The sequence below is a fragment of the Cavia porcellus genome, unplaced genomic scaffold (assembly GCF_034190915.1).
Source record: "Cavia porcellus strain 051 isolate PalLab524CR breed Dunkin Hartley unplaced genomic scaffold, mCavPor4.1 scaffold_8, whole genome shotgun sequence".
In the NCBI taxonomy this organism is placed as follows: Eukaryota; Metazoa; Chordata; class Mammalia; order Rodentia; family Caviidae; genus Cavia; species Cavia porcellus.
The window spans coordinates 41,650,066-41,773,263 of NW_026947491.1; the positions used below are offsets into that span (position 1 = coordinate 41,650,066).

General features: G+C 38.9%; 1 protein-coding gene and 1 non-coding gene across 5 annotated transcripts; both read right to left on the reverse strand.

The window, feature by feature from the left end:
- Window positions 1-2,378: 2,378 nt before the first annotated feature.
- On the reverse strand, window positions 2,379-101,695 carry Lima1 (LIM domain and actin binding 1). Of its 4 annotated transcripts, XM_003475784.5 has the most exons (11): window positions 101,567-101,695; window positions 72,977-73,121; window positions 46,885-46,930; window positions 39,161-39,625; window positions 25,856-25,940; window positions 25,020-25,168; window positions 21,853-21,960; window positions 17,667-17,724; window positions 15,669-15,775; window positions 7,251-7,384; window positions 2,379-4,751 (listed from the first exon to the last, which is right to left on the reverse strand). In XM_003475784.5, the coding sequence occupies exons 2-11, from the start codon at window positions 73,093-73,095 to the stop codon at window positions 3,755-3,757; spliced, it is 2,268 nt and encodes a 755-aa protein (XP_003475832.2). In that variant the 5' UTR covers window positions 73,096-73,121; window positions 101,567-101,695; the 3' UTR covers window positions 2,379-3,754. The 4 variants fall into 4 exon arrangements, with proteins under 4 accessions (XP_003475832.2, XP_013014770.2, XP_063110788.1 ...); XM_013159316.3 differs by lacking the exon at window positions 72,977-73,121 and having other exon boundaries at window positions 101,567-101,664; XM_063254718.1 differs by lacking the exons at window positions 15,669-15,775; window positions 101,567-101,695 and adding an exon at window positions 10,082-10,140.
- Window positions 96,391-96,496, reverse strand: LOC111753372 (U6 spliceosomal RNA). The gene has a single exon (XR_002788177.1). It is a non-coding gene; the product is annotated as a U6 spliceosomal RNA (small nuclear RNA).
- Window positions 101,696-123,198: the final 21,503 nt, after the last annotated feature.

Here is a 123,198-nt window from a genome sequence, read left to right on the forward strand (position 1 = left end):
ACTTAGGTTATTTCACTTTCACCCCATGAAGATACTACTTCACTATTCTATGGAGGAGTAAACTGAAGACCAGAGAGGCCAGCTTGCCAAAGGCTATGTAGATTAAAAGTGGCATCTACAAAGTCTTCAGACTCCAGAACTCTTAACCTGTATCCTATAAACTGCAGATTTTTGGTTCTCACACTGAACAGTGAGGTCTATGTGAATCTATATGAACAAAGAGGGCAGCCATAGCCTAGGTACCTTCAACAGACTAAACAATTGTCCCTCAAGTGCCCAGGAATCCTGAACTCTGTTAAAACCTGGACACAAAGTTATCAGGTTAACTATAATGATGGGGTGCGGGGCAGAAGTAAACCTCTATCTATCACCTTAGGATAAATTTTAACTAGGAAGGTATGCTTATACCAGAATTAAAAGTTGGGAGGGGCACATCCCAAGGAGTAAGATAAAGATTTACTTTAGTTCAGTGCTTTTCAAACTAACATTCATTAGCTCAGACTTTAGCTTTCCAATAGCCTACATGAAGGGAGACTGTATAAATTTTCTGGGATCAGGCAGAAGAATGTAATTTCAGAAGGTAAGAGCAGAGCCTATGAATTTCCTTTTTCTTCCCTGTTTTTATTTGGGGTAGGTGGGGGTGTGCTGGCCTGAGCATTGAACCCAGAGTCTCCTATATGAAAGGCAAGCACTCTAGAACTGAGCCCTGCATTTCTTATTCCTAACAAACTCAGAGGTGATGCCACTGCTGCTGGTATGAGAACCACTACCTAAAGCCATTTTCACCCAAACCTAGTTAATAATTTAATGGTAACTACCATATATTCAAGATAAACTTTAAAAGGAGGTATACTTCCCCTTGAATCCCAGAGGAATTTAAACCAGAACCCCCATGGAACCCAGAACATGAGCATGTGGGACCAGTGTACAGTGATCTTGGTCTGAGACTCTATTCAAAGTTTTTTCCCCTCAAAGTGAATTTATACTAGTTTCAGCCTCTTGACTGTTAGGAAACATATTGCTGATGAAATATGTGATGACAAAATCTTGACACACCTTTCACTTTGGCTAAGTGTGCTATCATCAGTAAGCTGCTGGGACCCTGCTGGTCTACTAACAGTCATGAGTAGAGTCTCTGTAACCATCTAAGGCCCCAAACTGGCTCTTTTCCTGCTTGGCCAACAGAAATACTGGCCTCATTCTCTTTTCACCAACATACCAAGTCCAAACAAGGTTGCCTTCATTTAGAGAGCTGAAAGGGAGAAATGATTAATATTTTTTTGTTTGGCTGTAGGTTTTTTTTTTTTTTTCATAAGAATTGTTGCATTATCTGGAAATACTCCTGAAAAGGAAATCCTATTTTTAGCATGGGCCTACACTTTGTTTCTGTACCTTTACAGAAATGCTTATTCCAGCCCTTGAAAGGTACAGCTAAGGGTTCTTAAAAGAAGACTCAGTCCCTAAATATCTGATATATGGTGACTTATTTAACCATTGGTACTAAGACATTTTTACAAGGTCAGTACTTATGTTGTGTAACATCAGTACAGGTTACAAAAGCCAACAGTTATATACTGAGGGTTGCTAAACTCAAGCCAAAACCGCATACTTTGTTATAGGGCTCCTGGGTTAACTATTCTGTAAACAGGGATTTGTAAGTGACTCTAGCTTGGGGTGGAAATAATAGTAATACTAGACAGAGGAGACCCAGGAACATACACGGATGCTGCAAAATGTAACAAAGGATTCAAAAAAGCATTATCTATGTCCAAGGAAATCTGTATTTCCAACCTACTCTTAAATATTTAACAATTGGAACAGTTGTTTCTACAAAAGGAAACAACCAACCAAAAATGCCTCTGCCCAAAGTGGAAAATCTATCTATTTTCAGTAGAGGGATTTGGAAATTCTATTTAGCATGTTAGGCATAATTCTAAAGTGAATTATTAAATGTTGAATATAGTAATAAAAATCACCACTGGATTTTGAATTGTTAAAACAAACAGCTCATTTTGAATGCACACACTAATTTTCTTGCCAAGTTGCTTGCATTTTCCAAAAAAAAAAAATTTTTTTTCAGAGCAGGAAAATTCCAAATTCAGCCCAACATCACCACCTAGTGGTGGAATATTTTTATAGTGCTTTTCTTTCTCTAAAACACAGACCCTCTTTGATTTTTCTTTCTTTTTTTTTTTTTTGTCTTTTTATTGGTACCGGGGATCGAACTCATGACTGCCTGCTTCCAAGGCAGGCGCTTATGCCGCTGAGCTAAATCCCCAGCCCCCCTCTTTGATTTTTCTTACCAAACTGCTAAATTAAACAAATCAGGATGGTTTCTAACAATGTGTAAGTGGAAAAGGAGCACTGACAAGTTCAAATTAAATTAAAACCTTTATTGAATAAGAATGTCCCAGACTAATCAAAACAGTAAGAAAACAGAATATTTTACATCTCTAAGAAATATTAGAGTTCAATCTCTAATGCAGTACAAAGAAAAGCCTATATCTTGAAATACATCTTTCTCCCCTACATACAATTTGGAATATCAATTATGTACAACAAATGTACTCAAGCTCATATGTTCCAAGCCTTAATACTAAGGAAAACTATTTCAATAAAAAGGCCTATCACTCATTGATTTCTCTCTGGGAATAGTCTGCCATAAAAAATCAGTACACTTCAGAGATAAGTAAAAATCAGTGTCTCAGAAAGATGATATCAGAAGTGAAATACAGGTCTGGAGACCTGAGATTAAGTGGGTTAAGGCAATTCTTTCCGTTATTCTTCCCTTGAACTCACTTTGCCTTAATATGGAGCTTGGTGAATAATGATCCAAAGGTCTTACAAAAAATATTGCAATCTTCGGTAAATTTTGAAAAGCAAAGATACTACAAAAAAGAAAGCAATCACTTGGGGTGTAGTCAAACTCACTGGCAAATACCACAGAATATTTGGAAGACAGTGGATCTCTCCAATCACTAAAACTTGCAGGTTGGTTCTTCAATTATCTGAAAAGATGCTCTGAAAAGGCAGCTATCTTGTACTTCAATAATTCAAGATGTAAAGAGTAGGATGCAAAGTGATACATTCCCCATATAATCAGAGTAACAAAATTAACCTAAAAAAATCTTAGAAGACTAAATATTTGATCTCTTAACAGCTGAATACTAAAAAATCAAATTCGTATACATTTAAAAATATACAAAGTATGCCCTTTATACTAAAGTGCATTCAATCATAATGTTTAGACCTTTAAGTCCCTGTGTATGTTCTCTTATTTCCACAATTGTATATAAAAATGTACTATTAATCATCTATCTACTTTAATATTATCTTTTGGGAATATAGTGGAATCTGGATTATAACCATTGGAATATTTCCCTGCTTATAAGCACTTATACATATCATTAAAATTTAAGATTAATTTATCATTAAAATGTAAGATTTAAGAAATGTTATCTTTAGCACTTAGAACTGGTTTGTGTTTTTTGTTTTTGTTGTTTTTGAGACAAGGTCTCACTATGTTACCCAGGCTGGCCTCCTGCATGCTGGGGTTATAGCACCACACCTGAGTAGAATTGTGTTACTGCAGTATGTTTCTTTGTTTTTGTTTTTGGTAGCAGGAATTCATTTCCAAAGTTGCTTCCACAAAAATGACAGTTCATGTAGGATTCTCATTTCTTGCCTCACTTTGACAAAGGGCAGTGGCCTACTAAAACTAAGATGAATTTAATTCCCAGCACATTGTAGTTTGTCATTCTTCATCATCATCATCATCATAGTACCGATTTCTCTTTATCTGTTCTTCTACAGACAGCTCTTTGACCACATCTCCTTCCCAGAATCCCATATCCTGGGATTTCTGATTCTGAGTAGTGAATTCTTTAGGGGAGGTGTTATCTGCAAAGCTGGACCACTTTGGAGTCTTGGGTTCTACTGGAGACTGCTCTTTGAGGAAGCTGCTATATTCATCGTTGAGGTTTGCGCCATTTTCTACAAGATTCTCACTCCTCATCTCAAAACTATGAATTTCCCTACTTCTCCTCCCTGCCTCTCCTCTGGTAGACTCCTTATTCTGCCCCACGCTCCCATTCTTCTCAGGAACCCTGGCATTTTCCACTTGTTTCCTTTCTGCCACTACTTCCTCTGCAAACTCTTCATTCTGGTCTGACATGCTCCAGCCTTTTCTGACAGGTGGGTGCAAATTTTTGGGGTTCTTGACAGAGGAGGTTCGGAATGAAGCTGCGACAGTGAACGGGCGGCTTCTCTCTCTCAGTGATGAAGACCGTCGTAGTTTTTTCAGATCCAAATCTATGTCCTCAGGAGCTTCTGGCTTGCTCACTTCATCCTCAGGGGGCCATTTGGGTTTAGATACTTTGATTCCTTCCTCCAAGCTATTTCCAGAGCTGCCAAGTTCAGCTGGGGGAGGCCAGGCGATCTTCAGCTTCTTGGTCTCAGCTGGCTTGTCTTCCTTTTCTGGCTGAGAGGAGGCCTTGGCTTCCATACTCGCGGCCAGCACACCTACCTTGGCAATGGGGGCATCTTCTACCCCTGGGCTCTGGGGCGTTTCCACCGCATTTGGAAGTTGAGCTGGTCTCTCCAGGGACTCCTCAGTTTCGTTTCTGTTTGCCCACAGATCTTTGTGTGGTCTGTGCCCAAAGCCTTCATCATAGTTGCCTTTAGATTTAAAAAGTTGATTGAAGTGAGGCTTACAATAGATTCTCCCATGTAAAGACGCATATGTCCCTAGACTGTCAGAAAAAGAACACAAGTTAACAAATCTTACTATTCTCATTTATATTAGCAGTCTAACATCTGGCATTTCCAGTATTTTATTTATTTATTTTTTTTATCGTTACCGGGGATCGAACTCAGACCGCCTGCTTACAAGGCAGGTGCTTATGCCATTGAGCTAAATCCCCAGCCCCATTTCCAGTATTTTCAAAAGATGCTAAATGAGAGCCGGGGATTTAGTTCAGTGGCAATAAGTGCCTACCTGCCAAGTTTTAGGTCATGAGTTCGATCCCTAGTACAAAAAAAAAAAAAAAGATGCTAAGTGAGAAAAATATCTTTAAAAGCACAGCAATGAACTACTTCCTTTTAGACATACATATATATGTTTAATCCTTACATGAAACATACTTGTGTCTAAGACTAAGCCCTCACAAGTCATTCTTCCACCTGGTATGTGCTCGCCATTTTCAAATGACTTCACTCTCCTCTATCAAAATTCTTTTTTTTTGGCACCGGGGACCAAACTCAAAATCTTGCACTTGCCAGGCAGGCGCTTATGCTGCTGAGCTAAATCCCTGGCCCTGTCAAAATTCTTTTAAATTACTTTTCCTGGAGAAGTTCTCCCTAGTTAATCATACCTAGCTCTGATTATTTTTATATTTCCTGAGTACCTGTAACTACTTGTGATGATGTTCCTTCACTAAAAAAACTGAAGCTGTTTTACTTTCCCATTTGTGCCATAATTTAAAAGCATAATGCTACAAAAATGGATATACTGCCCTAAAAACAGTTGGCACTCAGTAGCTCTTACTGACTGAATAAATGTAAGCTATGGGGCCAGGAATAAAGCTTAGAGGTAAGGTGCTCACCTAGCACGTCCAAGGCTCTAGATTTGATTCTCAGCCTGCGTACAAGCACCCGTGCACTGAGTAGGCTATGGGTAATAGAGTAACAGTGAGCAGCAGCCAGGAGGTTGGCCTTACTCAGTGTCAGTATTGGACAAATCTATATGTAGTCTCTTGCAGGGTGTGCTATGGATCCCCCAAAATCCTCACACCCTCATAGACCAGGCTGTGGAGAGGTGATTAGATTACAGGGGAGTATAAACTGGCTTGCTGTTAGGAGATGGGGGATCTGGTTGCAAGAAGTGTGTCACTGTGGGTGTGACCCCAAAAAGTATTATCTCCCTTCCTAGGTCCTCCCTTGAATCTGCTCCCTGTCCTCAATGTTGTAGTCAGCCCTCCTCTGCCATGGCCCTCTCTACTACCCCAACCTGCCTTGGAGTCAGCCTGAAATGTGAACAAAATAAACCTCTCCTCCCTTAAATTAAGGGTGTCAAGTCAGTGTCCCAGCAACTAAGAAAGCGATTTAGACATAGTTCAATGATATAGGCTTTTTTTGGGGGGGGGGCATCAGGGATTGAACTCATGACCTTGTGCTTACCAGGCAGGTACTTGTGCCACTGAGCTAAACCCCTGGCCCTAGGTCAATGTATTTTAAAAGGTTACAATAATGAAAGTATGTCATGAAAATAATGTGCTCCAGAGCAAAAACGAACTTTGCAGGTAGAAAAATAAACAACAACAACAACTAAAAACCCCAAAAAACCAACTGACTGGAAGTCACAGAGGCAGATTTTGGCTTAATATAAGAGGAAGTTGTTGCTGAGCATGGTGGCACAGTTTTGTAATCCTAGCACTCGAGAGGCTGAGGCAGGAGGATCAGTATATATTCAAGACCAGCCCGGGCTACATAGCAAGTCCTTGTCTCAAAAAAAAAAAAAAAAAAGAAGAAGAAGAAGAAAAAAAGGAAGAAAAAGAATGAGGAAGTTGTCTAGTTAGAGGTATCTAACACTGGCTGAAGCAATGATGAGGTATCTCCCGAGTGTATTTAGGAGAAGTGCTTGTTCTGTAAGGAAAATTGGGCAGAGAGACATCTTGAATGCTGACTTCTCTAAGGAGTTGACTAAAATGAGGCTTACAACAGATTAGAATGAATTAACATGGAATAATTTCCCAGTTTGTCACATTTATATCTTTGAGTTATTTAGAATGACACATACTAATTATTTTCTCAGAAATAAACAAAACAAAGAAGCACAGAGAAAACATGCTCTCCAGGGGCTATAATTATTGCTATTATTACCATTTATACAGTGCTTAAGGCACTGAAATAAGGGTTTAGGCGAGTAACCTCTTAGGAATTCTTAACTTTATGATTCTGTGATGCCAAGGGAAAATCATCTAGTAAATTAGGTCACAGGGGACTCTGTGTGCACTTCATATTATTTAAATATCAGTCCTAGCATGCAAACAAATATATCAATGCATCAAGACACCCCAAACAGCACTATAATTTGGCATGAAAGACCAGTCACTAAATCATGTTTTCTAATTTTTCAGGAGCTTCCAGGCAACACAATTAGCACAAATGCTTTTAGTATCAGTGCCATAAAAGCCAAAGATTCCTTTGGAGTTCCAAGTACAGAGAGAGATGGCTTTTTTGGTCTGGCTTACCTAAGTTTGTTGTTGCAATAGGAGCAACGGAAGCAGCTGATGTGAAACACCTGTTGATTGGCCAGAAGACGCTCCATGGGGTAGACTGTCTTCTGGCATTCAACACAGGTCTCTCTGGCAGGTGCCTGAAACTTCTAGGAAAAGGAAAAGGACTTTAGTGTAGGCAGTGATGGGCTAGTCCTCTGCTAAGATGTGCCCTAGGATCTGTTCTTTAAGGGCTCCCTTAGCTGGCCCATCAATGTTCACAGGACACTAAAAACCTGTGTTCTGTCAGCTGACTCTTTAAAGCCAAGAGGTTCTACTGTATCCCCTCCTCAGACTCTCTGGCTGCCTAATGTAACAGCCACTGAGGACAGCTGGGCTTGGGCTACACTGCCGAGAAAGGTGTAAACAAACCACCACACACACAAGGTAAGGGCAAGGCAGAAAATGTCATCATAACACAGAAGAAGATATCTGATTCAAGTGCCAAGGATACATTATTATAAGAACAGATTCTAGGGCAACCCACTTGGGACCCCTACTGTCTCTTGGACAGAAGCTTTCTTTCTCTCAATAAATATATTTTTCTCGTTAAAAAAAAAAAAAACATTCTAACAGGGATAACTCTCAAGGCAAGCAAGAGCATTTGGCTTTAGGAATTAGGTAAAGGCAGTTAAGCATCTTTCATTCACCTACTCTTTTAATCTTATTTGCTCAATCAACTAAGTGTACTACTTTTTGATTTATTTATTTTACTTACTGGTATCGGTGTTAGAACTCATCACCTTGCGCTTGCCAGGCAGGTGCCTATATTGATGAGCTAAATCCCCGGCCCCTATTTTTTGGACTTAAAACAATTATTATTATATATTTTTTAGATAGAATCTTAAGGTGTAGTTTAGGCTGGCCTTGAACTCACTATGTAGCCTAGGTTGACCTCAAACTCACAGCCATCCTTCTGTGTCAGCTGCCTGAGTGCTGGGATACTAGTGTATGCCACATGCCCAGCAAGCATATTTTTAACAAGTCAAAACTGACACACAAGTGGAACAATTTATCACAGGCACAAACTGTTTTGTTAGGCCTAAAAGGAAGACTAGCCTATTAAGGTACTGTTTCTAAAAATCAGCAGAGAATAAAAGGAATGCAATGCAGAATACATTTTTTTTTTATTTTTAGACAGGGTCCTGCTATGTAGTGCAGGCTGGTCTTGAACTCACTATGTATCTCAGGCTGGCTTCAAACTCACTGCCATCCTCCTGACTCAGTCTCCCAAGTGCTAGGATTACAGGTGTGCATCACTATGTCTGGTTGACACTACATTTGTTAATGTTGGGAATTCATGAACAATTTTCTAAGTGTAGAGTAAGGTGGGCATATTGTATCAATCTGATAAAACTCAACCCTAAAAAATATAAAATAGTTGGTACTCCAGCACTAGTAAAAGCCAGAATTCCTGAAATAATAGGAGAGCCAAGCAGTTCGTATGTGTGAGTAACATTTGGCTTGTCCCAACATGACACCCCAACCAGCAATGCAGGAGGAAGTTTAGGTGGCACCCCGGCCAGTTGGCTCCCATCAGAAACACATGGCAGTAAATAATACAAATTACTTCCACAGCCCAGGATCAGAATCATTAATGCGCAAGATAGACTTGATTGAAAAGCCTAAAAATAGACCCATGAAAATTCAAACTACTGGTCACTTGCCATATGATTCACTAAGAAGGAAAACAAAACAGCAATAGTTTTCCAGTAGATTTGGACAGGACGTGGGAACAGAAAATGAGCATAAAATAGAAGTGAAGAGAAAGATCTACAAAGGGAGTTTAATAAAATTAGTGACAAACTCCCAAATAGTACCCAAAGGAGTTAAGAAATACCAAAAGAAATAACAAAATAAGAAATAACAAAACTGCGTAGAAATGTCAAGGTAATAGCAACCCATTTTATTCTAGGAGTAGAGTACTAAAAAAAATCTCAACACTCAAAAGACCAGCTTGGTGTGCCGGTGCATGCCTGTAACCTCAGCACTCAGGAGGCTGAGGCAGGAGGACTGCTGCAAGTTTGAAGCCAGTCTGGGTTATGTAAGTGAGTTCAAGGCCAGCCTGGACTACATAGTGTGACCCCCATCTTTAAAAAAAAAAAAAAAAAAAAAAAAGGACCGCAGGCAACAACTTAGTTACCACATGACCCAGTATAATACTGGAAGCTTTTGGAAATAAGGCATTACTTGGAACTCAGAACATTCTCATTGGACTGGACCTAAATGGAAATGTCTGCATTTGCAGTTTTAATTACGATTGCACAGCTGGGGATTTAGCAAAGGAGTGGAATGCTTGTCCAGCGCTTGAGGCCCTACTTTTGGTCCTCAACAACAAAAAATTTAAAAAAAAAGAAATTGCTGAGGATGTTAATTACATTTTCACAAAAAGGACTAGGTGGTCCTTGCCCAGCAAGGAGAAGGCTGATTAAAATGCAGAGAAAGATTTGCATATAATAATACAATTGAAGCCCATGAAAGAGCCTGTCCAAATCCCAATTCATTAATATAAAAGTAATAGGACAAAAAAATAGGACAGAAATATTTGTCCGATTCAATTTCTTCCAGTTGCAAAGAGGGCACTCTGTATTTTAACACTTGAAATAGATTTAAGTATTCGGTGAGATTGGTAAAGACAGCAGCAGACAGAAACCTCACCCGTTGGTGTGAGAGGAAATGGGTGTTGTATAGGAGGGGAATGGAGGGACTTCCATAAACACAAACACAGAGACAAGGAACACATTGCAGAAGGGGGTAGCCCAGTGAACAGAAAAGAGAACATCAGAGAAAGTGAAGGTTGAGCTCACATTAGGAGGAAAGTAGAAGGCAGGAGCAGAAATTAGGTACCAGGAGCAGGAAGCAGAAGCTGGAAGAGACAAATAGGAACCTTCAATGAATACACAGCATTTGCAGTGCCCTGGAGTGCTTGACCACAGCCAATCTAAAACTCAGTAACTCTGAACCAAGAATAAGACTGTATTTTCTTTCTAAAAAGTAACTGTGCTAATCATGGCAAAATTAGCTTCACTAGTATCTCCCTGAAGGTAGGACATAAGCCAGCTTAAGAGAACAATCTTTCATGAGACTTCACCCACACAAAGAGTGTCTCATTAACCATTCTTTAGTGCTTTACCACCTCTCACACCTGGCTCACACTGGGTGTCTCTTTAAGGGAGTTTCACCCACAGAAAAGTCATCTTCCTCTTGAAGATCACCTTAATAGATTGTTCTCTCATCAGGTGCAGCCACAAGCTCCTAATGAGCCAGGCCAACCAGGTCCCCATTTCCGTCACTTCTCATGTAGTCCCTGGGATATTATTTAAGGCTTATGTGGCAGCTGCTGAAGGGACCACACAATGTAGTAAAGACAAGAGGACCCCAACATGGTAACATGCCAAGTCAGAGTGGCTGTGGCTCTGCTTTCACTTTATTTCCTCTGTCCTGGGCTCTCAGCCACTTTTCTGTAATTGCGCCCATGTCTATTCAAACAGGAAACATAATCAATGCCCAACACTTGCTCCCATTCTCATAGGCCTGGCATCTGTCCTGCCCATGCCTTTATGACACTCTCAAGCTTGGCACAGTCACATTTCAAACACTGCCAAAGAGCATGTTAGACATTTTAAAAATCTTTACAATATAGTTTTCTAGTTGGTAAGTACAGACTATTTTCATCCCTCTTCCCCCAATCATCTTTTATATATAGAAGCTAAAGTACCAAGATGTCAGGTGCTTATCAAAATTATACTCACTGGAACAGAATTAGAATTAAAACCTGGAACTCCTGATTCCCAAACCAACAGAGCATTTTCTAAATTGTCCTAGAATGTTAAATTTCCATAACTAAAGGAAAAGAGAAGCAGATGCAAACCCAAATGAAAATAATCTCACTGCAGCACTTTTAAAAAGCCAGTCTTCACTTGGTTTTAAATTAAAACGTACAGATAATACCTTCAGGATATTCTGGAATGAATGAGGTATATATAAATAATTCATGTTCATAAATACTACCTTTTCCACATGAGGGATATTACAGAACCCCACTTGATAAGCATCTACTTAAAATCATTTTTCCAACAAATTTTCCAATAAATTTGCATGGCTTTATCTACACTTTTTCACCCTTATGTCTTACATTTTCTTTTCAGTCTAATGAAACTTCACTTGGATAAGATAATGAAATCAGAATTCTGTATTGAGATGAGACCTCCTTTCCTCAGAACTCCACAAATACCTTCATTCCCTCTTTTCAATTTCTGCAAAATATCTAGGTAATAAAACTACAATTTTTCATCATACAGAAAATAGTTTCATCATATAGTAAATACATCAGCTCAGTGCAGCTTTCAACTTGCCATGAAACTCTTTGTGAAAACATGAGAGTTTTTTTTTCTTCTTGTACTAGTGATCAAACCCAGTGTCTCCATCGTGAGATACATTCCAGCTCTTTCTTATTTTCAGACAGGACTCACTACATTGCAAAGTTTCCCAGGCTGGGCTCAAACTTGTGATCCTATTGCCTCAGCCTCCCAGAGGGCTGGGAACACAGGCATGTGCCACCATGTGTGCCTAATATTCATATCTTACAGACTGCTCTATGTCCACAGAGGAAAGGTTAGTGCTCTAACAGACACCTAGACAGAAAAGAGTCTAGGTGCCTTTCTAGAGGAACTCTAGCTTAGTAAAGTAGCACCAGCCCATGACAAAGGCTGGGGCTGTAGCTCAGTGCTAGGCACCTGCCTAACGTGTGAGGCCCTGGCTTCTTGTCCCCAGCACCACTGTTGACCAGAAACCAGAAGGGGTGCTGCAACATGTCTTCTCACAGAGTCTGCTGGGCTTTCCTTCCACACCCAACAGTAGGGCCAGCTGAGGAGGTCTGGCTCTGGCTTGTCCTTAGCACAGAGAAGCCAAGAAGGCGTTCCCAGAGCCAGCTTCATCCCCTTGCTCTCCTCTTTCTCCCTGCTCCCCTCTGGGAACATTCAGTGGAGGACTTCTGTCAGCTGGAAAGAGAAAGCTTAAGAGATCTTGGAGTCTCACTTTCCCCCTTTTTTACTGTGCTATAGCTGACAATTTAAAATCTTGTGAGTCTCATGAAGTATAAACAGGTATACTTCTCACAGGGTCTGCTGAGCTCTGCTCGCAGAACATCCTTTTAAGAAGGACATGCAATTTCAATTTTATTAGCACCAAGTCACATCAATTAAACTACATGGCCAGTGTTCAAGGAGAACAAAATCCTTACTGCCCCCCTCTTCATGAAGCTAAATTTGAAATGAAGTAAGTCTCTACCTTAGATGTCCTATTTCCAATAACAGACAGATGGGCACTAAGGAACAGTTTTTTCTAGGATATGTGGGATCCAAAAATCTATTCTGAGTGAACAATATATTTTTAGCTGCATGTAATTTCCCTAAGTGGAGAAACAATTTCTGCTGCAGTCTAGAGCCATGAGACCAGTTATACCAACAGGTCTTCTTGTATACATTAACTAAAACGTCTTGCTTGCCTGCAGACTGGTAAAAGGAAGTTCTGAGGAGAGAAAAAAATTGCCCTTTTGCCCTTAAATAAAAGCGGAAATGTAATTGAGTTCCACCCTCAGCCTCTGGACACCATGACTTTGAACTTTGGACTGTAGATAAGCATAGGTAGGCCACTTTATTCCAGTCTTCATCCAATGCTCTATACTGTCTGTAAAGGCAGAGATGTTTGCAGTCTACTGCTGAATAAACAGGACCAAAGGAGTATGTGTGGGACTGATCCAATTGCAGAGTTTTCTACCTCTGTCTATACTTGCTGGTGTACCTGGAAAGATCTACATGAGCTGTAGCATTTCACACAGAACTCATCAGTTCAGACCTTGCAGTTTGAATCAGGAAAGATCTCAACCTAGCACAAGATCAGTCCAAAATAATAGATGTCTGGTCTACCATCTGAAGGAGGAATGGCTGTGTTGAGCATTGAAACAGTCTCAAGAACAATTTTAGCTCTTAGATGAGCCAGAGAAATTCCCCAGGACCCTCCATCACACAGAAATCCATGACTAAGTCAGATCTGCCCACCTGTCTTTATTTTAACTTTGCTTTTTAGGGGGTGTGGTGAGGTGTGGTTCAGTTTCGAACCCAGAGCCTCCTATACACTAGGCAAATGCTCCACCACTGAGTTATTTCCTTAGTTCCTTCTATTTGCCATTTTTGATTCAAAACCCAAGAACTCACGTCTGGACAGGCTGGAAATGAAAGTAACCTGGTGGCATTTGCTGTCATTAGCTTTGGGGTGATGGAAAAATAAAGTACTGAGATCTGCATGAGCAGATCTCCAAGGCCAGAAGAGAGTTAGGTGGGATGCATGTGCAGACTGAGTCATCTCAGGTCATTTGTTCTCCCTTCCAACCCTGATTCCCCTTGGTGGTATTGGGGTCCGAACCCCAGGCTTTGCACTGAGCTATAACCTTTTGGGAGATAGATAGGGTCTCATTAAGTTGCCCAGGTTGGGCTGGAACTTTTGATCCTCCTGGCTTAGCCCTCTAGAGTGCTGGAATTACAGGTGTGTGCCACCACACATGATTCTCTTGTTACGTTTCTGTTGGAGACTATAAATTGTAAAATGACATAATATCTGTCCTAGGCTCTCCTTGCATTGCTTGCCTTGTGGGTGGGTGTGGAAATTCCCTTTTCTTGGTCAATGAAATTATCACCCAGGTGTGGGGATGGATCTTGGCTTATTTTCTTTCTGATATTAAACTTGCCCTTTCTACCACAGCCTCTGGGCTGTTCCAGGAAAAGCACCCACCCTTCTTCCCCACACTGGCTAATAAATAGCAACTAGCTTGGAGTGTCTTTGCCCATCATGAGGCATTGACTACCCAGCCTCCCATCATGCATTACTAAATTTGTCTGTTTCTTACTTTATCTTTTTTTTTTTTTTTACCAGTACCAGGGATCAAACTCACAACCATGCACTTGCAAGGCAGGCGCTTATGCTGCTGAGCTAAATCCCTAGCACTTTTTTTTCTTACTTACTTTATCTTTTGGCTGCACACATGATACAAGCAGTTGGAGATCTCGGCCAGGTCCCTGATGCTTATAAAGAAATCTACTCCTAAACTTCTGCTTCCTTTTGGATTTTTTGTGTTTATCTTCAAAACTATCCCTATCCTTTAAACCTTCCCTTTAAATCTTGGACTCTCCCGTTTTTTCCTTTTATTCCAGACCCTCATCTCTGCCCTTTTCTCTTCATTTTTCTTTCTTTTCTTTTCTTTTTTTTTTTTTTGTCTTTTTTGAAACAGGGTCTCACTATGTAGTTCAGGCTGGCCTTGAGCTCACTTTGTAGCTCAGGCTGATCTCGAACTTGCAACAATCCTCCCACCTCAGCCTCCTGAGTGCTGGGACTACAGGCGTGAACCACCATGCCCGGCTCTTCATTTTTCTTATGCACTAAAATAGATCCACACACAGTAAAGGCATATAAGTATGGAAGACAACAATACGAAGTTGGGGCAGCACAAACCACCTTTACCTAATTCTATCTTCTGAGTTTCTATCAAGCTAAAACTTTTGGCACAAGATCCAGCTATGAAAGAGCACCACGGAGAAAGATACTAAAGAAGTATGGGTATGTTTGATTATTAATCATATAGATGGAGAAATACTGCATTAACAGCATGTAACTGAAACATGTCAGCTGACAAACTTGAAATACATTTTGGAAAAAATATTTAAATCTTTTTTGGGTCAATTTTATGGGAATATATATTTGCTTATAGAGGGGGAAAGACTTTTTAAATTGGGGGATAAAAGGAGACTGGACATTGAATAGCCCAATAAAATTATCTTAGTATACAGAAATTTTGTTCATTGCTTAACATCTTATATTATACCCTAGTATAATTTTGCTTACATGCCAATTTTTTACAGAAATGGACTGGTCAACTCCCATTCCAGCAAACACATTCTTTCTGTAAAATGTTAACAATCAGTCAGGTTATGATCAAACCATTCAGAAGGCAGAGCCACTGTTCTTAAGTGACTGCACATTTCTATCTGATATGCTAATTTTAGTTTACCAGATATTTCATATTTCTCATTTTGTGGGCCTTCACCCGTTCACAGATCTATAAACTTAAATTTTTAAAAGTCTTATTACTTTATTTGGCTTCAAATTTTTGTAAAACTTCCATGAGTTTTCCAGATTTCGAACAGAGACATTAATGACCTTTCCCCATCCCGGCGCAAACACTTGAGCAGAAGAAAGATTTTCAGGAAAGCAATTTTTAAGTATATCCTTATTTGGAATTATTATCCCCAGGAAAAGAGAAACAGGTTACAATGAACATACTGTTCAATCAGCTCTACTAATAAGCCATGTCCCCAACCCAGATAGAGGCGGCTACCATACCTTCAATGTCTTGGGAGGGGAGCTTTCAGAAAGGCTGGAGGCTCTGGTGTCTGGACTCAGCATGGGGGACACAGACGGCTGCGCCTCATTCTTAACCTGAGAGTTACCTGCTCAAGTTACAAAACAACATTTTATAGTATCTCATAGGGAAGTCTTAGAATGGGTTCTTCTGGGGGCTGGGGATTTAGCTCAGCAGCATAAGTGCCTGCCTGTGAGTTCGATCCCTGGTACCAATTAAAAAAAAAAACCAAAAGAATGGGTTCTTCCAAAAAGCAAAAACTGGGCACCATGGATCATGGAATTTTTTTGGAATGTATTTTCAATGCCACAAAAAATACTATTCTTGGGGCTGGGGGGATAAAAACAAACAAACAAGCACTATTCTCTCTTTTTTTTTTTTTTTTGTCTTTTTCCTTTTTATCGGTACCAGGGATCAAACTCACGACTGCCTGCTTGCAAGGCAGGTGCTTACGCCACTGAGCTAAACCCCCAGCCCTTTTTTGGTTTCTTTTTTTTTTTTTTGTCTTTTTCCTTACAAACACTATTCTTGAAGCACTGTTCTTCTGTTTAAGAACAGTCTAAAAGTCTAGCTTTCAAGTTCTCTCACAAATGAGGCTGCTGTCATTTAGGAGGCTTACCCTGCCACACAGATGGAATCCAAACCACCCTGCATAAAGAACTTTCTGCCCCATAGCATTTGTTATTTATCAAAACTGTGGACTCCGATGTTTTTTGGTAGTTGGTACTCCCAATAACCTCTGAGTGCTTCAACTGAAAATGGGAAAATGGCAACACCTGCGGGCAGAACTCTCATGCCATGAATATGCATGTGTGTTGCATGTTTAATTTCACTATCCTGTGGTCAGACTTGTAGCAGATATCCATGGATAAAGACTGTAGAAAGGGGATCCACAAAGTTTTTTCATAGTCATCAAAGTGCCAACTGCATGAGTTAACTTCCTGCCAGTGTATTATCCTGTGGAACTCAGAAGCAGCATTTAAAAAATCCACTTACATAGCTACTAAGGAATCATAAAAAAAAGGCTCCTTAAAATCTAGAGTTGAGCCAACAAAAGTAGCAAAAGATTAAGGCTTACTTTAAAAAAAAGTTTTACAAACTTAATCAAAACCATAAGTATTTCTAGCGCAAGTAAAATGACTACAAAAGAAATGTTCCTGGATTTAAGCAGTAAGAGTTTTTCCCTGAAATATTAAGGTAGAGTTTATTAGAGATCTATGCAGCTCATACTTCTATTTTAGTTGTGGAGCTTTTATTGACTAGTAAACTCATTTTTTGGGGGGAATGCTAGAAATCTGTATCTATTTTAAGTAATGCACTGAAAATTAGAATGGAAAGTGGACATGGTGAAGTAAAAACAAAATACTTCTATCTTTGGGAGATGCAAAATGATTCCAAAATAGGGTAAAATGATTAAAAAATTCAACATCAGGAGGAAAACTTCTAAAGCCCTAAAGTGATACTCAAATACCAATGTATTGGTGAATGAATCTAGGGCCTTTGTACTGAGCTACACTCAGTGTCCCTTAAAGACAAGATCTAGCTAGATTGCCTAAGCTATGTTCAAGCTTCCAATCCTCCTGCTCAGATTCCCAGAATGCTAAGATTACAGGCATGTACCACCATGCCTGGCTCACATGCCAATTTTTTTTATACTGGTAAATGAATTAAATCTTTCTTGCACAAATCCCTGTTAAAGTAAAACTTCAAAATTACTTACACAGCTTTAAATCAGGAAGTTTAGTAGAGAGATACATTGAAGTATTCCATTTATCCCAAGTTAATCATATTTAATCGAACTTAACTTCTCTCCATGCCATGAAATGTGTGAAGGAAATTCAATCACCAGTCCTTAAAACTGAGTGGAAGCTTGATCAGCTAAACTGCTAGATTTAGTATGTGACTTTCTTAACAGTGACACCTCTGAACCAAGAATGAATGGAGAAGCACATCTTCCAAAGCTAAGGGCAAATGCTTACAGAAGTCATCTTCAGCTCGGGTGGAATGGTCTGTCAGTCTATTCTCAGTTGCAGAAATCTGCAAAAAAAAAAAAAGGGGGGGGGAGGATATATTAAGAATCACATTAAAAATAAAAGAGCAGACTGCTGTTAATGCTATAAAAACCTGCTGACTCTAGTCAGCCACTGGCTGCCTGGGGGAAATAACGGGCACCAGAACAGCTGAGCATTTAAACAAGCGGCAGCACAATGCCTTTTATGAGGATATTAACATGCCTCTCAATTACAGAGTAACGGGAGAAACAGACTGAGCTCTACTGCCGAAGTGTGTATCATCTCCCTTTATAAAAAAGCTTCTAAACCATATCATCTCACTCTTAAAAACCAGAGCAAAACAAAACCCCGTCAAAGAGAGCAAAGCACACCCAAGATGAGATGAAGTATTTAGACACAAGAACTATTCTTATTCAATTAATTTTCCTAATTACCATTTCCCAACCAAATGCACTTTTGCTGAAATAAGCTTGCCCACACAGATGACTTGCTGATAGCTAAAAAACAAATTTACCTAAAACTAACCTCCAAGAGTATCCTAAAAATCCCAGTCTCAAAATGGCAGTTCTTAACAAGACGGTGGATCTTATGCACAAGATAGATGCCTTTTTCCCAGGAGTCACCAAAGTTAAATAAAAGAATTCTCTACTAGTTTGTTCTCTTTTCGCCTAGCCCTTGGCCTTCCTGTATCAACTACCGCCCCCCCATTCCAAAAATCATGAAAGGTCAACAAGGGTCAATAATGTACATTTTTTAAAGTATGTCATTCAGACATTGGATTTTGTCGCTATAAACTGAGTGTCTAATGTACTGAATAAATTTACAATGGAGATTAAGCTGTTGGCTAACTGCACCTGAATGTCAACATGGTTGTTTTTTCTATGCTCTTTTCATTACAGGAATTCTGACATGGTGTGAACAAACCAGAATAATAACAGCTGACATTTGCTAAGCATTTATGATGTGCCAGGTATCAGATTGATCACATTAGGTATATTATTTCATTTAATGATATGAAATAATCTTCTGAAAGTTGTACATTTCTATAACAAGTTCCTCAGAGTTTGCTAATTTAGTAGGAGCAACCCTCCTGAGATGTTCTTTTCTCACCTCTAATTTAGTCACCTTGAACTTGTGGGCTAAACTTGATACCAATTTTGACACCACTGACATGGTCAATGAGATGACTTTATTGTAAGAACTTCCAGATAGGAGATTTTAATTCAGTGTTTCACTAAAGGAAAGCAAAAATTCATTCATAAGAGGAGAAAGGGAAGTACAATACCTTGACAAAAATGTTCCATTTCAAGAATAGAAAGTTAGAGTTACTCAGGTGTGGTGGAATATGCCAGCACTTGCAGCCTGAGGCAAGGAGGATTGTCATAAATTTGAGACTAGCTTACGCTATATAAAGTGAGTTTAAAGCCATCCTGAACAACATTGCATGCTCAAAAAAAAAAAAAAAGTTTGTCCTAGAATTTTTTTTTAAAAAACAGGGTCTCACTATGTGTAGTTCAGGCTGACCTTGAACTCATTATGTAGCCTCCACTGCCCTTCAACATGCAGAAATTCTCTTGTCTCAGCCTCCAGAGTGCTGGAATGATAGGTGTGTGCCCCACACCCAGATGTCCTAGCATTAATATCCTCAAGAAGCATGCTAAAGTTTACACAGTGATTAGGTACTGGTTAACAAAAGCTAGGCACACAGCCAGAAGTACAGCTAGGCTCTGAAAAAGGCTGCAAACTTTAAAGTAGTCAAAGGCGTATAAACCTGTAGTATTCACATAAAGAATACCGACTATTTTTATCCCTTCTTCCCCACCCACACTCCAATTTGTGATTCAGTTTTGCTAATGACCTTTTAGGCTATAATTAAAATGTTCTGATCTTCCAGTTAAACCCAGAGTTCTAGTTTCAAATCAGCATGAAGGCAATCAAGAAAGAAGCATGAAATTAGATACACAGACAACCCAAGCATTATGTTCCAGATGATTATTTCTCAAATTATATTCTTGGGGTAAGTATGGGAGGAATATCATGCTGAGATTATTTTTCCCTTAAATTTTTTTTACAGAATATAAGGAAAATTTCAAACATTGTTACTTATTTTCTTTTTGTTTTTCTTTTGAGACAGGATCTCACTAAGTTGCTAAATTGCCCAAGTTGGACTCAAGCTTCTGATCCACCTGTTTCAGCCTCCCAAAGTGCTGAGATTACAGGTGTGTACCACTGCACCTGGCTTCATTCATTATATTTAAAATAGTCTCTCATTTAAAACATGGGGAATCAGGCAGTTAAGGAGACAGCTACCACATGTGACCCTTGGACTAATGCAAGAACATTAGTTATTTGTTTCTAAGATTAATCACAGTATTAAATCATCTCATTCAACATCTGATTGTTATATTGACAAAGAAGACTAAAAAGATTGGGTAGGCTTGCAGAAAACATGATAAATTCATCTGGCATAAATACTGTTACTTACTGCAACTAAGCCATTCTTCCAACGATTTAAGTCATAAAATACAAATATGACTTGCTTAAAATCTTCTGTGCTTTTCCAGTGTGGCGAGTCTGTGTCCAAATGCTTGAGATGCTTTCCCAGACCTCGCCCTGGCCCTCTCTTCCCTGCTTCTTGCCACTGTTTCTTTGTACCTTACTCTAGCCAACTGCAAATCCCAAGCATGCCGTAGTCTTCGGTTTCCAAACTGTGTCTGCACACCCTTCTTCTTCTTAATCTTCCCTTCTTCACTCAGCCTCTTTCTGCACATTCTTTAAGACGTGGCTCAGACAGAACCTACTTGAGGAACTTAAGTTTCCTTCTCCCATGAACCCATCACACCATTACTCCTCTCTCCTTATACCCTGCTAGTTTTCTAGCACATAAAGAACACTTTACTTGTTTTTTGTTTTGTTTTGGTATTAGGGTTGAACTCAGGACTTTTGCACAGAGCTACATCCCCTTTCCTCCTTTTTTTTTTTTTAATTATGAGACAAGGTCTCCTTAAATTGCCCAGGCTGGGCTTGAATTTGCAATCCTGCCTCAGTCTTTCAGAGACCTGGGATTACAGGTGTTTAGTCCTGGGATTATAGGTGTTCATGATCTGATCATGCCCAGCTTTGTCTTTATTTTCTTTTTCTGTGCTTAGCATTTCCTATGATTATCATAGTACCCACCTTTCAAAATACTTTAAGTGAGGGCTAGGCATACAGTTTAATGGCAAAGCACATGTTTATTATATACAAGGCTCTGAGTATGACCCCCAGCAGTGCAAAACAAAAAACAAACTTTGAGCAAATGAATGAGATTTTCTTTTCTAAAATGTGTTAAATAAATTTGGTATAGTAACATATGCCATGTCCCAGTTACTTGGGAGGCTAAAGTGGGAGGATCTCTCAAAAGCACAAGTTCCAGACCAGCCTGAGCAAGACAGGCAGACTTTATTTAAAACAAACAAACAAAAAAAAAATGTGTTAAACTGGGCACGATGGCACATACCTATAATCCCATCACTCTGGGAGACTAAAGCAGGAGGAATGCAGGTTCAAACCCAGCCTGGGTAACATAATGATTTAGTGAGACCTTTTCTTGAAAAATAAGAAGAGGCTGGAAGTGGTTACCCATGCCTATAACCTCAGTACTCCATAGGCTGCGGCAGGAGGATTGCCATGAGTTCAAAACCAGCCTGGGCTACACAGTGAGCTCACAGCCAGCCTGTACTCTGTAGTGAGATCTTGACTCAAAAAAAAGGGTTAGGGATGTGGCTCCATGTGAAGACCCTGGGTTCAATCTTTAGTACTATAAAAACAAACAGAACACTATTAAGCATGTACTTAAATTCAGCATATACAAGTACTTTAAAAATAGTTATCTGTAATCAAACAGATTTTTTAAAATCTCTTTAGCTCTATGGCCTGTGAGCATTTGCTGAGCAAAAGAATTTTCCAATGAAGGCTCATTATCTGGTCAGCTGTAAAATGCAGAGCTTCCCAAGTGAAATTATGTGACCTGCAAAAATGACAATCTGTCCTGGCAGCTGTTACCAAATTCCCAGACACCCTCCAGCCTAGAGTTAAAGTGGCTTCTAATTTTAAGCATCTAATTTAGAACACATGCTTGTTTGGCAACAGGACACCAGACTTTTTTACCTACCTTTTCTAGCTCCTGATGGGAGGTGCAGGCCTCAGGACTTGGGGGCACATTCTCCTTTTGCTCCAATTTATGACTTTTGATTTCACCACCACTGGCTTTCAACTCATTCTGTCAAATAAAAATAGCCTTGAACCCTTTCAAAAATTCTCATCATTCCATTCTTCTCATAGCACATCTTTCAAATAAATGTGGAATGTTAAAAAAAAAAATTCTTTTTGGAGGCCACAGGTCCAAATCAACCCCTAAATCTCACAAGCAAGACTAGTGACTAGTGAAATGACAAAAGCAGCTGTGTGGCCACATACCTCAGTGTTAAATATCTGCTAAAGTGGACACTCATTAGAATATAGACATCAACAGGGACACACACACACACACACACACACACACACACACCCAGCACACCATGTTCTTGTGATTCACTCCTCTAGCAGCAGAGCTTGTGGAAATGCAAAGCTTGTGAGTTTTATCAGAAAGGACCATTCTGGAGCAGGGGAAAGGAGTTGCTAAGTGCCAATAATTAAGAAAATATACTGACCATATATATAAATGCCCGGCCTGGAAAAAGAGACAGTAATGATATATTCATATGAAAACAAACATAAAACAACCTTGCTCTGTGGAGCTTGATGTTTTTCACATAAAATTCATGCACTGTACAAATGACATACCTTATTCTTAATACTCTCAACATTAAAAAACCATTCATTAATATCATCTTACTTAACGAACAAACATAACAACTTTGTTTTCACAGCAAAAGACACTTGGAGGAGAATAGTAAAGTTAATTTATACACTTGATCTACATAGGGATAGATGAACATAAACATTTCCTACCTTTTTTGTTTTACTTTTTTATTTTTTTGGAACCAGGAATCAAACCCAGGACTCCATGCTTGCCAAACAGGTACTGTGCCACTGAGCTAAATCCCCAGCCTTTCCTTTCTTTAGTTTACTAGTAATTTAGTAATCTTGTTCCTTGCTGCTTTCCGTGGTTCTTTAAGCATTAGGAAAGGAGCAAAATAATTACAAGGCTAATGAAGGAAAAGGAAGGTGTGACTGTTTTCTTCAGGTAGGGTAATCCAGGTTAAGGCTCTGAGGATGCACTCAGTTTTGGCAGCCTGCCCTGCGGAACTCTACCTGGCAGCCCTGAAACTCACTCTGGACCCATCCTAAAGCCTTGCCTCCAGTGTCACGGCCAGAGGATGTGCTTTGACACAACTACATTCAGTGATGGGCCTGGGAAATTCTTTGGGGATGAGACAAAATGTACTTTTTACAAGAATTCCTAAAGTCCTTTCCACTCTTAAAAATCTCCAGGGCAGGGAAGCTGCAGTGTAGAAACTCTATTAGCGGTTTTGAAAAAAAGTCACAGAACAGGTTTTCCCACTTAGGGAGTCACCAGGACAGCACAGGAAGCTCTGTTGATCACCTGTCTAGTATATCTGTTGACCCGCTTTTTAAAGGAAGCCTAAATGTGTTTATCTCCATTCACTGTGAATAAAGAACTTGAGATATTCCACTTTTTAAAAGCTATCTCATTTTAAAACGACTGTGATAGTTATGACAGTTATACTAGTAATTTCTTTTAGTTCATTGAAAAGAAGGGTTTGGACTGGGGATTTAGCTGAGCGGCATAAGCACCTGCCTTACAAGCGTGCAGTTGTGAGCTTGATCCCCGGTACCAAAAAGAAAAAGAAAAAAGAAAGGTGTGTGCCAATATTGTTTGGTCAATATTTTATACCTATAACTTGTACTCTGAGTAACTACTATGAAGATAACAATATGCAATGTATTAACCATTGTTATTGTCCTATTTTCTTGTTTTGAAATTTTGTTTTTGGGGGCTGGGGATTTAGCTCAGCGGCATAAGCGCCTGCCTTGCAAGTAGGCAGTCATGAGTTCGATCCCCGGTACCGATAAAAAGGAAAAAGACAAAAAAAAAAAAAAATTTTTTTTGTTTTTGCTTTTTCTCTTTAAAATAAAAATTAGTTAATTTAAAAAATCAAGGTGAAATCATTCATTGTCCAGATGATTAGTCTACCAATATGTACTATTACAGCACACATATTTAATTTTGTGAAGGGAAAGAGGGCTTAACTTCTGAAATACACACCACAAGTTCAAAAACGCACCAGTGTCAGTTAGCCTAGGATCAAATAAAATTCAATATTATTCTTCTGGTTTTGTTAAAGAATTCTGACATCAACAGATTAATTTGAAATCTTGAAAAAAATACGTGAAAGAAAAATATGTACATAGGTGTTTTAAAAAAGAAAATTTTAAAATATGTGTCTAAAAAATACGTGTGTAGGGCCAGGGATTTAGCTCAGTGACATAAACACCTGCCAATGGCAAGTGTGAGGTCGTGGGTTCAATCCCCGGTACAAAAAAAAAAAAAAAAAAAAAAAAGTGTCTATATGTGTGCATACATATGAGTAAGTCATTTATTTTATTTCTTTTGTTTCCATTTGTAATTTGCTTTGAGAGTAAGTCATTTAAAAGCTAACTTCAGGGCTGGATGTGTAGCTCAGTGACACAGAGCTTGCCCTTAAAAAAAAAAAAAGGGTGTTTCTACTGAAATGAATAAGGTACTGCTTTTTTTTTTTTTTTTTGTCTTCTTCCTTTTTATTGGTACCGGGGATCGAACTCAGGAATGCCTGCTTGCAAAGCAGGCACTTATGCCACTGAGCTAAATCCCCAGCCCCTGTCTTTTTTTTTTTTTTGAGACAGGGTCTCTCTATGCAGTTCAGGCTGGCCTTGAGCTCATTTTGTAGCCCAGGCTGGTCTCGAACTCGCAATGATCCTCCTGCCTCAGCCTCCTGAGTGCTGGGATTATAGGTGTGAGCCACCATGCCTGGCTAAGATACTGCTTCTTTAACAATAATAATTAAGGGCTGGGAATTTAGCTCAGTGGCATAAGTGTTTGCCTGCCAAATGCAAGGTCATGAGTTTGATACCTGGTACCAAAAACAATAACAGTAACAAAAGATTAAGTAGCAGAGTCAGTAATACACAGAAAAATGAGTGGGGTATGAATGTAAGTGAGCTAGGAGAGAAAAATCCACATGAAGCGAGGGTAGGCTTTCTGTGAAGTGTGGCTGGAGGACCAGCCTGGTGAGCACTGGCTGGGGGAGGCAGTGAAGGATGATGCGGGACACATACTATATAGCTAGCTGAACCGCTCTGTTTGGACACAGCCGCCTGGTACTTGGCCATTCGATCCTTTATGGAGGTTTCTGAGAGGCGTGGGAGCTCCAGATTTCGACGATTCTCATTCTTCTCTGGGCTGAATGCAGAGGATGGCAAATGACCTGGAACAATGCAAATAACATGCTTTGTAAGAAAGAAGATAGAATATGATTCCATTGGTTTTCAGGTGCCAAGTTTTAGATCTTTGTCATCTAATGGCCAATTTCTAATATAAGAAGAATAAAGAAAGGAATCAGAAATATAATATTTGGAGAAATGAGATTGCAATATTACTATAATGTGCATTTCTTTGACTACTTGGGAGGCTGATGACTTACTTGTGCTTATTTTTTTCTTCTGTAAGGTATCTATAACTTCCCTCCCCAAGAAATGATAATTTCACTTTTAAGCTATTATCACCAGTAATACAATGAATTCTTTTGTTTTTGTTTTTGGTGTTGGGGATCAAACTTAGGGTCTTGCACACTTGCTTCCTGCGCTAGCTCCAGCTCTAGCTCCAGCCCCAGGAGAACCAATCTTGATCCAGTACACAACCCAGCCCCAGGTGACTGTGGGGCCGGAAGTGTCTGTAGCGCTTCACCCATCATTCCTCAAAGGACGCTACTGACGAAGGGGGATTAAAAATACAAGAAAAGCAACCTCATTTATAGAAAACAATGAGATTGGGAACAGACCGACTTTCTTCTAATTAGTGTCACTCTCCCTTTAAAAGCACTGGCTTGGAGTCCAAAGGCATTGCTATTGATGAGCACTTCCTAGAATTCCCATATGTAAAACTCACTGCTTACCTGGGCTTATTTCCAAGTCATCCAGAGAATAGTTGTTTTCAGAGATCCTTCTTCCACCTGCATTGTGGCTTTGGGCTCCAAGAATCTGTTTAGAAAACAAATGAACTTTGTATAAAAGATAGGAAATCATTTTTTAAAAATTAATTTCATTGGTACACTTTAGATATACATAGTGATCATGTTCATCATAAGGAATTTGTCCCTGTGTATGATAAATATTTACTTTTTCCCATTCCCCTCTCCTCAACCTCTTCTGCTTACAAAAATTTGTTTTCATTTTTTCCTTCTATTCTCTTTTTTTCTTTTCCCTTCCTTCCTTTCCTCTCCTCCCCTTCCCATTTGAACATTTCTTCTTGCTTCCCAATATCGATTATACTTTTTGGCCTTATTTACTCTTTCAGTTTCTCATGCCAGGGGAACAGTGCAACATTTAGCCATGTGTATCCAATATTTTTGGAGACAGGGTCTCACTTATGTGCCCAGGGTAGCTCAAACTTATGGCAATCTTCCTGCCGCAGCCTCCTCAGTGCTGTGTGCCACCACAACTGGAAAGATGAAAAATCTTGATAGATTGATCAAATATCTTTTATGAATACAATCTAGAAGGGATCAGTCTGTATTTATTTTTATAATCCGTAGATTTTTTTTTTCTTTTTTGAGACAGAGTCTTGTTAAGTAGCTAAATTGTTCATGCTGGGCTTGAATTTATTATTCTCCTATCTTAGCCTCCTAGAGTACTGGGATTACAGGCACACATCACCACACCAGGCTAGTTTTTTGAGGGAGGTAATGCTGGAGATCAAATCCAAGGCTTTGTGCACACCAGCCAAGTGCTTACTATACCCCAGCCTCATTCCACAGGCTTTTTAAAAAAAATTATAAAGATCAAGAATTACCTACTCACAGGTGCCCAGGGAAAAGCAAGTTCACTACATAGGTAGTGTTCTCTGCAAAAGATCACTACCTAGCCTGCAAAATCTACAATCCAGCTATTGGAGTAGAAAACTCATATCCCAGAGAAAAATGACACATAGCCCTTCAGCCTGATGGCAGGCTGACTATTCCTACCTACCTAACTTCTTCTCTGGGTATACTTTGCCTCATCCTTTACCCTTCAGGAAAAGCAAACTGCTTCGAGGATCATGACTTTGAAAGCGAGGTTCCCTCCCCCCAGATTATATGTTTGCTCCTCTTTTGCTGATTAAATGCCTGTTGCTTCAAGAGAATGCAAGCAATTTTGTGAAGTCTGACCTGCCTCTTTTACCTCACTTCAGGTAGTCCTTCCTGTGCTCTAATGGTAACCAGTCACACTTCTGTTCAATATTTATCATGCTATTATTATTATTATTTTGGTACTGCTCAGCTGTACACCTGTCCTATCATGCTATTATATGACTGCCCCTCTAAGCTGCCTGTAAATTCACTGAGGATAGACACCACACCTTTTCATCCTACATTTCTAGGATTTATAAGGGAGAATGATACAGATTTTTTAGAAAGTATTTTGTGATTCCTAAAAAATCCCCACATTTTATCTCTCACATCTTGGATAGATCTCTAATTAAAGTGACAAATTATAATTTTTAGCACCCGAAATGTAATGCAAGAGAAAATTACTTAGTGTCACAGAACATGCCCAAACATAGTACACAGTGTTATGTCAAGCATATTCAGTTTGCAAGGATAACCTTCAACTGGAACCTAGTTTCAACCTCAGTTTCATCTCATTGGAAAGCCAGTATGACAGAAGGTAAGACACATAGCACCCTAATAACACTAGCAAAAGTTATTAACCTTTACCTTCAATGGAATGATCAAAATAACATCAAATATCATAAAGGTGAGCTCTCACTTTTACAAGGTTTTTGTTGTTGTCGTTATCAAACCCCTCTCTTGAAGACAGAAAATATGCAACTTCAGAAGATTCAAGGACTCACTTGTTTAAGAATAATGTGTTACAAATTCAGTATATATTTAACATAATTTATCCCCAGTCAACTTTGATAGTTATACTATTAATTGAACCTGTGTCTAATAAAAATAAGCTGCACCAACCCTAATCTTGCCACATTATACTTGAGTCAGCAGCACTAATATTCACTCTATTCATATGACTCACATGGCTCAACATGCTTTGGCTCAGGAGCAGACCGTTTCCTGGATTGGAAAAGGAAAATCATCAGACAGCACAAAAAGAGGTTTGGCAGGCACCCTATACCCACCATTCTGGTTACTTTTTACTTGCTAATTTCAAAAGTCTGGAACTGCCTGGCAACATGGCTCATGCCTATAAGCCCAGCCCTTGGGAGGCTGAGGCAGGAGGATTGCTGTGAGTTTGAGGCCAGCCTGGGCTACATCAGCAAGTTCAAGGCCAGACTGAACTGCATAGTGACACCTTGTCTCAAAAAACAAAACAACAACAACAAAATAATTCTGGAACTCAATTTATATCCCCTAAAGGTACAGCTTGCCACTATAGAGACATGGAGGAAGCTTTGCAAGACAGCTCCTAGTGAAGGTTTTAGGTTAGTGCGGTGAACGGGAGGGGACTGTGGGACCAGGACTGCCTGTCTGCCTCTCCCCACACAATAAAGGGAGGAATTTCGCTGTGGTCCCCAATCCTGGGAGAATGTGTTACCCTTCAACAGGATGCCAAAAACCAACAGGTTTGCCTGATCGTGGATTGGAACCTTGTAAACAGTGAGCCAAAGTAAATCTTTTCTCTTTATAGGCTGAGTATGTCAAGTATTTAACAGTTAGAAAGCTGACATACTGATCCTTAACATAAATTCCACAGATTCATTCGAAATGTTGCACTGTAAGATAATCACCTAGAAAAAATTGTAAAAACTAGAATTTTCAGGCTTGATAAGGAAAGCCTAGAAGTAACATTTTTTTAAAACCCCCCCAAAATAATTTTGCATTCTTAACAGATATTTACATTTTGTAAAAATTAAAATTCAATCAGAATATCAAGAGGTTTTTTTCTTCTTTCTCCCTTTTTTTTTTTTTTTCTGTCTTTTTGAGACAGTGTCTTGCTATGTAGTTCAGACTGCCCTTGAATTCACTATGTAGCCCAGACTGGCCTCAAACTCACTGTGATTCTCCTGCCTCAGCTTCCCAAGTGCTGGAATTACAAGCAAGAGCTACCACACCTGGCTTTCTTTGTTTTTAGATGCATAAAACTTCCCATCTTTGGTAGCTTTTTATTTAAACCCATGGATTAAATAAGGGTCTTTGGAATAATTTTGGCATGTCTTCTGATCCATAATGTTACCAATACTCTGAATTATTTTATCCAAGTACTAAAAAACTGAATAAGCAAAGCCAGTTGGTTTTAGAAAAAATAGGGAGAAATGTCTCTGGCAATCAGAATTAGCCTCACTGTAGTTCTGCGGAAAGATGCAACTCTGCGATGGAACAGAGCTGGTCACACAGATCAGTGGGTTTCATTAGGCACATTTGTGTATGCCCATAACAAGAGAGATGGAGCAGTGTTAATCTGACCCCAGTTAAAGCACTGAGTATTACTTTCAATACATTTTCACCTTCAAACATTTCACCTCTCAAACATTAAAAGATTCAAAACCCCCAAAGTATTTAAGACTAAATTTATAACTTTCATTTTATAAGTGGTAATCTGAGATACAGAAAGAAGGATAAATGCTCGCTTTGGCAACACGTAAACTAGAAAGAAGGGTGAGTTTCCTCCACTATTCCTCAAGGGAGTAAAGCAAAACAAACAAAACAAAAACTGAAACAACAAAACCCATGTCTGTACAGGAATTTGTTTTTTTTTAATCAGTACCAGGGATTGAACTCAGGACTGTGCGCTTGCAGGGCAGGCGCTTACGCGGCTGAGCTAAATCCCCAGCCTCTGTACAGGAATTACAATATCTCATTCTAGGCTTTTTACTCAGATACTTGAGGGAGTCTTAATTATCATAAATCAGAAAGATAAGACTTTTTGTACCAGGGATTGAACTCACAACCTTGTTCTTGCCAAGTAGGCACTGTGCCACTGAGCTATGTCACTGGCAAGACATGGTTAAAATTTTCTGGACTTTCCTATGGGTCTTACCCTGCTGCCTAAGTCATCCTTCCTGTTAGCTGACTGAAACTCTCATTTGTATGAAGTCCCTACAATATCCTCTGTGAACCCAAATATACCAATAAGAGGTTAACAGTTTGAGATTGTTAGTAAGTAGCCTTCAGAATATTTTTTCTGGAATTAAAAAAAAAATTAGGTTCTAAGTAAGTAACAAAGCAGGATTTCCTGTCCCTTCCACCCCTATTTTCAAGAAAACTTATCTTTAAAGCTAATTTTCAACATTTTAATTTATGGAGAGTCCCTTACCTTACGTGGCACTTCCATTTTCAATGTTAATCTTCCTTCAGACTCTCTTATCTTCCCAAGATTAAGGGTGGAAGAAAGGTAGCTTTTAGGGAAAAATGGGTTTTTGCTGAACTATGCTTAGGGATCATGGGGTATAGATGGAATCTAGTCTTAATTTCTCAAAGTATTAAAAGACAGTTTTTTAAGAACTGTTAGAAAAAATAAAGTTTATTTATGTACAACAATACTTATAGAAGGAACATACTTAACCTCCAGATGGGAAGATTTCTCTGTATTTTCTGTATGTCTATCTGTTCTACAAAAACTACGTGTTATTGCCTGTTTTCCCAACACTCAGAAGGTTGAGGCAGGAGGATTCAAGGCTGGCTTGCGCTACAAAACAAGACCCTGTTTCCAAAAACCATAAAAAAAACCAAACCAAAACAAACTAACTCAAAATTATTGCTTTTCAATATGTTTTATTGTAATGAAACTGGCTAGAAACCAGCTGGTATGAAATTTTTTTTTCCAGATTCAAGAATGGTGTAAAGCTGGTATGAAATTAAGCAGAGAAATGGATGGTGTCTTGTTAATATGGACAGCCATTCAGAGCAAGAAACAGAAAAATCACAATTCCTTGACTAGCATATTTATACCAGAGTCCATTATTATTTTACCACAAAAGACTGAAGAATGACTCAGAATTATTATTTAAGAGCAAATAAAACAGTTTGTGCTAGTATGTGATCTTTATGGGAAGTGAACTGCTAGAGAGGTCATCATGTAATAGAAAATGCCCCCGCCCCACCATCAAGCCAGTATACTTCAGTTTGTTAGTTGCCTAGGTAATAATTCCTATTCCAGATCTGGTTACTCCTGTGTCTTAGAAATGGCTGGGGTTGGGGATATAGCTCAGCAGTACAAGCCCCTGCCTGGCAAGCACAAGGTCCTGAGTTTGATTTCAGTATCCAAAAAAGAAAAAAAAAAAAAAAAAAAAAAGAGAGAGAGCGAGCAAGAGAGAAAGAAATGGATGGTCATTTGGTGCATAGCTGGTCACTGTGATACACACTGTATAAACCAATCCCGGATTGATGAGCCATCCTGCCTCTGTACTTTCTGCTTGCTTATCTCATATAAACGCTAGTCCACTAGAGATCAGGGCCTGCTATTTTTGAGTGATCCTATTGGATGCCCATCGATGTAAATGAACCTGCCTCCAAATCCTGGGTGTGTTCTAGTGTTTCTGCTTGCCATTGCAATCAGAACAACACAGAGATCAGACTTAGTTATAACTATAGAAGAAGCTATAGAACAACTACAGGACTACAGAAAAAGCTGTAAGGTCTAGGTGATATATATACTAAGCCAGTTTAAAAAAATCAATAGGGTACATAAGCAAGAAGGCACTGAGAGGAAAAGACAGATAACCAAGAAGCAAGTCTGAGATGCAGCCCTCTCCATTAGGATGACTGCACTGCACTCCACATGATGCCGACAGTTATCTCCCTTCCAATTCCTTTCTTCCTGGACAATTTTAAATTGTAACTTAAAAGCTACCACACTAATCATGAACATCTTCAGAATTATTTTCTTGGAATATACTACTAAGTAATTTATTTAAGGATAACATTAAGAAAGTAGAAGAAAAATTTTATTATAATAACATTAAGAAAATAATGAAACACGTCCAATTATTACACAAAAGAGGGGAATGTAACAACTTACGGACATGGGTTGTTCCTGGATTTTGGCAAAAAATGCTGCAGATCATGTTTGCAACAATCCAAGGCTTCCCTATGACACCTAGCCATTGCTCAAGAAGCCATTTACCAACTTTGCTGCAGACTCGATGTTAGCTGGCTATACACAAAATGTCTGATGAATGCAAATCTGCTTTATTTTCTCAAATGTTTACCTTACTATATAAACATATACAGTATAAACTATTAAGTACCAGTGTTATGTAAAAGTTAAGAAAATACCGTGTGTCATTTCCAGGAACTTACAGGAACAAAAACCACAAAAATGTTGGACCATCTAAAGAAGGGTGGTTTTGTTTTCTTCTCTTTCTTTTTCTGTCCTGTCCTCCCTCTCTGCCTCTCTCTCTTTTCTTTTTTGCTGCTGGGGATTGAACCCAGGACCTCATACACATATGTGCTTTACCACTGAGCTACTGCTACTCATCCTCAAAAGCATGGTTTTTACTCTCATACAACAAATGAAGCTTTGTTAATTCTTTTCTTTCTTTTCCCTAATACCAGAACTGGGAATAAAACCCAAGGCCTTCATACTGAGCTATATTCTTAGCCTTATTCAATTTTTTATTTAGAGACAAAGCCTTGCTTGTTAGGTTACTAAGTTGCCCAGGCTGCGTTTTTATCTTATCTGAATTCTTTCCTTTGTCCTGGTTAATGTACAACAAGTTAGAACCAATTAAAATATGATTAACTGGAAGTATTACAATAACATGAATATTAGAAAATGTCAGGCATGATGGTGGATGCTTGTCCCAGTACTTGGGAGGCTGAGGCAGTAGGAGCACTGTAAGTTCGAGGCCAGCCTGAATTAGAGTGAGATCCTGTTTCCAAAAACCGAGAGGAGAGAGAGAGAGAGAGAGAGAGAGAGAGAGAGAGAGAGAGAGGCAGACAGACAGACAGAGAGAGGAAGAGAGAGAATGAATATATTTTAATTCTATTATTTACAATGGATGAGCTTCTTTCTACTATCTCCTATCTTTGGTGAGTCCCTGGAGGTTCAGTGTGTGTTAACTGTTTTAGAATTTGGGTGAAGAAGCACTCTCTCTCCTATCTGCTTTTTTTTTTAAATGAAAAAAATAAAATTTCATAATCAAACAATAGAGAATAACAATAGCTGTTATACTGTGTTTCAATATTTTCAAAGTTGTCACTCTTGAGTATAAGACATAAACTGCAAAGACCCTTACAAAAAAGAAGTAAACAGATATTAACACAAAACTTTTTTTTCAACAAACTAAGATAAACTAGTGGTATCAATGAAATCAATTAGCATGTATATGAAATATTTTTAAAACACGATATTTATAATGTAGGTAGCTATTTGAATTTTTTCTTACTTCCTATTTAGCTCTCCTTTATTTTGGCCTTTAATATATACATATATAGTTTCTTATTTAAGAGAAACAGTGTGATATTTGAGCTTATGTGCTTGGCTTATTTCACTTAACATTATATTCTCAAGTTGCATCCATTAGCTATGAATGCCTTAAGTTTATCTTCTTTATAGCAATGTAGTACTCCATTGTATATAAACGCCACATTTTCCTTAACTATTCATCTGTTGGTAGACATATATACTGTTTCCAAAATCTAGTTATTATAAATCATGCTGCTATAAACATGGGCATGCGTGTCTCTTGTGTCTTCATTTTCTAACTCCTGTCAGAGAGGAAGAGAACACTGCACAAAAAGAAGCAACAACATCTGTGCAAAAGACTCAAAGGGCAGGGGATGTAGTTCAGTGATAGAGCACCTGCCTATGCATGAGGAACTGTTTCAATTCCCGACAAGCCCCTCCTCCAAAAAAAAAATCAAGCTATCTGTATTCTACCCTTATTTCCTTAAGTTATACCTAATTAGCACTTGGGAAGCCTGTAATCCAAGCACTCAGGAGGCTGAGGCAGGAGGATTGCTGTGAGTTCAAGACAAGCCTGGGATATATAGTGAATTCAAGGCCAGCCTGAACTACATAGCAAGACTCTGTATACATATATACATATATATTTTGTACATATTTAATTATATATGTATAATATGTATACATATATATTACATATAATTTAATAATTATATATATATAATTAATCTTGACCCAAGGAAAAAACATTTGGTCTCTCTTCTCCTATCCAAGGATTCATGTAGACCAAATGTTAGGACCAAAACGAAGAGCCAAAGTCCAATCCTTCCTTCACTGTTTGACCATTTCTAGCATAGAAGAAGAGGTATTTAATTTTTCATTAAACATATCCTGGATCATGAAGATTATGGACTGAAATACCACTGTGACAAGAAGTGAACACTAATTATAACTAGAGCTGCAACATTTTCATAAAAGGATGGCTACAATAGTTACCTAAAACCCAAAGCAACTATGTAGGAAATTAGGTATGCTAACTCCTTGTCTGAGTTTTTTTTCTTTTTTTTTAAGGCAGGGTTTTGCTCTGCGGTTCAGGCTGGCCTTAAACTCACTACGTAGCCCAGGCTGGCCTCAAACTCAGCCACCCTCCCTGCCTCTGCCTCCTGAGTGCTGGGATTATAGCTGTGTGCCCCTATGCTTGGTTAGGAATGCTAATTCCTAATATTCAGCACATGTTCCCATGTCATTTATTTTTCCTAGTGATGATTACAGAACATTGGCCCTTTAATAAAAAGAATAGAAACTCAGAACTCAAATAACATAACACTGGTTAAAGGTTGTCACTTATTGTCTTCTTCAGTTAACAGGTTATTCAGGTTGAGTGGGGTGGTTCTAATTCCTACAAAAAGGGAACAGATTAAATGTGTGAGTTCTTGAGTTCAACCCCAATAATGCCCCTTGGAAAAAAAAAAAGATTGTGATATATACAAATTCAAGATTTAAGAGCCCCACAAAAAAGGAAAAGTCTATGGTCTATGGGAGAAACTGAAGGTCTTGCCTCAAGTCTTTTGTTTTCCCTCCAGGTCTTGGGGAATGAACCCAGTGTCATTACACTAAGCTACATTCTCAGTCCCCGTTTTAAATTAAAAAAAAAATTTTATTTAGGTATCGGGTCAACTGGTCACTAAATTGTCCAAGTGGGACTCAAAATTAGGATCTTCTTGCCTCAGCCTCCCGGAGAAGTGGGATTACAGGCGTCTACTATCACACCTGGCTGGCTTCCTCTCGAGACCTTGAAGGTCATGAAGTTTTAAGAAGGAGGAGGAATCCACAGTTTGAGTATAGTAAGATTGTCTATGTGACAAGAAAGGTAAATTGAGTTCATGCAGAAGACCTGAACATCACATATGGATTAATTTTGAGGCACTGAATGTTTCTGATCAAGGCAGTAATATAATTCAAACTACTTTCAGAAAAATGAATTGGGCGTGGTGGAGCATGGCTGCAATCCCAGCACTCGGGCGTTGGAGGCAGGAGGGGAGCAACTGGTCTGGTGATTTTATACCTTAGGAAACTGGGTGAATGCGATGCTTTCTAGGACACCAGCGGCACAGCAGGTCTTCTGGGAAGATGGCGCACTGTTTTTTAGCCTTCTTGACTCTGAAAGTCTAACAAATATTAACAAAGAGATGTCTATCTAGCTAACAATTTGGAAGGGGCTAAAGCTTGAGTTAAGCACTCCGGATTAGAATCTAGATTTGAGATTCACCTCAAAGAATCATGAAATAGTATAAGACCATACAAGGAAGAGGAGACAGGAAGGCGAAGTGACTCGAAAGACAAGAGGACAGAAACAGAAGTCATCTTCCTACAGAAGACTAAATTAGGGAGAAATACAGTAGGTGGTCATTCAGGGCTGGGCCCTCGAGGGACTCAGTACAAGAGATGAGAATGCATCAGGACTGTGGCTAGAGGTGCATTTAAGGCTCAAGCCATGACGGCTAGTTTTACATACTTCCCTAAGGGATGGGTGGAGGCTTGGGATTACTAGTATCCACCCTTTTGAGATTTCTCTTACCTCTTTAGGAGTGGGCCACCTTCTCCCACCTACTAAGACCAAAACCACTAAGACTACTAAAACCAAAGACATGACTAAGATAGATTTTTGATCAAGGTTACTGATATCACCCATGTACCCTTGCTATCATTAGATCAGTATTACCTAAGTGTCTACACATGCAATCTTTCTTGTTTGATCATAAATTTTTTTTTTTTGTACAGGGATCAAATTCACGACCTTGCACTTGCCAGGCAGGTGCTTGCGGTACTGAGCTAAATCCCAGGCATTTGGTCATAATTTTGAACCACATTGTACCTGCCTCATGGTTTTGCTCTATATTGCTTCCTTTGAAAGGCAGGCTCATTGGCAACCCATCTGGACCCCTCCTGGCCCTCAGGAGTTATTTCTAGTCCCCATATTTATTCCCTGTTCCTTTTCTACAATAAATTTCCCTACTTATAACCTCTGTTGTTTCTCAAAATTCATTCTTCAACTTTCAGGAACACAAACTTGGTGTATCTGACATTTAGCATTTCCCTTACATCAATCTCACGCAAAAGAGACTAGAAAAGTAGAACTGAAGCCAGCTAACTTGACTTTTTATAAAGAATTATGATTAAAAAACATTAGGGACAAGATATGAGAACATGTTTTTTCCTTGTCCATGTACTTCCTGACCCTGTTCAGTTTGTTAGTTGAGATGCAGGATGGTTCTTTAAAATTCAATTACTGGGGATGGGGGATTCAGCTCAGTGGCCTAAGTGCCCACCTGGCAAGCATGTGAGTTCAATCCCCTGTACCAAAAATAAATAAAATAAAATAATGAAGCTGGGTGTGGTAGCACATGCTTGTAATCCGAGGAGGCTGAGGCAGAAGGATTGTAGCAACTTCAAGGCCAGCCTGGGCTACACAGCTTGAACTGCATAGCAAAACACCCTTGTCTCAAAAAATAAAACAAAACAAAATTCTATTATGGAACCAAAGATTCACACAATTTCAAGCTAAAACATTCGTCATACCAAAATACTAGTTTCTTAGCTCTGAAATATACACTCTTACTTGAAAATCTTGCTCCTCAGAGGATTTTTATTGTTCCTACCATATTTCTCTGAACATCCTTCTGAAGAGCTAAATAACTTCCTGATTAAACCTTTATCCATGTTAAAACCGAAATACTATTGACAATAAACTTTAACCTGGCTTCAAGCTTGATTAGTAATTTCCTAACCTAAAGTAGACAAAATTTTTCTTAACACTGATAGAAATTTTGGACAAAACTTTAAAAAGTAATCCAGGCTGGGCTGGGGATTTACCTCAGTGGCATAAGCACCTTTCTGGCAAGCACAAAGTTGCAAGTTCAATGCCTGGTACTGTCCCCCGCAAAGTAATACAGGCTATTTCCAACATGGCAAATTATGCTTATTTAGAAACAGCCATAAAACTAAGGGTAGTTATACTTTGCATTCCTTATACTGTCAATTAAGTAACAAGGGGCAAATTAATCAGGAAATTTAATTTAATAGGTGCACACACTAATATGCAAACCTACAAAAATCTCAGGTCAATCTCAGAACTCTTTCATCTGCCTTGGTTAGCCTGTTGCCCAGTGCCATTAGTGATTTAGTAAGATCTTTATATGGGGAATACTTTTTCACTCTGCCCAGACACATAGGAAATGGGCTTGCCTTGACCCATCTCTAGACATTTATAAGAAGAAAGTCTTTCACCAGATCCTTACACATAATCAGCATTTGTTTGCTGCCATTCCAGTCATTTCCTACTGTGGGCCCGTTTTGACATGCAGGAGTCTTTCTGCACTCACGGCACACTGTGTGTGTTGCCAGGACATCGCTGTGCTCCCTCCAGCAAAGTCTGTGAGGGAGAGACTTGCTACGGTGCTCTGAGTTACAGCAAAGCCCCTTCCTCTCAATTTAGACTTTCTGGCTTACTTTCCTTCCATTTAAAATTCTATTTAAACTTTAAAAAAATCTTTTTATGGCTGTAAAGGAGAAATGAGGAAGTGGCAGGCCTGAGGGACCAAAAACTAGGTGGGAAGAGAGTTTAAGAAAATCATAAAACTGCTTTGTGGTTGCATCTCTTGCCAACTGGCTTTACTGTTAAAGCAGAGCTAAAGCTCATGCACAAAAAAGAGTTCTAACTTTACAAACCTTTGAAAATTCTCCCTAGGCCTTCAAACAGATGATCCCCAAACACTCAGGGTGAGTGTTTCCCTAGGCAGGAAACAGCATGCACAGCAAGTTACAGGAAAGAACACACTGAACACACTGCAGCTGAGGGCTATCAGCTACATCATGAGTTACCTATCTTTTATATCAGAAGCAATGCTTCATGCTATTGATTCCCAATAGGAATTTGGGCCAAATACTCAGCTTTAAAAAAACAAAAACAAAAACCCAGTTTTCCCATCCAGATGGAATCTACAGTAAATGACTTTGCTGCCCATCAGATCTGTTTATTTCATTATGACTGCTGTACCAAACCAACCCTGTGTACAAAGCCAGATATGTAGGAAAGTATGAGAAAACTGGAAAAACTGACCAGCTTTGCGGCCCCTGGATTGTGCTGTGCTGTAAGTCCCCAGCATATGTAACTCATTTTCTAGTTAAGTAATTCCCTCTGGGGACTCAGTCTGAAATCCACATGAAGGATCAAATTTCATTAGCAGTTGTAGGAAAATGCAATCCTGTGCATTTGCAAGTCAAAACTCCTGAAAGCAACAGCTAGTCTAGCTATCTCCATTGATTTTTTTTTTCTGGGAGAGGATTTTAGCTGATAGAAAACATTTGTTGGAAGGCACAGATGAGGAAGTTGAGAAGAAGAGAAGGGATTCAGCTAGCAAATAGACAACTAAGCCTCAGTCTTAATGTTAAACTCTGGCCTTAACACTCCTTCTGCAGCTGTGTCCAGGCAGAGAGGATTCAGCAGTAATTCCACCCCCAAGGCTCCTAATGACAAAAGGCACAGGAAGACAAGCTAAAAGGGCAAGTGTACAAAAACACACAATCCAAGCAGGGTCCAGCTCTCTTCATTTCTAGATACCAGTTTGAATCCCAGTGGGAGCTTGATTTAACTTGAAATTGGGTCAGACACTTAACAAATCTTAGTGCCATATCTATGTAAATAATGAGACTTCCTATTAATTCATCTAACTTGAATCAAAAGACATACATACAAACCACATATTCAACTCTACTCCAATTGTCCAGATTAGAAAAACAGCTTTGTTTAGTGTATCAAATGACCTTCTCAGATTTTAAACCTGCCCAATTCTTACCTTGGCTTGAGTTAGTTCACCTTTCTCAAACATCATCTTAAGCCTGTTCAGCGGGACATTGTATTTCTCTATTTTGCTTGAAGCTTCTGAGTTTTCGCTGGTTTCAGATTTCTCAACTTCATGTCTGGAATCTCCCAGACAATTTTCCATGTTGTCACTTTCGATTGTGTGGTCTTTCAGATCTTCAGTGTCCTCAGGGTGATATCGACGCTGAATATGGGGCTCAGGGCGTGATCCAAATCTAGGTCTGGGCTGGGTCTGTCTTCTGTTGTGCTCAGCTCCGGCTGGAGAAGTGGAGTTGTTTGTCACTTCAGCAGGAGGGTGGTCGACTCGGTGCCTAACCTCAGAGCTGCTGTTTCGCACTGGGTCTGTGTGCAGCTCTGCTCCCGGCACTGGGTTCTCCCACTTCTTCTTTAATACAGTCAGGGCTCCCCTTCTAAAGTGCTGCGGGAGATTTTCAGTGTTCTAGAAGAACAAGAAATCAGTTATAACTTGCCTGCTATAACTTGCCTGCTGAAACAGTCAAACATGTTCTTTGTAAAATGAAAGTTGCTTCAGACAGCTGTGAACAGTTATAGCCCTGCCACATGGAGCAAGCATCCACCCCGGGACAGGGAGAGGGGAAAAGAGAAAAAAGTCAGGAGCTGAAGCAGGAAGTGATAAAACAGGATAGCCTTATAAGGACAAAAGAGAAGAAAGAACAGCCCAGATCTCATGCTAGTTATACTGGAGATGAGACATTTTTGTCTAGATTCATGAGAAAAGAGAGAAAAATGGAAACACCAGATACTTTAAATATTGTAGCTATATATTAATAACAGTTTATTAAATTATACCACAAATTGTGATGAATTGGTTTTTTTTTTCTTTTAAAAACAAGACAAAGGTGGAATATAGCTGAAACTATACAATAAAAATAATTAAAGAAGGTTGTATCCAGGAAGGGTAGTTGTATCTATTTGTAGAAATTTAAAGAAGTCACAAGGCTTTTGTAAGTTTTACATAAATGGTTTTTAGTTATATTTAACATAATTTCCATGTATATAAACTTAAAAAAATTTTTTTGGCGCTGAGGATTGAACTAGCCAGCTACAAAACTGCTCTACCACTGAGCGCCAACCCTAATTCTCACAGTTTATTTTTACAGAAGAGTTTAATCCTTTTCCCTTTCTCATCTCTAAATGTTTATGTCTCAATTCTTAGTTACTATTTTACAGATCCTTTGATTGAAAAACACGTAAAAAACACAGCACCACCCAGCCTCCTGTGTAAAGTATACACACTTACATATCTGAGAGTTCACTTTCACCTGGGTCAAAATGAAATTTATACACATAAGGTAGAAACAACCTGGAAATTGCCACTGCCGCTATAGAATAATAAATAGAGGAAACAAGCTTATTGAAGTACAATGCAGTATCTCATGCTTTGCAAGCCTCCCTCACTAAACTGAACAGTACCTTTCCAACAAACTTGGATCCGATCCGCAGTAGCTTCTTACTCTCCACTCCTGCAGTCTGTGCCTCCCCACGCTTTCAATTAAGAAAGAAAGGACAAACAACCCAGGACTGAAAGACTTCAGGGAATTAGACAGGATTAGTAGCTATATTGGGAATTAAGTCTCTCACCCTATTACTCTTCTGAACACACTGAGCGCCACTTCATCAAGCAGCAAAAAGAGCTGAAAAAACAAATCTACAGCACATTTGCTTTATCCCAGTGTTTAAATCATAGCTTATGAGATGATTCACTGAAGGAAGGAAGCTGGGATCAGACATAGTAGCAGCATAAAAAGTTTTCATTGAGAATGAAAAAAGCTTTTGTTTTGGTGGATATGGTGATACACTTCCGCAGTCCTGGCTCTCTGGAAGCCTGAAGCAGGAGCATCACTGAAGTCCAGTCTAAGACCTGACTGGGCAACATAGTAACACTTCCCCCACCCATCTCAAAAAGCAGCCCTAAAAACTGGTGTGCCAGCAGCATTCTTGGCCCTACCTACTGTTCCATGCCACACGATGGATGGATGAGTCGTCCCAGCCTCTATCTTCAAATGCCCTACCACGCCCACAGGAGCCTTGAGACTTAGAGCAGGATTTTGTCTTGGACTGGACCAATACTTTTCTCAGATGTATATCATGAGGATATACATGACATGAAAAGATGATATTTTGTTGATATAAAAAGATATTTTTAAATGAAAAGGAAATTATAAGTCAGCAGGATCCCATGTTTATATATATATTTATAAATATGAGCACAGAAAAGGAACCTAGAAGTTCACCAGTTATCTTTGTGTATTTTATTTGTTGGTTTGGTTTGGCTTGGTTTGTTGAGACAGGGTCTACTAGGTAGCCCAGGCTGGCCTCAAACTCATGACAATACACCTGCTTCACCCACCAGTACTGGGATTATAGGCATGTACACCATGCCCCACTGTTTGTTTTTTTGAGACAGGGTCTCAGTATGTACACTAACCTGACCTCGAAGTCTCTATGCCACCCAGAGATGGCTTCGAGATAGCTATGTAGCCTCAGTATGCAAACTTTTAATCCTCCTTCCTCAGCCTTCTGGTAGCAGGATTAAGGCATGTGCCACCAAGGCCTGGCTCATGGGTTATCTTTGGACAAGGATTATTTCACATTTTTCTTTTTATAACGAATATATATTCATTAAATAATAAATGTGAATATAGAAACAAATTATACATTACCTTCTAAGCACAAAAAAGTTTTTACAGAAGTATTAAATAAATTTGATGTTACTGTAAGTAGTGTGAAAACTCTCACTTCTACTTCACTTATGATAAGCAGGAAGAGCTGGGTTTGGGTAGGAGAGCACCAACAGCGCTTCCAACAAGGCCAGGGTGGAGCACATCCCCACGGAGAGCATTTCAGGAGTAAGCAAGCTCTTTCCTGGAAGAATCTCCTAAAGACACATGCTCAAGAGCGCTGCGGTGGGGGTGGAGGGGTGTGTGAGGGACAAAAAGGAGGGCGGGGCAGTGTGGTCTGCCAGCATTAAAGGCTACACCCTTCAGTCACTCCTGGGAGTGCCGCCCGGGGCCAGGCAGTTGTCCAAGTCTTTGAGTGTGAGGCAAGCAAAGATGAGGAAGAAAGAGAAGCATGAAGTTGCAGAAAACAAAAGCCATAGCTAAACACAACACAATAAAAAGAATATGACATCCAGAGGCTTGGGTTAGCACCACATAATGAATTTCAGATCACTTACGTTTTCTTCTCCATCTTTGTATTATCTGAAGTGAACATTCATTGCTTGCATAATCTACCTCCATCCTGCCATGGGACCTTGGCTAAGTGTTTTTTGTTGCTTTTCTGGAAATTATTATACAGGGCTATTGTGAGGAGTACATGAGACTATTAAAACATGTAGTATAGGTGCTGGGGATTTAGCTCAGCGGCATAAAGGCCTGCCTTGTAAGCAGGCAGTTGTGAGTTCGATCCCTGGTACCGATAAAAACGAAAAAGACAGAAAAAACAACAAAACAAAAAATATGTAGTATAATATTTGAATAAATCGGCATCCTGTGTATGGTAACAATTTTTGGGGGGGTCCAAGAATTGAACTCAGGACCCTGTGTTTGCTACAGGTGCTGTGCTGCCAAGCTGTATCCTTGACCCTCATAATTATTATTAAAGGAGTGGCCCTCCCTATTCCTTCAGCTATTCCTCACAACGTGACCAACCACAGTCAATCACAGAGCCTAGCCATTCCCCACAACCTGAATTTGGGTTACAGTATCCTATTGTTTTTTCTACTTGCTGCATATGGTAGAGGTGTAGGATACAATGTAAAATTCTAGTTGATGTTGTGTGCATCAATGTTTTAACTTTTTCCTAAGTATTTTCTTAAAATAAGGCACTGGGTGTCAAGAAGGTTGAAGGTTTAAGGGTCACATTGGGTTGCTACACTATGATAGCCTCCTTCTTCCAAGTGATATCCAGGACCTATTCATTCTACCCAGCTGAAGGGTTTTGGCCCGGACAGGACACTGTAGCCGGGAAAGCCACAACCGGAAGCCCCGTCTTGCCCTGCCCCTAGGAAGTTACCTGTGACGCCATCTTCCCGCCCCTGGGAATTTACATATGGCGCCAAACCTAGGACCAATGGGCTACCTGTGTATCCCTAGTGCCCGCCTTGGGTTCCACCCCAAACCGAGGCTATTTACAGGCCCCCACGCCACGTGTCCGCCGGAGAGATCTCCGGACGCCAGCGGTGGGGTGCCGGTCATCTCTCTCCGTGTTCTCAGAATAAAGGCCTCTTTTTATTTTATATTTCTCATCTTTTGTTAATATTTTTCATCTTTTGGAAATAACTCTATCACCAGCAATCCTGAGAATACTGGCAGATGCTGCCTATTAAAAACCAGCTTTCTAAATCTTGATCTCACCACAGTGTCCTTTCTGCAAAGCATCTGACTTAAAATTGGCCTAAGTCAGAAGTCTGTCACGTGGACATATGATATTAGATAAATCCTTTGCCTTAAAGGAACTATCATGCTGAAATCACAGGCTGCACATTTTCACTTTCCAAGAAGTTGTCGGGCAAGATATACACAAGGGCTGCCTGAATGCAGCCTCCAAGGAAGGGAAGAAATTACTCCGCTGAGAGAGTCTGGAAGAAGTAGTAGCCGGGGCTGGGATTTAGCTCAGCGGCATAAGCGCCTGCCTTGCAAGCAGGCAGTCGTGAGTTCGATCCCTGGTACCAATAAAAAGGAAAAAGACCAAAAAAAGAAAAAAAGAAATAGTAGCCGTAGGAGTGCTTGCCATTACTGACCACTTCTCCTTTTCAAAATTTCTCCAAGTTTTCTGTCACATTCCTTTTTCCTAGATTTCTCTCACTTTCTCTGTCCATCCCTCAGTTTGTTTAGTTTTTTATTCTGTTCCTCAAAGTTTGCTCTTCGGTCCTCTATGTACATGTTTTCCGTAGCTATTCACTACCTGGTTTCACCCACAAACTAGTTGGTGAATTATGACCTATAACTTTAACAAGATCTCTCTCCTTATCTACCAATTCTACCTAGACATCCCCTAAACATCTTGTTTGTTTGAGACAGTTTCCCTTTGCAGTCCAGGTGAGAATTGATCCACTATGTAGCCCAGCTTATCCTTGACCTCGCAGTGAAACTCCTGCCTCAGCCTCCAGAGTGCTGGGATTACTGGCACAGGCCTCCACACTGGGTTTCCACAGATATTTTAAGCCCTCTGCCATTTCTTGCCCTCTTGCTTGGCTAATTCCCATTGGCCCTTCAGACTCTGGTTAGACCTCACTTCTGGGAAACCTGCCTTGATGTAGCATAGTCCAGGTTATGGGTCTCTCTTAAATTCTCCCCTAGAACCTTATTTCTTTGATATGAAACCTACCACATTTGGATTGTAAATTTTTTTTTTCAAACTCTCAGACCTAAACAGTCCCTTGAAGGCATGAAATATATCTCATACCTCTGTGTCTTCAGCATCTGGTACGTAAGAAATGCTCCACTGATGTTTGTCTGTACTCATCCCACTCGGTCTTGAACCTAACTTGATCAGGGCTTTATCCCACCATTCCAAAGCCATTCATAGTGACCATTCATTCACCTTTCAGTTGCCACATATGACCGTCAATTCTCAGGTTAGCTATGTTTGACTCTGTCAACTCTCCTCCTAGAAAGGTTTGCTTCCCTTGACTTCTGGTCCCCTCTGCTTCTGTGTCTACTGCTCTTTGACTAGCTGTCCCCTATTTCCTCTGCTGATTCTTCCTTATCTTGCCAATCTCTGAGTTCAGTCTGAGACTGCTCTATCTATAGTCATTTTTGAAATTATTTCATGCATCTCATGTAAATACCACTGATACTGTGACACACATCCATTTTTAGATCCAGCCCAGATCTCTTCTTAATTCAAGACTGTTACAGCTAAATTGATTCTTGCCATTTCTACTTGGATGTCTTTACGAAGTACTTCAAATTTAACATGTTTAAAACTGAGCTTCTATTAATTTCGCTACTCCAAATCTGCTTTTACTATAGTCTTCCTTATCTCAATTAATGGCATTATAATTTAACTTAGTGGCACTTGAGCCAAAAACATTATTGCTGTCCTCGAGTCTTCTCTCTTCCTTCTATATAAATGCTGACCATTTCTCACCTGTGCTACAACTACTCCAACCCAATGCATTACCATTTCTTTTCTAAATCATAACAACAGCTTCTTTTTTGGTCTCTATGCTTCTGCCATCTTCCTCTATGGTCTTTGATTTTTTTTTTTTTTTTTTGTCTTTTTCCTTTTTATCGGTACCAGGGATCGAACTCACGACTGCCTGCTTGCAAGGCAGGCGCTCATGCTGCTGAGCTAAATCCCCAGCCCCTGGTCTTCGATCTTTTAAAAATTTAAATCAGATCACATCAGTCATTTGTACCCAATTCTCCTGAAAGCCTCCTTCCCTTGAGTTAAAACCAAGGTCTTTTCAATGACCCTATGCCTCTTTTCTTTCTACACCTCAAACACTGCTCAAAAGAACTGCTTTTGCCTTTGCCCGAATCCTCCTTCGCTCTGGCTCATGACTTCAAATCTCTGCTCACTCATCACTGCGGCAGAGGCCTACACCTGAATGACCTGCTCCACAGCACTAGCCCATTCCCTGCCTGACACAATTTCTTTGCTGTCTGTGCTTCCCACTAGAGTGTAAACTCCATGAGGAAGGAGATGCAGCCCATATTCTTAGTGTTTAGAACAGTGCTTGGTAGGGATTAGGTGCTCTGTGAAAACTTACCAAATAAAAGAGTGAAAGAAAAAGAAGGGGAAAATCAGGCAGGAATGAGAAGGGCAGAAGCAAGACGCTGAGTGAAATGGTATCCTTCTTTGTATGACGAAGATCCATTTTCAAATTACAAGGAAATTAAGTCAAAGCAGGTATTACTCCCTTAGAACAGACTAACAAGAGCATATTATGCACTAGTTTAAATAGATTAGGTACTGGAAACTTCCAGCAGGATGTTTTTGTAATGCCAGTCAAATTAAAGACTTCTTGCTAAAACGTGAGGTTTTTTGTCTTTGTAATAAAAAGTGAGGGTGCTGGGGTGTCGTTACAGGGAAGCCAAGGCAGGGGGACCCCATAAGTCTGTAAATTTAAAACCAGCCTGGGCAACATACTAGACCCGTCTCAAGGAAGATTAAATCAAGCAAGATTTCAAAACAAATACATCAGCCAGTCCATCTGGGAGCTAGCAAATGGGGAAGGTGGAGAATGAGGACTGGCAGGGAGCTCATTCTGGAGGGTTTTGGCTTCGATGAATCCTGCAGCTAAGAAACTTGCTAACTAGGTTGAGTCCAGAAGTATGCTTTAAACAGAGAGCCAGAAGATGACAATAGGTAGCTGTATAACTACTACCGTTTAAATACATCAATAGAAAAATTCTGGTTGTTTGATATGGAAAAAAAGGGTGGCCTAGGAAACCCTGTCGTCATGTAGCAGAAATGGTGAGCCATCTTAACTATTAACTAACCTCAAGTGAAGCATTTGGCCTTACAGCCTTCACTCAGCACGGGACAGAAAACATGGTGAGACCCTCAGTGAAAACATAAGGTTCCTTGTACCTGAGCCAAATTCTTCTGGGCAAATGGCTCACAAACCAGACCAACTGACAAAGCGGTCCACAGAGCTGCAGGCGCCTCCACCACACAGCTCAGCTCAGAGTTACACGTGCCTGTCGGCTTCTGAGTACTTACGCTTTTCTTCTTCTCCATGTTTGCCTCTTCAGCTGCTTTCTGGTACCTTTACAGGAGAGGAAGGGAAGGGGAAAGTTCTCAAATTAAACATATATATATATATATATATTTTTTTTTGTTTGTTTGTTTGTTTGTTTGTTTTTTAACAGTGTCTTGCTATGTATTTCAGGCAGGCCTCGAATTCACTTTGTAGCTCAGGCTGGCCTCGAACTTGTGGATCCTCCTGCCTCAGCCTCTTGAGTGCTGGAATCACAGGCATGTGCCACCACACCTGGCTAAATTTATATTCATATTCTTTTAATTTTTTTGTCTTTTTCATTTTTATTGGTACCAGGGATCGAACTCACGACCACACACTTGCAAGGCAGGCACTTATGCCATTGAGCTAAATCCCCAGCCCCTCTTTAAATTTTTAATAAAGCTGTTTCTGCATACCTATTTCTGCCAGCATTTGTCTTTACCAGAAGCAGCAGAAAACCAGAGCAGCCCTTCCTTTGTGGGGCTAGTCCAGGCGTCGGCCTTGATACAACAGAAAAATTCAGAGGTTGAGGTTAAATGTGGAAAAAAGTGGGCGGAGCACAAAGTGTGGGGTTTAAGACTCAGTTTTTGTGACTTATTAACTGTGATGTCTGACAAGTCACTTAACTTCTTTAAGATTCAGTTTCCTTATTCGAAAATGACTTACAGTCTATTACAGTTGGGAAAATGAATGACATCACATATATGAAAATGCTTTGAAATCAGTCAAGCAAATACAACATTGCAGTAATTTTATGTAGAATTTTTTTTTTTTATTGGTACCCGGGATCAAACTCATGACCCGTGTGCTTGCAAGGCAGGCACTTATGCCGCTGAGCTAAATCACCAGCCCCACTGCAGTAATTTTTTTATCATTTTTTTTTAATCGGTACTGGGGATAGAACTCATGACTGCCTGCTTGCAAGGCAGGTGCTTATGCCGCTGAGCTAAATCCCCAGCCGCCCCCCCATTGCAGTAATTTTAACATGCATCTACATACAATAACATCTCTGAAATCTTAGAATTATTGTCGGCCAAATGATTGAGATAGTCACACTGCCTCAGCCTCTTTCTTGAGTGCTGGAATCAGAGGCGTGTGCCACCATATCTGACTAAATTTATATTCGTATTAATTTTTAACAAAGCTGTTTCCGCATACCTATTTCTGCCTAAATTTAGTCTAAATTACTGATGTCATTCACTTCAGTTCAGTTTTTGTTTGGTTTTTGGGGGTTTTATTTGCTATGTAGTTCAGGTTGGCTTTGAATTCACTGGCCTTGAATTTGAAGTGATCCTCCTGCCTCAGCTTCTCGAGTGCTGGGATTACCAATGCGAGCCACCATACCTGGTTCAGATACTTGTTTGTTTTGTTTGATTGAAACCACGGCCTTCTCATTGAACTATATCCCCAGGCATTTAATTTTGAGACAGGGTCTTGCTAAGTCACTAAGTTTCCCAGGACAAGCTTGAACTTGAAACTCTTCCTGCCTCAATATCCTAGAGTGCTGGGATTTGTGCCTGTGTAATTAACAGGCAGAAATTAACAAGCAACTCATTAAAGGCACAGCTAGTTATGTGTATTTGATGGTTTGGCAGTCATTCATTCACTGATTCGTTCATTCATTTAGAAATGGGGTCTCACTTTGTTGTTCTTCTTCCCTTGGCTTCCCCAATGCTGGTGTCACAGGTATTGGGTTGTATCTGGCTATGGCTCATTTTATTTTTTTATTTTGGTAGTAGGGAATTGAACTCATGGCCTCTTGCTTGCCAGGTTGGCATTGTGCAGCTGAGCTATATCCCCAGCCCTATAGCTCATTTTAAATGCTACTTAAAAATGTCTCTTAAAATATTATATTGTCAACCAACTCTTGGAAACAACCCAAATGACTCTCAACCAATGAACATATAAAGATGTGGCTTTTTATACAACAGAGTACTACCCTGAAGTAAAGAAGGATAAGCTTCAGGTGTTTCTAGCTAACTAGATGCACCTTGAAACCACATTGTTAAGCGAAATAAATCAGACAACACACACGCTCAAATACCATGTTTTCTCTGGTATAAGAAACCAAAAGTATAAATAAGGACCAAAATGTATAATGGATTTTGGGAAATGGGAAGAAAAGGTTAAATGAGAACGGGAACAAAGGAGAGGGAGGGAGAAAGAAGGGAAAGGAAAAAGAGGGAAGAAGGAAAAAATGGAAACAAAAAGCTTTTGCAAATAAAGAGGGGAAGTGGGGTTGAAAGGAGGGAATGGGAAAAAAGCAGTAGCAAAATATACCATGCACAGATACAAATTCCCTATGATGAATATTATCCTTATGGATATCTAAAATGTACCAATAAAATAAAAAGATTTTAAAAATAAAAATAGGATTTCACATCTAAAGAAAAAAAATTTTTAATGCATGTGCTATGGTTTGAGTAAATGTCCCTCTAGGCTCATATGTTAGAAGCTCAGCCAGCAGGGTGCTACTGCTGTGTGGTCAGGAAACTACTAGGAGACAAAAGGGCCTAGTGGGAAGTCTTTAGGTCACTGTGTCCTCAAAGAGATTGGGGCACCTAGTCTCTCCCTGCTTCTTTCTCTTGCTTCTTTATGATATAAGCCACCTTTGGTCTCCCACAAGCCCCTGCCATAATGTGCTACTCTTGCCTGAGTCCCAAAGCAATGGGACCTAGAATAGAACCTACAGGGCGGGGATTTAGCTCAGTGGCATAAGTGCCTGCCTTGAAGGTGCACGATCATGAGCTTGATCCCTGGTGTCAAAAAAAAGAAAGAAAAGAAAAGAAAAGAAAAAAAGAATGGAACCTACAAAACCATGAACCAAAACCTTACTCTTTTTAGTTATTGTTCTTTTTGGTTTTTGCAGTGTTAGGAATCAAACCCAGGGCCTCTGCTACTCAGCCATGTCCAGCTCAAACTTTTTTTTTTTTAAACTTTTTATGGGTACTGAGGATGGAACTCACAACCGCCTGCTTGCAAGGCAGGTGCTTTATGCCGCTGAGCTAAATCCCCAGCCCCCAGCTCAAACTTTTTATAAGTTAATTATCTCAAGTATTTCATTGTACTGACAGGAAGCTAACATAGGATGTGTAAAAGTAAAAGGAAAATTTATATAACAAGCAAGCAATGGTCAGCTTAGCATTTTTAAAGTAATGCCCAAAATATTGGTAAATACTATCATTACAGGGGTGATATAAGAACCTCCAAATATAATATAAGGCAAATATTATAATTACTTACCTGTTAGATCTCTGATATGCTGAGTTCATGTTCTCCAAAAATCAAAGAATGAAATGTAGGAACAGTGGACATAAAAAGTAGGAAGATATTTATTGAAAGACAGCTAGCTCCTGGGAGGCAGGAGGAGACCCAAATGGGTTGCCCCAGGACCCCATTTTATGGGGAAATTTTATAGAGCAATACTCACATGGGTATGGTGTAGATCACAGCTATGCTTAACCAATAAGAACAAAAGTATAGTTGCTTGGGTAATAGTGACCCAATGGGGAAACAAGTCACATAACAAGGGTGCATGGAAAGAACGTTTTCTAGGAAATTATGGGTCCAGGGGTCTTGGTCACCCACCGGGGTGATTGATGTGCATCCAGGCTTCAATAGGCCTGTTGTTTGTCTTTCAAAGAAATATACAAGCCTGGTCATCTCATCTTTATCTTGAGGCCTTGTCTCCAACAGATGTGTCTCCAGCCACAGCTGAGATGCCTTTCATTTCTGTCCTGGCTCTCTCAAAGACCTAGCCCTACTGACTGCTGCCTACAATATTTCTGCCTAGCTTAGCTGTCTATAATACTATAGTTGAAAAAACTTAGGAGGCCTGGCAGAAAATCTTCACGCTATACAGAACAAGCTCAGCTTGGCTTCATCTAGGTCTGAGTCAAGCAGGGCAGGCAGCACCATCCCTTGTAGAGTTCCCACAAGTCCGTCTCCTGCCCCTCCAGGCCTAGGGCCCAGTGAGCGCCAACCACAGCAAAGGTCAGTGTGACAGGGCACTTGTTTTCCACCTTCGAGTACACTGTCAGCATTTAGAAGGCATTTAGAGGAGGTCAGAGGGGAAGGAAATAACAGCAACAGAAGGTCCCATAACTTCTAACACCAGCTTTCACTTCGAAATGCTGTCAGGAGCTCAGAACTTCCCTAATGTGTGTTACACAGTGACCTTCCGCTCAGAATATAAGCCAGAGAAGGGCCCTGGTTCCAGCCCTGCGGTTTACCTACTGTGTGACCCAGGTGGTGTGGCTTCTGTTATTTAAGTCTCATCTAAAAAAAAATCAAACAGCTACCTGAGAGCATATTCTAGTCCTAACACTATTTAATTTTGTTTTGTTTCATTTTGATTTTTTTTTGTCTTTCTTAAGACAGTATCTCACTGTACAGTTTAGGCTGGCTTTGAACTCACTTTGTAGCCCAGAATGGCCTTGAACTCACAGCTATTTTTCTGCCTCACTCTCCTAAGTACTGGGATTACAGGCATGCACCACTATGCCCAGCAATTTAATTTTAACTCAGAAATTAACAAGCAACTCATTCACTATCAGTATATTGTTCTGTAACTGACCAGAGCTTTTAATAGGGTATGGTGAAGGAACTTCCAAAAATTTCTGGCACCTATTAACCATGAGTAGGAACAAAGTCGAAGTAAAAATGCTATGATTCAAGTGACAAGACAGATATTTAAAACTCAGAAACAAAAGGCTAATTTTGCTAGCTGCGCATGGTGGTCAACACTTGTTGATCTCCGCACACTGGGAGGCTGAGGTAAGAAGATAGCAAATTTGAGCCCAACCTAGGTACACAACTTAGTGACAGCCTGTCTCAATATAAAAACGAAAAGAAGGCTGGGGACATAGCTCAGTGGAAAGGTCTTGGTTTAAGCCTTAGTATTATACACACACACACACAAGCTCATTTCTCTAGAATTTAAAAAAATCCTAAACAGAAAAATGACAACTAAATAGAAAAATGGGCAAAGATATAAATCACACACTTCACATCAAATAGGAAAATAAAATTTTAAAAAGCTGCACCAGTGAATATATGAGAAAATGGGTTCTCCTTTACATGGCTAGTAAAAAGGTAAGTTGGTAATACCTCCATGGCAGGTATTTTGTCAATATCTGCCAAAATGGCAAAGGTATAAATGCTACATTCTGTTCCTGAATTTATCCTACAGATGTTCTCACACAAGGAAATACGATTTTTATGCTATATCATTTATTGTAGTGTTAACTGTACTACCAAAAGACAACCTGAATGACCATTAGCAGAGGTCTGCCAGGAATGGTGGTACACACCTTAATCCAGTATTCAGGAAGTGGAGGCAGAAAGGAACACTGCAAGTTTGAGGCCAGCCTGGGGTACATAGTTAATATTAAGACTAGCCTGAACTACATGGTGAGTCCCTGTCTTAAAAAACCCATTAGCAGAGGATCAATAAAAAAATCATAATTTATTCGTGTAAGGACTAGTTTGCAGCAATGGACAAAGGAAAGGAAAGGAGTAGTATCCAGGTTTTTAATGTATACTTACAAGTGATTAAAATGGCAAATCTTATGTTATTTATATTTTACTTCAGTTAAACAAGACAGTATTGTTCTGGCCTGAAGACGGACATACAGACTAATGGAAAAGAACAGACATTAAGTCAAAATGGATTAAACCCTAAATGTAAGAGATAAAACTATAAAACTTTCAAAAGAAAATAGTAAAGTGTCATGACACTGGATCTGGTAATGATTTGTTGGACAGAACACCAAAAGCAAAAATAACAAAAGAAAAGATAAAGTGAACTTCAACAAAATGAGAAACTTATGGCCCCATGAGTAGTGGTGCACACCTGTAATCCCCTCACTTAGGAGACAGACAGAAGGATTGCTGCATGTTCTAGGGCAGCCTGGGCTACACAGTGAGTTCAAGGCCAGCCTGAATATATAGCAAGACCCTGTCTAAAGGAAAAATCAAAGGGGCTGGGGATTTAGCTCAGGGGCATAAGCATCTGCCTTGCAAGCAGGAGGTCGTGAGTTTGATTTCCGGTACCAATAAAAAGTAAAAAAAAAAGAAAAAAATCAAAACAAAACAAAAACCCCAAAATAAAAAATTTATGCATATCAATGGATACTGTCAACAGCTGGGCATGGAGATGAATGCCTGTAATCCTAGCACTCTGGAGGCAGAGGCAGGAGGATTGCTCCAGTTTAAGGCCAGCCTGGACTGCAAGGTGAGACCTTACTTCAAGTAAAACAAAATAAAATAGGGTACCGTCAGCAAAGTGAAAAGCTCTCTTTATAGAATGGGAAAATATATTTTGAACTCATATACCTAACAAGGGATTACTATTCAAATAACTCAGATTTTTTAAAAAACATAGCTGAGATATTACATATTATCCTTTCTTTCTTTCTCCATTTCAGAAGAAATTCAAAAGAAAGTTTTCATTCAAGAAATACTTCTTGATGCATACTATGCTCCAAGCACTTGAGAAAAAGTTGTAAAAAGAAATAACCAAAGTATTCATTTGGCAGTTAAAGTTTATTACTTGGAATTATATTTAGTGAAAAAAATTAATTCAAATTCATTCATATTCAGAGGAGGTCATTTTGTCACAAATTATGGACCACAGGATCATTTTGAATTATTTTGTAATAGAGGCTACTGAAATGTATTTAGAAAGCAGAAACCTTAAAATCTGTACTTCACATCTACAAGTTCATGGTTTGCCATTCTGAATCTTTAAATCTAAGGCTTGTGACTATGTAAAAGAATGTTTAAAACTAAGAATTCAAGAGCCAGCATAGGCGGGAGAAGCCAACCCAGTCCCTGTGTGCATGCAGGTCACCCTTGGGACCCTCCCTGGGTAGCCAGTGTGGGCCAGGAGAAGAAGCCAACCATGCCTTAATAGAACTTGTAAATGTCTGGAGAAGCCTGCCCTGCATGCCACCTGAGAACCTGGGATAGGAGGAATCCAGGTGCCTGACCATCCCCCTACACTGTGGATGGGTAGCCAATGTGGGAAAGTGTGCGGGACCCCAATACTTGCTTGTGCCGAGGAATCCAGGACAAAGTCAAGACAAAGGAGCAAAATGCAATTTCTCTCCTCCAGCCCAAACAAAACAAGTCCAGGTGACATGGACATGGAAGAAAGCAGAATTTGCACACCTGAAATTTCTGGGATGATGGTAACTGAAGTAAAGAAACTACTTCATTAGCTCTAACAGAAATCAGATCAGAAATAATATCTCAGGTACAAGAAGAAATGAAAAACACAATAAAAGGGATGCTGAGCATATCTAAAGAAAACATCTAAAAAAAAAAAAAAAGGAGGAGCACAGGGGACTGAGGGAAACCTTAAATGAACAATATACAAAAGAATCGGAATGCATAAAACAAGGACACAAACAGATAACCAGGAAATTAAAAACTCCATTGAAAGCTGGCAAAACCAAATGAAAGAAACTGAAGATAGTCATTGATGGACTGTGGGGGAGGAGAACAAGGAGCCTAGCCCTCCCTGCAAGTTGGCACCATGAGCAGGGTACTGTGGGAAGAACCAGATGCCAGCCCCTTCCAGTGCACAGGTTGGGAGACAAGAAGAGCCAAGGTCTCCCCCATCCCTGTAAGTAACCAGTTGATCCAGAAAAACACAAGCCATGATGCTAGCTATTGAGGTAAAATACAACTTAATGCTTGTAGTGTTTAGCATTTCACTGACTTTGCAGGCCTAAAGCCGGCAGTCTGATCATTTATTCAGAGGATAACAATACGCAATGTAGCATCTACTGAGGATGTCCTTCTGAGGGTGGTGGCCATTGCTGATTTCCTACTGTCTTGTTTTGAAGTCCTATATCATTTTCATTGTTTTGTTTGGCTGGGTTTTATTCTGTTTTGTCTTGTTTGATTTATGTCCAATGGCAAGGGCAGCTATTTCAAAGATAAGATATATTATGGTAGCCATTTTGGATTTACTATTATCTTGTTTTGAAGACCTTTATTGCATTCATTGTCTTGTTTTTATTAGTTCTATTTTTTTTTTTTTTGGTCTTTTTCCTTTTTATCGGTACCGGGGATCGAACTCACGACTGCCTGCTTGCAAGGCAGGCGCTTATGCCACTGAGCTAAATCCCCAGCCCGGTATTAGTTCTATTTTTTTTTTTGTCTTTTTCCTTTTTTTATCGGTACCAGCGATCGAACTCAGGACTGCTTGCTTGCAAGGCAGGCACTTATGCCGCTGAGCTAAATCCCCAGCCCCTTATTAGTTCTATTTTGTTGTTTTTTATTTCTACAATGTCTGAAGATATCTACAGCTGTTTTGAAGACAAGAGGCATTATGGTAGTCATTGCTCTAAAGTCCTGTATCACTTACACTGGTTTTTTTTTGTTTTTGTTTTTGTTTTTGTTTGGTACTGGGGATTGAACTCATGACCCTGTACTTACCAGGCAGGTGCTTATGCCACTGAGTTAAATCCCCAGCCCCACTATTTTGTTTTGATTGGTTTCATTCTGCTCTTTTTTGTTGTTGTTGTTTGTTTTGTTTTGTTTTGGGGATCGAACTCACTACCTTGTGCTTGCCAGGCAGGTGCTTATGCCACTGAGCTAAATCCCCAGTCCCTATTCTGCTTTATTTTGCTTTGTTTTATTCTCTTTAAAATAAAAATTAAAAAGAAAGAAAGAAACTTATAGAGAAAAAGGAACAAGTAAAAAATAGAAGTTTCAAGCAATGCTCGTATAAACTACAATATTTCAAAAAAGAACTTGATTATAGTCATTTTTTTCTAATAAAATTTAAAGGCAGGTAAGTTTCACACGTTTATACTAGCAAAAAAAAAAAAAAAAAGAAAGAAAAGAAACTGAAGGCAGACCTTGAAGACAGGATGGCAGCTAGCAACTGTGAAAGGAAAGAGCTCTTAAAAACAACAAGAAATCAGGATACCAATTCAATGGCCAGAAAAGATGCAAAGAAAAATCATTTAAGAGTGATATGTGTTGTGAAAAGGCAAGAGTCAACACAAATGACATAAAGAGACATTTTACAGAAGTAGTAGAGAAAACTTCCCAAGCATGGGAAAAGGACCTGACATACCGGTAAGTGAGACATATAGAGCTCCAGCTAGCCATAATCAAAATAAATCTACACCCAGACATATAATAACCAAGACATAATATCAAGATCACAACAATTCCACACAAAACAGAATATTAAAGGCTCTTAAAGAAAAGAAACAGATCACCTATAAAAGAAAACCCATTAGAATCGCGACAGACTTTCTCAACACAAGCCATCAACTCAAGAAAAGTGTGGAGTGAAATATTTCAAGTCCTGAAAGAAAACAACTTCCAACCCAGATTGATGTATCCTGAAAAACTATCTTTCAAAATTAATGGAGAAATCAGATACTTCCATGGCAAAGAACAACTGAAGGAATTCATGACCACCAAACCAATCTGATAGAGTATGGAAGGATATTCTAGAGAGAGGAAAAATGACCACAGTTCCAGAAAAGCAGCACGGTGGGTTCCTCGAGCAGGGCAGAAAATTGAATGGAGGGGACAAGTAGGGAGCCAATGGCAGATAAAAAGCAGGGAAGAGATGATCCAGTGTATGTTGGCCATAACCACTGATGTTTCTTTCTTTCTTTCGTTCTTTTTTTGAGACAGGGTCTCACTATGCAGTTCAGGCTGGCCTTGGGCTCACTTTGTAGCCCAAGCTGGTCTCGAATTTACAACGATCCTCTTCCCTCAGCCTCCTGAGTACTGGGATTATAGAAGTGCGCCACTCTGCCTGGCTGATAACCATTAATGTAGATGGCCTCAATTCACCAATAAAAGAAACACAAGCAGAATGGATCAAGCGTTTCTTATATACTATCAATATGCAGTATACAAGAAACACATTAACTCAAAAGGAAATTCATAGATTGAAAGTCAAAAAAGAGAAAAAAGTCATGTGATAGGGAATCAGAAAAAAGCAGGGGTAGCCTGTCTATCAACCTTAGAATGGATAAGACACGACATTTTAATACAATGGAAAGCTACTCAGCTATAAAGAAGGAAAATCACAAAGTTCTTGTAGGTAAATGGATACAATTTGTGATCATACTTCTTGGGTGAAATGGTATGGACTCATAGGTGAACTCATGTTGTCTCCTACTATAAAAAACTGAAGGAGTTAGTGGGATCCAAAATGTACAAAAGATACTGTGAAAGTCAAAGAGGAGGAAGTGTCTAAAAAGAGAAGCCATTGCTAATTACCCACATATTATTTAAAGACCTGTATCATTTTGTTTGTTTTGATTGGTTTTATTCTGTTTTTGTTTGGTTGGTTGGTTAGTTTTATTATATCTGATGGCATGGGCAGCTATTCTGAAGATAACATATTATGATAGCCACTGCTGATTTCCTATTATCTTATTTTGAAGTCCTGTATTGCTTTCATTGTTTTGTTTTGATTGGTTTTATCCTGTTCTGTTTTGTTTGGTTTTAGTAGGTCTGATGGCATGGCAGCTATTTTGAAAATAACAAGAAGCATTACAGTAGCCATTGTTGATTTCCTATTATCTTTGTTTTGAAATACTGTATCACTTTCAGCATTTGTTTTGATTGGTTTTATTCCATTCTGTTTTGATTTTAATATGTTTGATGATATGGACAGCTATTTTGAGGATAACAAGAGGCATTATGGCAGCCATTGTTGATTTCCTATTATCTTGTTTTGAAGTCCTGTATCACTCTCACTGTTTTGTTTTGATTTGGTTTATTTTGTTGGTTTTATTCTCTTTAAAAAAGCCAAGAGGGCTGGGGATTTAGCTCAGTGGCATAAGTGCCTGCCTTACAAACACAAGGTCATGAGTTCGATCCACAGTACAAAAAAAAAAAAAGGCTAAGATAGTCAAAAGCAAACCCCCCCCAAAACTAAAGAGTTCGAATAAAAACTAGATTCTAAAAAAAAAGAAATAACCAAAATAGATATAATTCTTATCCTCAGACAGCTTACAAATGAATGAAGTATTCATAAGTATATATAACTATTACTCATAAGTATATATAATTGTACCTCATAAGTATATATAATTATTATCACTTAAGTAAAATAAAAAGAGTGATTCTTGCTGAGGAAATAACTTTACGATTGAGACCTGAGGTTTGACCAGGAGTTACAACCAAGCAAAAAAGAGGTGAGAGAAGCAGTTTAGGCATAGAAAAAGGACACAGGGAAGTTCTTAAGGCAAGGAAGTGTGTCAAGTGCCCTGGGCACACAAACAATGCCACGGGCGCTAAAGCACACAAAGAAAGAGAAGGAGAAGGAGATGAGGCCGGGAGGCAGGGGTGGGGAGTTTTGCAGGTTAAGTGAAGGTGCCACATTTAATAAGGTACAATGGGTTGCCATTCATCTGATTCTAAAAGTGCTCTGGAGCAAGGCTGGCCTTGAACTCACTACGCAGACCAGGTTGGCCTTGAACTCACAGCAGTCCCCCTGCCTCAGCCTCCCCAGTGCTGGGATAACAGGCGTGTATCACCACCATGTTAACCTGGTACTCGAGATATACTGCAGAGGTAGAATCAATAGGCTGGTACATGAGACAAAGAAGAGGCAAGAAGAAATCAGGAATGATTCCCAGGTTTCTGGCAACTGAGTCAACAGAAATGATGTTTCCTACGACATAGAATTCTGAAGGAGGAGTAAATTTGAGGCTAGGGAAGATCAAGAGTCCAGTGTCGGCCAAGATACTGGTAACATCCATTTGGTGGGAGCAGGATTAGAAATAAGCATCTGGAGCTTGGAAGAGGGACCGGAGCTGGTCACACACATACAGGCCTCCTGCCCTCACAGTGTTATCCAGAAGGCGCTATGTGTTGTACATTATGGGTCCTGTGGGAAGATGTCCAGAGCTTAGCCCAGGAGATGCTAACATTTAGTAGTCAGAAGACAAAGAGAAGGGGAGAAGAGCGAATAACAAGGATACAGAGATAGAAGAGAAGCTTAGATATTGCAGAGAAGCCAAAGGAAGGAAATATCTGGAAAGAAACGGTGAGCAGTCATGTAAGATAAAGGGTAAGAAACATCCCCTCAGCTTAGCAACAGGGACTTTTTTTTTTTTTTTTTTGTAATTTTGACAGTCCTCTTTCATGATAATTAATTAATTCACCTACAAGTTTCTTTTTGTTTGTTTTTTAACCAAGTATAGAACTCAGGACTTTGTGCTTGCCAGACAGGTGATTGTGCCACTTAGCTACATCCCCAGCTAACTATAAGTTTTTTGTTTTGGAGTTTTGTTTGTTTTTTGTACTGGAAATTGAATCCAGGGCCTTCATACTGAGCTATATTCCTCCCTCCCCTTTTCTTCAATTTTGAGAAAAGGACTCACCAAGTTGCATAAGCAGGCTCAAATTAGCATTCCTCCTGCCTCAGCCTCCCAGAATGCAGAAATTTAGAGGCATATGCCACCATTAAATGACCATTAAAGAAATGTGTGTAGTTTTCACTGCTGCAAATAGTGCTTGGTGAATGTCTTTTTGCATATATTTTTCCCACCTCTACTAGTCTGAGAGATTGGCTTAAAATTCTTATTCAGAAATACAGTAGACTGCAGCTTAACAGGAACTTAGAAAAGGCCTTTAACTTGTGTTTCCACACCTGTTGGACAATCATTTATAGTAAATTACGGTAATAATACTATGTATGAAAGTTTGAGCCAATCTGCAGACAGGTTTATAGTTAGCCAATTGTTCTCCAAGGGAAGGTAAATACAATTGGTTGAGTTGAGTAAATAAGCTCATTTTCCCTCTCTATATTGTCCTAATAGAGACAGATTTTTTAAAAAATCAAAATACTTCCATCGTCATCCTTATCCTTCAAGCACTGAGGAATCTGGAAGACCAGGTGTATATACCCCCACCTTTTGAAACTCCCACTCAAATATTCTGCCCTTTTTTGTTTGTTCATTTTGTTTTGTTTTTGGAGACAGGATCTTGTTGTGTAGTACAGGCTGGCCTTGCACTCACTATGTTGCCCAAGCTGGCCTTAAACATGCCACAATTCTCCTGCTTCAGCCTCCTGAGCACTAGGATTACAGGTGTGCACCACCATACCTGGTTTCCTAGCCCTTTGTTTGCAATGAGCTAACTGCTAAATAGTAACAAAGGAGAAGGAAGAAAGGCTCTAAACTGCTGCTCCTTCCTACTAGTCAGGTCTTTGGTACTTTTACACTGTGTATTCTTAGAGTTCTAAGAGGCACTGAGACCCAGCTGTTGCCACACCACTGCTCATTCCTTGTGTGGTCCTTGGTACATTTTGTACTCTTAGAGTGCTAAATGACTCTGAGGATCTGTTTCTTTTTTCCTTTCTTGCTCCCCTTCTCTCCTCCTCCTATCCTACCTCCTCTTATTATTATTATTTTTTAAGCCAGTCAAATTTAGCAGGGGGGGTGTCTCCTCTTATTATTAATCTTTCTCCTTTTCTTCTTTTTTTTCTGAAATGGAGTCTCAGAATTGTGACCAGGCTGGCCTTGATCTAGTGGGCCCAAGAGATCCTCCTGCTTTTGAGCAGCCAGGACTACAGGTGCACTTCACTATGCCCAGCTATAGAGGCTCAGTACATCACAATTTAGTGTTTCACCAGGATTCGGCCCTCAGACTTTCCATGGAGGCACAACAACTGGCATTATTCTGAAACATACTGTGAAGGCCTCCTATTTAGAGAGTTGGAAAGCTGGAGATGGACATTTTGAATATCTGATTTCCTCATTATTTGCAATGAATACTTAAATGTCATTCTTCTTCTATCCCAGCTTTTCTTGCGGTCCAATCTCCTCTTCCTCACAGACGGAATTTAATCTTGCTGCTGCTCATCATGCACAGCTGCGAGGCAAGCAGCTGATGGGAGGATATTAAAATTATCTGGGGAGCAGTAACAGTGTCTTAGATTTTTCTAAGGACAGAAAACAGAGTTCCTGAGCCATGACACTTGCGTGTGTGCCCTCAAATAGAGCAAAGGGAATGCTGAGCCAAAAAGGGGAAATGGAAACTCCCAAGGTTTCGGCAACTTATTTTCTTCTGGAACAATTTCACCACTAATATGTTACTAACAAACAAAAGAAGAGGAAGTTAACCAGGAGGTCTGAAGGTCAACTTTCTCATAAAAAGGAAAAAGAGTCATGAAAACCTAAATACAAACTCTCTTCTCTCCTGGCACGGAGGGATAAACTTGCAGGAGCACAGGGGAGCTGGGGAGCAAGAGCCTTCAGCTGCAATTCCTTGACCTTAAGTTCCTTATCTGTCAAAGGACTAGGCTGAATTTTAGCCAAATTGATTGCTTCATTAACCAATCCAACTGTTTTATCTGCAGAACCTTCTTTTAAATGCTGTCTGATTTAGAACCTAAAACATAAAAGTGATCAAAAGTAGATGGCTGGCATCAAAGGTCCTGAAATTGACCCTTTCAAATTTTCCTATCTTTCCAGAATTGGCCTCTGAAATTCCCCTGCAGAACTCAGTGCAGACAGTTTGAAACTATTAGGCTTTAATTCTAGAAATAGTCAAAGAGGAACCTTTCACAACACAATCAGATTCTACCCAGACAGTCCTCTGTTATCAGGTAAAAGATCATGTTGTGCTCAAGTCACAAATGTGTGAAACCAAAGCTAGTTGTTCAAACTGAGGCCTCAACAAGACTTTCTTTACTTCAAGTTTAATGATTTATAAAGGACAGAGGTTTAGTGAGAGAAGTAAGTCTGCAGCTAAAAAGGACCCAAGAGAAACATGCTCTGACACACAAAAAACTATTGTTTTGTACACTTAAATATAAAATGTATTAGTATTAAAAAATAAAGCCAAACCTGCAAATATTGACCAGATCAACCTTCTTCCAAATGCCATTATTTATTTAAAAAAAAATTTTTTGAGGGGTTCAGGGATTGGATTGAACCAGCGTCTTGTACATGCTAAATATCAAAATATATAGGGTGGTTTTTTTTGTTGTTCTGCTTTGTTTTTAGTTTGTCTTATTTTGTTTTGTGTTTTAAGTTTTTTGAGCTAGTGTCTCACTAGCTGGTCCAGGCTGGCCTTGAACTTGTGGCAATTTTCCTGTCTCATGGAGTGCTGGGATTACAGACAGTGTGATTAAATTTTTAAAAATTTATTACAATCAGAGACATATTGGCATTAATTCCCTCAAATTACTCATCTTGCTTCAAACACACCTGTCATTCTTGCTAATTTTTTTTTCTCTTTGAGCCAGGGTCTCACTGCAGTTCAAGCTGGTCTTGAACTCATGACAATCCTTCTACCTCAGCTTCCCGAGTGCTAAGATTACAGGGGTGCACTACCACACACAACACTTGCCACTTTCTGAAGCAATTCTGGAAGTCCTCTTTCATGACTGTCTTTATGACGTGTGAGTCAAAAAATATGGTGAATGTTGCTGCCAAGTGCCCTCCAATGGAGAAGCAATCTCATAAACTATGACAGCTTGTCTTCACTGACCTCATTCACTGGATCTCAGACAGCTTAACTTCTGGCTGTTCCCCAAAGTCAAAATGACTATGAAAGGTAAATGTTTTGAACTGATTCAAGACATTAAGGAAGCCACAATAGTACAACTAAAGACACAGTGGTACACAACTGTAATCCTAGCACTCAAGATGCTGAGGCAGAAGGATCAGTATGAGTTCAAGGCAAGTCTAGGCTACATAATGAGTTCAAGACCAGCCTAAAGTACATAGCAAGACATGTCCCAAAAAACCAAAACAAGGCCAGGCATGGTGGTGCACATCTATAATCCCAGCACTTGGGAGGCTGAAGCAGGAGGCTCACTGTGAGTTCGAGGCTAGCCTGGCCTACATAGTAAGTTCAAGGTTAGCCTGAACTACATAGTGGCTCTGCCTTAAAAAACAAAATCAAAATCAAAGCCAAACAAACAAGAAACACCTTATTTCAGAAAGTGACAAGAATGAGATAAGTGTATCTGAAGCCAGAGGAAGTAGTTTGAAGGTGATTAATAGCAATGTATCTTCTACTGCAATACATTAAAAGAAAATTAAACATCTTTTTTTATCATGTCATGTACATGCTCTGAGCTACATATCCAGTCTCAAAGGCCACCTTTTATACTTGTCTTTCATCAGAATGCTCTTAAGGTTTTTAACAGCCTCTTTATGAGAATTGTACAGTATTTAATCATTCTAAACCCCATAACAAACAGTATCTTAAAAGAAAACAGGTCACTAAGTGTTGGAAATAGAAATTAGTATATGTTCTGTGGAATACAGTCCTGCAGTCTTTGAGAGCCTATAGTGAATAAATCCTAAACACCTTAACTGGTATTAATAACATGTCTCCCACTTAATACAAGATGTGCAGAGGTATCCAGGCCACTTCCCTGGTTTGCACTATCTTAAGTAGACAGCATTACCTGCCCCACTTCAGTGCCTACCTTCTGTTCCTCTGAGATGTCTCTACTATCTTTCCAGCCCAATAAATAAAACTCTGTTCATCTCTTAAAACCAATTAAATGTTATACTTAAATGCTAGACAGAAGGGGCTGGGGATTTAGCTCAGCAGCATAAGCGCCTGCCTTGCAAGCAGGCAGTCGTGAGTTCGATCCCTGATACCGATAAAAACGAAAATGACAAAAAAAAAAAAAAAAAGCTAGACAGAAACAAACTCAAATATTAGCTCGGGCAAGTTATTCTCTACACCTTGTTTTACTCAGCTATGAAAGAGTTAATGCCCCTCCCTTGTGTTTGTTAGGATTAGAAATACTATATATTTTTATCAAAAGCCTAGCAACTCAGGGTGTAGCTCAGTGGTAGAGTACAAGATTAGCCTGTGAGAGGCCCTGGGTTCAATGGTGCGGTTGGGGAGAGACAGGAAAGGGAGAATTTGAATGAATGAATGAATGAATGAATGAATGAAAGAGAATGAATGTAGCATGGTGCCTGGAATGTTAATTCTGACTAGGAGGGTTCAGGATTTATAACATTGCATCACTGATATTTGCCATTTTAACTTTCATGGAGAAAGGAGTTTATTCTCTATGTTACAGGAAAGTGATTGCTAAATGTCTCTTGTGCTGTCTGCAAGATGAAGCTGACCCCCAAGATGAATACCTTTTCTAACTTCCTAACTCTTCTCAGTGCTACTACAAGACACAAACCCTCCAAGCAGTGGCTGGGTGGGATGATGACCAGTAAGGGAGGAGGCATGAGGAAGAAGCTGGGCAGGGAAGAACATGAGGCCAGGCAGGGACTGACATGCAGGGCCTGGGTGTCCTGGCAAGGTCAGAACCAGGGTCATTGGGGACGAGAGGCTGGAAAAAGTGGAGGAATAAGAACTCTCATTAGGCCGCAGGTTTTCCAAATGCACCATTCTGAAGAAGGATTCTGGATGAGGTTAAGTCTGAAGCTGAGATATGGGCCCAGAGGGTTGAGTAGCAGATAAGATCAAGAAATTATGAAGACATCCTAAGTAACAGACAGGTCACTGATATAGGCCAGTGACTTTTCACCAGAGACATCATAGGCCCCAAGGGAGAGTTCAAAATGTGTGGGAATCTTGTTGGGTTGTTTCTGTTATCCTGTTTTTCTGTTCTGGCTGTCACAATGTCATGGGATGCTATTAGCATTAGGAGAAGGGCAAGATGGTGAATATCCTGCACAAGTTAAATATGCTTTGCCTCACAAGCCAAATAGCATCTTCTGTGAGAAACACTTTAGAAAATGATGCTGGACGGTTCCGGGAGAACATGGCGGACAGATAACAGCAACTACCGGAGGCTCTCTGAAAACTAGGCTCAGAAGCCAGGTATGGTGCGGACTAAAGAGACATAAGCAGGTGGAGTTATGCTCTGCTGACTCAGGAACGAACTCGGCTGAGAGAAACCAACTTGGAATGCAGTCCTGGTGCTAAAACAGGAACAGAAAAGCCTCGCTGCTGAGGCTGGACCCCACGCCATTTGGGTTTCCCGCCGCGCGGTGGCTGGCTGCCTCTACGTCGGCTCGGCAAGGAGAGAGACGCACGGAAACTCTGAGAACGGGAGTCTGTGAACGGAGTCGAAAACAGGACAGGCAGGGAGGCATGTTCTGACTTGTGGCGAGGTGAGTGAGAGAAACTGACACTCCACCACAGTTTGACTCCAGCGGACTTTCTGGGCCCGGGCAGTCCTGTGGGAGCAGGGCGCGCTGGCGACTCCAGCCACACATTCCCCTGTTGGCGGGATTGGTGAAAAGTGCCTGGCCTGCGTGATGCTGCCGGCGGACCCCGTAGGCTGGCCCAACCCAGATCCCAGAGCCTGACGGAGGTCGGGAGGGGCGGGCCCCCGCGTAGGCTGCCTGGTGTGCAGCAGTGAGTGGAAACACCTAACCGGCGCAATTCGATCAGGCTGTGGCTGACAGAGAGAGAAGCTAGGCCTCTCATATAAGCTTGCATATATAAGGAACAGAGAATATGGGAAGAGGCAGCAACAAGAAAGGCTCCTCGGCCCCCAATTCTGAGAAACAGGCAATAACAGACACCGCACCATTACACATAAGGCACCATATAGAGAGCCTCATAGACCAATTCAGGAATGAAGTTATCAACGACCTGAAGCTAGAAGTATGCAAAATAGTTAGAGAAATACTAAGCACCACCCAAGAAAAAACAGATGGTGGAATGGAAGAACAGAAAAAGAGGGGAGAAGTGTTTGATGGAGAAAACAGGGAAAGCATAGAATACGTGAAGCAGGTTCAAAGGGACTACCAAGAAACTAAGAAGTCTATCGAAGACTGGCATAACAGCTTGAAAGAAACTAAGGACAGACTATCTGAACTGGAGGGCAGAATTGTAATATGGGAGAATGAAATGAAAAACTTCTTAAAAATAACAAAGAAACAAACAGCAATAATACAAAGACAAGAAGATGATAAGAGGAGCCATAACTTAAGGATTAAGAACATAAAAGAAGAAGTAGGGACACAAACAAATGAACTACAAAAGCTACTCACAGAAATAATCCAGGAGAATTTTCCTAATTTAGCAAAAGGTAAAGATACTCAGATGTATGAGGCATACAGGACCCCAGCTACCTACAACCCAAACAGAGCAACACCCAGGCATATAATAATAAAAATTCCAGAAATTCAATACAAGAACAGAATATTAAAAGCTGTCAGAGACAAGAAGCAGACCACTTACAAGGGAGCACCCATCAGAATTACAGCAGATTTCTCTGCACAAACCATCAAATCACGAAGAGCTTGGGGGGAAATAATTCAAGCTTTGAAAGATAATAATCTCCAGCCAAGATTGAGATATCCTGCACAACTGTCCCTCGAAATTGATGGAAAAACAAGGTGCTTCCAGGATAAAGAGGAACTGGGGGAATTTGCAACCACCAATTCAACTCTACAGAGAGTATTGCAGGATATTCTAAAAAAAAGAAAAATACAAAGAATCCAGAAATAATGGAAGCCACAACGAATGGAGCAGAGAACAAAGTGAAGAAGACAAACTGACAGCTACTGACAGAATAAGAGCTCAACAGAAATGAGGCAGAGAAGATTGGATGATAGGAACAGCTATTTTGGAGAAAATGACATCTTAATAGGTAATACTGATTTAGTATCATCTTGTTTTGAAGTCTCATCTAGCTTTTGTCCTTCTGTCTCCAATGGTCCAAATAGGTTGTATCTTACTGGATTTTATTATGTATGATAGTATAAGCAAAAACCTTTTAAAGACAAGGAGATTATACAGAAACCATTGTTCATTTTCTGTTAGTCGATTCTAAATACTCTGTAATGCTGTCATTCTCTTGAATGGTTTTACATTGTTTTGATATACTTAATGCTACAGTATACGAAGTTGTACTCAAGGATTTCAAGGAAAGAGATAATATGGTAACTACTTTTAGGTCAGGATTATCTGGTGGTGAAACACTATTCTGCTTAAATGGTTATGTTTTGATCTGTGCTGTTTCGTTGTTATGCCCTCTTTTATCTCAATCTCCACTCCATTATTTACTTTTTTATTTTTATCCTTTTAATTAAAGGAAAAAAATAGCAGGATATATTATAGTAACCCACTTTGACTTTCCATTACCTCGATTTAAAGCCCTGTATTACTCTCACCATCTGGTTTTTAACTGATGTTCCCCCATTCTGTTTTGCTGGATAGTATCAGGTTCGAAAATTTAGGCATCAGCTGTGAAGATAATGAGATTCATTATAACGCCCATTCTCATTGACTTTTATCTATTTTTGAAGACCTACAATGTCTCCAATGTTTTGGTTTTGTCGGTTTTATTCTTTACAGTTTTGTTCAATTGTATTGTAACTAACAATATAGGCAATTCTATTAGAGATAGCGGGAGGCATTATGGTAACCATTGTTGATCACCTTGTATTATGTTTTCACATTATCTATTATGTCCACCCTTTTGACTTGACCGATTCTGTTCTGTTATGTCACATTTGGTTTTACTCTCTTCCAAAAAAGTAATAAGAACCATGGGAGCAATGAAACCCAAAATGTGTAATAGTCATTGTACAAAAGAGAGGAAAAGAAAGTGCTCTGTACTATATAACTGCATGTATATTTAAGTGTATAAGATAGAAAATGATATCACAGAGTTTTATTGGATCATTGAACAGAACTGTTTGCAGTATCATTGATGGAATGTCCACTTTACAAGCTTTAATTTTGTGACTTGAACAATTATTTCTAAGATGACAATATGTAATCCATTAACTAGTAATTTCCTACTGTTCATTTTTTTTTCTGCAAATCTGTATAACTTGTACCCTTTCTCTGCTTTTTTTTCTTTTCTCCTTAAATAAAATTAAAAAAAAACAAACAAAAAAAAAAAAAAAAAAAAAAAAGAAAATGATGCTGGACACTGGGGTCCCCAGCGAAGTCCAGGAGTTTAAACTGCAGGCTGGCACAATACCATGACAAAGGCAAGGGAACAGCAAGGCACGGTCAGATGCGAGCCCCAAAGGGCAGATTTTGAACGTCAGAAGAAGGCATGAAAGATGATGGATGGGATACAGTTCTAAAGATGTGAGGGGGAAGCAATTCTGACTCTGGGCCCAGAACATTTCAGGGAAGCATGAGCAGCATAAGCAGGCAGCCTCTATTCAGAGACAATGCATGTCAAGGGAAAGCCAGGCCTCGCTAAAGGCAGGAGAGATTAGACAGGGTGGGAAGGGTAAGAATGCGAAGTTTCCCCGCAGAACTGGGGGTTTCCAGCCTCATTAATCACATCTTAACCCTGCCTGAGATCTGCTCCCTTCCCTTTCATTCCTGTGCACGCCCCACCCTAAACCTCAACAGCATTTTACTTAGGTTCCCGCGAGGGCCTCATAAATTGTCTCCATGCTGTCAGTCGCTGGCCTTCCCAGGATACCTTCTTTCCCTATCGCCAGAAGCACCTTTCACAAATACAAGTCTCATCACATCTCTCTCTTCATGACAAGTTTCACTACGTGCACTGTTTTTCTAACCAAATCCTAACCTAGCAGACTCTTCCAGGACTCCCGCGGTCTGGCTCTCCCCTCCTTCCGCCATCCCAGTCTGCTTGCTTTCATATCCCCATGGCTCAGCTCCCACAAACTTTCTAGATTGATTCTTTATTTTCAGGCTCACTGTGTTGATTTTATAAGTCTATCTCTTCTACCACCAATGATCCCTACTCTCCTACAGGCAAAAATCAGGATACTTGCTAAGAACACAAATTTCAAAAAACAAATGAACAAACGTAAAACCCCGACAAATTCCTAGATCTCATTCCAGAATCATTGTGGGAAATCATGTAGGATGGTTTTAAAACATGTTTTAAAAAATCTTCAATAGCTGGAGATGGTGGTGCATGCCTGTGTTTTCAGCACTTGGGAGGCTGAGGCAGGAGGATCACTGTGACTTTGAGGCCAGTGTGGGCTATCTAGTGCATTCAAGGCCAGCCTGTACTACAGTGAGACACTCTAAAAAATTTTAAAAAGCCACCTTTAAAGTTCCTCCCATCAAAAAATGAAGTAACATTCCCCTTGGATATGAAACAGCCTGATTCACCTTTTTTTTTCTCCAGTACTAGGAACTGAACCTGTGGTTCTCACTGAGCTATACACCTCAGCTCTTTTTGAAAAAATTTTTATCTTAAGACAGGGTCTGGCTAAGTTATCCTGGCTGGGTTCAGACTTGTGATCCTCCTGCCTCAGCCTCCCAGAATACTGGGCTAACAAGCATGTATCACCTGTACTCAGCCATGGTGACTCACAGAAGTGAATATGGCAACAGTAGTGGTATATGACTTCTGAGGCTTAAGTAATAAATAGCAGATAACAGCACAGTTTGTAGTTCTCTTCTGCCTTTGTCCCTCCCTCTCCAGATGGCTGCTCTTGGAACCCAGCCACCAAGCCAGTCACATGGAATGGCCGTGTGTAGGTGTTTGGCCACGGCCTGCTGAGATCCCAGCTGGCAGGAGCATCAACAGCCTGACCTGCGGATCACTGAACCTTCAGTGACCATCGTCCCCAGGCTGCAGGAGCCTCAGCCGATGTTAAAAAGAACAGAGAGAAACTCTGCCCAAACTGAAGACACACAAGCAAAATTAATGCTGTCATTATTTTATGCCTCTAAATTTTGGAAATTTTTGTTCAATTTTGTAGTGCTGGAGACTGAAACCTGCCTCAGTCTCCTAAATACTGGGATTATGGGTGTGTGCCACCAAGCCTGGCTTCACTTTTTACTGTTAAAACATCTTTTTATTCTGCTGTCCAAAAGATTTCTTCAATTGTTAGTTCCCCATCCTTCTTTGAGTTTTATACATTTTCCTGATGACAGGCTATAATTTACATGAGTTCTTATTTTCTTACTATTCCTTTTTTTTAAAAAAAGAAGTCATCCTAGTGTTGTTTCATGAATATCTACTTTTATCTAAGCATATTCATGATCAGTTATAATTTATTCTGTTCTCCAACATATTTATTTTCTTTGAGTTCTATTTTTTCTGTTTTGAGTTGGGACTTCTCTCCCCTTACTGCAGTGTCTAATTGCTCTGGGCTTTGGCCTTGCAGGTAGTTTCTTGCTATAGCAAATCTCGGATCTTCTTCCAGGCTAGAGAGATGTAACAGCCAGAATGGTGAGGTAGGAGAAAGGCTACTCACCTTCCTTCTCCATACAGACACATCAGCTGCTTTCCATACTTCATCCATTCTTCAATCATAGGCTGTACCTCAAATTTCCAAGCATGTCTTAAGAGGCATCACCACACAATGGTTAAGGAAATAGACTCTGAGCCCAGTAGTATAGACTTGGAATTTGCATGCTTCTAACCCCAACACTTAGGAAGGAGGCTGAGGCAGGAAGATCACTGCAAATTTGAGTCTAGCCTGACCTGCATAGTGAGACCCAGTCTCAAAGAGAGAGAGAAAGAGAAACAGAGAAACAGACAGAGAGAGAACTAGTGTTGAGATACCTCAAAAAACTAAAAATAGAAATTCTACCTGACCTGCTACTCCCCTCTATATATCGTCCCAAAAGGGTAAAAATCATATTATAGGATACATGTATATTCATGTTTATAGCAGTACAATTTATAATACCTACATCTTGGAAATGGCCTTTTTGCCCATCAACAGATGAAAGGATAAAGAAAATGTAGTACTTATACATTGAAGCACTATTCTGTTACAAAAGATAGTCTTGAAGCATTTGTATGCAAGGATGCAATTTGAGAACACAATGTTAATAAAAGAAATTAGACCATAAGCTTAAGTATGGCATGGTTTCTCTTAAAACAATATATATAATACATACATAGAAAAAATATATGAATTATACATAAAGAGAGGAGCAATAGAAGACAGATAGGAAGTAGAGCTATCTTTTCAAATGGTGAGTAAGAGATGGAGGGAGGGGAGAGAAATGAGGTGGGAAAATAAGAAAGGAAAAATGATGAAAAGGAGCTTTTGCAAATGGGAAGAGGACAAGGAGTTGGAAGGAGCAGGGAGGATGGGGAGGGGGAGGGGATAAAAAAGAATTAAAACATTTTATGTATGTGAACATGTATTAATAAAAAAGTTAAAACACTGAAATTATAACATCAATGATGGTAAAGTTGTAGTGAAATCTTAACTGAAAAATCTATTCCCACTTATTATATAATGTCAATATCAGTATAAACTATTATCATTCCTTTGGAGTGTATAAATCTAACAGAAACTTATTTTGTTTTGTTTTCTTTTGTTTAGTACTGGGGATCCAACTCATGATTTTGTGCTTGTCAAGCAGGCACTTAGACCGCTGAGCTAAATCCCTGGCCCTAAAACTTTGGTGAACGGTTTCTTTACTTTCTTTCTTTCTTTTTTTTTTTTTTTGTACTGGGGATCGAACTCAAGAGCTTGCACTTCCAAGGCAGGCACTTATGCCACTGAGCTAAATCCTCAGCTCCTAGAAATCTACATTACTCATAAAAATGCTTTGACTGGCTAAACAATGAAGTTAGAGTGAAAAATTCATAAATTTTAGGTTAGTCATTTTAACCTAGGCTATTCATTTTAATGAAATATGCTATTTATTTTTAATGAAAAATCAGAAGCACAAAAATTCCCAATGATTAGCTAGGTGTGGTGGTACATGCCTGTAACCCATCACACAGGAGGCTGAGACAGGAAAAATGCCCTGAGTTGAAGAACAGCCTGGACTACATAGGGAGTTAGTCCATGACCATCCTAGAATATATATAGTAAGACCCTGTTTCAAAAACCCAACACAACACATACATATACACACAGACACACACAAAACTTCCAACAATCTTAGAATGGTAAAATTCAACAGACTCTAACATATCTGGTTGATAATCTCATGTATTAGTTATTTTTAAATATTACATGAAAATTAAAATATAATAAGTACAATGAAAAAGACATAAATATGTACTTATGTGGTTTAAACTTTATATACCTAACAAGAGAATATACAAAAATAAAACCAGCTGTTTTAGAAAAGAAAAAAAAAGCCTAGCTAGACTTGCTACCATCTCCACACGGCCTCATGTGATGACCAAGGTTGGTGCTTTGGAAGGGCAGCGCTGCCCCGGTAGCAGAGCTCTCTAAGGTGACAGCAGATTACAGAAATCTCCAGCTGGCATTCTGCTGTATCCTGGATATAGTCCTAGAGTCCCTTTCTTCAAATCTTCATCATCTTTCTGCCCAGAACTGTACAGTCCTCTCCTGCTCATTAACCAACTTCCCAGTGAGGTAAGAGACCTGCTGCCCTAGGCTCCTCCCACCATGGCATCTCTATGGCCATGTCTGCTGTGTTATTTACACAGAGCAACCCTTGAACATTTGTTGACTGTGTTCCAGTCGCTGTCCTGCTACTAGGGATGTAAAGTGAGCAGGAAAGGAACCTTCCTATCAAAGCTCATCATTCAGAAGAGGAGCCATCCAATTTTTCTTAAAAGGCCAAATAAGTCATACTTTAGACTTTGAGTATGACACGTTCTCTATTGCAACTAATAACTCTGATGCTGCAGCTGAAAGCAGCCACAGACAATCTCTAGGTGAGGATGGTGACACTCTGCTAAATCCTTACTTATCAAACAGCCAGTGGGCTGCCGTGTCCCCATACAACTGCACAGTGCAGCAGAATTTCTTGCAATGATGAAACGTTTCTGTGCTCTTCAGTATAATAGGTACCAGCTATAAGTAGTTAGTGGGGACTTACAAGTATAGCTCATAAACTGAATTTTAAATGTAATTTAAATTCATCTAAACCAGGAGGTCTTCCTGGTCTGCTTCTAATAGTCATTCTCTCTCTTATTCTATCTACAGCCCTCATTCCTATTCATTTTATATTTGATTATGTGTTTTATTACCTTTTATTTCTCCCAATTAAAAATTCAAATGCAGAGAATGTCTCTTCTGGTTAGCACTCTTTTCTATGATGCCCCATTTGCTGTTTAAAATGCAGAAGGTTCTCAAAAAAGTCATTTTACAACACATATTTTCTTTGCCAATTTCCCTGACAGGTAGTGATATGCATTCAATACAGATGGTCCTTTGGACCAGGATGGGCACTTACTTGGAGAATATTTCCACAATGGCTGATGACTTGTTCTTGTTGGTGAGAGAAAGTTCTCTGGCCGTTACCCTTAATGATAGGGAAGTCCATTGTCGTCTGTTAAATGGAGTTGATTCCATTTTGTTTTACAGATATGGAAACACCTCTGCAATAAAGAAATCCAGACTATTAAGACATAAGGGAGAATTCTCCAGAATCCAAAGATTGGCAGTGATGTGGGGCAAGTGAGAACAGAAGGCCTAAACTAACAGACCACATTCCTCTACTGGGACTATCCAAAGCAGTAGACCCTTGGTCAAACAAGTCAGTACCTTTGGGTCGCTGCTTCCTAAATGACCTTTAAGGTCCCTTTCAGTTCTATCATTTTATGACTGACTCCACTGTACAAATACCAGTTGGCCTTTTTCTGAACTTGAGTTTGTTCCAAAAATATGTTTGGAGTGAAATGTTCCTCTTTTCTGAATTACATCCCAGGGAGGTACCATTAGCATCTCTGTAGAGTCAAGTCCAGACTCCATCTTCACCCAAGTGTCCTGATTCCCTCTTCCCGTCCCAGCTCTGCAGCACTGGCCACTCCATGTTGGGAAGAGGCCTGGAACACTGTGTGGCGTATTTAAAAGAAAAGGACTTTAAGGGCAAGAAGACTTCAGTAAGATGGTAACTTCCAGTACCCTGAACAAATTATATAATCTTGGAGCTGAGGATATAGCTCAATAGTATAGTGCTTGCCTAGTAGGGGCAAAGCGGAAGAAAAAAATTATGTCATCTTTTCAGTTTTAGTTTTCCTCTCTTTTCTTTTCTTTTTTTTGTCTTTTTGAGACAGGGTCTCACTATGCAGTTCAGGCTGGCCTTGAGCTCACTTTGTAGCCCAGGCTGGTCTCAAACTCACAATGAACCTCCCACCTCAGCCTCCCAAGTGCTGGGATTACAGGCATGAGCCACCACACCCAGAAGTTTTAGTTTTCTTTAGCTGAAAAATGAAGATAGTATTTCACTTTCTTAAGGTTTTACTACAGATTTGGGGAAATAATATATTCAACATAGAAGGTATCTTCAGGTAGTATAAAGAACATTTTAAGTATATTATTTTATTTTTTTTATTCCAGTCATCTTCAAAATATATTATTTTAAAAGTTGATTATATTATTGGCTCTTACTATAATTCTTATTACTGTAGGGTTTTTTTTAATAAGTGGAGAAATATAATGTACTTTAAATTCAGGGAATAAAACTTCTATACTTAAAACTCTTTTCTAAAATCCCCTCACATGGAAGAACATATAAAGCCATATTCTTGACATCATTTGGTCCCTACCCAATAACTTGGATTGTTTGGGGGTTTTACCCCAGTTATCAAAGGAATTCCAACCTTCATCCAGAAGAGGTGAGATTAGAATTAAGTCAATAGTTTCCTTATTTGGAGAACCAAAAATATAAATTAAAGCGCTGTCTGCAGCTCTCCTGCAGCACAGAGCGAAACTGTCCAGGCAGAGTGCTCCTCGCTGTATTCTGGTCCAAGCACCTTGGCAACAGCGGAACACTGGCCTGCTGAACCCACCACACACACAGCTGTGCCACACTGAAGTCCTATGAGGCAAAGCGGTGACAGGGAACCCTAAAGACCATGCTGCTTTCCACATGTACTGCTTTGTTCTGCTGACAATAAACTTGTCTGAAAATAATACTGGCTTTAAAAAATTTTGTTTTTGAGACAGGACCCTGCGAGGTAGCCCAGGCTAGTCTTGAACTTAAGGCGATCCTCCTGCCTCAGTCTACAAAGTTCTGGGATTACGGGTATGTGCCACCATACCCAGCTTAGCTTTCTAAAATTTTTGGATTCATTTTGCTCTCCATGTTGGAAAACAGCATAGAATACGGCACTAGGAGCTCTGGCATTAGAGCTAGATGTGCTCAAACATGTCCCTTGGCCTCACCAATAAAAGTTGTGCACCTTTCCTAAAACTCAGATTTTTCATCCATAGTAATGGTATTCTTATGAGGAATAAATAAGATATAGAAGAAATAAAGACATAACACTGATCCAGAATAAGTAGACAATAAATGATAGGTTTTCTTTGTTATTGTTTGTTTTGATTTGGGGTTTAATGGTTGGTGGTGGTGGCACTGGGGATTGAATCCAGGATCTTTATATTGAGCTACATCTCCAGATCTATTTTGGAGACAGGGCCTAAATTGTTAAATTGCCCAGGTTGGATTTGAGGCAATCCTCCTGCCTCAGCCTCCCAAATGCTGGGATTGTAGGCAAGTGCCACCATGCTTGCTGGTTTTTTTTAAAATATATATAAACATTATGTCTTTTCTCTGGACAAAATAACCTTAATACTCATGTTCTTTGGGATAAACCTGAATGTACCAAATAACATATATTATCTGTGTATCTGCTTTGTGGCTTACAACTAACTTACAAAACACTGTCAGCTTTTTCTTTAACAAGAAAAAAACAAGGAGCCAAATGTGGTGGTACATGCCTCTAATCCCAGCACCTTGTCTCAAAAAAAAAAAAAAAAAAAGAAAAAAAGAAAAAAGACATCAAACAATTCAGTTCAACTTAATTATGTAAAACCACAGTAGTTATCCTTTAATAGTGATCCTTTAAGCCAAATTTAGGAAATGCTGATCAATACTTTAAGACACTATTTGGCAAAATTATGCTTCTAATGTATGTATGTATAAGCAAACTGTCAGTTCCTTATAATGATAAATTCTGAAAAAATGAAAAAAATATATAAGGTTATGTTCTCAAATCTGTTCATAAACCAGGTGTGGTGATACAAGCTTGTGATCCCAGCACTTGGGAGGCTAAGGCAGGAGTTTGAGGCCTGCCTGAGCTACACAGTGAGCTCAAGGCCAGTCTGAATGACACAGTGAGACCCTATCTCCAAAAACAAAACAAACACAAAAATCCACAGAGCCAGGAATGGTGGTGTGTGGTTGGTGTCACAGTTACCTGGGAGGTCCAAGTAGGGGAATCCAAAACCAGCCTGGGCAGACTGGGCACGGTCATCTCAGCATTTGCAAGGCTGAGGCAGGAGGACTACTATGAGTTTGAGGCCAGCCGAGGCCCTACAGTGAATTCAAGATCACCCTGGCAACATAATAAGACATCATTGCAAAAAAAGGAAATGCACTAATTATTTCAGGGACCAGTTAAGCATGATAAAGAAAAAGGAATTAATTCTCAAGTCTCCATGCCTTTGATTACTCCTGGCCAGAAAAATCAAGAAAAGTCAAAATATCTATCTTGATGCAAGATTAGGATGCACTCAAGGAATAAGTGATTCTCATCCTAAAAAGTTATATGAAGAAATTGTTGCCCAAATAAAGTCCATAATCTATTGCTAATATACACATGATTACAGGACAAAACAGAATGTGTTTAGATGCAATGCATGCTCTGAGAGGATTTTCTGGCTTGGGAGGAGAGAAAAAGACAAGACTTCTGATCAACATGGGATTCACAGAACAGACAGAATTTCAAAGGGTAGGAAGAAGAAAGTGCATGTGAGTTAGGAGGAACAGTATTAGTACCGTTAGGGAATGTGTCCAGTGGTGGTGAACCTATGGCCCGCATGCCACAGTGGGCTGCTTGAATCACTGAAACCTTAAAAAAGTTCCCCATCATAGAGTTAGATTCTAGGCAAAAGAAGAAATGAAAATACAGTAGGCAAGAACAGAGAGGGGCCAGACCCAGCTCAGCCTTGGGAATCATGTGAGGAACTGGGGCTGTGCTTCCACAGTGGAAAAACTAGCCTGTGAGTGAGTAAAGACGGGGTCCAGTCTTCATGTACTGTTCCCCAGCCCTCGAATGCCCTTTATGGCACGAAGACATAATTCTTTCCCCGCACCTCCATCACCCACTCTGTAAGGTAAGAGCTTTGAGTGGATTACTCACAGTCTCTACAGGGGGGACACGGAAATGTTATGAAAAAGCAAGCAACACAACAAACTCTTTTAAGAGATGGGAGTCTAAATTACTATAAGATCCTTTGACTGAGTGAGAGGTCATCAAGGTTTAAAGTACAATGAGTAGGATTAGAAGGTGAGGGGAGAATGGACAGTGCTTAGAATAAAATAGACTTACAGTAAGTGAAGGAATCAAACCTGGCATTATCATACCTGAATGATTAAAAGTCAGAGGGTAAAAATAGAAGAGGGACAATGGTGAGTTTTGCTTTACTAAAATTGAGATATATGCATAAAAATCCAAGTACACACAATAGGAAACTACAAATTGAAAGCTTAAGAATAAAAAACATTGCTTGGGATATAGCTCAGTGGCATAGCACATGCCTGGTAAGTACAGCCATCACCAGTACTGGAATAAAAATCATTTTGAAACATCTACTTTCATTTGTTTATTTATTTTTTGAGACAGGGTCTCACTACAGAGTCCAGGCTGGCCTCAAATTCATGGCAATCTTCTTGCCTCAGCCTCCGGTGAAACGTACACTTAATGTAGAACATAAATCTCAACCTTCACAAACATGCTACAAGATTGTTTTTATTTATTATAAATGAAGATTCAGATATATTAAATCACTTTACAAAGATCACTTAGCTACAAAATAGCATAGCTGAAATTCAAATCAATTTAATTGATTTCAAATTGCATTTCTCCCCACTACCAGTGATGAATAATGATTAAAACCATCACTTCTAGTCAAGGTAAAAATAAGGAAGAAAAATTCTTGAACCATAACTGAAAATCTATAAGCATTATTTATCCTCCAGTAAGAGAGTAATGGTAAATATACTTGGCCCTTTGTATATTTTTGGGTTCCACATAAACCAAATGTGAATTAAAAATACTGGAAAAAAAACTGCACCTGTACTAAATATGTACAGACTTTTTTTGAAAAGCAATATAGAAGATTGAATACAGGGCCTTTACACTGAGACACATCCCCAACCATTTTTAAAAATCCTTGGAGACAGGGTCCTGCCAAGTGCTAAGTTGCCCCAGCTGTGCTCAAACCTGTGATACTCCTGCCTCATCCTCCCAGAGCACACATCTGTCTCTTTCCTGTCATCATTCCTGAACAATACAGTGTAACTACTGACACAGCATTCACTCTCTGTGAGGCATCACAAGTAATCTGGAAATGATTTAACGTATACAAAGGCTGTGCATAGTTAAACACTATACTGTTTTATAGAAGGAACTTGAATACCATGGATTTTGGTGTCTGTTGGGGACCTGGAACCAGGCACACCACTGTACTTAGGAATGACTATTATCTTTCCTAAATGTGAACATCAGACATAATCATTCCTACTTCCAGGGAAACTTAAAGTTAAGTGAAATACTCTTCACTATGGATGAGTATCTCGGCTTCTATGGGCTGGCGTGAGAGATATGGTATTGCTTCTTACCACCAGTCTCTCTCAGATATGAATGCTGCTTCCAGACTTTCAGACTCCAAAGCCCATCCTCCTAGGTCACGTGCTTTCCACTGGCACTTCAACTTGGAGGATGAACTGTACAAGAGTTAAAGGAAACTGACATAACAAAAACAGCAGTAAAACAAATACCAATGGGATACATAGAAAGAGGTAAATCTTGCTAAAAAAAAAAAAAAGGACATCTTCAGTTTTAGGTATATACTCAAGATTTTTACATCAAAAGAGAAGTTTACAAATCAAGAACCAAAAGCCCTTTTATACAGTGAAGAAACCGAGCCACACAAACATCCAATAATTTCCCCCAAATCACCAGCTGGTTAAAAATAAAGCTGGAGCCCTAACTCTCAGTCCAAAGCTCTTTCATCAGACCAGGTAGCTTGCACTGGGACAGGGAGACTATCCTCTGGGCAAGCTGGAGCCCCAAGATAAAGATCTCTGGCCAAAGGTCCCTGCCAAAGCAAGGGCTGGGCTATGACTCACAGAAAAATCTGGCCCCAGGTATCTGCTTCCTTCAGCTGTTGCTTAAGGTGAAGGCTGTAGCTGCTTCGGGAAACCTATCCTAATAAACTCATTTACAAGCTCACCTGGCCAAGGGAATTAGCTCTCAGAAACCAGGCTGGGAGAAAAGCAAATGCGCTGCTACCACATTGGCCGGTCCCAAAGCCACTAAAAAGCTGCTGTCCTCATAAACCCAATCTCAGCTTTCTCTCCTTCCCTCCTCCTTCCTTCCTTCCCCCCTTCCCTCCCTCTCCTCCTCTCCTGATTACTTGGGCAAGCTGGAAAGCTGTCTGCCTGATACAGTTTCAAAAAAATTAAAGGGAAAAACTCTACAAACTCACTAAAAGAAATGTTCTTTTAAAACAAAACCGTAAAATTTTAGTTTTTCTATCAACAACTCTTCTCAATTTGAATGTCAAAAGGTAAAAGAGCAATTAAAAGCTAACTAAGCTTAAGGTGCAAGAGCAATTTTAAATAAAAACTATACAAAGTATGTTCCTGTGCATGTATGGTGGCATACCTCTACAACCCCAGCACTCTGGGAGGCTGAAGCAGGAGGATCAGAAGTTTGAGCTCAACCCATACTGCAGAAAAAAAAAAAAAAAATCCACATGAAGTTAGTTTCTTCCAATTATTTATTTATGAGTTTGTTCTTGAGACAGTCTCATTATATAACCTCAAACTCAAGATTGAACTCTTTCTTAGTCTCCAGAATATTAGGAGTGCAGGCACGCATCACCACACCTAATTTTCTTACCTTTTATTTTACATTTACACAAAAGTTACAAAGAAAGAAAAGAGTTGCAAAGAGTACAAAAGTTCTCAGATTTCCATCCAGGTTTACTTCACATTACCAGAGGATAATTATTAAAACTAAAAAATTAACATTGAAACAATACTATTAATTAAACTATAGACATTATTTAAATTCTACGTTTCCCACTGTTTTTTCTGTTTCAAGATCTTATGGTGCTTTTAGTTGTCTTAACTCCTTAAATCTCTTTCCACAGATGATAGTTCCTGTGTTCCCTTGTTTTTCATGACCCTGATTCTGTTAAAAAGCACTGGCTAGGCATTAGGTGGGCTGATCCACAATCTGGATTTCTGGATCACACCAATAAGAATAATCAGGGCAAAAAAAAAAAAATAGAATAATCAGGGCTTCTTGAAGAAGTGGTAGAAAGAGCTGGGCAGGACAAACACAAAAATGAGCCTGGAACATCTTACAATGCTCAATTGAAAAAAAAAAAGACGTCTTCCCAGATTACACTGAAGTTACAGATTTTCAGAAGAATGCTGTGAAGAAGCTGAGGTACCTTCCTCGTGCTCTATTAGAGGGTACATGCTTTATCACTGGTGGTATTAACTTGACTACTTAAAATAGTTACAGTGTCCAATGTAATGTTACTATTTTCTCTTTGTAAATATTTGTAGGATGGTACTTTGACCCTACTTTTCTTTAAACTTTTTCCCACAAATTTTAGCATTTCTAGCTGGATCTTATCTATGACAATTATTGTTAGTGGTGATTTTCTCTTGGCCTCATCCATTCTACATTTAATAACTGGCATTCTTGCATAAAGAATATTTCTCTTTTCCCCTCTCATTCATTCAATCATTTATTAATATTAGTAGAGACTCACAGATATTTATTTTATTCCTTGGGTATGAATGCAAATTAAACATCCCTTATCCAAAAATCTGAAAAAAGAAATGGTCCTAAGTCTGAAACTGAGTGCTGACATAATTAATGCCACAAATGGAAAATTCCACACCTGACCTCATGACAGGTTGCAGTCAAAACATAGGTACACTAGAAACATTGTGTAAAGTTACCTTCAGGGCTGCATGCCTGATACCAAAACAAAACAAACAAACAAAAAACTCAGCTGAGAAGCTAGTTTCTCACAGAACCTTTTATAAACTGTCTCAACCCTCCTTCCCAGCAGCATAGATCTCCTTCACTACTTTATCACAATTTTATGAATTCTACTCAAGATCAGAAGACAGATATACCTTGGGTCTTGCTTTTCTGGGATTTATGAATAGAAGGAGCTTTATAAATATGTCTTGTACAATATTACATGAAGCTGTAAATTTTATCTGACATACAGATCCAAGATTAGCTGTTAAGAAAGTGTATTTTTATATTGAATTGTTTAGTAATATTAGCTTATTCAAAATCTTTACATATACAAGTGATATAAAAAGAACCACTAAATAACTTCCAGTACCTACATAAAAAGGTTCACTACTTTATTATTTGGAAATATGCTGACAGACAGGTCTGGAGGCATATTAGAATAGTCACTGCCACTGTTGCTTGGAGTGTTTCAGTCAGGTATCTGCAGAAACATGTATCTAGACAATCAGACACTTGTAATACTGACCAAATTCCCAGGACAAAGTCACTTTCACAACATGAGATCCCCTCCTTGTCTCTGTCTCTGTCTCTTTCTCTCTCTCTCTCTCTCTTTTAAGACAGAGAGCCATTATGTAGCCCAGGTTGGCCTGGAACTCACAGTAATACTCCTGATTCAGCCTCCCGAGTGCTGGTATTACCTGTGGCCCTTTGTTTCCTTTTAAGGATATTTTATGTCTTGAATTCACAGCAACAATAATGAAAAAGAGGTTGTGTAAATGGGAAGTAATTTACTTGTTGAAACAGCTTGCCAAAAACCATGAAACCCTCTATTTAACCCTGAGCTAGGTGGCCAGGCCACACATGAACTCTTTCCCTGGAACCTCACTCATCATCTCTTCTGGCTTTGCCCCTCTACTTAAACATGCTAACATTTCTGATGGGTATGCATATGTAGCTGAAGTTCACATATATGATTTTTAAAAAGTTTTTGTCTTTTCCACAGAGTTAGGAATTGAACTTGGGACTTTGTGCTTGGTAAGGAAGGATTCTATCACTGAGCTACATCCTCGGCCCTTTTTGAGACAGGGTCTTGCTAAGCTGCCCAGGTTGGACTTGAATGTGTCATCCTCTCGCCTTGGTCTTCCAAGTAGGTAGGATTTCAGACTGGAGGGCTAGAAATTTATTTTTTTCTCTTACGCCTTTTCCCCCTCTCAGTCTGCTACCCCATGCTGCCCCTACATCACAGCCAAACCATACACAGTCTCTGGGTATTCATTTTCACTTCTTCATTTTCTAGATATCCCTCTGCTGCCCTGGTCTGGACCTCTATTCTCGCCATTCTACTGCACCTGGTCACCTGCCGATCACAGAGCATCTCTTATTGTCAGCTCCAAGGATCAGCTGGACAGGCTCTTAGTTCCTTTTTTTTTTTGAGACAGGGTCTTGCTATGTAGTTCAGCCAATTTTTCTGCCTCAGCTGGGATTACACCAACTTAGTTCTCAGCTCTTCTCATCCTCTTATCTTGTTATCTTAATCACTGATTAGTCTCTCATTTTAAATTTTCAAATTGTATTTTCCTAAATAGAACTCTGATTCTTTTTCTGTCTTTCAAATTATTCTCAATTATCTTCCCAGAGTTCCCTTTCTTTCCCTCCACTCACCTGCACTTAGAAAAACTCTATTTCAAAATAAAAATTAAAAGGGTTGGGGATGTAATTCAGTGCCATGGCCCTGAGTTGAATGTCCAGAACTGGGGGGCGTCCAGGAGACGACGACGTCAACAAGGATGAAATATACACAAGGTTAAAAATTGAAAAGAAAACTTACACGTTCCCAGGCATTACTCAAAAGCCATTTTCTTCTCTCTTTCTTTCTTTTTTTTTTAAAAGGACTGGAGAGCGCCGACAGGTCTCGAACCACTAGACCTATGGAAGCCAGCGGCCCAAGCGGTTGGGAAGCCAAAGTCGAAGGAACCACTGGGCTAAAGCCAGCCCTCTTCTCTCTTTCTATAGGAACTCACCTATTCTCAAGTAATCAGAGGTCACTTACACCAGATGATTCTCAAAGCTGAAATGTTAATTCCTAACTTCCTGACTTCAGTTCTAGAATACTCATTACCCACTGGATAGTTTCAGATACCTCATAAATATACAACATACAGTCCAAATATAATACAAGGGTGATAAAAATACACCCTACATATTTAAATTTTAAAAAGTGTGTTATGAAACAGGACATGGAGGTACATATTTATAATCCCAGCACTCAGAAGGCTGAGGCAGGAGGATAGCTCTGAGTTTGAGGCCAGCCTGGGCTACAAAGTGAATTCAAGGACAGCCTGAACTGCACAGTGAAACCCTGTCTCAAAAAGACCAAAAAAAAAAAAAAAATTAGATGGTAAAAGACACATTGCTCTTAACCTCCCTTAAAACACCCTGGCTTTGAATGTACTTATCCCGTCACTCTTGTCACTTGCTGAAGCAGTTCTGGAAGCCTTCTTTCATGAGTGTCTTTACCAGGTGTGATTAAAAAATACAGCGAGTGCTGCTGCCAAAGTGTCATCTAAAGGACAAGCAGAGCTGTAAAAGCACAGTGTGTATTATTCACCTTATTCATTCAATCTGAACTGTACAACTTCTGTTTATTCCCTCAAAATCAAAATGATCATGAAAGATAAATGTTTTAAATTCATTCAAGGTATTAAGGCAGCCACCAAAATGCAACTAAAGACACAGCCAGATATAGTGCTAAGCTACTCAGGAGGTTGAGGCAAGAGGATCACAAGTTTAGGAAAAAAATGCCTAAGCGTGACATACACTAAAGAGAAAATGATATGAGACTAAAAACTAGGCCGTGGATTTGAATCTACTGGCTTGAATCTCATATATCCTGTCAGTTGTGTGATCTTGGGCAAATTATTAAATTCTCTGAGTTTCTTCCCTTGTAAATGAGAAATAAAAGAATTTATCTTGTTATGAAAACTCATTCTTAGCTGGGGATTTAGCTCAACAGCACAGCACCTGCCTGGCAAGCTTAAGGTCCTAAATTCGACTGCTGGTCTCAAAAAACAAAAGAGCCAGGGGATTTAGCTCAGTGGCATAAGCGCCTGCTTAGCAAATGCGAGGTTCTGAGTTTGATCCCTGGTGCCACAAAAAAAAAAAAAAATTATTATTTTTTTTTTTTTTAGAACATTAGTTCTGGGCTGGGGATGTAGCTCAGCGACATAAGTGCTTGCCTGGTAAGTGTGAGGTCATGAGTTCCATCCCAGGTACAAAAAAAAAAAAAAAAAAACAACATTAGTTCTTAAGCATCAAGTATATGTAACACCATCTAGCAACTAATAAGTGCTCAATTAATCTTTATCATTGGGCTGGGCATGGTGACACACATGATGGCTGGGAGGCTGAGGCAAGAGGATCACCATGAGTTCAAGGCCTGCCTGGCTACATAGTAAGTTCAAGCCATTCTGAACTACATAGCAAGACCCTATCAAAGAAAACAAGAAACAAAAGAATTTTATCATTATTTTCAGTTAATAAATGTTATTTTACAACCTTCCTCTTTGAACAATTTTCCCTTCAGTCTTTAAGCAAGGCCCAATTCACCTCTTGATCTTAGGCCTTTCTGTGGGCATGCTGTCTCTCTAGCACTGCTACCCTTTGTATGTTACAGATCCCCGCTTCAGTGACAGTTTCTCCCTGATCTCTTCCCTGACACTCTAGCCCTGGTATTAGTCAATTATGGTGCTGGAGGTGAGACCCATGGACTTACACATGCTAGGCAATTGCTCTTCCTCTGGGCTATAACCCCAGCTCAAAGGAGTTCTTAAAGTTTCTAGAGGAGTAGAACTAGCCCTGTCCTTGCTCAGATTTTTTAAACTGCATTTTAACTCCTAGAACAGTGCCTGACACATGGTAGGCACCGAAGTATTTGTCAAGGACTCTCAGGTACCTGAAATCATTTATTGAATTCAGTTATCTTTATAGACCAGCACTTTAGGGGAAAAGAAAATGAAAAAATATAGTACGTTGTGTTTATTCCAAAATAAATTACTTCAAATTATGGGAAGTCACTGGACATAAAAAAAGGTCTTTAGTACTAAACTCAAGTAGGATAAAAGTAAACTCCTTCTACACAGATTGTTTTAGTCAGTTCCTTTCACTGACATATAATTCAGGTGTTTTCTTACAAATGCTAATAAATAACTATCTGTTCCTAAAATGTAGAATAATATTGTGAAATAGGAAGAAAATGTTCAAATGAGAAAGTGAACTAGAGCAATGCTAGAAAACACTAAATTAAAAGATTTAAGAGCTGGCCATGTTGGAACTTAGGATGCTGGGAAACCAAGCAAGCAGCTCCCCTCCCTGGTAAGCGGCAGCGGGGTGGCAGACTGTGGCCCCTCAAAGTGAGAGAACCACCAGTGTCTCCTGAGATCCACGCCATGTTGGAACTTACGAAGCTGGGAAACCAAGCCTGCCTCCCTGCTAAGCAAAGCAATAGTGAACCTACTGGTGCATGGCCTAGATTCCAACATCCCACTTCCCCTATCCCACTCTCCTGTCCCCCCTGTTAGCAAATGGGAACCAGAAATCTGAGCATCTCCTGGGAGGTTGACCATAGCAAATAAGGGGGATTTCCTTCTACCATCTCTTTGAAGGCAAATATTTTTATTACTGTTTTGCTCTATTCTGATTAATGGTACTGCTCTGTCAATATTCTGTTTTGATAAGTTCTTTAATGTTCTGTATTTTATTTTATTTTGATATACGTGATTGAAAGAACAACTATTGTAAAGATAACAAAATATACTGTGATACCTATTACTGTTATCCTGGTAACCTGCTGTGAAATTCTGTACTAATTTCACTGTACACTCTTAGTTGGCTTTATTCTGTCTTGTTCTGTTGTATTTTACTACTTTCAAAATAAAATAAAATAAAATAAGATTTAAGAGCCATATGTACTCTTAAAAAGTAGAAAAGTACAGTATAAAATAATTGTATATTTCCCATTTTGGAAATTTATATTACCATTCAAATTTGGCAGGATAAGGAAAATGGCTGCCCTTTAACTATAAAGTAGACTGCCTAATTCAGTGCCTAGCACCTAGGGTAACCTAGACCATCCCTGTCCAGATGGCACAAAATCACTGTGGAATAGCTTATGATAATACAATTTCTGGGGTGGGGGTATAGCTCAGGGGTAGTGTTTGCCTGGCATGTGTAAGGCCCTGAGTTTGATCCCTGCTGCTTAAAAAGGAAAAAAAAAAAAAAAAAAGGTTATTTTTATTCTTTTTCCCCCCTCTAACTTAATTTATTGCTATTAAAAATTCTGCTTAAGAAAAACATACAAAAGGCCAGGTGTAGTGGTGCATGCATGTAATCCCAGCTCCTCAGGAGGCTAAGGCAGGAGAAGTTAGAGCCCTGTGCAGCCAATTTAATACGGCCCTGCTAGGGGTCACTAGGCAGGGGTTGTAGCTCAATAGTAATAGAGTCTTGGGGGTTTGACTGCCAGTACACAAAAGGGACAAAATAGGTTTAAAGAAATGGTACCTGAATAGAATTCTGTTATAGTTTTACCTACTGAGAAGGAAGGCTATTGTAATATATTAATACTAAGGTTAAAGCAGGCAGCCAAAAGACGTGGACTGTAATCTAGAATCTGCCACTGATTAGTAGCATGATCCTTAACAAGCCACCTGTCTGGGCTAGCCTTCCTCTATTATAAAATGAAGAGGTTACAATAGCCTAGTGTTTTAGCTGCAGGTCACAATTAGTGAGTTGTAAAATCTATTTAGTGGTAGGAAGCAGCATGGTTGTTTGTAGTGCTGGGGATAGAACCCAACACCCAGACCGAGTTAAGCAAGCACTGAGTTACACTGCCAGGTCCTGTTTGTTTTAATGAAAAAAGAATGGAATGAAATAGAACATGTCATGATGCATTACATAAACTGTGGTTTAATATTCTTTTATAAAGCTTTTGTTTCAGTTGTTTGTGCACCTGTAAACTGGATAAGAATGTAAAAGGATTATAGTTTGACAAGTATAGGCGAGGATATAAAGGAACAGGAGCTCTCACAGACCTCATACACACCTGTGGAAGGGTGCAACCACTTTGGAAAACAGTCTGATGGTTTCTCCAAAGGTTAAATGTAGAGTTCCCATATTATGTGAAAATGTATTGAATGATCACACTGTATCCCATAGTGCATACTATTATGAGTCAACTAAAAATAAAAGTAACTGAGTATGGTGCTCTATAATCTCAGCTATTCGGGAGGCTGAGGCAGGAGGATCATAAATTCAAGGCCATCTTGGGCAATTTAGTGAGACTCTCAAAAAAAAAAATGCTGGGGATACATCTCAGTGGTAGAGCACATGCAAGGCCCTGGGTTCAATCCACAGAGCCACTAAATGAATGAATAAAATAAAATACATAAAAAGATATAAATGCTAGGCCTGGTAGCACAAATCTATAATCCCATCACTCTGAGAGGCAGAAAGAGGAGGACCGCTTAGCCTAAATAATTTGGAGACTTAGCATGACTCCATCTCAATATTAAAAGTTATAAACTGCACATGGTAGCACAAGCCTGTCTGTAATCCTAGTACTCAGGAAGTTGAGGCAGGAAGATTGTTACAAGTTCAAGGTTAGTTTGGGATACATAATGAGTTCCAGGTCAAATTGAATTACAGAGTGAAACACTGTGTTTAAAAAAAAAAAGATCCAAGTCCCCCAAGTTCAATCTATGGTACCACAAAAAAGAAAGAAAGACAGACAGAAAGAAAAAAGAAAGAAAGAAAGAAAGACAGACAGACAGAAAAGTGGGGCTGGGAATTTACCTCAGCGGCACAAGCACCTGCCTTCTAAGCAGGCGGTCATGATCGATCCCTGGTACCGATTTAAAATAAAAAAAACACAGAAAAGAAATGAGCTATGTCCATAGAAAAACCTGGATGTGAACTTTGTAGCAGCATTACTCACAATAACCAAAAAGTGAAACAACCCAAACGCCTATTAGCGGATCATGAAGGGATAAACAAAATGGAATATCATTCTGACGTAACATGGATGAACTTTGAAAATATGCTAGGTTAAAGCAGTCAAACACACAAGGCCACATACTATATGATTTTATTTTATATAAGATGACCAGAATAGGGAAATCTTTAGAGGCAGAAAGATTAGTAGTTGCCTGGATATATCCTCAGTGAAGGAGAGATGGATATGGGGTTTTTTTCTTTTGAAAAGTGATAAAAATGTAAAATTGATTGCAGTGATAACTAAGCAACCCTGTGACTATACTAAAAACTACAAATTATACATTTAAAATATATGAATTATGGCATGTTAATTATAATTCAATAAAATTTCTATTTAAAATATTATCCCTTTAGAGCTGATATATAGTTCAGTAATAAAACATGTGCTTAGCATGCAGCAGGCCCTAGGTTCCATCTTCAAATCAAAAAGAAAAGACACTGAACTCGTTACTAACTATTGGTGAGGGACTCCTCCTGGTTCCCCACCCACCCTTTGCCATGCCTCTTTGGGAGCATAAGCGAAATACTAACGCTTCCTGACTCCAGGGCCTCCCCCACACACAGTAACTAGACTTTGGACTCTGCACTCCTGTGTCCAAGGCACACTTGATAAACCTTACTCTAAAGGTTTATTGAGCTCGGTGTATTTGGACTTGTTTGGGCTTAGTTTGGTGTACATGTCTTATTGTTTTAAGACCTATGTCGTAAGGCTCTGATTAAAAAATAACTCATAGCTTTAACCACAGCACTCTGGAGGCTGAGGCAAGAAGAATGCAAGTTCAAACCTAGCCTTAGTGAGACTCTCTCAGAAAATTTAAAAAGGGGTTGGGGATGCAGCTCAATGTGAAAATCATGGGTTCAATTTCCAGTGCTGCCAAAAACAAATAAATAGAAAGGCAAAAATAACTCATAAGTGCCAAGGATACAGCTCAGTAGTGCTGCCTGGCAAGTGGGAGGTCATGAGTTTAATCTCTGGTACCATTAAAAAAAAAAATTCCATAAGTCAGGTGTGGTAGTATATGCCTGTAATCCTAGCACTCAAAGGGCTACAAGCAGGGGGATCACTGAGAGTTCGAGGCCATCTACATAGTGAGCTGGAAACCAGCCTGAACTGTGCAGCAAGACCCTGTCTCAAAAACAGAACTAAAAAAACCTTATAAATGTTACATTTGCTTTGGCTGTTTTGACTTTTTTGTGTAAAACAGATGTATTAACACTCATTAACATCAACATTTTTATAATTATTAGGAAGACCTCCCATTTCTTTTGGCACTTTGAGCAATAACTTCCTGTAGCTTTTATTCAGAAGTCAAATTAAACCCAAATCACTGTTTAATGAGTGTTTTGAATATAATGTAACCTAGTGAATTATAAAACGGCTAAGTCTATTGAACAGTGGCCTTCATAAGGTTCTTGTGCAATTTAGAAATCTTAAATCTTTTTTTTTTTTTGTCTTTTTCCTTTTTATTGGTGCCAGGAATCGAACCAAGGCAGGCTGAGCTAAATCCCCAGCCCCCAGAAATCCTAAATCTTAATTAGGTTTGTGGTTCAGCAGCCTCAGGGAAATCCTCAGCACCCTTTTGGCCTCAGCCCCTTCACTCTCACCCTTCCCACCTCCTTCTGCAGGGCTCAACTAGCACGGAAAGCTGGAACTGTGCTTCTCTTCACCAGCCAGAGTGACTGACATCTTGGAGAGCTATGCGGCAATACACAACTGGAGAAGCAGAAGTCCCCGTCTGCTTTGTCACCCTCCTCCAAAGCTGATTCCACTTCTCTCTTAGGGAAGGCTTGCTTCCGCCCGGTTTTGAACCAGGGACCTTTCACATTTGAGGCAAACATGAGAACCACCACACAACAGAAACTGACCCACTTCTCAAAGGTAATCTATCCCAGTTTGGAGTATAAACTTTCTGATATGTTCTATACAAAATAATAACAATGACAGTAAACAAATAGCACCTATGTGTCAATCACTGCTGCTTTTTTGGTGGCACTAGAGATTAAACTAAGGGCCTTCACACTGTGCTGTACCCCCAGCTCATTTTAACTTTTTTCTTTTCTTTTCTGAGTCAGGAGTCTCAGTGAACCACTAAAGTGCCCAGGTTGGGCTCAAACTTGCAATCCTATCTCAGCCTCCCAGAGTGCCGGGATCACAGGTGTGTTCCCACTACACACAGTTTTGTCAGTCACTGTTCAAAGTATTCCACAAATGCTATCTCATTTTATTTTTGCAAAACTTATGAGGTGTACACCTATGGTATAAATTCCCAGAAGCAGTATTTCTACACAATAGGCTTATGCATGAGACAGGAGGGTCACAAGTCAAACCCAGCATGGGTAACTCAGAGAGACCCTATCTCAAAATAAAAATAGGGACAGGGATATACATCACTGGGTTCAATCACCAATACTGAAACACACACACACGTATTTGAACCATCAGCTATATGAGAAAGACTATATTTATTTGTATTTTCTCTATTCGGACAAGGAGATATGTGAAAAATGGTACATTAATTTGTTAGTTTTCATTCTTTTAATCAGAACCAAGGTTGAGTATTTTTTAAAATGTGTATTGGGTACTCAATGAATTTCCTTTTTCAAACTACATTACCTTTAAAATGTCATTTATAAACTGTTTACTATCTCTACAATTTAATTACTTTTTTTAATTGCACAAGGACTTTCTGAATATCATGTGTAAGCCTTACACAATTAAAATTGCCTCTTGTAGCAGCTGTCCCTTCCTGGTGTCTGATTCTTATCCAGATCTCATTAATATTCTTTCCAAATAGAAATGGTGCTTGACTATACAGAGGAGAACCTCGTTTCTGTAGACTTCCTTTTGTAAGCACCCACCACTGACTGCTCATTAATATTCCCTCCAGAGCACAGCCCTGAAAGAATACTGACTGATGCCCAACACTCAGAGAAGGTCACTGTTCAGGGTTGCACAGCAGCTGCCACACTCTTCCAGCAAGTCTTGCACTTCCCAGTTAGGGAGGGGCCACTCTGCATATCAGGATCATCTATGGAAGCCAAATTTCTCAGGTGCAGTTCAAATACATCTAACGCTGCTGAAAAGGGACTCTTAGGACTGCGATACAAAAAAGAGCTTTGAGAGTTGGGTCCTAGATTGCTCCCAGGGTTATACCTAGGGCAGGAAAGAAGACACTTGCCCACTGCCTGAACAGACTATGTCAGAATAAAGTAAAAGTTAGGGCCACTGCTGCATAAAACTAGGGGTTGGTGTTACTAAATGTGGCTATATGCCACATCCTTTAAATATGGTATCTCATTTTATATGATGTTATTCAGTTAATCCTTACAATACCACAAAGCAAGTATTATTCTCATTTTATAGAGGAAGAAACAGGGTTTAGAGAAATAACTTGTTCAAAAGCACACAGCTGGAAAGTGGCAGAACTGGGATTTGAAGCAGCCTGATAAACACTCACATCCATGATCTGATGACCTATGCACACTACGGTTAATGGGGAAATCTCAAAACTAGAAATGGTAAGGGGCTGAGCCAGATGCCCCAGCCTGGTCCATACCTAAATCCACTCTTCTGTCCAAGGTTCCTTTAACTCATGCCAACACACTGAGTCCACCATTTACCTATGGGGTAACATTAGAAAAATTCTCTAAACCTTGGTGTCATTATCTCTAAAATGTCTTTTTAGGGGCTGGGGATATAGTTCAGTGGCATAGTACTGCCTGGTAAGCACGAGGTCATGAGTTTGATTACCAATACCAAAAATAAAAAATAAAATAAAATAAAATGTACTTTTAGCTCATTGCTAGAATAGGTGCATCATAATTAGTAGAAAGAATACCTAACATTTACTGAGTATCAGATATTGTTTCAATTTCTTTCCATACATTAATCTTTATAATAATAACACACTCAAAAGTAATACTATTGTTCTACTTTGTATTGCTAATACTCAGATGAAGAAACTGAAGAATAGAAAAGTTAAATAAATGTTATCTCTTACTTACTTTACAGAAGCCAAGGCTAGAAGCAAAACAATCTGCATTACAGAGAATATAACAGAGATGCTGCTCTACTACACATGATATTTCAAGGATCAACTGATTTTTGTGAAATTATCAATAAAAAGACAACATGGGTAGAGTTCAAATTTAGCATCCATGGGCGCTTGGGTTTGACCCCCAATACAATAGATAGATAGATGGATAGATAGATAGATAGTAGATAGATAAGAAAGGGGGGAGGAAAGTATGAATGAATCAATAATGCCAATTCAGGGGCTAGGGGTTTAGCTAAACGGGATAAGCGCCTGCCTTGCAAGTGTGTGGTCGTGAGTTCGATTCCCTGGTACCGATAAAAAAGAAAAAGACAAAAAAAAATGATGACAATTCTGAGAACCTAGTAGTTACTATGAGAAGCACCAGGCTTCATACCATTTGTCTGCACCAGAATGCCTAAATCTGTCAAGGCCTTGTATAGTCACATTTTTTTTTATATTATCAATACCTCTATAAAAACTCTAAGAATTTACAGATAGTACTATAACTACAATCTTCCTACATGGCTTCTAATATTTTATTCACTCATTTGAGTATCTTCTTACATTTTTAAAATCCAAATTACTTTTATACAATTGTGGTAATCACATATCTAATTAAGGCAGGTAAAAAATATATAATTATAGCCTTTAAAAGCTGACCTTGGCCTAAAATTTGTAGGTAATGAAGAACCACCTACAAACATTTGTAATCTTTTTTTCCCTTAAATTAAGGAATTAGCAGCTCCATTCTAAATGTAACTTTCAAATAATCTTTTTTTTTTTTTTTTTTTTTATCCATCTTGTTCCTCTCTGCTTTTCCTGTTTGCTGTTCACTTTAAGGGCAAATATAATCCAATAGAGATTTTTTTTTTTAACACATAGTAAGGAAAATTTCTCTCAGTAGGTAGAAAAATAGGTCATTGTGTCTGTAACTTCAAATTTAATGTGAAAAATTGACAAAGGTAAAGTTAATTAGCAGAAGAATGTGGAAATTTATAGTTGACAAAGGGCATTATATAAAGCATAGATTTTTTTTTTCTCTCAATAGCCACCTTTAACATCAGATGCATTGGATATCAGGGACTAATTTAAGGAAAGACCTCAAAAATGTCATATGAAAAATGGCTATAAACTAGTACCCAGTTGCTACATATATCAACAAAAGCCCAGAATAACTGTCTCTACCTAAAAACGACATGCTCACAAGTTTTGTCAACTACATGCTTAAGACAAAACAGACAGTTAAAGAGCCTTCTGTACAATGCGTGGGCCTAAGAATGTATTTCTTCTACACTTATTTTAGAAAAGTTGTTTCTGTTAAAGCTATAAGCTTCTTATACCAGTTCTTTGTCCTTAATAATTAATTGTCTTCTCCAAACAGCGGGCTTCTTAGTTTCACTGCTGGCCATTTCCAGGAAGGGCCTGGCTTCCATTCTTATCTGAAATTTTAGATGATGTATTTTTTTCAGGGCTTGCTCAATCTGAAGAGCCAGTTTAGATCAATTTAGCCAATCCCTTCAAGCAGGAGAATTAAAACAGGTTTACTGAAAAGTGATTCTTTTCAAATCAAGCTCTCTAATCTTTCCTTTCTATAAAGATCTGAGACGATAACAGAGAACAATTCTTTAATCAAGGACAAGTATAGCTGACGCTGGTCCTATAGAGAATTAGCAAATCATGGCCACAGATATGAGAAAGTTTGTTACTAACCTGCACCAATGCTATGTATCTTATTTCTGTCTTCTTTTCTTTTCATTCTTTCTTTCTTTCTTTTTTCAGTACTGGGGATCGAACTCACCACCTCATGCTTGCCAGTGCATCTTATTTCTTAATGATTGGTTACAAACTACATATTAATATTAATCATTTAGGTGAATTTTAATAACTGCCTCCTGAAAATGATATCCAGTTATAGGATGTTTTTTAAAAAGCCATTTATAGGGCCTGGGGATTTAGCTCAGCGGCATAAGTGCCTGCCTTGCAAGCACACAGTTGTGAGTTCGATCCCTGGTACAAAAAAAAAAAAAAAAAGAGCCAGTTATTAAGTGGTGATCTTTTAGCAGCCACTGAAAAATCATCAACTTCTTTGGATCTCAATTCTTCATTTCAAAAACAAATATTGCCAGGTATGGTAGTACACGCCTGTAATCCCAGCAGTTGGGGAGTTGAGGCAGAAGAATTACCATGAGTTAGAGGCCAGTCTGGGCTACAAAGTGAATCAAAGGCCGCCTGAAAAGCACAGCTAAATTGTCTCAAAGGAAAAAAAGCATATATATATATATATACATATATAGTCACACAAAATGGTTATGTGGACTAAATAGGAGAATAAAAGTAAAAGTACTTTGAAAACTATAAATTATAATTAAAAGCATGTTTTAAACAAAAAATTCAAGTCAGTGTTTTAAAAAATTGAGTTGGGATTTAAAATATGGCCACCAATGCAAGAAATAGGAAGAATTTAGAAATACTTATAATGTCTGGCTTAACTAGACGTTAATAAGAAACTCTTTGTTCAAAATATTGCTGAAAATATCACTATACTATCCCATTTTAAGGCAACTAGTAAATATAAGTAAAACAATGTCATCTTTCTTTGAGAATTCTCCGTAGCTTTCTTATTTTTTCCCAGAGAAGGAAAGCAGACAAAAACTGCTAGATTGTTGAAGATTTTATTCATATCCTAGGTTCTGCTATACTTGTCTATAGTCATGCCATGAGTGCTGACTGAGCAGCATGGTCCACCAGTAACAATTCTGGAAGTAGATGCCTACTGAGGTAGTAAAACAGTGGCCTGGATCCTGGGTACACCTTGGAAAACCTGTATTCTGATGGAACCGAATACTGGCTGTCACTGTACCCAATCCTTTGTTTTGCTGCCTTCAGAAATGCTCATAGATTGCCACCTGATTTGAACCCAGATGGAGATACTTCAGCCACTGTCCATTTAAAAAAAAATGCCATGAGCACCACTTTGGACTTCAAAACAAAATAAGACTTGTTAATATGAGACATTTATCTTCGAGGCTAATTCACCCATTCAACAAATATTTATTGAGCTCTTACTGTATACATGGCATTGCTCTAGGTGCTAAGACTATAATGCTAATGAGGACAGCCAAGATCCTAGTTCTCATGAAATTTCCATTCTACTAAGGAAGCAGGACAATTAAAGACTGATTGGTAAGGAAATACAAGAGTAACTGGAATGGTGGTAGGAAGGGGGCAGCTACTTCAGGTAATGGCTAGGGAAAGCCTCTTTGAGGGATCACATTTGAGTTGAAGGTAAGCAGGGAGGAGATAGGCAGCCAGCCAAGTGAACAGAAAAGATGAGGGAATTCTATAGGCAAGGAAATAGCAAATACAAAGGCCCTGAGGCAGTAACATTGGTAAAGAGTGAGCGAAGAGAGAAATGCAAGATAACAGAGAGATGAGTAGCAGCCAGATAAAAAAGGACTTATAAGGAATAGTACGGATTTTAATTTTATTCTAAGTGTGATGCGTGCTCAAAATTGTTCAATAACAATATATGTGCAATGCCGGGCAGGATAGTGCATGCCTATAATCCCTAGCACTCGGGAGGCTGAGGCAGGAAGTCGCTGCAAGTTCGAGACCAGCCTGAGCTACAAAGTGAGCCCAAGGCCAGCTTGAACACATAGTGCGACCCTGTCTCAAAAAGCAAAAAAAAAAAAAAAAAGAAAAAAAAAAGTGCAAGATGAGATATATTTTATACACGTTAAGTTTTTAATTGCTTGCTAGATGCTTGCATAATGGTTACAAAATGAAAAAGTTTAAGGAAGCAATTCTTAAAACAGTGACAGTATTAAAGAAATGAAATAAAAATAAAGTGCTAAGTGAAGATCAGAGAGGGAACCACTGTTTCAAATAGGAAAAACTAGAAACTTTTTTTTTTAGAAACTACTTTTAAAAGCAAAACACAACACAACACATTTTATTTGGGCCCTTAAGGAACAGGGTTTCAATGGGATGGGGTGTGGGCTAAGGAGGTCCTGGGGCTGTAGGAACTGCAGGAGCAAAGGCACGGAGGCAGGAAAGGGTAGGGTGGGTCCATTCCAGGAAACAGTGAATCACTGCGGCTCCAGTGCCAGAAGGGTGGGTAGGGTGGGGAGATAAGCCTGGAAAAATAGGCTGGGGGCAGGGCAAGAAGATCTTGAAGGCCATACACAAATTTACACCTATGTATTAGTTCCCCTTAAGTGTGTATATAAAATCTCAAAAGTATTAAACTTCTGATTCCCAGACCCACCCCTGATACACTAGTCTGTGAGTCCAGGTGGGACTCTCAAATCTGCCTTCGTAACTAATACCCAGGTGATTCTTTTTGGGAGGAGACAGAAGTTGCAACACTACTAGGAAACGAAGCCAGGATCTTCCCACTAAGCTGTATCTGCACCTTTTTTTTCATTTTTTGAGAAAGGTCTCACTAAAAGGCTAAACTGCCCAGGCAGAACTTGAATTTGTACTCCTCCAGTGTCAACATCCCAGAGTTCTGAGATTACAGGCATGTACCACCATGCCCAGTACTTTTTTTTGAATGTTTCACAAATCTGCATGTCACCCCCTTGCATAGGGGCCATGGTAATCTCTGTATCATTCCAATTTCATTGTACATACTACCAAAGTGAGCACTGATTTTTTAAGGAGAGGATCTCACCAAGCACACTATGTTATGCAGGTTGGCCTCAAACTCAGTATCCTTCTGTTTCAGCTTCCTCAGTGCTAGGTTTACAGGTGTGGGCCCCCCCACACCTGGTTCAGGTGATTCTTATATAGGTCACTGAGGAAATCATGCTTTGAAAATCAGTGTTCTGGTTTATTTTATTTATTTTGGTTTCTGAGACAAGGTCTCACTATGTATTCCAGCCTGACCTTGAACTCACGATGCAGCCCAGGCTGGCCTTGAACTTGAGGTGATCTTCCAGCCTCAGCCTCCCAAGTGCTGAGATTACACATGTGATTTTTTTTTTAAATGACAACATGGGACTGAAGGAAAAACCTGACATCAACTACAAGGACTGCTCAAGGACTCTGATAAAAAATAAGAGATTTGAGTCAGAAAACTGATGAGAGAGCCATTATCATTGTTGGGATAAAATCACCACACTTGGTGATGGATTACATGCAGGAAGAGACAAGGACTGAAGTGTTAAAGACAACCTCAGAGTCTCTCCTTATGGAAATGAGTTGAAGGTAGACGCATGGCACAGAGGGGCTTTCTGTGTGGTCTGACAGGTCACCGGAAATATGAATCTCGAGCTAAGAAGACATGCAAAGTCATTAACCATTTGATTCAGTGCTCCAAAGTAAATTCAAGACAGAGAGTTAAATATAGCAAGTAAAACAATAAAAATTAGAAGAAAATGAAAGTATTTAATACATCTTGGATAGTGAAGGCCTTCTAAACATAAAATCAACTGGTAATCAATTGCTGGGGACACAGCTCAATGGCACAGCACCTCCTGGCAAGCACAAGGTCCTGAGTTTGATTCCTTGTACCAAAAAATAAATAAATAAATAAATCTAAGATAAGTAATAATGTACAATATAAAAATAAGTAGGCAAACAACTGGTTAAGTATTTGTATACAGAAGAATTAATATTTTTAAAAAATGAAGCACTTCAGTGGTAGAGTACTTGTATAGCATGCATGAGGCCCTGGGTTTAATTCTTAGCACTAGGGGAAAAAAAAAGCTACAGACCAGATGTAGTAGGGCAGGCCTGTAATCCCAGCACCAAGGAGGCTGAGGCAAGAGGATTGCTGCAAGTTCAGCCTGAACTACATAGGAAGATTGTCTCAAAAAACAAAACAGCTATAAATCACAAAGAAAAACACTAACGACAATTTCTTTATGGCACAATGTAAGTTGTTAAACACTACAGTAACATAAATCCTCTCATAAAATGAGACCTCTTTCACATGCACTGGAGATGATGAGTTTGTGGCATAGATCATCAGCAACATGGCTCTTCCGAATGACTTCACCCCATTCCCAAAGATCTGTCTGTGGGGTACCTGAAAAAATACTGCTTTATGTTTATTAACCACCCTAAAAGCAGTAAAATAAGTTACACTGTCTCCAATCTCCTTGAGCCTTGCCACTCCAGAGGAAACTGCTTTATTGTATCTGGTCTTTCCTCAGGCTCAAAATAGCTAAAATGGGAAAGGTTAGGAATGGAACAAAAAGTAACTGCAAAATGTCTTAAAACCATAGTCTAAAGCCATCCTTTCATCATAACAGTTGTATACACTTTGGGATCAACACCCACCTTCTCATCCCCCTTCTTACAGGAGTCTCTCTGAGTCAATGAATGCCTATTCAAGATAATCCAAATCTTTTTTCTATTTGGAGCACCAACTGGCTGGTGACATCACAAAGTCGGGTTTTCCCTTAAGAAGCGCTCTTTTCAATTTGCCCATATGTCCCCCTAAAAATACTCCAAGTAAACAAAATGACTACAAAATACCAACACAATAAAAGATTAAAACCCAAATAAAAATAGGAGTGGGATTAACAAAAAGCCAATTCACAGAAAAAGAGAAATGGAAATAGATGTATGCAAAATGTTTACTCTATCTTGTAGTCTTGGAATCAAAAAACCTCAAAATTAGTTTTACTAAAACTTAAAAAATGACAAATCCTTCCAATTTGTGGTTAGGTGGCCATTTTATGGCAAAAATGTCTAGTGATCCCCATACCTTCAACATTTTATGTCTGTATATGTCTCTGATGACTCTTTCTGGAATAGTGTATCTAAGTTACAATTAATTTTTAAAAAATAGCAAAGGAAAGTCAATAATTTGAAACCCTAAAAGAGACAATAATTAAAATTATACTTAAAAACACCACCATCATTATAGATATTAAGTACATATAAATAACCTGCTATAATTCCAAAAGTTTCTGGTGGAAATCTTTTTTCTATTTGGAGCACAAATAGAAAGGAGAAACACAATGTTAAAGAAATGTGTTCACCAAGCGACATGGCTCAAATTACAACCACCATATGTATTATTAACTCAAAGCCCCTATTTCAAAAATGAAGAACAGCTGAATGTGTTGGTGCATTCCTATAATCCCAGCTATATGAGAAGCTAAGGGACACCCATAAGTTTGAGCTCAGCAACAGCAATTTGCCAGACCCTGTCTCAAAATTAAAAATAAATAAATATAAAGGGCTGGGATGTAGTTTTAACACTCCCTGATTGAATCCCCAGTACTTACTAAAACAATCATACAGAAAGGGGCCATATCCTTTCTGTCCTCCATACATCAGAAGACTGGCACATAGTAGGCAGTTAATAAAACATCTGGTTGGGGGCTGGGGATTTAGCTCAGCGGCATAAGCACCTGCCTTGCAAGCAGGCAGTCGTGAGTTAGATCCCTGGTACCGATAAAAACGAAAAAGACAAAAAAAAAAAGCATCTGGTTGTACCAAGAGCATTCAAGACCTCTGTAAATGTCACATCATCAAAACTCTGTGAAGAATCTTTAAACACTGACACTTTCCTCCTTATCTACACACCTATCCTCTTTTCCTCATCTGAGACTTCTTTTTAAAGAGCTTGGAATTCTACCACCAACTCACATGCCCAAATAAAAAAGACATTTTCCTGGTACCTTAGTAGTCAAAAGTACCTGTCACCAAGATACACCGTTAAGAGAATTGTTTTGACTTCTGAAGCTTTCTCTTCCTAGAATTATTAGGTTAAAACTTGGCCCCACCTTTAATCAGAGTCTGGAACAACTTCTTAAATGCACCAAGTTAAAACAAAGTTATATAGTGAGGTAAATTTTACAAAATGGCACTACTTTGTTAATGTTGCCAATATACTGTTCCCAGAGGCTCTACAGTTCAGGGTCTACCTGAATATTTTGGGGCCTAATATATTAACAGTGAAAACAGTTCCATCAACTATTTGCTGAACTGCCATGGAAGTAAAGACAGTATCTAATGCTATCTCTAAAAGGCTATAGAGTTGGTAGAAGACAAGGTAAGAATGTACTGAATATATGGTTTACAGAGAACCATTCACTATTACTCAAAATGTGTTTGTTTGTTTGTTTTGCTACGTATTTTTGTTTTGTTTTTATGGAAAAGCAGAAAGGCAAATTTTAAAAAAAACAAACCCATATTTTCTGTGCTCCTTCAGCATCCTGGACTGACCTCTAATACAGAATCATTTTACCAGTACCGTAAGTTGTATGTTTGGCTCTGACTTACTCACTTGATATTAAGCCTTTTAAAGTGTAGACTCATTTGTATGTCTGACAATAAGACTGATATAGTAGGCACTCAAATAATATTTTGTTCAAAAAATAAGTTCCTAAAATAATTAGGCAGCACATTATGTGCTGTTCTATAAATGCAAAACTACATAAACATACATAAAATATTGATATATATTGATATAATATGATATATATTGCTCTTTCTTTTGCCAATTTTCTAACTTTCTGAATGTATATCTAAAGCATAATCATACTCCACTGAGGCTGTAACTCCACAAGAATTTAGAATTTGTTAAGGGTCATCATCTTTTGTATCTACATTAGATCTTGGGAGAAAGTATAATTCACAGTTCCTGAAACATTTGTCATTTGTTAATAGTATTAGCTACTACGTGGATAAAAATACACAATTTAACCACTTAAATCAAGACCAAAAGACTAATGCAAAAGAACACTTCTCCTTTAAAAAGGTAATCCTCTTTTAAAAAATTGATACAGTAACTTCTTAAGTGCTCTGACTAATTTGAATGGTCAAGGTTAGCACGACTATCTGGATTAGGCAGGTTTTTGAAAGTCAGAATTAAGAACAGGACAATAGTAGTTCGAATATCTTTCATAGGATCAGCTAAAATTGTTAGCATCAATAAGGTCAGGAAGAGCGCCAGATGGTTACCTCCTATCACTATCACATCAAGCCTTGGGATGTCTAGCCAATGGTGTACGGTTACCTTATATGAATATCTATATTTGTGTGTAGCCAGGTGTGGTAGCGCACGCCTGTAACCCCAGCACTTAGGACGATGAAGCAGGAGGATCGCCGAGTGTAAGGCCAGCCTGGGCTGTTTACTGAATTCAAGGCCACCCTGAAATGCATAGCAAGACCCCATCTCCAAAACAAACAAACCAAAAATGTTTTTAAAATGTGTATTTGTGAGTTAAGGATGCCAACATATGTATATGATAGTAACGTTGGGACAACAGAGCTACAAGAACTCCTTATATTCTCAGTGTAGCTCAAAAGGGTCTAAGTGTCTTAAACACAGCTGAGCTGGAGGAATGGAAGGAGAGAAAAACTGAAGACAGAGGGAATGGCCAAAAATGTAGGTTCAAGAGCAGATCAATATTAAAATATTTCCCTAGGAGGGTATTTTGACTTTTAATGAACTTACACTTTCTTCCACTACACCAAAAAAGCATACAGTTTTTAAGAAGTGTCCTGATGTCTAGGATCTCCCGCCCTCGGGCAGCAAGGGCTTAGCTCTACACATCACTCCCACCCGCAGAGCAGCTCCAAGAACAGAGCAAAGAGCAGATCAGGGACCGCTCGACCCCCAAACTCCAGAGGGAGGGGCTCACGTTCCTTATACTCAGCCCGCCACAGAAGTCGCCGAGTCGGAGCGCGTAAAGGGGAGCCGTGGTCTCCGCGCACTCGTGGGCTGTGGAGGATGTGGAGAGAGAAGGCCCTTACCTGGCTCAGCGTAGCCTCTTCTTTGCGTTACCTTGCCACGGGTCCCAGGCGATCCGCCTAGCGCACCTGTCGCGACTACGCGGCTGTACCTACAGCTCCTGCAGCCCCGCCCCGGCCCGGCTCAGAACCCCGCCCCGGCCTCGGCCCCGCCCACTTCCGCGGGGGCGAGCACGCCGGCCTGTATCGAGGCGGGCGTGCGCGCCGCTGGCTACGTGTGTAGCTCTCGTTCCCGCTGGCGTACCCCTCGCGAGAGGCGTGGCTCTTAGCCTGAGGCTTGGGCTCCACTGGTTGCTGTAACTTGTGCGCGAAACTTTGGCCTGTGTTCTTACCAACTTTGTATTTTAAACTCCTTGACTGAAGGTTACCGCAGTTTGACTCAGGAGCCATTTGAAGGTTTGGTTTAATTCAATTATAGTATCTAGGCTTTAGGTGCTGTCGGGGTAAGTTCTGTGCAGGAGGGTGATTTAAAGGAGGCCACGCGGTGTGGTAGGAAGAACTATAAATTTTGGCCCTGCCACTTGATTTGTATTAAATCGCTTCACCTTCTGGAGCTGTAAATAACGTCCACATTTTCCAGCATCTCTGTTCTTATTCATACACAGAACTGTGAGAAAGGTTGAAGCCCTCAGGAGTCTTCTAACATCTTGCCCCGTACCCCGCCCTTCTTGCTGTAGTTCTGTGCCACAGCCTAATGTCTTTTAGTAGTTTCTCCCTTTGCTGTACCCCAAGTACAAAAAAGTTTCAGACCACAAATCTTTTCAAGCTTTTTAGACTTCATGCATGACGCCTGAAGTATCAGAAGGGACTGCTGGTGGTAAACAGTACTGTATTTACACTCATAGCGGTTAATAAAACTGGAGAAGACCAATTTTCAACAGCAGATAAATAGGCCAGCCAATTGTTCCCCTGTGCCATAAAGTTTCCAACCAATACTGAATTTATTTTTTTAGGTAGTTATGGTTAAAATGAAAACTTTAGCCAGAATTAACAGTTTAAGCATTAAAAGGTTGTTGAATATGGCGACAGTCAAAACCAGTTTGGTTTGGTTTTGTTACCAGGGATTGAACCGGCAACTTGGCACTTACCAGGCAGGCACTTATGCCTCTAAGTTAAATCCCAGGCCCAAAACCAGGAGTTTTAAGAGCCTCTATGCCAGCAGTTTAGGCAACAAGCTTTTATAGGCTAAATAGGAAATAAATAGGAAATGATTGGCTACAGCAAGGCTTTCCTTTGTTTGGGTATGGTCACATAAGTCTCTAGTTAGGTAAGCAATGGACTGAATGATTGAAGGTCAATATAAAAGTAATGAGTTATGAAGGTTTTCTAGGTACAGAAATAACCCTGGGCTAATGACCTATTACTTAGTTTGGCTTAACAGTGTTAGCCATTAAGACTAGCAAAACTAGGAAATAACACAGGAGAATCTAGCTAGCTGGTTATCTGGCAGTTCTGGGTATCAAATCCAAGGTCTGGTACATGCTGGGCAAGTGTTTTACCACTGAGTTATACATCCCCAGCTCAAATTCTAGAAAACACGTTCTCTTGTATATAGAATCCCCTAAATATATGTCTCCCCCTCCCAATTTTTTTTTCTTTTTTTGTCTTTTTCTTTTTTATCGGTACCAGGGATTGAACTCACGACTGCCTGCTTGCAAGGCAGGTGCTTATGCCGCTGAGCTAAATCCCCAGCCCCTCCCAATTGTTTTAAATGAAGCCAAGAAACACTTTTACTTTATCTAGTAAGAAGACTAAGAAATTTTGTCCTAGATTGAAATCTGGACTCAGCCTTTTAGCAAATAGGCAGATTAATTGGTCTCCTACAGCTTCTCTTTGAAAATAGAGCTCTTAGTACATGGCAGCTGACTTTTATGTTTGTAAGGTTGGTTACTGAATTTTCAAGAATTTTATAAGCCAGTGTTAAGCACAACAATGACTAAAATCAAATTATAATTCAAGAATGGTCGGGGGCTGGGGATTTAGCTCAGCGGCATAAGTACCTGCCTTGCAAGCAGGTGGTCGTGAGTTCGATCCCCGGTACCAATAAAAATGAAAAAGACAAAAAAAAAAGAATGGTAGTGTATGCCTGTAATCTTAGCATTCTGGGCAGCTGGAGCAGGAGGATTGCAAGTTTAAACCTAGCCTGCCCATGTTAGTTACTTAGCAAGAACTTGTCATAAAATATAAAATAAAATAAAGTTTAAAACTAGTTAATTTTTTAAGACAAAAGTAATGAATACTCAAAATTTATTGCTGTATCAAGTACCCTATAGATTGAAATAATTAAAATTAGCCAAATATGGGGTTGAGATTAGTATAGTTCATAAACGCCAGTGCTATATGGCACATGCATTTCTCTTATTTTGATTGTAGTTTGACAAATAGATTAGCTAACATTCATTTCTTACAAAATCTTGGTTTAGTGATTACTCTTCAGGAATGTTCATTACTTTCTATTGAATTACAATTAAAATCAATTAATAAAAAAGTAGGAAAATTAATCAAATGTCATGCAAAAGCATTGGAAAAATTAAAGATTAGTATTAGAAAACATGAATCTCTATTTTTTGATTATCAGCACCACAAAAACAAAGAACAAACAAAACCCCATGACACTCAAGATGAAGATTTGGTTAAGTTGAAAGTTTGGAGACATTCTATTTAATAAAAATACAAAAATAAATGTAAAGGTCTGTGGCACAGTACCTGCCTGGAAAGTACAGGGTCCTGAGTTTGATTTCCGATACCAAAAAAAAAAGTATGTCACTAAAACATAATGAATTTATGCCTTACTAGAAATAGCCTCTGGGTATGTGTGTGTGTAGTGCTGGGTTCAAAGTCAGGGCCTTAACAAATGCTACATGAGCAATTCTACCAAGCTACACTCAGCCAGAAACAACATTTTAAATTTTTTATTTTTTGAGAACTATCTGTAGGGCTTTATAAAGAGCTTCACTAGAATAACTTAGTGGGAGTAAAACTGTATCACTTAAAATGATCTTCAAAATTTTATGGATTATGTAGAATCAATGTTGTAATCATTTTATACAGAAAGCTAAAAACTAGCATTACTTCAGTCGCTAGTGCTAAAAGCTGGAAGATTTCATTTTAATGAATTTGAGGATAAGAATTTATATGAGGACAATGATTTAATTGCAGATCACATATTGGATGACAAATATTTTGGAAAATCTAACTGTCATCTAATCATCATGGTTGAATGTAGAAACAAGAGCTCTCAGAAAATCATTGAAAACATGTAGGATGACTCTGAAATAGTGGAATTTGTAAATTTTTTATATTTATCACATCTAAGTTGTTTGCTACATATATACTTGCCCTTTTGGGATGTTTTTGTTTCGTTTGGTACTGGGGATTATACCAGGGCCTTCACACTGAGTTGCATCACCAGCCTTTTTTTTTTTTTCTTCGAGATTGGTTCTCACTAAGTCACTGAGTTGGCCTGGCTAGATAGGAATTTGCAGTCCTCCTTACCCAACTCTCAAGAGTTCTGGGATTGGTGGCAGATGCCTGTAATCCCATCACTCTGGAGGCTGAGGCAGGAGTATCCTTATGAGTTCAAAAACCAGTTTAGACTTTATAGTGAGTTTAAGGCCAGCCTGAACTGCATACCAAGACCCTATCTCAAAAAAAAAAAAAAAAAATTCTGGGATTATGGGTTTTAGCCACACACTCAGTTTATACATGTTTTGTATAAGTAAAATTTTTGCAGATTGATGTATGTATATGCATGTATAGATACACACATTGCCTTCCTGGAGAGCTGGTGGTTGTCAGTATATCAATAAGTAGTAGATTTAGGAATAATGTGAAACTCAAATAAGAAAAGGTGTATAGGACTGGGGACATGGCTTAATGGTAGAACACTTGCCAGGCCTGTACAAAGTCATGAGTTCAATCCCTAGACTACAAAACAGAGAAAATGATATGTATATAAAATATGTGGTATTTCCCCCTATAGAGTTTATAAATGTTAATTCTAAGGGTTTGAAGGCATAGCTCAGTGGTATGAGTACTTACCTAGGGTACTTGAAGCCTTTAATCCCCATCAGTTACACTTTTCTAATGGGAATTACGGGTTCACTCATGTAGGGAGCCATTGAAGCAGGAGATTGATAATGTGTGGGGCTAAAGCAAGGCCAACCCAGAAAAAACAAGTTGCTAGGCAGTAGGGTTGAAATTGACATTCTTCTTTGGAGGGTATAAATAAACATACTGCACTGGTTGAGCAGTTCCTTTCCTCCTATCAGAAGGATAAGGGCTCCACCTGTCCTCAGCTTTGTCTTTTTATTTTCTCATCCTCTCTCAGTCCTTAACCCCAAGAACCTCAGGAGCTGCACTTGTCACAACACACTGGTCATTAAGTGGCTTCCAGGAATTCCACAAATGGCATTTTTTATTCATCTGACAAAACCTGGGTATAAATGGCCGTTCTTTCCTCTCCGTTTAGTACACGAAGGTGCAATCCATTAAGCATTTGGTAACGTGAAATGGCTCACATACATCTCCAAGGATAAATCCAAGAAAAAGTCTTCCAGAATTAACTACAATCTCAGTGTTATGTGATTGCCTACAGTGTACAGGGCCTTGGTTTCAATCCCTAATAACACACACACATCCCCACCCCTATAGCAATGTTAAAATTATAACAGATTTAATGAATTTAATTGGCTTTTATTTGTGATTGATTTTATGGCGCAGCCTCCATTTTATCTAATAAAATGAACAGTCCCATGGCACAAGTGCAGGATTGGATTTTATTTTTTTTTGTTTTTTGAGGGAGGGTCTCAGAATGTAGTTCTCGAACTCACTGCCTCTGCTGGCTTTAAACTTGCAGTAATCCTCCTGGTTTAGCCTCCTGAGTGCTGAGATTCCAGTGCACCACTACACTCAGTTAAGGACTAGGTTTTGTAAGATAAGATTAATGTTGTAGAACCATAGAAAAACGACTGATTTGTTAACATTAGACTGCTTCAGGTTATTTATTTATTTGGTAAGGTTTAAAAGTAGAGAAAACTTCTTTATGCTGACTCAGACAAATCCTCTGTTATTAGAAAAAATTGATATATTTTAGAATCCGTTTCCTTAATAGTTGTTTGAATATGTGACATTTAGAATGAGAGTCTCCATCTTGGATCAGTCATTTTGTTTTGGTAAGATTTGTTGTAGTCAGTTCAGGAGTTTAGTAGAAAACTGGCCTCCCATAATTTTTTGTTTAACAATAAGCAGTCTTATATATTAAATTACCCTAAATCTACTTACTGATAGACATTCTTTTCATTTTAGTTTATAGCTAGCAAATCAGATCTTTTTGTTTTGTTTTTTAAATATAGAACACTTTACAAATTTATGTATGTCATCTTTGCCTGGACCACACTAATCTCTGAATCATTCCAGTTTTAGAATGTGTGCTGCTGAAGTGAGCACCACATTTTTTTTGTTATACAAATATTATTTTACTTAGAAAATTGTAAAATTGAGAGCAAGAGCTGTCCATGTTTTCTTCTCCTTACTTCTCATAGTTGAAGAAATTAAGTCAGCCAAACAGTACTATTCACTTCCACATTTCCTATTCCACTCACACCACAATCTGAACTTGTTTTCTTAATTATTTTAAATTTTTTGAAGGGAAGCAAGAGCCCTGGACCACTGGCCACCACGCCATATAATAGTATTACCACATAAACATACTTCCCTCATCCTCCCAACATGGTCGTAGTGTAAATTTAATTAGATCAGTATTTAGTATTTGTATTATTCTAACTATGTAAATATTATTCAGCTCAGCAATGTAGTACCATAATACTACATTATATACTACTTTTAATTGTTTTTTTCTTTTTTGGTATTTCCTGAAATTGCCTTTCTGCTTTGTGGTTTGTTAATTTCTATCTATTTTTTACTAACTGAACCCTAAATACCTGATTCTTGACTAAATCACCTCTCAAAATATTCAGATATCCTATCAAATTTGTTTTTATTGAATCTGTCTCAAAGCCTTTGATGTGTGTCAGGCTCTTTTTGTATCCTTTACACTTTGATATATTGATGTCATTTAGGGGTTTCCTTGTACCATCATTTGATTTTCTCCTGTGTTTGCTTACATTGGCACTATTGATGTTATTTCTTTATGCTTTATTGTGGGGGACAATCCATATATTGATATAATTCACTTGTAAACACTTTCAAGATTTTGTTTTGTACTGGGGATTAAACCCAGGGCTTTTACCCAGAGCTACATCCCTCTCCCACTTTTTGAGACAGGGTCTTGCTAAGTTGCCCAGGATGGGCTTGAATCTGTGATCTTCTTGCCTTAAGCTCCAAGAGTGTTGAGATTACAGGTGTATGCCATGAAATAATTCTATTTCCATTTTTTTCATTATTAGAAATACTGTTAACAGGATATCCAACCAGATATGATGGTTCAGGCCTGTAATTTCAGCACTCTGGGAGACTGAAGCAGGAGGCAGTTGCAGGCTGAGCCCAGCCATGGCAACTCAGTGGCTTAGCAAAACCTTGTCTCAAGAAAAAAGGGATGTGAATGTGAAGTGTGAAGCTTATAGGTCAGTGATGGTGAACCTTTAGAGATAAGTGCCCAAACTGCAACCCCAAACCCTCCGACTTATCACAGTGCCAATACAAGCAATTCAACCTGAATACTGAAGTTTTAGTTTAGAAAAGACAACTCATACATTAACATCTTTTGTCTTAAAAAAAAAAAAAAGCGAGTAATAGGCATGCTGTAACAACAGGATCATCATCACTCCCCTAGGTTCAATTCCTAGTATTAAAAAAAATCTCTGTACTTTTCTTCTACAGTATCCAAGTATGTGACTAGAGGTGAATATTGACAAATTCTTCTTAGTAACATTGAGGTTTCTCCACATCCATGCCAAAATGCCTGTTTGGTATGAAGTGATAATCTTTGTCTATTTGATGTGCGTGGAATTATAACCTTATTTGAATTTCTCTGACTGATAGGATAAACATCTTCTGATGCTTATTAGCTATTTGGATTTCTTTGTCATAAATCACTTATTCATGTACTTTGTTTTTTTCCTAATCTGTTTGCTTAAGTTACTTTTTCTTTTCTTTTCCTTTTTTTTTATACCAGGAATTGAACTCACGGCCTTATGCTTGCCAGGAACATGCGTGTGCTGCTGAGCTAAATCCCTGGCTGAAGTTATTTTTATGTATTCCCCAATAGTACACATTCACTGGGTACATGTTTTCATAGCATAAATACAAATTTTTACCCTCCTTCCTTTGATACTTCTAAGTAAAATCCATTCAATTTTACATGCAATAAGTATTTATTGAGGGCATGCAATATGCCAGTTTTAGTGCTAAACATTAAGGAATCACTGGAAAACAAGACAATGATTCTATGGGATGAAAACTTAAATTCATAGAATACTTGAGATAAGTGCTGTGATGAGGCAAATACAAATGGCAACCCTTAGACAGAATACTCAACCGAGACTTGGGAATCAAGGAAATCTTCCTAGAGAAATTGATTTCTGAACTGAATGGCAAACAAGTTTTGGCAAGGAAGAGAAGTGTGTGTGTGTGTGTGTGTGTGTGTGTGTGTGTGTTATATTTGATAGGCTCAATAGAAAGATAGATGTGGTAGGATTAACAGGGAAAACAAAGCATAATATAGCTACATTTAATTTTAAGATGTGGGTGAAATACAGTGTATTTTAAGCCTAAAAGGGTTGAGGTAGTAGCTTAGTAGTAAAGAGCTTGCACAGTATGCCCAAGGCCCTGGGTTCCATCCCCAACACCTTTTTTAAAAAAAAGGTCATTTAAGAAGTTCAAACTCTATCCTAAAGGTATTGGATGGAATTAACTTCATGCCTTAAAGAATGGGGTGCCTCTATCAGAATTACCTAAAGGTCTTGTTAGAATGCCCATTTCTATTTTCTACCCCAGGTTTACTGGATCATAATTAGTGGAGTAAAGTCACAACATCTATACTTTTAACAGCAACTTAAGTAGCTTCTACATATTGAAGTCAAGACACAGATTCTTAAAGTATTTGAGGTCAGGAAATGATATGATTAGATGTATATTCTAGAGAATCTTCTGCTGTAGTGTGAATAATAATTTGGAAAGTCACTTTGAATTACAACAGGATTAGGGTTATAGAAAGGTATACTGGAGAGAAGTGATTATCCAATGATTAAGAAGATGAATTGTCCAGTCTTGATGATATGGACTAGATATGGAGGTGACTTCCCATTGTATCTATCTGGCTTCTGCAACTGAAAGAAGACTGATGGTATTTACTGAGCTGGAGAATGCAGGAAAAGTACCAAGTTCAAAAGAAGGGAAAATACCCAGTTCAGCTATAGGCATTGTGATTTTAAGATGAGACTTAAATGAAGATACCCAGAAAGCAAGTAGAGAACAGTTCTGAAATCTGAAAGAAATACCTTGGTTTCATATGCACCTGTAGTAATGGCAGATTTGCTACAAAACTGATAAAGACTGCATCTGCTGTCTTGCAGCAGTTCTTGTCAGTGCCCTGAGGTAAATGCCAGTGATTCTGTATGTGAGGAGTTACATTAATTTTCTTGGGAGAAGCACCCCAATTTTGTGAAATTAGTCCTTAGAAAACCCTTAATCTGCCTCTGAAAAGGAAGGGATCACTTTGAGAAAATGTGTAGAGTAAAAATAAGAGACATAGGCCAGGCGTGGGAGCACACATTTGTAATCCAGGTACTCGAGAGGCTGAGACAGATTCTTCGAGTTCAAAGACAGCCTGGATTACAAAGTGATTTCAAGGCCAGCCTGGCTGCATAGCAAAACCCTGTCTCCAAAAGACAAAAGAGAAAAAGACGTTAAAAAAAAACAAACAAAAAAGCAGGTTTTACTATTTTGCACATTATTTTCTAGGCATGACTATTTGAAATTTGGAATACAGATTTATTGGTTTTTTTTTTTTTTACTCTTAGGTCTAGTTGAAAATGTAAATTTTTATATGCATATTACACTAGATTATATAAATTTGATTTTTCGTGTAGGCCTATAGTCATTTTTATAATTACATAAAAATTAAATTCTATTTGTAAAGTTCTTTTTTTCATTGCTGAGGCTGGTCTTGAAGTCTTGGGCTCAAGAGACTCTTCTGCCTCAGCCTCCTGCCATCATGCCCAGCTCATGCTTTTGAGATTATCCATATTGTTACATGTATGTATCAGTGCTTGATTCCTTTTAACACTGAATAGAGTATTCAATTGTAGGGAGGTAGCACAACTTTTTAGCTCACCATTTGATAGACCTTTGGATTGTTTCTAGTTTTAAGCTATTTATGAATATAAGGCTGCTGTTAACATTTACATAACAACCTTCATAAGAATGTGTTTTCATTTCTCTTGGGCAGATACTTAGGTGTGGGATTGCCAGGTCAATGTTGTATTGTACATTCAGCTTTTTAAAAAGTGAGTGAACTTTTTTCCAAGTAGTTGTACTATTTTTGCATTTCCACCAGTAATGTATAAGAGTTCTAGTTGCTCTGTGTCCTTTACTGTACTTTCTATTGCTGAATTTTTAAGCTTTAGCCATTCTTTTTGTGTGTGTGCATGTGAGATAGGATCTCACATGTAGTTCAGGTTGGCCTTGGGTTCACTGTGTAGCCCAGGTTGGCCCTGAACTCACAGTGCTGGGATGATAGGTGTGCTCCACCATGCTCAGCCATTTTAACCATTCTTGTGAGTGCTATGGTGTTTCTTTGCATTTCCCTAGTAAATAATGATGTTGTACATCTTTTTTGCTTTTCATATATCTTCTTTATTGGAGTATCTCTATATTTTAGAAGTTTTATAATTTTCTCTCTTATAAGCCTGCAATCCATTTTAAGTTTTTTGTTGTTGTTTTTTGTTTTTGACACAAAATAGGAGGTCAAAGTTTTTCAATGTAGAAATTCAGTTGTTCCAGCACCATTTGTTGAAAAGGCTCTTACTTCCTCCATTGAATTACATTGGCCCCCTTCTTGGAAATTAATGTTTTGGATGAGTCTGACTTTTTAGATATTCTGTTCTAATCCATTAACTATATATAGCCTTTTTAGTAAAAAAAAAAAAAAAATTGTTTTACTTTGGTGAAAAAAACTCTGAAGTTATCCTTACATATTATACGGTATACATATTATACATATCTGTACACGTGAATAGTTTACATTCTTCCGAAACATCTTTTGTCCCACCTGGAAGTGTGTGTGTGTGTATCTTGTGTGTGTGAGAGAGACAGAGAGAGATAGATAAAAAAGTATTTTCCTATAATTTCTATGGTAGTAACTTACTATTGTAATGAACACACTTTTTATGTATAAGTAATTAGGTGTCTTTACTTATAGCCTCATTTTCTCAGAATATAGAATAAGAAGTAAAATTCCTGTCATAGCCTGAACTGTATTCTAATAAAGAAGAATGAAATTATATCCACAGTTTCAAAGGGTGAAACAAAGTGAATTCTGTTCTTTGGCAACAACAGTTAGCCTCATAAATACCATAAGGAAAAGGATTTCCTGACTTTTGCTTCCAAGTAATACCAATAAATGAAGAAGTGATTTTCCTTTTATTTATTAATTTTTTTACTTTTTAAACAATTTATTGTTGGCAAGATTAATGTACTTCCTCTCACTCTTAGGATTTAAAAACTATGTATGTACCCTAATATTTCTGTAGATTTTAAATCTTTGGATTTTGTCAGTTTGTGGGTAGGTAGAATGTTAAACTGTTTCAGTAAAAAGTCATCATTGTGTTGTGGAAATGACACTGACCCAGGAAGCTGTTGCATTACTAAGGAGGAGGCAAGCATCCACATATTAGCACTTCTCAGAAGGGATCTCTGGTAGAATAAGAATAGGTTTTGAAGTCAAAGTGCTTTTGCATTTCACGTCTTTGACTTCAACCATAAGAGGACAAGTTTCGTGGCTTCTCTAAGCCTCGGCTTCTGCTTTTGCAACAATACTTAGATAACAATATTATGATATCTAGTACTGCCTTAGCATAAAACACACCTTAATAAATACACATAGATTTCCTTTCTCTCATGCTGAACAGTTTTCTGAAGGCAAATTATATGTCCCACGCTGATGTTGACCTGTCAGTTCTTCCTCATTCTTTTTGGTAACAGAAGGTAGATGTTTAAAAAGTCCTGGAGAACAGGAGAACACCTGAACTCAGGGATCAGACGCTAGGATAAGAAACTAGTTCAGCAGGAAGGGTGCACTGTCAGCCCTTTAAGGATCATATGCTCAAGGTGTCCAATCCCATCTCGCATGTTTAATACCTCAAATGTCACTTGATGGTAGAAAACTCTCTAGGGAACTCTCTGAGAACAGTACCCAGCTGTAGTGGAAGGCTGACCTGAGAGCACCTTTTAGTCTTTTTCTATCCCTCTTTGTCTTCATGTAATTTAATTATGTCCTCTCTTGCTTCAGCTTTTAAATTCAAAGACACTTATTATTAGTGTCTGTCACCTTAAATTACCAGATTCTGGCACTCTTTACCTCCTCCCACCTTTAGTCTATGAAACAGACAGTTGCTTCTAGTTCATTCTTCCATCTCTGCGATATACCATCCCTTTCACAAACAATTTTATTCCGAAAAGCAGGAAAACAAAATTTCAAAGCCCCTAGATATTTATTGGGAAGATCATGTCCCTATCAGCAAACAGCAAGCACTCAGTTATATATATAAATACCTGAATGTACTTTTGGGATCATGCAGAAAAAAATGTCAATTGTTATTTTCAATATGGGCCAAAATATAAGATATTCTTGTTTGGATTGGTTATACTATCTTTTCGTTCTGTCTGCATCACTATTCTCATTCAACTGAAGAACAAAATGAAGATTAGACTTTCTATATGCTGTTCATTTCTATATTGTTTAGTCTCTGAAAAATAAATATGTAAATATTACAAGATTTAGAAATTTTACTTAGTTTGCAAGAAAGGGAAACTAGGGTTATAAATCAAAGTTTTTAATTGTTTTGCTGTTGTTGTTTTTGCCTGTTCAGAAATTCTGTTACACAGTGCATTACATTTACCTCAAGCATAAAAATACGTAAAACTCTGATTCCCTATACAAAATATATTCATGTAAATGTATCCTACTTGCAGCCATCAATACAATCAATCTATAGCTCCAAAAGCATTTTTTTTCTTTTTGTGGTAGTGGGGAACTCAGGACCTCACGTGTATTAAGCTAGCACTCTACTGAGTTACATCCTCAGCCCTAAAAACTCATCCTTTATGTTTCTTTTGTTCATGAACAAATTTGAAACTTCTCAATACAAACATTTTATAAAATCACAGGTACACACCATCAAGAGTCAGGAAATCACTAAAGGATTGACACTTTCTGGAATGGCTTTCTGTCAGGAGAAATAAATGCCTTCATTGAATAAACCATTGTTAGATGGATATTCTGCTGTTCTTTGCTGAAAGCACCATTAAAGAAAGTCCATACTTAAAGCACCTGATGTATTATGGTTTTGTTACTTATTCTTTCAAATTTTCAAAGATCAGAATATTAAAAAAAATTTTTTTTGAGACAGAGTCTTGCTATGTAGTTCAGACTTGCCTTGACCTCACGAAGTAGCCCAGGCTGACCTCAAACTCAGTGCTGGGATTATAGATGTCCACCACCATGTCTAGTGTTTTAGATTTTTGACACAGGGTCTGGCTATGTAGTCCTGGTTGCCCTTTAACTATGTTTTCATTTTTTTGCACGTGGAAATGGGACAGATACTCTACCATCAAGCCACACTCCAGCCCTTGAACTCACTATGTAGCCTAGGCTGACTTTAAATTCATGGTGATCCTTCTGTCTCAGCTTCTTGAGTGCTGGAATGAGAGACATATTCCACCATGCCTAGCTTATTTAAATTTTATGCAAACTTTTCCAGAACATAAAAAGTGGACATATTCACCAGCTCCTTCCATAAAATAATAATAACCTGATACCAAAACTAACAGAGGACAAAAATCAAAGCCCAATTTCATGATCATAGATACAAAAACTCTAGATATAAATTTCAAGTAAACTGAATCCAGTGTATTAAATGGATAATGTGCATATTATAGTTGAATTTATTCCAGAAATGCAAAGTGTTGCATCTTGGGGTCTGTATTGCACAACACTGCTGTTCTGCTGCAGCAACTGGTTCCTAAACTCTATAGAAATAAAGAATTAAAGATACAAAGTTTAAAGAAAGTAAGACAGTGTATTGGGCACTTTATTGAAAAAGGAGAAGGTAGATGGCTACCCTGATAAATCAGAGTGGGGGACTCTGGAAAGATGGAGGACTGTGGGCCCTTTGTTTCTGGCTGCTTTTATGGGGTGCCAGAGGCCTTCCCCCGCTTCCATAACCTTATTGGTTCCCAGGACTGTGATAGATGGGTCAAGGCCCCAAGACCCTGACCACCCCGGCCCACCCCGCCATGCCACCATGTACCTGCACATTGCTAAGTGGGCCTGCTTGCCTTATCTGGAATTTATGGGTTAATGAGAAGGAGCACAAGGTCAAGTTAGCAAGTAAGGGGCCCTTGTTCAAGAACACCTTGGTTCATAAGCATAATTTTTTTTTATGGTTTTGGGGAAGATAGCCATGTTGTGTTTGTTACCCAATGTAGTTTGTGAATGGAAGCAAAATTTCATCAGACATTTTTGTTTGAGAATCAAATTGTGAAATATATATACATAGATGGATAGTTGTATGTGTGTTTACATATTAAATAAGAGCTTTCTTTTAAGTGGCTGCCTCTTACCTCTTTTACATTTTATTGGAGGTGGGTGAGAGACAGCTACCTTTGTTTCTTTTTTTTATTTTTTTGTCTTTTTCATTTTTATCGGTACCAGGGATTGAACTCAGGACTGCCTGCTTGCAAGGCAGGCGCTTATGCCCAGGACTGCCTGCTTGCAAGGCAGGTGCTTATGCCGCTGAGCTAAATCCCCAGGCCCCCTACCTTTGTTTCTTGAGCACCCTGTGTGCTCTGCCTGTCAGCCTGCCAGTGAAGCTTTAACTCTTTCTAATTGGAATTATCCAGAAAGCCCAGTGAGACCTTTGCCTGTTTACAGACTCTTTTTTTCTCTACAAGGGTAGTTTAATTTAAAAAAAAAAAAAAAAGCACTTGGGAGGCTGAGGCAGGAGGATCGTTGTGAGTTCAAGACCAGCCTGGGCTACAAAGTAAGCTCAAGGTCAGCCTAAACTGCATAGTGAGACCCTGTCTCAAAAAGACAAAAAAAAAATTTAATTAATTAATTAATTAAAAAAATCATAATTTCAAAACAAAACAAAAATCTACCCGGGTAAGTTAGCTAGTACTATAACAAATTGGGGGCTATTATCTCAGTAGATGTAGTATAGAATTTGTATTTAGTACCCATTCACAATAAAAAGTCCTTAGTAAAATGAAACGGAAAGTTTTCTAATTTGTTAAAAAGAATTGCAGGACCAAGAATATAGCTCAGTGGCATAGTGCCTGCCTGGCAAGCACAAGGTTGTAAATTTGATTCCCAGAACCAAAAAAAAAAAAGAATTGCAAATGTGGAGGCTTACACTTGTTATCCCAGCACATGAAAGGCTGAGGCCCAAGGATCTCTGTCAGTTTGAGGCCAGCCCAGGCTACATACTGAGTTCAAGGCCAGCCTGCACTACATAGACCCTGCCTCAAAAAAAAAAAAAAAAAAAAAAACTTATACATTTTTTCCAACATTAAAAGTTTAGAAAATTCCCTTTCGAACCAAGCTAAGAGCCAAGCATAGTGGCACATGCTTGTAACCCCAGCACTCAGAAGACTGAGGCAGGAGAATTACTGTGAGTTCAAGGTTGGCCTGGGCTACATAGTGACACCCTATCTCAAAAAAACCCAAGAAAACAAGATATTACCACTTCTATTTAGCATTTTTGTTTTGTCTTTTGAGCCAAGGATTTACTCTATAATCCATGCTGGCTTTGAATTTACAATGTAGCTCAAGCTGGTTTTGAATTTATCATCCTCCCACAGCCTCCTGAGTAGTGGGATTACAGACATATACCATTAGTATGTGTTCTAGTAGGTATTTTATAGGAAATTGTATATAGACCAGTAGGCCAAGAAAAAGAAATAAGGTGAAAGACTGAAAACAAAGAAACAATAGGTAATATGCTTGTTTTCATAGAAAACGCCAAAGTATATAACCATAAAGCATTAGAAATCATAGTTGAGTTTACCAAGATGATTTAGGTATAAGATATATATATATTCTATATATAAGTCAAATACATTTCTCTATGCTTAAGTCATGTGGTGAGAAAATTTAAATGTTATTTACAATAACATTAAAAGTACATAGTAATAAGCCTAACAAAATATATATATGGAAAAAATTTCTAAGTTTTATTAAACATTTAAGAAGATGTAAATGATTAGAGACATGTACTATGTTGATTTATAGGAGTATTCAATAATTTTAAAAGTCTGTTTTTCTCAATTGATTTATAAACAGTGCAACACAATCAAAATCTCAACTGTAAGAACTTTTTGTAAGAACTTGACAAGCTGGTTATAAAATTCATAGTTATTAATATACAACATAGTATTGGCACCAGGATAGGTAAATCAGAACATATAATTGAGTTCTACAAATTTTGCAAAGATAAGTTCTGCCAACATTAAATCATTACTTATTCACTGTAACCAGATAATGCAGGTTTTGGAAATTGGAAACTGAAATAGATCAGATGACTTATCTAAGACATACTCTGTGGTAAACCTCAGACTTAAATTAACCCTGCAATATTGTGAATAATACGGAAAAGTAGAATAAAAGTAACACATTTAGCAACATTATCTAAAATGTTAACATTTTCTAAATCCTAATGTTAAAGGAACAGTCCAGAATTAGATCCACTGGGTAAAAGGATTATGTAAGACAGTGGCTGATGTTAAAGCATGTTGGGGTGAATGCAAATAATGCATTACCAAGAAGTTGAGGAAAGATCAGTAATCTCATCCAGGCCGGCTCTTTGTGGGTGCTGACCTTGGCAGGAAGACAGACTTTTTTCTCTTAATTTAAAAATGATAGAAATTTATAGTAACTGAAATTTGGCATTTGGTTCTGAAATAGTCATCCACAGATTCTTAATCCAAAGTCTCAAATATGATCAATTTTCATTGTAGAGTTTTTTCATTGTATTTATTATAAGGATATATATAGTATGTGCTTTAGGATTGCTGCTTGGCTTTGTTTTTTAAACTTAGCACCAAGATCTGCTAAACCTTGAGTTTGGTACAGCAGGTAAGTAGAACTATGAACTCCAGTTATCTAGCACAATTGGGCTCTTAACGCTTTAATTTCAGCACTCTTGTAATTATAAATAAATACTTGAAATAAAGGCTAGTCATATTTTAAGATTTTGGCTTCTGTTAATTTACTTATTGAGCAGCTGAACTGAGAAAAGATACAGTCTTCTATATATAACTTTTATCCTGTGTAGTTGGAGGTAATTACTGCATAAATGTAGAAAAGACTTAATGCTTTTTACTTACCTTCTTATATTGTCCTCTGCTTGAGGCTTTGGATCAAAGCAAAGCTCCTATAAACCCAAGAAAGACTAGTTCCAAATCCTTAAATTGCACTATCTGCTAAAGTTCTTTATCTTCCAACAAGTCAGATAATTCTGGAACACTCTCTCTAGAAAGACTTGCTGACTAAATGTAGGTTTCTGTGCATTTCTTGTTATGAATTTGTTTTCTTTCTTCTTTTCAAACATCTCTTAAAGGATTTCTGTGAATGTGAGACTCAAATTTAAATGGCACTTGTATCAAAAGTATTTTTATGATTTAAGAAATCTTTTCCTGGGTATTGACTCAAAGATCAATTTGGGGGGGGGGTACTGCAATTGAACTCACAACCTTGTGCTTGCCAGGCAGGCACTTACACCATTAGCTAAATCTCCAGCCCCCAAAATCACTTTTTTGATTAAAAAAAACCTCAGTGCTTACTTTTGGTAAACCTTCTGCAGTGATATTGTTCATTGATTCATTCATACACTCACTCACTCACTGTTCTTTTCAAAAGTACTCCATACCCCAAACATGGATAAAACTTAGACTTGCTTCTAATGAATGGAATATGTTGGAAGTGACAATGTGTCACCTCTGAGACTAGACAATAAAAAAGCAATGTGGCTTCATCTTTCCACTGTCTTACATCATTTTGGTGTGAGGCGAAGCCAGCTACTGTGTCATAAGGATACTCAAAAAGCTTTCTGGAAAGGTTGTTGTGGGCTTTAACTAAGAACTATGTGAGTGCACAATTTGAGAGCAGAACCTCTAGTTTCCCTCTCCCGCTTCTAGCCAAAATCATGACTGCAACCTCATCAGAGATGCAGAGTCAGAACCTGCCAGCTAAGCTGCTACCGAACTCCTGACTCAGAAATTGTGAGGTATTTGTAGGCGGTTGTAAGTCACTAAATTTGAAAGTGATTTGTTATACTGCAATAGATAACTGATATACCATTATATAACATTTTATAGTAAAAAATTTATAAACCTTTAATACCTCTTATAAGCAAATCAACTAACATTGTTTAGTTTATATAATTTGTTGTTTCCTAAGATTAAAGTCATTATTTTCATGTGTGTAAATCTGCACTCTTCTATAGTTTCTGCATAGAAACTTGCTACTGTTATTTGTAGTCTCAAAAAAACAAACCAAAATAAATCAAAACAAAAAAGCTGGGTATGGTGGCACATCCCTCTCATCCTAGCATTTGGAAAGCTGAGGCGAGAAGATCATTGTGAATTCCAGGCCAACCTGAACTGAACTACATTGTAAGACCCTGTCTCAGAAAAAAAATTATATATTACTGTAAATTAGGAGGACATTTTTCTTTTATTCTTAATCCCCCAAGTTCACAGCTGAAAGTCCTAAAATTAAAAGTTTTTTTTTTTTTTTTGAGATCAGGTCTTGCCATGAAGTTCAGGCAACTTGAATTCACTATGTGACCCCATCTGGCCCTCATAGTGATCCTCCGCCCTAACCTCCCTAGTGCCTGGATTAAAGGTGTGCACCACTACACCCAGCTAAAAAATAATTTTACAAGAGAAGAGTATACAATTTTATTTCATATGTTTTACATTACATAACATCCTTCACAAATGAGAACTCAAGGGAAACCCATGTATTTTTTGCTCACTTTGGTGAAATGTTAACAGTCATGGGGAAGTATGTTTGGGGGCCAAGAGATAAAATCTGATGGAAATTTACAGAGAATTTAACAAGACTTATTTATTCATATTCTTCTCTATGTTGCTATCTTCTGAAATAAGCACATTCTTTGCTCCTGGATGTAAAGAGGGTACCTCTTAAATGAAAGTTTTATCACTTACTTCACAGGTAAATGGTTAGGGGAAGGTGAAAGTGACCTTCCTGCTTCTGCTGTATTTTCAAATGCAAGGGTCCCATATGTAGTTGTAGCACATCCTGAACCCCTTCACTATTCTGTTCTCCACATCTGTTGTAGTCCTAATTATACATTAAATATATTCATCATTCATTACCAGTCTCTTTGCTGAAATTTCTGTCTCTCAGGATATAGTTTTTCTTCATGAAAGATTCATGGATGTAACAGTCCCTGATGTTTAGCATACTGAAAACTTTTTTAGTCTTGCTACTTATAGGATAGTTTTTTGGCAATGACATATTTGATGTAGGGCAGCCATTAAGTGTTGCCCTCTGCCATGTGCCACTCTCCCTTGGAGCCAGCTCATTACGGACTGAAACTTCCACAAACTGTGATGTTAGGCAACTATTCTCCACTGATCCACACCTCCACCTCAGATGGAAGATGTTTTAAAGTTCTTGAACACATGCAATTATAATTTTCACCTTTGAGCAGAGTAGAAAGCAGCAGAGAAAACAGCCTCTTTGAGAAACTGTCCAGATACCGGACGCTGGAATATAGCATAGGGAGAGGACAAGAGGAAAGGAAGTTGTGGGTCGCTTGGACCCAGGAAGAATCTAAAATGTGAATTGAGGCCCACAGAGAGAGTGAAAAGAAAAACTTCAAAAAACAAGAAGGTAGTAGCTGACGGTACCTTCACCCTGAGACATGACTCATTGCAGGAGAGGAGCTGTTTGAACCGAGGGATGCACAGTCACAGTGACGGTATTGGTTGGCAACCCCAAAGGCCTCTGCAGAGAGATGTGGCAATGGAGTTAAGCAGCAGATGTGGCGGATTGCATTGGCTAGCGCTGTCAGTCCTGGTATTCCATGACTGAGATTAACTAAGGATCCCAGAAAATATAGTGACACAGTGCCAGTGAACCAGGGACTAGGCCAAATAAGCAGCACCTTCTCATTTCCAACAAACTGAAGTGATAAGATTGTCCAACAGACTCAAACCCAAAAACCAGCTACACCTGGAAGATACCTCAGAGAAGTAATTATCACCTAAGGATCCTAAATACTACAAGTAAAGCAACCCACTATAGGCAACTGACAAGCATCACCCCAGGAATAAACCAAAAATAAGAGAGAAAATAAAATGAGAAGACATTTCATCAAAATGCAGCCCCAGACATCCCGTTCACCAAAGGTAAATCCAGGGGACAGTGAGATGGGACAATCCAAAAGCCTCCTACCAGGTCTCTCTGAAGTGGTAACTAGAAAGCAATTGGATGAGGCTCTGGAAAAAACAAAATCAGAAATAATCTCAAATAACTACAGAGATTACCAAAATACATACCATGTTTAGTGGATGTTAGAGCAGACACAGACAAAAAAAAAAATAGATGAGCTTAAGAAATTTGTGGAAGATTACCATAGGAGGGCTAGGGATTTAGCTCAGTGGCATAAGTGCCTGCCTGACAAGTGTGAGGTTGTGAGTTCAATCCCCAGTTCTGCAAAAAAAAAAAATATATATATATATCAGCATAGGAAAGCAATGGACTCCTTAAAGCAGATTCAAGCAGATATGCAGAATAAAAACTCCATTGACAGTACTAGAAGCAGATTAGGCCAATGTGAGGCCAGGACCTCAGATACTGAAGACAGGCTTGCAATCACATCTGCTGCTTACCTCCATTGCCACATCTCTCTGCAGAGGCCTTTGGGGTTGCCAACCAATACCGTCACTGAAGACAGGCTTGCAACCAGGAAAACAAAGATTTCTTAAAACTAATAAGGGACCATATGAAATCAATCCAGCAGCTGCTAGATGAAATGAAGAATAACTTAAGATAATTGATGTCAATGAACAAGCAAGGGATATTACAAATGACATTAGAAAGTTGTTTGCAGACATCATGACAGAAACTTTTCCTGGTAGAGAAAAAGAATTGACATACTGATAAATGAGGTATATAAGACTTCAATTGGCAATGATCAAAAAAATCTACAGCCAGACATATCATAGTCAACATTCCAGAATTCAATACAATAATAAAATCCTAAAGCTGTTAGAGAAAAGAAATCACCTATAAAGGAAAACCCATCAGAAACATAGCTGATTTTCACCACAAACTCTCAAGTCAAGAGATCCTGGAGTGAAGTACTCCAAGTTCAATTTTCAACCCTGATTGATGTAGCCCACAAAACTGTCTTTCAAAATTTATGGAGAAATAAAATACTTATAACAAAAAACATCTGAGGAAATTTATGACCACCAAACCAGTACTCCAAAAAGTTCTAAAGGACATTCCAGAAAGAGATAATAAGGACTGTAGCTCCAGGAACCCCAACAGAAGGAATCCACTATGGAAGGCAAGCAATTAGAAGGAAAAAAGTGAGGGAGCCATTAATAGAAAAATAACATGACAAGGACAAGTCAGTACATTTCAGTTATAACCATCAGTGTTAATGATCTTAATTCACCAAAAAGACAAACTTTTTCCTATCTACACAGGCAGAATCAATCAAGAACCAAGACCCAACAATATGCTGCATACAAGAAACACTTCATTCAAAAAGAAATTCATAGACTGAAAGTCAAAGAATGAAAACTGGTATTCCATGACAGGAACCCAGAAAAAAGCAGGGGTAGCTATTCCACTTACAGACCAAGTGAATTTCAAGCCAAGACTGAATAAGAAAGAAGGTCACTACATCCTCATAAAGGAAACAATCCAAGATGAAGAGATAACAATCATTAATATATATGCAACAAACACCAATGCACCCAACTATATAAAATAATTACTAATAGACATGAAAAATCAAATAATTGTATTGGGAGACCTCAATACCCCACTGTCACAAAAAGATCAATTAGACAAAAAAAAATCAATAATGAAATATTAGAACTAAGTCAAATTTTTGAACAAATGGACATAGTAGCTGTCTATAGTGTATCACCCCACAACATCAGAATGCACATTCTTCACAGCTGCACATGGGACATTCTCCAAAATAGACCAGTATCAGCTCATAGAATTATGTTCAAGTAAACACAAAGGAATTGAAATCATCCCATGCATACATCAGACCACAGTGCAATGAAATTGGAAATCCATGCCAAAGGAAACCACAAGAACTTCATAAACACATGGAAATTAAAAAGCACCCTACTGAGCAACCCCTTGGTCACAGATGAAGTTAAAGAAGAAATTAGAC

Excerpts from the sequence above, each read along its gene's own strand:
- Lima1 (XM_003475784.5), bottom strand. The coding sequence starts at position 73,095 with ATGGAATCAACTCCATTTAACAGACGACAATGGACTTCCCTATCATTA. Across the intron at positions 25,169-25,855 it reads TGACTTGGAAATAAGCCCAG|GTCATTTGCCATCCTCTGCA; the intron begins GTAAGCAGTGAG and ends GCATTGTTCCAG. Across the intron at positions 17,725-21,852 it reads CCCATCAGGAGCTAGAAAAG|ATTTCTGCAACTGAGAATAG; the intron begins GTAGGTAAAAAA and ends TTTTTTTTGCAG.